General features: G+C 40.5%; 1 protein-coding gene and 1 long non-coding RNA gene across 4 annotated transcripts; both read right to left on the bottom strand.

The window, feature by feature from the left end:
- Positions 1-56,374: 56,374 nt before the first annotated feature.
- On the bottom strand, positions 56,375-121,362 carry LOC146505398 (zinc finger matrin-type protein 4). 3 transcript variants are annotated; one of them, XM_085182383.1, is made up of 7 exons: positions 120,299-121,356; positions 103,044-103,160; positions 95,915-96,007; positions 88,866-89,043; positions 82,335-82,592; positions 75,957-76,053; positions 56,375-61,538 (listed from the first exon to the last, which is right to left on the bottom strand). In XM_085182383.1, exons 2-7 carry the CDS (start codon positions 103,152-103,154, stop codon positions 61,517-61,519), a joined length of 759 nt encoding a protein of 252 aa, XP_085038509.1. In that variant the 5' UTR covers positions 103,155-103,160; positions 120,299-121,356; the 3' UTR covers positions 56,375-61,516. The 3 variants fall into 3 exon arrangements, 2 of the variants coding, with proteins under 2 accessions (XP_085038509.1, XP_085038510.1); XM_085182384.1 differs by lacking the exon at positions 103,044-103,160 and having other exon boundaries at positions 120,299-121,362; XR_014877520.1 differs by lacking the exon at positions 56,375-61,538 and having other exon boundaries at positions 79,528-82,592; positions 120,299-121,358.
- LOC146505399 (uncharacterized) lies at positions 82,679-88,859 on the bottom strand. Its single transcript, XR_014877521.1, has 2 exons — positions 88,486-88,859; positions 82,679-87,525 (listed from the first exon to the last, which is right to left on the bottom strand). It is a non-coding gene; the product is annotated as an uncharacterized LOC146505399 (long non-coding RNA).
- Positions 121,363-144,179: the final 22,817 nt, after the last annotated feature.

Raw genomic sequence — 144,179 nt, 5'->3', positions numbered from 1 at the left:
AGGTAGCTATAAGGACAAAGGTTATTTAATAATGCCAGTATGATGAGAAACAGAAGGGCTACATGAAGAAAAGGACACATTTTCAGGCTTTTACCCTCTGTCAAGCACTCTGTTTGTCAGTACGTCTTAATGTCATGATTTTTTTCCAGCCCTCAAACCCTGATCAATGACATCAGCAGAGCCATACCGGTGGTTTTCTTACACCACACACGATTGCATTACAGCCAGGTCTATTGCCTCATTGCAGAGCCTCACATTCGATTACTTTCTTCTAAACATATCTGAATAGTAAGCAGAAGAACTGATGGTCTTTCCAGCCCAGCCACCCTCCATCCTCATTCTCTTCCACCTCCTTCTTTGATCTGTTCCTCTCCATCTTTCTGTCTTTCTCTCCAACTCCAGCTGAGTCTCCGTCTCTCTCTATCAAATATGAGATTGACAGCTGTGAGCTTTCACATAATTGCGTCATAATTTTCCGCCTTCACGCTTTTGATTGCTAAGCCTATAAATACTATAGATGCGCATTTATCTATCCACTGGCTTGTTTCACTCAGTCTCTCAATCTGTGGCTTAAACGAGCTGTGTCTGACTTCTCTGTGCGCTGTTTTCTCACTTGGATGTTTGACCAACACAGTGCAGGAAGATGTGGGTTTAAAGCTTACTTTTACATTTCACATTTATCATCAGAGGGATTCCTGCGTTCAGCAGTTAAATATTTGATATATAACTTAATTGCATATGTATGAGTCTTGGATTTTTCAGCGCAGAAGAAAGAGTAAATGTACTTTTAATGTGGAGTTTTTTGTGGCAATAACACTGATTTAAAAAATTGGAGCAAATTTAAATGTAACAATGTTAAATTAGTAATTTTAAAAATGAAATCAAGCCTTAATCTGTACATGAATATTTTAAATTAATCTCCATTTAAATCAGACAACTCACATTTGAAATGATTCAATAAAGCAGCAGGATGCAGTTTGAGCTTGGAGTCTAATCTCGGAGCTCATCACAAATATAATTAGGTCCATAAATTCTTCGACATTGAAACTGGAAAAAAAAAAAAATAGTAATGTTTCTGTACACCACCACCGCGGATTTTAAATAAAACAGTCAAGATGTGATTAAAGTGCTTTAATTCAACAAGTTTAACAAAAGTACTTAGGTAACTCATTTTATATGTAAATCCCCCATTTTTAGAAGTTCAAAATTAATTGGACAAACCAGAATAATTTTACATAGGACTGTTTTTAATACCTGGATGAAAATACTTTGCAGTTAATTACTGTCTGAAGTCTAGAACTGATGGATATTTCTGTTTATGAAAGAGTCTACAGCACCTCCGTGAGAGTATGCTTGACTGCGTTTTTCTTCAAGAAGGAAATAATTCTGTGATCATTCCCTTTAGTTGTCGTGTTTCCTTTTTTTTTTATTACATTTGTTTTTTTGATTTGTTCACTCCCAAAGGTTTTGCTATTCCATTTAAGATTTCCACATTTATATTTTCATTATCTTTTACTCCTCCTCTTCTTCATCTACCTCCTTCACCTGCTCCTTCTTCCACTCCACCTCCTCCTCCTGCTACCTCAAACCTGATCTGATGAATTAACACATAAAAACATGCATAAACATGCTTATTTATTTTCTGAATATTGTCACAATTACTTATTGTCAGCAGATCAGACATGTGACCCTAAGAGCCACAACAGCTGGTTAAGATTTGGACATGTCACCAATTTTCCAAGTAATTTGCAGCAAATGTTGATAACAGCCCATCCAATCCACACATGCAAAGAAATCAAACCATCAAACCACAAGTTTACTGAAATGTATGTAATGCTTCATACAAAAGCCTTTCTTGGTGATGGGAGCTTCCAGACATCTCCTGTATATGCACATGCACATGCATTACCCAGGTGTGATTTTGGAGCATTCTTCCACACAAACAATCTTTAAATCCTGAAAGCTTCGTCCATAGATTGTCAGTTGGTTACAGGTCAGGTGATTGGCTGGGCCATTCTAGCATCTTTATTTTCTTTCTCTGAAACCAACTGAGAGTTTCCTTGGCTGTGTGTTTGGGATCGTTTTCTTCCTGAAACCTCCACTCTAGTTTTATCTTCAACATCCTGTTAGATAACAGCAGCTTTTATCAATTATGTGAAGTGTGCCAGTGGCGTATGCTGAAAACTAGCCCAATGCATGATGTTCCTGACTCAAAACTTCACTGTTGGAGGGTGTTTTTGGGGTGATATGCAATGCCTTTTGATCTCCAAATATGGAATGTATTATGGCATCCAAAGAGTTCAGTTTTGGTCTCATCTGACCAGAGTATAATCTCTCAGTATTTCACAGGCTTGTCTATTTGTTGTTCAGCAAACCTTAAATGTGCTTCAACGTGTCATTTCTTCAGTAAGAGAGTCTTGCGTGGTGAGCGTGCATACAGGCCACTGTATATTGTTTTAATTGAAACAACTGTACCTTCTGATTTTCTGATCTGAACTGTCCGAGATGACATTTTATTTGAAAAGGTGATTGTTTACAGCACTTATACTAATGACAGTAGTGGGATTACTTTTAACACTAGATCTCAGGAAATTTTAAAAATTGAGCATGTTTCAAGTAGATTAAACACTTAAATGTGTCAGTAATAAGCAAATCACACACTCTGGAAATGACTTGAAATATGCTAAAACTAATTTGATTTACATGCAAAATTTTGAAAAACAATGATTTTGACTTTGTCCTTGTGAATGCTGTGTAGGTGACCTTGCAGCATGTTCTGGTCTTTGCCTCTGGCTTGTCCCAGTGGACAGAGCTGCCATGCTGCTGGACTTTTTCTTTCTTTTTTTTTTTTGCTTTTGGATTCATCCTCCACTCATCATCAGCAGGACAGAGAGACTGTTAAATGTGATGGCCCCGCTGTTTCCCCTTTAACTCAGATCCAATGTGACATGCACAGTGCTACGCAAGATCTGAACTGGCTTCTCACTTCACAACAATCTGCAGTGCCTCATCACAGGGCAAATGCTGCTATCTCCTCTAGCACTGCCACGACACACGCATAAACTCATAAAGACCCAGATAACCTCCTCACCCAACACACACGAGGAGCAATTCATTCTTAGCGCAAGTGTGATTCATCCTTTGGTGTCTGTCAGTTTGTCCCGTGGACTCATCTATTGTCTCGCTGTCTCCTGAACCACCTTTGACACTCCTATGTTCGCCGTCCCCTCTCTCTGGATTCTCTGATTTTAAATCTGTCAGCCTGAATTAATACTAAAATGCGTCATGTGTCAAAACTGTCACATCTGGATTGGAGATTTGAATTTGGCTTTCAAAATAAGATTATTATTCATGAGCCTGTTGGAGTATTATATATATTTTTTCCTCTATCTTATTTTGTTTTCCAGTCTTTAACATTTTTTCCTTTCAACATGAGGCAGAGGTTTCTACATTGTAGATTCATTCAGCTACATCCATTAAAATAATATAACCTGTATGCTTAGAGAGACATTAGCAGTAGAAACAAATGAAAACAAATAAATGAGCCAGTTTGCTTCTGACAGGCCTATATCGTATACCTCTGGTAATGAAAAGACATTAAGTACAATATCTGTTTTGGGAGTTTGAGTGGATTTCTGTAGGCATTAAAACTAACCAACTAAAACTAACCAACTAACCAAAACCAGCACATATTTTACCAATCATATGTACATTTATTGCACTGGTCACAGCTAATGAGGTATTTAAAACACTTTTGCATGAACTTTTAATGCATATTAGTGTTTTACTTAAGCAAATAAGCCATAACATTGCAATGCGCCTTTTGCTATTAAACTTGTGTAGGCTAATAGTGAAGCACTGTCAATATGACTGTAACCCCTATAGACATGGTTACTAGTATTTTCTTGTTTTTTCCTGGTATTATTATTTCCGACACCCCTTGAACACACTTTGATTTTCCGTAGTTCAGTGAATGCAACAAAAGCACGTTGCTGCATTAAGCTAGGCAAAACGGAGCAAGACACCCGTGAGCAATTAACAAGCTACACAAGGCCTTTATGTGTTTTACTCTCGACCAAAACCAGGCAGAGCGTGTGTTTGTTTCTTGGGAACTCCGACTGGTTTTTTTTTTTGTGATCCTGGATCTGAAGTGGTTCTGGATATGGATGGCGAGCCAGACCCTGTGAAAACTCTTGGCGAATCCAAAAGCAGTGTGGCCAGCTGTTCTGGATGCAGGAGTAGAGCTACAGTCTGAATTACTTCGAATCGCAGGATTTCAGATAAGCAAGAGCAAAAACTGCTTACTTGATACGGATTGTTTCTCTGGGAAACTGTTGAACTCCCAATATCCTGCTCATCAGGAGTCAGGTCTAAAGAGACTACTTATTTTATTTTATTTTATTTTGTTGTTATTTTCAAAAGAGCGCTCTTCTCTGTTGATCTTCTGTTAATTTTCTATGCTGTTTACATTGGGTTATTGCACCACTGTAACATTGTAATAAATCTGCCGGCTGTTCAACACTCAATTCTCTCAAATTTATTTTACTCCTCTCGAATCTAGTCTATAAGCTTAACCCTACTATACTAAGCAGGTGTTACATAAAAGTGGCGAGCCAGCCAGGAGGAGTTTGGCTATTTAATGCCTTTAATCCAATCATTGGCACACAGTTGGCAGTTTTATGACAATTTTTGCTCACTTTTCCACTGAAGTAACATGGATGTCATTGAACGTGAACGTATCAAGGTACCAAATGCTGTACTAATCAGTGGGTTTTCTGGTACAGAGACTGATGAAGAAGTTGTTACGTTTTTGCAACACTATGGTTCTATTGCACGAACAGTGGAAATTGCTAGTTCTGACCCTGACTTTAAAGATACAGTTATAGTTGAGTTTGAGTATGGCACAGCCATTGAGTCGATTCAGGGTGAACTACCCTGTCAAAGAACAACATCTGACCCAAATGTAGTTCACAGCATCCAACTCTTATCCCCAATTTACAGTGCTAAGCTAACGACTAGTACTACAGAGTCTTACCTTTCTAATTTAAAGGGTATTGCTAAGGTGAGTGGGGTAGATTATGAGAAGATGCTACTCAGTGAACTTAACAAACTTCAGGCCTCTGCTGGGGAAAGGGAGGGTAAAGCCCCCTCTAAGGTCATTTCAGTAGATGACCCAGTCCCTTTAATACCTGGTTCCGTTTTGAGACGACCAAGCAGTGAAACTATCCCACCCACTCTGACCACTGACACCATCAATCCTTCCGTTACTGACAGACCAGCTCCTATTTTGAACCCCGAACACTTGACCACACCTGAAGTCCAGAGGGTCATTGTGGAGCACATTGTCAAAAGTACTGACATGTCCCAATCCTATCCAAGCTCTGCAAAATTCAGGTCCTTTTCTGGAAAAACTCCATGCCCTAATACGGAGGTTGACTATGACACTTGGCGAATTCATGTTGAGTTTTATCTTGCAGATTCTTCTGTTCCTGAAAGACAAGTAGTACGGAAGATCATTGACAGCCTCTTACCACCAGCTGCAAACATTGTTAAACAATTGGGTCCCTTGTCCAGCCCCAAAGACTTTTTGAGCTTGCTTGATTCTGCATATGGAACTGTAGATGACGTTGATGAGCTGTTCGCAAAATTCTTGAGTACAAACCAAAATGCTGGCGAAAAACCTTCAGCCTATGTGCACAGGCTGCAGACTACCCTTGACAAAGTTGTAAAAGGGGGAGGAGTCCCAGTTAGTGATTTCGATCGGCAGCTTTTGAAGCAGTTCTGTAGGGGATGCTGGGATGATAACCTAATCGCTAGCCTCCATCTAGAGCAAAAGAAATCCAGTCCACCCTCCTTTTCTGAGCTGCTTTTACTCTTGCGAACAGAGGAAGATAAGCAGGCAGCCAAGTCAACTCGCATGAAGCAGCACTTGGGAATTTCAAAAGTAAAGGTGCAGTCCAATCCTTTAAATGTTTACGCAAACACTGAGTTTCAAGCTGCTGCTGCTGCTGACAGCTCAGCTCAGAGCATCTGCCAAGAAATTGCAAAAGCAAATTGCTCAGCTGCAAGAACAGTTAACTTCCTTAAAAGCTTCAATGGAAACCATGGTTGCAAAGAAACCTCAGGCAAAGTTCCCAAAAGCTGTAAAGAAACAGCAGCTAAGGGAGGCACAAACACAGAACTCTCCGTTGAAAAGTGAAGGCTTTGGCAAAAACAAAAAGCCTCGCCCATGGTTCTGCTTTAACTGTGGCAAGGATGGCCATATAGCTCCCTCTTGTGACAATGAGCCGAATCCCAGTACTGTTGAAGCCAAGCGGAAAGAGCTAAGGGCAAAACAAAAAGCTTGGGAAGACCAATGTGACTCTGATTTAAACTAGTTCCTGTTTCAGTTGAGGGACAAACTGGAACTAGAAGTGACAAAAGTCCCACTCCAAACCACGCAACAAAACAGTCTTGTGCACAAGCAAGTATGCGTCATCCCAGATTTCCAAAGGGCTTAATTGGCAAGAAGTGCACAGCCAATGTCAACATAGCTGGAGTGAGTTGCAATTCTTTGTTAGACTCTGGGTCGCAAGTAACGACTATTTCACACTCATTTTACCAAAGACATCTGTCTGATCTTCCCATCCAGCCGATCAGTGACTTTGATGTTGAGGGTGCAAATGGACAAGTTGTACCTTATCTAGGGTATGTAGAAGTTCCAATTGGCTTTCCAAAAGAGTTTGTTGAGTCTGAGCCCCAAATTTCTACATTAGCTCTCATTGTCCCTGATTTATGTTCCAGCACAGACTTACCAGTTTTAATTGGTACAAATGCCCTTGATGTTTTATATGAAGGACACTGTAGGGATACTCCCATTTCATCAGCTGTCTATGGCTATAGTCAGATTTTAAAAATCCTTGAACATAGACATGAAACAAAAAGCACAGGAAAGCTTGGACTAATGACACTAAGGGGCGACACACCTTACGTAATACCAGCTCATGAAAGGGTTTGCCTAGAGAGTTACGCCCACCTAAATTCACCACCCACTGACAGATGGGCAGTTGTAGAGCAGCCAACTTCCTCAGCCCTTCCGGGAGGAATCTTTGTAGATTGCTGCCTTATCACAGTACCACGTCAAAGTCCTTACAAGCATCCTATTTGGATCAGAAACGAAACCGATCATGACATTATCCTTCCTGGCAACTGCGTTCTTGCTGAACTACACATTGCAGACCAAGTCCTTGAAACTCAAACCACGTCGAGTGCGAACACTGCAGGCTGTTGCAGCCTGTCTGCAGACTCATGTTCATTACCCAGTGACCAGTTGACCTTTGATTTTGGCGATTCACCTCTGCCCGAGGAATGGAAAAGTCGGGTCACGCAGAGTCTTAGTGCCTACCGTGACGTTTTTGCATGCCACGATCTCGACTTTGGCCATGCCACTAAAGTTAAGCATAAGATCAAGCTTAAAGACGAAACGCCTATAAAACAGAGATCGTGGCCCATTCATCCAAATGACTACGAAGCAGTCAGGAAACACCTTAAAATGCTTCTCGACGCTGGGGTAATAAGACAGTCAGAATCTCCCTTCTCATTCCCCATCATTGTAGTCAAGAAAAAGAATGGTGAGGTACGCCTCTGTGTGGATTACCGTAAGCTTAATGTGCAAACGGTAAAAGATGCTTACGCGTTGCCAAACCTCGAAGAGACCTTCTCCGCCCTATCTGGTTCAAACTGGTTCTCTGTCATGGACTTGAAGTCAGGCTATTACCAGATAGAGATGGAGGAGGAGGATAAAGCCAAAACAGCCTTCGTATGCCCACTGGGGTTTTATGAGTTCAATCGAATGCCCCAAGGCATCACAAATGCTCCCAGCACCTTTCAGAGGTTAATGGAGAGGTGTATGGGAGACATTAATCTCAAGGAGGTACTCGTCTTTCTAGACGATTTGATTGTTTTCTCAGACTCCCTCGAGCAACATGAACAGAGGCTAAAGCATGTTTTGGACCGTCTTCGTGAATATGGCTTAAAGTTATCCCCGAAAAAATGTTGCTTTTTCCAGACATCAGTTAAATATTTGGGCCATATTGTTTCCAAAAATGGTGTGCAGACAGATCCTGAAAAGGTTGCTGCTATCAGGACCTGGCCAGTGCCGCAAAACTTGAAACAGCTGAAGTCATTTTTAGAGTTCACAGGCTATTATCGCCGATTTGTTAAGGACTATTCAAAGATAGTCCGGCCCTTAAACGATCTCACATGTGGCTATCCACCTCTCAGAAAAGGCCAGAAACAAACAGGCACTTCCAAATATCTCAATCCTCGAGAACCCTTTGCAGACAGATGGACACCTGTTTGTCAGTCAGCCTTTGAATGCATTAAGGAGAAGTTAACATCATCCCCTGTATTGGGATTTGCAGATCCAAAGCTCCAATATGTTCTGCACACTGACGTTAGTACCACGGGCCTGGGTGCCGCTCTTTATCAGGAGCAGGATGGTAAAATGCGCGTCATTGCCTATGCTAGTAGGGGATTGACACCAAGCGAGACCAGATATCCAGCTCATAAGCTAGAATTTCTAGCTCTGAAATGGTCCATTGTCGAAAAATTCCATGATTATCTTTACGGTAACGAGTTTATCGTTGTAACGCTTACATATATTCTGACCACGGCAAAACTTGATGCAGCGAGTTATCGCTGGTTAGCAGCGTTATCTACCTTCAACTTCCAAATCAAATACAGAGCTGGGAAGGCTAACCAGGATGCTGACGGCCTATCACGGAGGCCTCATCAAACTCTGGCTGCAGATAATGCGACATTGGAAGAGGAAAACAGGATTCAACAACTTACCTCACGTCTTCTCGGATCCCTTCCAAGCTCTAACAGTGTATGCCCTGACACTGTAGCAGCTATATGTAATAAGCATCTTCTCAATGAGAAAAGTGAAAATGCACCTTATGTCACTCTGGTTGAGTCCTTGGCTATGAGTGCTGATGCCATTCCTGATGCATACAGTGATGCTGAAACATCTGGTCAAGTAGCTGCTCCCTTGTTTTCTGAGCATGAGCTTAAAGAACACCAAAGATCCGACCCAAGCATAAACCACGTCATTCAGTTACTAGAATCTGGTGCTGATGTCCCACGTGAAAACAGGTCTGAAACATTTGACATAAAACTGATGCTCAGAGAATGGAAACGTTTTGAAATGAGAAATGGCCTTCTGTATAGGAAACGACAGTGTGACTCAGTTACAACTTACCAGCTTGTACTCCCTGTCTCTCTTAGGTCTACTGTTCTCAAGCTGCTCCATGATGATATGGGTCATATGGGGTGGGAGAGGACTCATGATCTAGTGAGGGCGAGATTTTATTGGCCTAAGATGGGTGCTGATATTGAGACCAAAATAAAGAACTGTGGTCGTTGCGTTAGAAGGAAGTCCTTGCCTGAAAAAGCAGCACCACTGGTTAACATCAAAACCACACGCCCAATGGAATTGGTGTGTATGGACTTTCTTTCTATTGAACCCGACAGTAAGAGTACCAAAGACGTGTTGGTCATCACAGATCATTTCACAAAATATGCAGTGGCCTTGCCCACCCGAGACCAAAAGGCAACCACTGTGGCAAAAAACCTTTGGGAAAACTTTTTAGTTCACTACGGGTTCCCCGAACGCCTCCATAGTGACCAGGGGAGGGATTTTGAGTCACATGTGATTAAGGAATTGTGCTTAACCACAGGCATTAAAAAAGTAAGGACCAGTCCTTATCACCCGAGAGGTAACCCCGTTGAGCGATTCAATCGCACCCTGCTTGGTATGCTGGGCACTCTGAAGGATGAGCAAAAGATTCATTGGTGTGATTTTGTCAAGCCTCTTACCCACGCCTACAACTGTTCAAAGAGTGAGGTTACCGGGTTTAGCCCTTACGAGCTAATGTTTGGTCGAAAACCCAAGCTACCAGTCGACCTTGCCTTTGGGTTGCCAGTTACAGGGGACTCACCAACATCCCATTCCCAGTATGTGCGCAATCTGAAAGCTAGGCTTGAGAAAAGTTACCAGATTGCACTCGAAAACTCCAAGAGAGTTGCTGAGCGAAACAAGAACAGGTTTGATAAAAAGGTCAGAGAGTCCACACTTCAAGCTGGGGACAGAGTTTTAGTCAAGAACGTTCGCTTGCGTAGTAAACACAAACTTGGCGATAAATGGGAACACATGGTGTACCGTGTTGTTAAGAAACTGGAAAATGTTCCTGTGTATGTGGTCCAACCAGAGAAGGGTGGTGGTCCGAGCAGGACTCTTCATCGAGACCTTTTACTTGCATGTGGTGATCTCTCAGACATTGAGGATGAGATTGAGACAAAACCCAAACCTCCACGTCGACCTAAGACTCGTCAGAGCCTTTCTGAACCTAAAGATACAGAAATGTCAGAGTCTGAGGAGGAGTATGAATGCATTTCAGGTCATCCCTCAATCCAAACCGAGACGTTTCTCAGGATTTGTGACCAAACTCAAAACCATTCCAATGTGCAAAATGAGACAACAAGCTCCGAAGTTCAAAATGATCCATGTACACTCAAAAGTGACAACTCTTTGCTTCAACAAATGGAGACAATCTCGGACGAGACTGGCCATGGACAGAGAAATCAAACTGAACCTGAACTGCTCAATGAGGAATCTCACTCCAACATCATGGGAGAGAATCATAATGTCCAAGTTCAAGGAGAACCAGATGTTGAGATAGAAAACACAGAGCAGAGTGAAAATATCACTGACCAACATGCTGAACAAACACCTGAAATAACTCCTGAAACACCTCAAGTGAGAAAATCTGAGAGATTAAAGCGACCCCCAGGACGGTTTCATTACCCCCAGTTGGGTCAACCCCTTATATCCTTTGCACAACGATTTCTGGATAACTTTAACCAAGCTCTTGAGTCATTTAGTAGCTATGAAAACACTCAAATCTATGATGTTTAAATAAATTTTAAGTACATGAAGGGACTCATGTTTATTCAAAGGGGGAGGGTGTAACCCCTATAGACATGGTTACTAGTATTTTCTTGTTTTTTCCTGGTATTATTATTTCCGACACCCCTTGAACACACTTTGATTTTCCGTAGTTCAGTGAATGCAACAAAAGCACGTTGCTGCATTAAGCTAGGCAAAACGGAGCAAGACACCCGAGAGCAATTAACAAGCTACACAAGGCCTTTATGTGTTTTACTCTCGACCAAAACCAGGCAGAGCGTGTGTTTGTTTCTTGGGAACTCCGACTGTTTTTTTTTTTTGTGATCCTGGATCTGAAGTGGTTCTGGATATGGATGGCGAGCCAGACCCTGTGAAAACTCTTGGCGAATCCAAAAGCAGTGTGGCCAGCTGTTCTGGATGCAGGAGTAGAGCTACAGTCTGAATTACTTCGAATCGCAGGATTTCAGATAAGCAAGAGCAAAAACTGCTTACTTGATACGGATTGTTTCTCTGGGAAACTGTTGAACTCCCAATATCCTGCTCATCAGGAGTCAGGTCTAAAGAGACTACTTATTTTATTTTATTTTATTTTATTTTATTTTATTTTGTTGTTATTTTCAAAAGAGCGCTCTTCTCTGTTGATCTTCTGTTAATTTTCTATGCTGTTTACATTGGGTTATTGCACCACTGTAACATTGTAATAAATCTGCCGGCTGTTCAACACTCAATTCTCTCAAATTTATTTTACTCCTCTTGAATCTAGTCTATAAGCTTAACCCTACTATACTAAGCAGGTGTTACATGACACATAAGAAAAAGCACAGGTGTTAGAGTAATAACAGGAATCCAGTCCATTTAAACGCCTGACTAAAAGCCATTGTGGCGAGGGAGCAAGAAAAATACCACAGTTCTGAACAGGACAAATACAGCGTTTATTTATGTCAGTAATTACATGAATCCTCCATCCTTGCTGTGAATGTTTAGTACGTGGTTTGCAGGTCAAGTTTTCTGTTGTGAAAAAGAGTCTGTATGGCTGCAATGTCATAATTAAAGTTTAATACACTGTGGAACTCTTTAGACCTCACAAGCCGTTGCCCATAATAGAAGTAATATTGCAAGATAATTAAAATCACTGTGCACTGTATTCGCTTCTTTAGAAACCACACACACTATTACACCCACAAGTTGTTGGACAAAAGACACAACACTTCTTATATTCTTGCCTCTGTACGCCACCACAGTGGATTCAAAATGAAACAATAAATGTGTGATTGAATTGCAGAATTTATTTTCAAGGGGTTTTATAAAAATAAAAAAATTGGATTTACTGTTTTGTTTGTTTTTCAGCGCTCAAAATAAGCTTCAACTAGTAATCAGCCTCAGCCTGCAACAGTACTTTGTTTCAGGTGTGAAGTCCAGGGGATATGTGGAGGTAACAAGTAGCCTAAGACTGAAAAGACAACAAGCCATGGCCACCAGGGCCATAACTTGTGAGTCAAAAATTTGTGTTATTTATATAATTAAGAAGAGACAAAAACCCCTGGAAATATTTGAGTTATTAGGTCAAAAGTTTGAGATAAAACAACATTTTTCACTCATCCACACTTTTTCACTTATGGACAGTTAAAAATAAATAAAATAATGCGACACTTCCATAATTAACAGTGGGTCTAAATGCATGCATTCATAAAGCATTACATATTAATTCAACTTGTCATGGAGAACCACTGCAGTGTTACGCATGCCACAATACACTTTCCATTTGAAAAACTGCAATCTCACAAGGTGTCAAAGTTAAAAAAACAAACAAACTACTAATTATACCGTCTACGTTATTTATAGAGGCTTTGGGCTAATCCCCAAAGAGCTTATTCTCATTTAATCCAATCAGAATAGGCCCTCAGATCAATGAGCAGCCTCTCTTGAGAGCTTGAGTTGTTGAATTCATAAAGGGAGATAATTTTTATTGATTGATTTTTATTAAAATCTTGCATGGTTAATCCAAAAATGCGTGTAAGTTTCTCAAGTGAATGCATTATGCTTATGCAATATTTAGCCACCACCTACTACATGGATTTATTATAGTCTTAATAAATAAAAGTGAGAAATAAAGAACCAAACAGTGAAAGGTGACAGCGATGGTGACAGTGCATATTTTGAGAACACAGGTGAAAGTTGGGAGTAAATTTAACGGTAACTGAGCCTCTGGAGCTGACAGTGTTTCATGGTAACGCTAGCTGACTGGCTGCGGAACAAACTGAACAAGCAGCTTGTTTGAGGTAAGACAGCTCCTTCTGTTATTGGGTATTAATGTTTCTAGCTGGTTTAATGAGCACATCAAATGTCTGTTTGTGTCTGTGATCAGTGCTCTCCTGGTTGGTAGTCTGTGTAGAATTTGCAGGTGTCAGTGTGATCCAGGTGTGACAGGCAGCTATCAGACAGATGCATTTGGATGGAAAGCCAGGTATTTTGTTGTGAAAGTTGCCAGCAGATGGCATGGAAACTGGTGGATAAAGCCTGTTCTGATGTTCCCCTGTAGCTGAATTCATTAATTTAATCCTGTATTAATAAACGTGTATCAGCGAAGCTTTTGTAATATACAATATGCTCATATAACAATGCTGCAGATGTATTTAGTTATTAGGTGTCTGATATAGGCATTGAATTTCATCTGTATATTGCTGTGAGTTGTTATAGACGGTATTATTCAGTGTCCAAAAGTTGATTCTGTTCATCTGGACGTAGCGTTTTGTGGGAGAAACGTTTCGTCACTCATCCAAGTGACTTCTTTTGGAGATTTACTTTCCTGGATGTTTGAGAATGCATCAAGACGTATTATTCAGTGGTTGACTGCAACTTCCTTGCATACTAAACAGATGCTGAGACAACAGAAACACCAGAGATTATTTGGTTTGTTAAGTTTCAACTTGAATATGGTTAAGCATTTATTCTTTTAGATTTTGTCACCCAGTTAACGCACAGAGAGTGGGTTAGTTTATAATTTTGATGATACAGTAATGATCCAGCAAATGAATACAAGCAATGGAGCTGAAATATAAGATTTTGTGCAGAATAACCTCATATTATTGTAGCCGCAGTCTGATTTCCAGGTAACTTAATGAATAGATGTCAATTGCTGATATCTTTTTAACCTCCAATATAAATGAGCCCCAAGCTGTCAGTGATTCAGCCAAATGTTAAACGCTTTTCCATCCTCTTTTGGCAGCAGTTTAAACATTTCAGTTCTCTGGACTTTTTCACATTAATAACTGTAAGAGGGGAGGCTGTCAAAAAACCCAACTGAGAATATATGAGGTAGGAATCAGAATTTTCATGATTTAAATCCATGAATATTAATGCTTGCGGTGGGAATTATTTATAATGATATACACAGTATATTTGTATGAGTGTGTTTTCATTATGCTGCAGTACAGTTAGACCAGAGGGAAAATATGTTTCAGGTGACCCATGACATGCATTTTCAGTAGGTAGATTGAGGAGGACACTGTAAATATTCTAGTACAAGTCGACATCACGAACAAATTTTCTGCAGTATTGATTAACCTCAATGGCAGTGTTACAGATGTTAGAAGCCTTGGCATTTTCTTTTACCAGTCAACATTAAGAAAAAAAAATTCTTTACTTGAACTTTGCTGGTTTCCCATGTGCACTGCAGTTTCAAACTTTTTAATTTTTAACCTTTCCCCTAAAAAAGTGCATATGACACTACAAATACTCAGTGCAGTTCAATCAGAAGCTGCCAGCTAGGGCTGTGCAACATTATAGCATCCACAATAATACTGGTAATAATGTTTATGTAATAAAACTTCATATAAATGAACAAAGTTAAGCGGATTCAAATGCTTTAAAATCAAGTGATGTAATGAACTTTGTTTATCAGTGTGAATTTTGACAGAAAATTTAGTTTTAGTCATAAATTATTTAAGCTTTAGCCAGTTAAATAAAAGATTATAGTAGACTAAATGTAAAAAAGTTCATCCAGTTGACTAAAGTATAAAAGCATCTTATTTTCCTTGACATTAAGTGTGAAATGTGTCCAACATGTCAACTGTTCCTCCCAGTCGCTGACATTTTGTCACATTTTCATGAGAAAGAGGAGCATGAGAGTTAGCTGAACATGTTACACGCAGATCTGAGGGTTGTGCATCTCAGGGTGCTGCTAGAGGAGATCATTTCTGACTGGATCAACTCGTCCCAGATTTATTTTCACACATCTGAAATAGCTCTGATTAGATCTCATCTCTCCAGAATATTTTCATCTCCTCTTGTATCCTGTGGCAGGGCGTGGTCAGGCGGATGCACCTGCACAGCATCCACAATCATGTCCCATCCTGTGGTCGTGGTTGTTGCAGCCCGTTGTGAGTGTACAGCAACCGCGTGTTGGAAAAGTGGTTAATAAAGATGCTGCAAAGCATGAACATGTCACGGGTCTGGCGTGGTCATTCGCATATCCATTTCATTTCATCATGATTTTTTTATCCTCGTCCAGTAGTTTTTATTTAGTTATCGTCTTGTTTTTGGTAGAAAAAAATTCTTGGTTAACAAAATTAACACTGGATTATATGACATGTTTGATAAGATGATTATTCATCATTCATTTTTATTTAGCACACTCTCCAAGGTTGCTGAGGATGCGCCCACTCCAGATATAACCACCCCCCCTGGGAGTTTCTTGAAGACCAGAGAGGTACAGCATCTGAGCTACACTCTTCCCAACACTCATTTAACCCAGTGTGGAGCTTCTGCTGGACTGCTGGAGGGAACACAACAGACTCTACCCACGACTTTCAAAACTGGCATAAAAAGTACTTGTGTGTTCCAGCTACAAGTTCCCTGTGAGAGTGAGTTTTAGCACTGGGGGAAATGTGGCGACCTGCCTTTTCGTCCCTCGAGTGGGAAAATATCGACAGGCTGATGTTTCTTTCCAAAAACCTGTAAACACTGAGGCAGTAAGCCTTTCCTGCACAATCCTGTCTTGAATTCTTATTTGGTTGCATTTTAATGTTGTTTCATGCAGCACGCCTCTTTCTTTAAGCTTCTCCACCTCTCGCCTGTCTGCATTTACCACGTCAAGTAATAAAGCATAAGTTCCTTCAAAGCTATTTTTAAAACTGTAGTCTCCACTCAGTAGCCATCCTTGCTGATCTCCTTCCATACTTTCAAGCAGCTCCTAAAAGAGTCCGGAAAATAATTTATTTCCTTGCAAGTGGGTCACTAAGCAGACGGGGAAGGTGAAATATTGAGATGCATTAAATCATTGGTAGCTTAAAGGTGGGATGTTTTGAGCTTACAGATGTGTCTGAGTACATCGGCCTGTCTGTGTGTGTATCTGTGTGTGTAGGGTTGATGTGGTGTTACACTCTCTAGGTCTTTAATAAGTTAGGGCCACTGGAGCCCATGGTTTAATTAAGAGTTGGAGACAGATTTAGGCCTTGGCAGCACCACGCTGGTCTTCTCCTTGGACACACATGCACACTAAAGAAGCAGGGGTGTCCTTGGATGTTTTATGAATTACATTCAAACCTTTGAAATAAGATGGACAGCACCAAGAAAAGAAGCACATCCTGGAAAAAGGGTAAAAAAAGGATGAATTTAGCGGGGAAACAAGACGTAATGTTCAGAATAACCGAGGGGACTGATAGACGTGAGAATGAATTGCACAAGAAGACGGTGGTTTTTAAAATCACATCAGAAATCTTCTGTATTCAAGGATTTCTACAGCAAGCCTATTCAGCTCTGGCTGTTTATGAAAGCACGGGGGAAAGGTGAGGGGAAAACAGGCCTGTCGGAGCTGATAAACTGTACACCACGATTGTTTATCTCAGCTGCAGGTGGAGCCTTGAGATGTGAAATGTACAATTTCAGAATAACAAGACAAACTTTTTTTCCCCCTCCTCTATCTGAATAATAATACTTTATCTGTGTTTTTCTGCTGTTTTGTTTCTCCACCTATGCGGGTTTTTTTTAAAGCATAAAAAGTGTATATCATAGAGAGAACATAGAAGGAACTGCACAGCAAAGACTTTATGATAAAGCTGAAATAAAAACTGCACGTAGCCCCTTTATTCTCTCACACAGTTGAAATTCAGGTGTTGGGCATCAGGGCTGATTTTTTTTAAATGTTGCTTTTTATTTTCTCTCACTTTTGAAAAAGTTGTTTTCAATGTTTAAATCATGCCCCATCCAAAATGACCGTCTTCACACTGCATATAAAGTAGCTTAATAAGTTAGTGCAGCACTTTCTTTCTAAAGCTTTCTGTCACACACACGCTCTCCAATGCCCAATGATTTATGCATTGTCAAAAACTTCCATAAAACTCAGCATTTTTCAGAATCATAAGAATTCCTTTTGGCCCTAAAAACAAATCTTTACATCATATTTTTATTACTTTTGACTGAGCGTGTTGTTGCGGTGGGATGTTTGTTTAGGGCTTTTTCAGTCAGCGCAGAGATCAATCTTAGCATCTTCTTCAGGCAAACTGGCAAAAGAGAAGAAACATCAGAAAATTTAGTGCCTCTTTTATTTCCTGTATACACAAACAAAACTTCAAGGAGAGTGATACTCCTGCAGTGAAAGAGCTGTTCTGTTACTGGCTGTGGTGACATGAATGTATTGTTCAATAGAATATTTAATTAAATATTAAGGTTTTTGTCATTCAAACGTTACTTACTTCCTGTTACTGAAATTTTTCATTTACCGATTAACTAGAAAACTTACATGTCATGCATCAGGCATGAGTAAAAATTATGGTTTTTTGTAGAGCCCGAGTAGATTGTGTCTTGTGATTGCATGGATGAACTTTACGAGTAAACTAGGACACTGACAGAGGCTTTGGGACCATTGTAAGGTTATGACTTTGACACAGTGTTCATCTCTTCCAAAGTTTTTCTGTAAGAAACATGGGATGTAGTAGCTTGAATGATTTCTAAAAGAAGGCTCAGGTTGATAGTGATTTATTCAGAGGAGCCAGATGACATAGGAGTTACAGCTGGTGATAAACTTTAGATCAGTCTCTAGTAAGAATATAATCAATCTCTCAGGGACGTCCAAGGGAAAGTGAGCAGTCAGGTGAATGAGACAATCCAGAATCTTAATGGGGAGAAGAAAATCAATGAGCAGGGAAAAGGTTACTCAGAAATAACCAAACGTTTGCCTGACTAGTCGTCACTGAAATAGGTTTATGATCTGGTGAAGGCTGGAGGCCAAGCTGGTGGTTTTATGGGCAGGAAGATGATGAGAAACAGGTGTGCCCATGGGCCCTCAGAGAACATGGGAGAGAAATAGAAAAACAATTGGGACAACTGGCCAGAAGCTTTAACAGCTGATTAGATGATGGTGGACCAACAATCTGACCAAGTGGCAGAAACGGCAGAGGAAGCACTTGTTCTGCTAACATAAATCCGCAGGTTCCAAAGTTATGAACGCGAATGATGGTATGCAAACACTGAATACTAGCTAAAAAAATTACGTTGATATTAACTAAAGAGAAGAGAAAGAGAATGATGTTGATGGCAAAAGATATTGATTGGTATTTATTGTATTTATTTATTATTATATTTATTTTTTATTTATTATTTATTGGTATTTATTGTATTATATGGTATTTATTGGTATATAGATTGGTATTTACCCAAAGTGAGATGGTCAACTGCAGATCAGTATTGGAAGAAACTGTGAACAACTACCAACAAAATGTGCTGGGTAGGTCAGAATGTTTACTGGGACAGAATGACTCCCTTTAGTGTGGACTTTAAGCAATTCAGAGTTCTGCAAAGAAAAAATACCAAACATATATTACACTAAAGGAAAAGAACGAAAAAGCACAATATTGCAACTTTTAAACTGCAATCATCTTGACATTTAATCAATGAACAGACTTTAGGTTGGCAGCTTTTTGATTACTTTTCAAAGTCAAAAGTAAATGGCTGTCAGGATAAAGAAAAAACAAACAAAAAAGCGATGGCTCGGTGTCCTTGTGCACGATACAGACAGGACGTGACCCCAATCGATGCCCAGCAGACTGTTCACAGCCTGGGAGATTTACGACTTGGACTTTCTCATCGAAAACTCTCCAAACCTGCTAAGCAAAGGAGGCTTTCACTCAGGGATACCTTTAAAAAAAAAGAAAAAAAAAAAGAAAAATTATTTCTGCAAAGTTGTTCAATCAGTGGTACCGAGTGCAAATTTGACTTTCCTGATGAGGCTCCGCTGCTTTCACTCGCTGAGTTCATCCCTCATCCTCATTTCTCATCTCATTTATTGACTTCACAAGAATTTTTTTCCCCCCAAAAAGGAAAGAGCTCCTTGTTAGTATGCAGAGCAGTCGAAGTACAAACGCCACACTTCTCTTTTTCAGAAGTATGAAAATGAATTATTCATGACTACAGAGAGCTATCTTTGAGAGAGAGCGGCGAGAGCGAGATGAAGATGGAGAAGAAAACAGTTGTCATTTTGACACGACACTCAAATTTTCATGGTGTGCCGGCCCTCTTTTAGGACACCTGAACTCCTCCAGCACCTGTTCGCTCCTTGAACCTGGAGAACAGGTAAAAATAGCTCATCTTATCCCGTTCCCATTTGAACTGTCTGCCTTTTGCCATTTCTCTCCTCCTCCCGTCTTTCTATTGTTCCTCCGGTGCTTTTGGCAAAATCTCTGTGACGGCAAATAGCAAAGACTTGGCGCCATCCCAGCTGACAAACTGAAGGTTAATGAAATGCGAAAGAACTGTGAAGTCATGAATCTGCTGCTGTATGGGCTGGTGATACATGTAAGCATTGTAAGTGCTTTTGAGTGGTTTAAGCAATGGATTAAGTGGTACAAATAACACAAAAAAGGGAATATTAATTAACCACAAAAGGACAGATTTATTTTTTCTAATGAATCAAATGAAAAGTGTTTACAATCTTCTACATCCATCACCTACTTTGTTATTTTGTTTAAATAAAGTAGGTGAATGAGGCAGTAAAATAAGCATTTATCAGACGTCAGGTCAGCTTTTGAGCTGGTCGTGCCAAACTCAATACAGAAAATCATTCTTGGAAAGATGAATCTAAACAGACGGCTAACTTTGGGGAGAGAGTTGAAAGGTGCTGCATAAAATGCTTTTACATGGGTAAATTTGCATGTAAATGTATATTTTGTCACTCTTGTGGTCTATAAGTCACAGGATAACTCAACAGCTGTTCTGTGGGATTCAGAGACAGGCAGAGCAAATGGTTGTGCCACTAGAAATTTGCCTTGTCAGACGGGAGAGAGATGTTTTCAGCTATTATTACTCCATCAAAAAAATTGTTTTTTTAATAAATAAAAAAATGTCATATGGATGAGTAAGTCTTTCCTTTGCCCGTTAAAAAAAGTTTTAATGTACATTTTTTTTATGAAAAATGAGTAATATATCCTCCGTGAACCACGATCTTTGACAGGTAAAGAACACCACTGCGCTAAATAGTGATTGAAATAGTTGGTAAAGGAGTTAATAATGAGATATAAATAACAACTAAACATGTACTGGGTCAAACTGACCCAAAAACAACATTGCTGTACCTGAGAAACGAACATAAAAGGAGGATTAACTAATAATCGTTAAAAAAAAAATCTGAACAAACAGGTAATTTTTTGCAACTAACTGTGAAATATAAATAAACAAGCAGCTATAACTTTTTTTCAGCATTTTGAGAAACTCTTGGCAGGTTTATACCTTCTGGTTTGTTTTGTTGCTGAAGTTCAGAAATTCTGCCTTTGCCCTTGGCAACTGTCAGTCAAACCAGTTTTTTCCACAAAAGACAACATTTCGTGACAGGAAAAGCACAGCTGTCTAACATAAAAATAATAATGACTGAATCGCATTTAGCTGCTTTAGTTTCAGGGTCCTGATATTTTGCACGCTTGCTCACTGTGACCCTGTCATTTCTTAATGGGACTTAGGGAAAAGGATCGGATCGCTCGTCTATACGATAAGCTTAAATGCCCTCTGGGAAAAAAGACCTAACGAGTTTAGAAAAAATAAAAACTGCAATCAACATATTGCCATTTTGCAGATAAGTTAAACAAGTTGCTTTAATTAAGTTGCAGGGCAATTTGCTGTGTGCTGCTGCAGTGATGCAAAGAATACTAAAAGGCAACAAACCAGATGGTCAGACAAGCTGCCTCAAATTAGCCGTGGATGAAAACCTAAATGTAGATTATGTTGTGTAGATTATGCTTGCCATGCGTGCATCGTGTACAGTAGATGAGAAGAAATAAAAAAGGGTATGCTCTGCTGTACCTGTTTGCAAAGAAACAGCACAGTTAATTAACAGAGCAGAAGTTTCTCTGTTAATTAAAAATGAAATAAAAGATCAATCAGATTTATCCATTTTATTCATTTTTGTGCCTTTTTCTGGTTTTGTAATGTGCAATGACCCACATGCATATAATTTAAAGTGTGAAGAAGTGTAAGCATGCATGTAACAAGTGTCAGATATGTGCATGGATGCCAAAATCAAACTATACTGAGGCTGATAAAAGTTAATATGAATCCTATATACAGTAGGGGTTGTGTGTTGGTTAGCACTGGTCCGGGCCCTTTCTGTGTGGACTTTGCATGTTCACCCTGTGTCTTTTCCCCAGGAGATGAATGAATCTCCTAGTACGCCACAGTCCAGAGACATATATAGGGTTAGGTTAAGTGGTGATTTTAAAGTGACCCTAGGTGTGAATGGTTGTCTTTCCAGGGGGTACCCTGCTGTTTACCCAGGACAGCTGGGAAAGGCTCCACCTGCCTTGCAACCCTGACCTGGATACAGAAGAAGATGATAGATGTATGAATCTAATCTTTATGACAGAAGGTTCTCACCCTTTTCACCTCTCATCTAAGAAGCTTCTTAAGTTTTAAAACTAAACGGTTGAGAGTCCCAGGTATTTAAACCCAAGTGCCTGTACCTAAGACCTTGCCTCAACTGACCTCAATAGGAAGGGATCTCACCACCATTGTGGTTTTAGAAAGGGTTAGAAAGAGCTTATTCAGCTCTTCACCTCTGAGAGGTGAAACGTCTTCAAGAAACTTAAAGAAGTCCAGTCGCTTTCTTTTCAGGCTCATTAGCCTCTTGATGATAATATTACTCTAATGTAAAACAAGCTTAATCATTGTCCATTGGGACAATCAGATCATAGACAGTGTACTAGACATGTGCATTGCATGTGGCACTAACAAGAGACAGCTGCTGTAAAATACTATTGATTGAATTAACAACACATTATGTTACCCCAAGCTCAGTAACACTGAACACTGAACGCAACACAAGAGGGGGCGAGACAGAGAAGCCAATAGGAAAGGCATCAGTGTCTGAAGTGTTCACTCGTGTCAGCTCACCTGACCGCAGTGTGTGGTTAAATAAATAACGTATTGCAAACACACAGCAAAAAGCTGTGGGCACTGGTATGAAATACCTTTGTTTACTGTTGGCTTTCACCAAACTATGGTAGTAACCAACACAGGTGCTGACATGTGGCGTGGGAAGTCCAACACAGCACAGAAGTGAAACGACCAAATCAGAACCGCACGTAGTATCAATATCCAGCTAAAGGCCTGCCACATCTATTATGATGTACTACCGCTGATCAAATTCCAAAATCAACCCGTTTGTGTGATTTCATGCAAATTTAAGCAGTAATTAACACAGTATATTGTTCAGCTATCTTCAAAATTTTAATTAGCATTAAAACCATTTGAGGAAAATTATTCCCTTTGAGGACATACTCTCGCATTCACAGTTTCCAGTCATGTGAATAGAGGCTTGCTTTATCCTAAAGGCCTTTAACAAGATAAAAACAGTTGTCTTTCTTTTTGTCAGTCTGTATTTCTTTCTTTCTCACTCTTTCAAGAGTCTGAATGTGTTTATATGCAAGCGTATATATGAATGTGTGCGTATTTATCTTGGATTGTGCAGCTTCAGTCCTCTTCAGAGAGCGTAGATGATTTATTGATTAAAAAGACTGGTTTATTCAGATGAAGCATCTGGAGAGGCCTTGGGACATCTATTCTCACCCCCTCCTTCTCCTTAAAACACATCACGCACGGTCTAACATCTGGAAAAAAAAAACACAAAACAGAAGTTCTGGAAATTCCTTGTCATTCATCTCTTCTCTTCATCGCCAAGAATAGCCAAGTTAGAGGGACTGAAAACCTTAATTTTCATCCTTTGTGTGATGAGACTATTCAGTTTATTATGCCTAGCATGGAAAACTGTTTTTACCTCAACCATCTTTAACAATGAGCTGCGTGGGGTAAGAGTTGGGAGGTGGGGCGAGAACCTGTCAATCAAACCCATATTTATGGCGCTGATGCACACGAGTCACATGCCAGTTTTCTCCTCTCTTCAGTTTTCACAGTTAACGTCAATAGATGTTGATGCCTGTAGACGCCTACTTTTTCCCCCCCCACAAAAGGGATCAATATAAGTAATCAATAAAGAATGGCACCTATAAGCAGAATGGATAATAACAATGGTATCAGTAAAATTTTATCAATATCCATCTAAGGATGGTGTCAGGAGATCAATGCCTAATCATTCTGCCCCTTTGTCTCAGTGAAATACTTCCAGCACTGTGGAAACCAGCTGATTTAGAATAACTTTATTGTTTTATGGCAAAAACAATGATGTGTATTTGTTTTGAGAAGTATGTTAATGTATGCAGTTATCCAGGTAAGCTTTTAGGGATTTCCCTATTTTTCTAGGGGAAAATAATTTCTCCTAGGGATCAATAAAGTATTCTGATTCTGATTCTGATTCAAGTAAACAGTCTTTGTAATTCTCTGGTTTCTGTTATTATTGTTAGTTTTTCTCTTACTTTGTGTTTTTGAATGTCAGTTCAAATATCCCTCATGTCTTTATGACTTTTCGTGTGCCTCGTGTGTCTCCCTCATCTACCTCTTTTCTGCATTAAATTATTTTCTGTGCTTTATTTTGAAGTTTAGTTCCTCATGTGCGCTCTGGTGTTTTTACTTTCCTTCCTTTTTTTTTTTTCTCGTTTTGTCGCCCTAGTTAGTGTTTGATTGAGTTCCTTATTACCTTTGTCTCCCTTGTGGGTGTATGTAGTCTGCGTGTTCTTCCTCAGTCTTTGTCATTTCTGTTCCCTTTTGTTTACAAGTCTCTTCTGTTCTGCAGGACTGACTGATTTTTTTTGGATCAGTTGCCTGTGGCGACTTTTGTTAGTCATTTTCTTCATTCTGTAACCACATTTTCATTCATTAAAGTTGCTTGTTTTACCACCTACCTGCTATTCCCTGTCATGTCTGCATTTTGAGTCCTCATTTTGAACTAAAACATTCCCCGGGCTCCTTTTCAATCTGACATGTTATACACACTGGACCACTATCCAATTATGAGAGCCTGACATCCGGGTAGATGTGTGGGAGCTCTGAAATTTACCCAGAAAGATACCCTGATAACTTACTAAACCACATTCCTAGCTGGGTTGGGAATGGGGAAATGTAGTCATGTATACTTAGTTCCTCTTGATTTGTTAATCCAACAAAATAATGAAAACAATCTGTACCCCTGCTGGCTTCCCAGTATGTCTTCTTCTCTTGAGCCATGTCAGAAGCTTGATAGTCCTCGTCAGTGTTTCTTGTTGGGATGCCAGGCCATGGTTTATGTGTGGCTGACAGACTAAAGCTTGTGCTAGGTCAGGGCTGACATGACTTATATATCGCCATGGGAATGCCTCAGATTTCCTGCAACTCTCCGTCAAGGTGCTAACGTAATCTGCCTAATCTGCCCCAGAGCTGGGGATTTGCCCCATGCTTACACAGGATCCTTCACAGGGGTTAGTGCAGAAGGTGTGGAATAAGTAAACATGGCAGTACTTACTCATAAAGGGGAAATGCACCACGTTTTATAAAACACAGATCACCCTTCCACCAGCTGGATTTGAACTCTCTTACCCCAACAAGGGAATCCTTGCTATCTCTTTCTCTGCACTACAAAGCCTTTAATCTTAGGCCTAATTGTGTGTGTTTTTTGTGTGTAACCAAATGTATTGATTGAGTAAGTTTTGCTGTGGCCTTCATGCAACTCAAACGTGCAATTTAAGTGGAGATTTTCACAAGTGCATGTGAAAGTTCCTGTTTTGACAGGTGCTTGAACCAGGGATTAGAGTGGGGATGAGAGATGCATTAATCAGAGGATTCATCCTCTGCTGCTCTTCTCATCCCTCTTACTAAATATACTGCATCATGCTCGGGAGTGATGGAGGAAGACTGAGATGGTGTAAATGTGGCTTCTGAGCTGTCAGCGAGAGGCTTATTACTTGGGTGGACATGCATTTACAGGTCTTATTTCATAGGTATGTGTGTGTGTGTTGTGTACACAATTTTATGTAAGCATGTCTCTGCTGATTTGGACAGTAAGCTGAGCTGAGAGTGAAGACTGAGCGAGGTTTGTTTCATCTTCAAGCACTGCACTCTTGGAGCAAGTCCGCAGCTTCTAATGCACTAATGCACGAGGCAGATGGCTCCCCCTGTGTCTTTCTCTCCTCTCTATTCATGGTTTCGTCTATTCCTGCAACTGAAGTGACTTCTATTCCCCCCATGTAGCGTGTGTGTACGCATGTGCATGCGAGGTGCTGAGTTCATCTCACGGTCTAATTGAGATGACATTTCTGCTCTCCAAATTAAATTATTCAGGTCTTCTTATTCATTTGTTCTGCTGTTCCTTTGTTCCCCATCCACCAACTGCTTCTCTTTCTCTCCGGGCCAAAAACCTGTGCTCATAAAAAGCATTGACCCCAAAAATAAAGAAACCATAACTTCAGTCTTTATTTGGAGCCTTTGTGATGAGGCCAAAGCTCATTCCGAGTGGTGTGACCTTCAAAGAGTCAGTAATGGCTGAAGTATTGCTGGAAGGAATCCTTCACTTGTCACCAGTGGTTGAAGGCAATTTATAGTTTTCCCGTGATGTTACATCATGGCAGGAATGCCCACCTGGAGGGCAAAACAAGGCTTTCTTCCACTGACTGCCTCTTATTGTGGTACCAGCTTTGTCCAGCCAAATTGCTGTATAGTAGTGGGATGATAAGTCGTTCACTTTGTTCACAGTGTGAACTACAGCACTACATGCAAGCACACCTCTCCTGCCTGGTTAATACTGCAACAACCTGATGGACTAAGCTCATATAGCTAATTACTGTAGCACTTTATTTTGCTGTGACAATGCAGAATTTATTGTACTCAGAACAGCTTTATAGAATCTCTCAATGCTCCTCTTGGTTATGTGAGTCCTTTATCTGTTTATTTATTAATTTCTATTTGAGTTATTGCACTTATTACCTTATATGTGGTATAGTACAACAATGTCCAAGGCAGGACAAGCAGGAAAAAAAGAAGGGTGGGGAAATGTAATATTTAATGCAATGATAGGATACAAATAGAAATTCACTGTTTTTAATGATTGAAATACTCCAGCTGGTGCTGTGTGTGGATTGCAAATTTTTTCTACACATATTTGTTTTGCTCTAAAAGGTGATCTAAATATTTGTGGCTCAAAACAGATGGAAAACTATCAGGCTGCAGGCCTGCAGACTGCTTGGGGCCATGGTGGAATGGTGTTTTTGCCCTTCGGCTCTCCGTGCCAGTCACGTGGCTGAGAATTATGGATTGGCTGGATTTGTTCACTATTCTAAATATTAAAATCAAGGCTAATGAAGGTCATTGAGGAATAAACATTTTGGGGTTTTTTTGCTCTGCTTCGTAATAAGAGATTCTGAAACTTTTATATTTTATGCGAGCAGATTTCAAAAGCCAGTTTTATTATGAAGGTGCAGCTGCATGACATTGAGGATGAAGCAAAAATGTATTTGTACTGTGCTTCTAAAATTGGCAGCCATGACAGCAGGAGGTTAAGCTTTCCATCATAGGAAAAATACCAGATTTCTTTTTCCTTTTTTTGCTTTCCTTTATTCCAGCTTGGTTCCTTATCTGCTCAGACGCCTGTTTTCCTTGGCTCATCTTTGATGCAAGAAGTTGTGCGACACAAAGCCAGCATATACCTTGATAAAAAGGAAGCTTCACTGCTACGGTTGCATCTGGCTTGCATCAGAGACACAGTCCCATACACACATTTAACTTGTTCACTCTTACACGGTGTACAGGCCTGGGCGCTGGCAGCACCTCTGCGTACCTTTTGCACAGCCACTTCTCTTTTCAAGATCATAAACTTGTATTTCTATTTTAATAATGTGGCATGTCAGGATGAGCTGGCTGCAACCTCCACTGCTTTCAGTCTGAAGATGTAGATGGGGAGCAACACAGAGCCAGGTGGCGGCAGACCGTTGTGCCTTTTGAAAAGAGATGTCAAACATAAGGCATGAGGCCCAGAATCAGCTTGGCAAACACTCAAACCTGGCCCATTGGACGGCTTTGGAAAATGCGACAGAGTGTATTAATGTTGGACTTTCAACTGCGCATTCTCACTCCCGAGGTGTAATATAGTGACGATTTGTCCCGCGGCGTTCCTGAGGATCGCAAAAGGTGACCTTCTGCGTTCTTATGCTACGCGCCAGGTCAACTTAACCAGCAATTTAATGACGTTAGATAGTGTTTTCCAAAGCGATTTAAGTAAAACGAACGCACATGTGTAGATTCATTCCAAACGGTTCTCATGTTTCTTAATTTTTCCGATCTCGTAATACAGGGATGTGTTGGGTGCCCGGAAGTGTAATATACGGACAATTTGTTACCTAGCATAAAATGTTAAAAAAAAATGTTACGCTTTGGGAGTGAGAACGTGTTGCCCATGTCTATGTCCACTACACCAAAATGATTCAGTAATAAAGAAACTATTAAATAACAGAAATAATTCAGGGTTTTTTTTTCACTATCTACTATCTGTTGTGCACAATGGGTCTACAGAAAAAAAAAAACGAAGTTCTGTGAATTCAACAAAATCTTTCTGTTTTATGATTACAAGACAGTCTGGGCAATGAGCTGCCAACACGACATATATCTTTCTTACAATTTAAACCAAGGGAGTGGTGCTGACAGATTTCTTTCATTTACTACAATAGCATTTCTTTATGTTGTAGAAAAACTGAGACATGCTGTGAGTTTGCATTTGTTTTTCTTATATTAAGATATGTCAGGGATTAAATGTGTAGTGACAGAAAGGGGAGTTTTACTGGTCTGGTCCACTTAAGATCAAAGTGGGCAGTACGTGACCCAGGATGTGAAGTGAGTTTGACATCCCTGCTCTAGAGACTTTACATGAATACCTAGCCTCCTGTCACTGGGCACTGCTGAAAGTAGACTCGGTGAGATACCTTTAGTGATGCTGAGACAAAAGAGGGGATGCAGCAGACAGCTGTTAATAATCCCTTTGCAGCATTGCCTTTGGACACACTATGATTTTTACTTCCTCTTGATAGGCTTGCTGGCAAAAGCCTTTCTTCTTGTCATCTTGGCTTGAGAGAAACTAAACAGTGTTTGTTTGGACTTTTGGGAAGGGGCTAAAGTCTATCATTGTGCAGAAAAGGGGTTCACTTGATTTATAACACAAGAAAAGCAAAACAAAATTGTGTTTGAAGTAACATGTGATTAACCATCCAAACACTTCAGTATTGTCATGTTGTCCAGTGAGAGCAGCTGATGAGAGTGTAATGATGATCTCTGTTCTGGATTTCTATTGTAACATTTTCTTAGCTACTTTTGTTATCTTGCATTCACATGCTGGAGGAAACATTGGATATTGGAAACTAGTCTGCAGGTTAGTGCCATTTTATCACAGTGAGGGTTTTCATTCATAAAGTCAAACAAATGAAAGATTATGAATTGCTATGGTCATTGTGCAGTGTTGACGGATGTTTGCGTGTTTCTTCTGCCTTGCAATTTGTATTTAAATCAGTGGACATCAGATATTTTGTATTTAAAAAAAATTAAAGATGCGGTGCTGTGAAAAAGTATTTACCCCTTTCCTGATTCCTTATTTTTATTCATATTTGTCACACGTTTCAGATCAACACATAAATTTTAATGTTAGATCAAAATCATCTGTTTAAACACAAAAAGAAGTTTTTAAATAATGATTCTATTAAGGGAAACAAAGCCACTGACGACTCATCCAGGAGTTCACAAAAAAACAAAACAAAACCAAGAGCAAAATCTAAAGACTTGCAGACCACACTTGCCTAGTTAAGGTCAGAGTTCATCATTCATGACATCCATGGGAAAGTTTGAAGGAAAGTTTGCCTTGTCTCTGTCTTCATGATCAGCAAGATGCCTAACCAAAGTTTGGACTTAACTCTGATTCAGATGCTTTGATATGACCTTAAACAGAATGTTCATGCTTGAAAACTCCAGTGTGGACCGAAATTCCTCCGGAGCGATATTTATGCCACTTGGACACTTGATTGCAGTTTTTGCTGCCAAGGGTAACACAACCAGTTATTAGCTTTATGGGCAATTGCTTTTTTACTTAGAGCCAGGGCCAGGTAGGTTTGCATATCTTTGTTCCCTTAAAACATGGAATCATCACCTAAAAACAGCATTTTGTAATTACTCAGGTTATCTTGTATACAGACTAAAGTTTTTGGGGTATGTGGATTCAGGATGTTCCTTTCTCATTTCTTTAAGCTGCATATACTTGATCTCTGTCCTCGACTCCACTTTGCATTACCCACCAAAGATGCAACAGAGGAGGCATGATGACAAAAAGCGTGAGAGGAATCGAGGCAACAAACATTTAAACATTTAACAGGCGTCCTTTTTGGTAGCCCATTATAAAGCGATCTAAATTTCTAAAGTTTGTCACAACATTAATTATTTAGTTTTAGCCCAACGACTTCTTTATTTATCATCTCAGGTGTAATGTGGGTTTGGTATTTTTTAAATGTTAGAGCTGCATTTCTTTTCAGCTCACAACATGGTGCAATGTGACAAGATGTAATGCGCACGCATACACATGGCAAAGGGCAGAAAGTTTGATCATCTTAAGCCTCGGTCACACTGACCATTTGACCCCTGGGGGACCGTCTTCTGTTATGGTGGAATGTCCATTCCCCAATGCAAACCACCCAATGAATTAAGAATTGAATTTAATCATTGAGCGGTTGCTGGAGGTCGGAAGGGTGTGGGGTTCCCAGGGGGGTTGCAGCACAGTCTCTAAGTCTGTGTGAGGTGGGGTTTTGAGTAACTGCAACAACATATGAATAAAAAGTCTTGCCATGATGTGTATATTCCAGTCAGCCTCTTCTGTTTTATATTTGGAAGGTAAAAACACTTCTGCCAAGGATACACCTGTGCATCCTCAATTATAGCTCCTCTGGCAGGCTTCCTCTGTCCTCTGTCCTTCAGATGCATTTTAAGAATTGAGACATCCTCCAACATGGCACACTGAGGTTAATTTCTGAGTCACAGGGAGGAGGATGGTTGAGACAAAGAGGCACGAATTAGAGAAATGAAAAAAGCCTAGTTTTTCTGAACAGTAGTATACCTTGTACAGACAAGAAACAGCACAGGACTGTAGAAGAAGCAATGAACCGTAGTGGTGATACTGAAGAAGGTACTGTGTATGCCTAACATCTAATAACAGAATAGATTTTACAAACAGTGACATTGTTGCTCGAGGAGACAGAAAAAGAGGCTGGGTGTGTTTGGAATCTTAAGTGGGAGAGTTGCAGCATTGCCAAATTATCCATATATAGGTCAGGGACACAAATTTGTGTTTATGTGAAGGCAATGTGTGAGTTTTTTGTGTGTCTCTGTCTCTGTGATGACTGACAGGGAATTTCTTGCACTCTGAAGTGAATACAGTAAACAAACATCAGACATGCTGAAGCCAGGCAGCAGCCTGTCTGGGAATCCTCTGAAATTGGTTTTTGATTATTAAAATGAAGACAATTTCCTCTGATTAAATCAGCGAATGCAGATATGACTGAAGCTGTCTACTAAAAAGAAGAGATGGAATTTAAAAAATCAGGACAAATAAGTTAGCTAACTTCCAAAGATAAAGAGAAGTTTATAAATGTTCATGGTTTACAGACATATTGATTGGATGGTATGTGTTAGTTTTTTTTCAGTCACTTCCCTTGTAGAACTACTTCACCCAAGAAGAAACTTTACCATAAAAAAGGAAAGCATAGCTTCTAGATTCAGGCCCATGACATAACATCCATTTACAGTTAGGACAGATAAACTTTATAAACTTTTTTCTTGATAACTGAATACATTTACTGAACACTTTATAGGTACAGCTGTACTTTAGGTATTGCTGTTCAACAGCTTGTTAATACTATCAGGCAATCACATGATTGAAACTGGAGTGCATTTCCAGTCTAGGGTTTACAGAGAATGTCTGGGTGAAAATGCTTAGAGCTGACAGGAATGCGAGAGTAACTCAAATTACCATTCAACAATGGTATGCAGAAAAGCATCTCTGAATGCACAACATGGTGAATCCTGGTAAGGTTTTGCAAGGTTACCAAAGGTAAGGTTTACAAGAAGGTAGGAGACCTCCTATGATGTACAGTCTGGAGGTCGATACTGCCAACAAAAAGACAGGAGGTAGGGTGGGAGGCTGATGGCCTACTGTGGTGACCCTTAAAGGGAGGAGCCAAAAGATGAAGAAGAAGGAGATCCACCTTAGGCTTCAAACATTATAGTGTACCATGCAACAAAGCTAAGATAGTCTCACACTGCTTTCTTGAGACCTAAAGGGAAAAGGCAAAGCAGTAGTAGCAAAGAGTAGCTAATAAAATGGGCAGTGAGTGCAGTTTTATTTTCTTAGTCAGTTGAACAGTTGTTTCCAGCATTGATTACTCATTGTTCTCTCAATTATTTGGATTAAAAAAAAAAAACAAGTTTGGTCCACAAAAAAATCTTTCTTAATGCCTCTGTTGCTTTGTTAAAATGTTTCTGTCTCATCTGACCAGCAATGCAAAACTAAGAAATATCCAGAAATAAAATACCACAGACAACACAAACACAGATGTTCAATTAATCATTCCAGTACCACGTTTTCATTAAACAAAACAACTACTAAAACTGGATGATTGGTGGGTGGTTGATTCGGAATGAGCAAAAATACTCGCAGCTTAATTTTCTATCAGTGGACCAATGGATTAATCGCCAAATTATGTCAGCTCAAACTTAAATGTGAAGTTTTAAAACTAAGAGGATTTAGGGGTGCTGTTAACAGTATAATGCACCCAGTGAGTGTGTAGCTTTTAAGTAAAAGCTAAGACACTGTTTAAGAGATTGAAAGAAAATAATCCTCCCTATAAAACAAATTTAGGTGCAATTTCATCCATTTTATCTCCAGCTTTGTGCAGAAAGTAATTACTAAAAATCTTTCCCATATCTACCTGTTACCCCCAAATCCAATCCTGTTCCTCTTATCTCTCACAGTGACAGTAGTATACAGACCTGTGCTTAGTGCTGAGTGGGTCATTTCAGGGGTCAGGGTTTTTTAATTGGATAATCCAGTCCCGAGCCAGCTGAGATTAGCAGCTACTCAAACCTAGGGAATTGGTATGATAGTGTTTGACCTGCATGACCATACTGGGTGAAGCAGTAGCACACAGCTCCACCTGAGGGTAACGCATAAGCTACTAGAGATCAAGGACGAAAGTTTGTTCAGCAGTACCCATTTTCAGAAATTAGAGATATGAAATTTTCAGACTGTCCTGCCGTAAAGGGAGGAGTTTACTACATTTTTAAGGCTATGCAACATTTAGCAGTTGCCTGAAAGTGTGCTGGAGTCATCGCTTTTTGAAAAGAACATCAAACAGAACTCGAGCTTATTGGTTAATGTTTTAAAAGTGTTGGTTTAAAGCCTAGCTGTAATATCTTTTATAACGCTTGCCAAGTCATTCTAGGGCTTAAATGTAACCAAACATTGAGTAAAAACAGAGCCTAAAATGGTCCTATCTTAGTGGGATCGCTTCAGACCAGTAACCAAACGATTCCTAATCGGATAACAGCCCTCTTGAGATATCAGCATTATGTACTGGCATTCAAAATTCACCACATCGTGTAATAAACTGTCGTTGTCTTCATGGTGGAGCCTTCAACAAGAGTCAGAGACTGTGCTCGTCATTTTCTGCAGCCGTGTGCTTATGTTCACACCCCCCCTTGTGAGTGTGCCTCAGAGTCTGGCACCGCGTTAAGCCTGAGAATGTGCATGTGTCGGTGCTGTCCCCCTAATCCTTACAGCAAATAAAGGGAAGCTTAGTCAGTCTGGTGCACATACACACTGGAGCAGGCAAGTGAGCATAGATGGACACGCTTCACATGCACTGGCACGTGCACTTTTCATATCTTTCTCCCCTCCATCTGTCTAATGCCTCATCCTTCCTTTCTTTCACATCTCTACGATTCTCTCTCTTCTGCATGCTTCAACCTTCTTCCAACCCTCTGTATGCGTCCCTGCTCTCTCTCTCTCTCCCCCCCCCCCCCCCCCCCACCTCGATTGCGAATTCCTGCACAAATGCCTACAGTGTCCCCATCTCTTTGCCACACCAAACTGAGTTTTGGAAATTGGCTCAAAAGCACAAGGATTACCCCCACACCCACAACGGTCACCCCCTCAACTTTCCTCCCCAGGGCTCAACAGCCCCTAGTGTCCCATAATGAGAGAGCGGCTGAGCTGCTGAGGTGGGATTTATGTTTAGCAATGGGTACTTGCCCTCTCAGAGTTGTAAGCTGTGCTGTGGTCACAGTTGAGCCCAAGAAAGGCCTCTTTGATACTACACAACGGAAGTAAATATGCACTCCCTTTGCCTTTGTTTTCTAAAGCGTGTTATCATCTACACTCCTTTTCCTGACACACAGCAGACTTGGGCACTCTTTTATGTTATATTAAGAACTTTCTGTTGTCATGGTGTTTAATCAATGATAGTGAATATGATCGAGGAGTGGGTGGGCTCAGCTGTCTCATTAGCCAGAGACAGCTGTGCTGCTCTGTTCACATCTTTTTCAAGCACATGAATGGATATGACGCAGCAGGATCAGGTGAGACTGACCATAATGGAGCCCGCAAGTGACAGGATGTTCTCAGCTGGATCAAAGGACAGTTTTTAAATTTTTGTCTTATATAAAAATAATCAGGTGCTCATGTGAACAATAAAACAGGGCTTTCTTGTCCCTCGTGTCCATAGTGGCTAACAAAATTATATTAGAAATACTGAGCATGACAATTAATCTGATGTTAGCTTTTTGAAATATTATTAAGAGTAACTGTAAATATTATTTATTGCAAATCTTGGTCGGTTTAATCTGGTGATGGAGAATCCTCTGTCAGAGATGCCAGTGTATCAACATCATCAACAAGACACACAGCAACATAGCTTATGATACAATACAGACACAGAGGGCTCCACTGAGCCAAAGCTTTGTAACAAAAATACTGTACAGCTTGGTTAACTTGGGTTTTTAATAACTTAAAGGTAATAGACATTCATGTTTATCAAATGGCCGAACATAAAGCAAAATTGCATACATCAGTCATGCGCCCCTTTATTTCTGGTTTGTCGTTGGAAGCTAAAATTGTAACCGAAATTAAAGTTTGATTAATTGAACAGCCCTACTTTCAGTGTGAACACTGTACCAGCCTGCACTGACGACACTGCTACCTGACAGATTAGGTTCTAGGTTAATAAAAGCTGCTGCCTAGCTGGGGGCTTTATATGTGGGAGCAATATTGCCATCTCATGCAAATTAGGTAAACTCTATGTAATACTTGGGATTAGTTCAGGGTGTATTCACTCACCCAGGAGCCTGCTGGGACTGGTCCGGCATCCACAACCCTGTCTATTTATCATGTTGCCAACAGCAGCAGTGGTGGTATACAGAATTGGTTACAATCTTTTAACTGTATTTGTAATGCAAATATCTAATATGCCAATAATGTAGCGTCAACGCAATGCAGTTATGCGCATAGACATCGTCTAGATGACTCGCTGAAATTCAAACTAAACATCAGAATGAGGAAGAAGGGTGATTTCGGTGACCTTGAATGTGGAATGTGGTTGGTGCCCGATGGTTAGATCTGAGTACTTCAGAAACTTTTCCCCATGCCAATGTAGAATGGTCCAAAAAAGAGAAAATATCCAGTGAACAGCAGTTCTCTGTGAAAAAACACTTTCTTGATTGCAGATGTTAGAGAAGAATGGCCAGACTATTTTGAACTGATAAGGCAGGTAATAGCAACTCAAATAACCACTCATTACAACCAATGTGTGCAGAAGAGCATCTCTGAATACACAGCACGTTTAACAGTGAAGCAGATGAGCTACAGCATTACACCAAGTGCATCTCCTGTCAGCTAAGAACAGGAAACTGAGGCTACAGTTGACACAGGCTCAGAAAATTGGACAACAGAGGATTGGAAAAACATTGCCTGGTCTGTTAGTCTCAATTTCTGCTTTAACATTCAAGTAGTATGGCCAGAACTCAGTGTACACAACAAGAAAACACCCAGCCTCGGATCAATGGTTCAAACGGGTGTAGTGTTGTAATGGTGTAAGTGATATTTTCTTGGCTTGGATCCCTTTGTACCAATTGAGCATTGTTAAACACCACAGCCTGTCTGGGTATTGTTGTATTGGTGACCATGCCCATCCTTTCATGACCACAGTGTACCCATCATCTGATGGCTGCTTCCAGCAGGATAATGTCCCATGTCACAAAAGTCAAATGATCTCAAACTTGTTTCTTGAGCATGACAGTGACTTCAGCGTACTTATGGGTCATCCACAGTTACCAGATCTCAGGCCAGCAGATCAGGTCTGGTGTGGTGAAGCAGATTTGCATCATGGACATGCAACTGATAAATCATTAGGAACTAATGTATGCTATCATGCCAATGTGCACCAAAATCTCTGAGAGATGTTTCCAGCAGCTTGTTGAATCTGTGGTGCTAAAAATAAAGCAGTGTTGTAATATTGATAACTGTGATATTTAAAAAATAAATTGATGTCACATTAAAATGTTTATGATGAATCAGTTAATGTCAGCTACATGTCTCATGTCTCATGTCCTATCTTTGTGCTCATAAACTAATGCACAGCTGTGCCCTGGGCCTTGACTCACAGGTTTGTCTACAGCAGGGGTAGGCAACCTTTCTGACGACGAGTACCATTTAAAATTTCCTCAGAAGTCAGTGTGCCATATGACTGCATTAGCAATGAATTTAATAACGCTCTATATGAACAGTTACACAATATATAGAACCACTTTATAGAATTTTTATCCATAACAAGAACTCCACAACAGCAAATGAACTGTACAACAGAAAATACAAATGCTATTTATGGTCTCCTCACAACAATGATAAGAGAAATAAACTGGGCCAATATGGCATGTTTGTTAATATTCAACCCAACCCTTCAACTCATTCATGTCACCTAAAAGTTAAACCTGTTTCTCCATCACCTGTTCAGCTCTGATGATTCAGTAAGGACATCTGCTGGTTTCACCAGCATGTTTCCCTCTCACCAGATATACAAACCGATATCATGACCAGCAGGTTTTACAGCTGTGGCTCCAGCAAACATCAGCTACTAGAAAGAAATATTAAATAAATTCTAACAACAGCTGATCAAGCTTAAACATGCTGCTGTTGTTTAGCGCGACATCCGGCGGTTTCCTCTTTCTGGCGCAAAGTGGGCGATAAACAAACAAGAGAGAAAAGCCGATCAGCTTATGATTGATCAGTTTCATGATTGAAGTAGCAACAGGAGAGAGAGGGGAGAGAATGAGAGAAGAGGCAGCTGTTCAGTGTAACAGAATAAATCCATTCTAGCTGAAGTACGGGACAAACTGCGTCCCTTCTCAGCTCAACACCAAACGCGTAATATTTTCTCTGAATGTGGGACAATTCCATCTTTTTATGGGACGGTTGGCAACTCAACTAACCTCATGAATTAAATAAAGTTCAACATCATTAACATCATAGCACCCACCCAGCTGTATAGACACTCCGTCATGCTAGCTAGCACGCAGTACGAGTTATTGTAACTGACTGTAAAAAGTCAGCATAACGAAAATAAACTACACCTAAACTTGGTTTATATCTGACCCAGATAGACTGCAGGTCATAACTTCTTACCTGAAGTTCAGTTCACCTGACACTCGGATCGACGGCCGCCTTGGGTCTCTCCTCTTGCCTCCCATTTCTCTCATCCACCTGCTGGCATCCACCACTTATTAATGTTACTGAATCTGTGGAGGCTCCGCCGTAGCCACCACCAAACAACTGAGTTAGTTTTTGTTTTTTTTACACACCGACCAGCATCTGACCAATCCACCACTTTCATTGTTTATACCGTTACAAAAATAAAAAATAAATAAAAAATAAATCATCGGGCCACCGACCGAATGCCCAGTATGCCCGATGGCCAGTCCAGCTATGGTCGTGCCATCATTTAACCCTTTGCGTGCCAACTGTGGCACGCGTGCCCAGGGTTGCCGACCCCTGGTCTACAGGTTTTGGAAGATTTGCTTGAGTCGCTGCAGTTTGGTCGTCTTTTTCTGGCTTCATGATATTTTTTGTACAACTGGAGTATTGCATTTATCAGTGACATTTGTTCATATTGATTTAGCCAATCTATTTTTTAATCATTTGCCTCATTCACAAGAAAATAGTGAATTTTTTGAATGTTTTAAATCCCTTTATATGCTCTGTAGGTACTTGCAAAGTCTACATTATTTATGATGTTCTCTAGATATCCCAATGTTATCATTACTGGCCATGACAATATTGTAGTTGAAAAAAAAAATGTCAGTGCCACAGCCCTAAACCACCTACAGATGAGAAGACTCAAACATCAATGAAATGACAAGACACATAATGCGTGAGGGTTAGAAGTGTCTGCAGTGGGCCTCCCTGCTGCTGCGGAGTCGGGGCGGTCTGCTTCTCCCCACCGCAGGGAAAAGGGTAACACAACCTGGGTCTGGGTGCAGTTCCCCCCTCCAGGGGCAAGGGTACCTAGACCCGGTTCGTAGAGTACGCTTGGGGAGTGTGATTGTGTGTACAGCGTCTCTTTATGTCTGTCTCCACGTTGGTTGAGTGTGGAGTAAGTGCATATGAGAGCATGAGGGTGGGAATGGATGTTTGTATCTGTGTGTGCCTGTATGTCTGTGTCCATATGTCAGGTTGGGTATCAGACGCCACCTCTCTGAGGACAGCTCAGGCCCTCCAAGGTTTGGAGGCCTATCTCCCCCCACCACTTCCCCTGCCGGGGGCGGACTCCCTCAGACATCGGTGCGTTGGTGGTTCTTTGTGTCCGGGGGTGGGCGTCCGGGTACACACCGGCTCACTCCTTGGCGGCTGCTTATCGGGGCCTGGAGCCTGGGGCTCGCTTGGGCCACTTTGGAGGTGGGGTGCCCCCGGCCTCTCGGCCTGGGGCTCGGTCACTCAGGCACAGCTGGCTGCCGGCGGAGCTCACGGGCACGTCACTGCAACCCCCCCTGGCTTCTGCTCCGTGGCTGCTGGGTGACCCCTCATCTGGGACTCTCCTCAGCTCTTTCTGGGACAGTGGCACGGCTGCCCCTCTGTTGGTCTTCCTTGGTCTCTTGTGTTCTGGGGGCCTCTGGATGTCTGGAGTTTTGATCTCCTCCATACCTGCTTCATGCCCTGGAGGACGGGGCAGTGGCCCCCCACACCCTCTAGCAGATCATTACATGAGGGAACCTTTTAAGAAAACAAGCGCGTCCATGCTCACAGGTGTACACACGGGTGATCACACACACAAACTACACCCTTTTTGGCTCCTACCTCAATGCACACTGTGCTGTCGATCTTACGTGCTGCACAATAATGTTTAATATTTAGTATTTACTGTCATATTCCCATATATCATTGTGATGATGTTTATTGTATTACTCTCGTTTTCTTCTGCTTGTTTTTTTTTTTCTTTCTCAACAGGTGATCCAGGTGATCGATATATGTATTTTTTTTTTTTCTTTTTCTGCTTATTCTGTTGGTTTTTGTTTTTTGCCCTTCTCCCCCGTCCCTCTTCTCAACTGTTTTTCTTTCCCTCTTTCTTTCTCCCTTTTCTTTCCCCCAGTCAAGTCTGTCCCGTATTCAGCAAGTGAAAATAAAATAAAGAATAAAAGGTGAATCAAATGGACCATTACGGCAAAGCTGGGATGGTCAATTTGGTAAAGAAAATCCGTTGGGCATCTTTCTTCGCCTTTAGACAATAATTCTGATGGCAAAAGAGCCAAACGGGACAGGCAAAAAAAAAAAAAAAAAGAAGTGTCTGCATAATGTGTGAGTGTAAAGTGCATTTATTAATGAAGCATAAGGAACTGGCATGCTAAAAAGTCCTGTGAAGTCAGTGTTCCCGGCTTGTCCCTAAAATTTGAGTCAGTCACATTTCTGAACGCATGATTAAGCTGTCAGAAGGATGCTGTTAATACGTTTGCCTGCAGGAATATGCACACACTGTGAATAAGTAACTGTGGAATGAAAGTGTGTGTTTATCTGACAAAGAAGGGGACAGAGAGTTTGGACGCTTTTAAAAAATAAGAATCTGCAACACAGTTTTTAATATACGTAGTAATCAGTAAGTGTTCACTTCTGCAGAAAATGTATAGATGGTCTTTTTTAAGGCTTTGAAACGGTGTGAGACATTCCTGTGAATGGTTGTGAAAATTCCATCTGAATAGCGAGATCTGATATTTTAACAGTCATAGGTCAAAATTACATTCTTCAGCCCTTCTCGAGTGTAAGGTAGCATGATATCCAACTGTGTTTTCATTTCCATGTAGGCTTCTCTTTGATTCTCATCGGTCCAGGTGGTACTGTGCTGATTAAGCATGGTACCAATTTCCTCAGTAAATTACAGTGGCTATGTTTGCCTCTTGGAGACCAGAGTTAATCCATACACATCACAAAGCTGAATAATATAAAAAAAGAAATAGACATGAACTAACATTATCCATCTAACTGTCATGATTTAGAGAACCAGACAGACCCCCTAAACTAAGGATGGTTCTACATCAATAGCACAAAACACAGCACATGTTGAAGTCCATCCATGGCAGCACTCTAAATAAACACCCAGACTTCCCTCTCCCTGGCCACCTCTGAAGGCACAAGGCAGTACTATCGCCAGTGTGTCCTTAATTTGCTCCATCGCCTCCTTCCAGTTGGACATGCTCTAAAAAGTTCCTTTCAATGTGGAGTATCAGCTCTACTCTGACTCCTTTTCATATAGCCAAGTTACTCATTCTTTCTCCAAGTGAGAGCCCAGTAACTCATTAGAAGACGCTCATTTGCAGCACTTGTATCTGCAGTCTTATCCTTATTATTATTAATTAGAGCTTGTGGCTACAGGGGAGGGTAGGAATGCAGACGGACTGGCAAACTGACAGCTTAGCTTTAACACTCAGCTCTCTTCACCTTAACAGTAAATCCAGTGTCTGCATCAGTGCAGATGTTGCGCCAATCCATCTGTCAATTTCCCACTACACTCTCCCCTCACTCATGTACAAAATCCCAAGATACTTTTATACCTCCACCTGGGGCAGCAGCTTTTTGGCTAAGAAGTTGGGCCTTAAACTCAGAGGTCCTAATTTTCATCCTTGCTTCTTCATACTCTCCTTTAAACCTGCTCAGTGTAAGCAGCAGGTCAGGGCTTGATGAAGACAACCAAATCACTCCATCTACAAAAAGCAGGGTAGAGATCCTGCAACCACTGAAGCCAATGCTCTCCACTTCTTGGTTATTTAGAATTTCATATCAGTAGTTGAAATAAAAGCCAGTGCACAATGTCCATAGAAAACACTGAGGGCGTTTTTAAACCTGCATTGTTTAGTCTGATGAAATCAGGCTTGTTTTTTTCTCTTTTCCCTTTATTGCTATGATTTGTTTGGGCTGATGCAAAGTCTGGTGAAAGAAAGTCTTTAAAGTTTTATGCTTTCATGCTGTCTTTAACCTTTTGAGTATTTGTGCTAACAAACAAACAGACAAACTGAACTGGCTGCTCGGCCGAGGCTATGTGAATTATTTAATGTGCTTCTTTTTAATATCACTAGCTTTTGAGGCAGCAAATAAACATTGTGGATCCAAACATTATTTCACAGGTTTCAGTGGGCTTTTAGTTTCACACTGGAGCGGTAGATGGTAGACAAATGCCCGCATAACATTTTGGAGAGAGTCTTTTTTTTAGTCCTGTGTGCAGCTCTTTGCAAAAAGCATTTGAGCTCTTGGTGACTGTCGCAACAAATTCCAGCTAAAGCGAAAGCTTCCTCTTCTATGTCTTTCCTAATTTTGCTCCTGTTTAGTTTGCCCTTGTGTTCAGGCATGCAGCTGCCCCCTCGGATTATACTAAAATAAACAATAACATCTTCTGAAAGAAAATGAATATTCATTGTAATTACATCAAACTCAAGAGTACTGCGGACTTCTACATCCAGCACTAGGGCGGACTTTGCATTAGTAAGTGAAAAATAAACATAACTGGGCTTTTGTCAAATTGTTTTTGCTGACATATCTCAGTGTGTTTCCTGCTTTGTGCGGAGAAGCATACAAAAGAAGGAGCACTGAGATGCAGCAGTCTGTTCCTTTGTATTTCAATCCCCTCATTTCATTTTATGTCTACTGACTGAAAGTATGGTCAGACTTTGGTCATCTGCCTTGAACACAAGATCAAGAGGCCTCCTAGAGACAGCAGTCTCATAATGATTCAGCCTCTCTCCACTTCTCCAAATGCTAACATCTATTCTTTATCAGTATCCTTTCCAAGTTTTAGTCACAAGTCACGGACTTTGTAATTCTCCATTTAGCTGTTACATTTGAGTCTGTTTGGCCTCCTTGTTGCAAAATATGACTCAGATACATTTTTTGAAAGCTTTTTCAGTCTGTGAACTTCCTTTACATACTGCTTTGCTGCTATATTTATGTGGATGATCCTAAAGTACACACACACACACACACACACACACACACACACACACACACACACACACACACACACACACACACACACGCACACACACACACAAAGGAGCAAAGTGAGGCTGCTTACTAATATAGAAATGACTTGTTCACAGAAGATATTTTTACATGTTACAGTAAGATCGAATGATTGGTTTTCAGTTTTTCCGTCATAATTGGTGACAGGCTGATCAGTCTCACATCAGCCTAGGCAAGCTGCCAACCAATGTTATGGTCTACCAATCCTTGTATAGACAACCAGTTCTGAAGTCTCTTCAGGATCAAAGAGATCCAACTCTAACATGATCAGCCCACACGAGCTGACATCACTGAAGTATAAAACAGTGGCAGAGGAACCCCACTGGCAGGTCCTGTTTGAGAGTTGCAGAGTCACAAAGAGATGTTGAACATGATAGATAAAGTAGGACATACTTTCATACATATTCTTTTGGATGTTATTTGTATGAAAAAGGTCTGTGCTTTCACCTTGAACAATATTTGGCCTTCTGTCTGATCCAGTTGTTGCAATACTGTTTAGAATTGAATCAAACTAGAACACCGTGATCCACTAATGGATCTTCAGCTAAACTGTGCTCAAGGTCAAGGTCACATTTGGTGTTCTCAGTGGAATTTAGCTCATTAGTTTGTGAAATGAAAATATCCAATGACAAGAAAACTCATCACTTTCATTTTGTACATCACACATTAGAATAACCTGTGAACCGTGATGGATCGGTTCTTCACTTCGTGTGCTTTCTCTGTTCCTCTCCCTCTGACTTTGTTTTTAGTATTTCAGTCTTTGGACAGTTGATTTTCTGAAATGTTTCTGTTTTCCATCCTTTGTGATTACCTCCCTACCCTCATCTGACTGCTTTCAACTGTATTCAGCTCATTCTCATTTTGTCTAATTAATAATATATATTCCTACTTTCCCTATCACTCTTTGTCACATCACATCATCTGCTGTGCTTCCTTGTTTACGCAGTTTCCTGGCACAAAGGGGCAAGTTCAGTAACCCCCAACCCTCAATCAAGATAAGCAGTTATATCAAGGCGGTTATCAACTCAATAAGTTACCTCAGGGTTTGTCAATCTAGCGACAAGTGTCCTCGCATGAAATATGTGGCATAAGCAGCATTTGACCAATCACAGATACGGGTAAGTGCACTGAAAACACTGCGGCTGATTTTACAAAGGAAGATATAACTGTCGGTAATAGGAATAGCACTGTAGAGTACTTTAGTATTAAATATGTACATATTTATATGTAAATATAAATATGTACATTTCGGTTAGTAAGACTGGAAAATACCTTCTATAATAATAAGGTTTAGACTGTTTGAAGCTGGGAAAGAAAGTTGTGAAAAAATGATGACTGTGTAAGTTGACATAGTAATGAGAACCAGAGTGCTAGCATTAAGACACGGGGGAATCTGATGGATTACACTAGTTATTACTTTAAATTAATATTTAGATGAGTGTAAGAAATCATTTTAGTTTTTACTGTTACAGCTGCTGCCTCAGTGGTGTTTGAGAATGGTGACGCATAAAACTTTAAAATAGACCAATTTACTGTCCCACAGCTTGATGAAGGAGACAGGAAAATCAGTTCAGTTTGTCTGCAGATCAAAGTGAAATGAACTCGATAGGTTGACCAGGATGGCTGGTTATGCAGCAGATCTCTTGCTGATTGTTTTTGCTATCATGGTGGTAATCAGGTGCCTCTGGTGTTTCAGTTACATCGTCAGCTCATATCTTGCCGTGCTCTGTTTCTGCAGCTCCGAGGAAATCTGCATACACCAAAAGCCACCTACCTCTGGAATCTAGCTTTAATGAGAAGGTAGATTCACCTTTTCCAGAAACTTTTCTGTCTTCTGAAGACCCCTCCTGAGTCTCAGTCACACCTCCGAGTAAGACTGTTAAACTTGAACTCTGCCTTTTACTATAAAATTTATACCCACCTTGGCATTAGCTAATCTGACTTCTCCTACTCCACAGTGCTCCAAGCTATGTCACTGCTGCTGTAAAACCAAAGTCTCAAGTTTCACACTTGCTCAATATTTAAGAACCGGTTGCCTTTCAATAAATCTTTTAAGGCTCCCTTTGGCATCTCGAGTCTGAATCCAGGGCTCAAATATGACAGAGACTTTAGATCCCATTTAAAAACACTAACCTTTTATACTATCCAAGCATAGCGGTCAGAGGGATACTCCATGATTAGTGACATTTTCTGGAGACCTTAATGGTCAGTATTGGGGTTTTTTTTCCTGTTGATCTCTAATCTTGAACATAACCTGCTCCATTGCAGGTTAGGTGCTATATCAGTTGCCATGGCAGTGTACCCTGTTAAGCAGTAAACAGCATTTCCAATACTGAAGAGCCAGGCTTAACCTTGGATGGAAGTCCAAATCCTGCTTTGTATTACAGGCTTCTGTTTTTGTTTCATTTTTTCACTATGGATTTTTTTTCTGCCTATACTGGCTTATTTTCTATTTATTTAATCAGCCCCTGTGTTTTCCACTTGGGTCCTCCCTCCACCACTGCAACTAGACAAAAATGTCTGCTGTGGGGACTGACCTTTTGATGGTAAAAACTAACTAATTAAATTGTAGCCCTATGGATTGAAAAAGAATTATGGCTGAAATAACAGGGTCTGAAATAAAAACCTGCCCAAAATGTCAGTTGAGGGTAAATAAATACTGAAACTGAAGACTCAAAAAGGGCAACTTTAAGCCAAGTGACTTAAAAAAGAATAAATAATACTATTGCTTCCTTATTGACTACATATATGTTTTTGTGTTGTCTAGATATGTTTGATCTCATTTATCATGTGTTTTAAGCCAGCAGAGCAGGTAAGGTATAATATCTTTGTCTATCCCTCACAAATATTCCTGTAGACTTTATTCTTTACTTTTTCAACTATGCCTGTAACAGTATCAACAGAGACAATGGCTGCTGTTCACAGCTGTGTATTACACTAAATGATTTATCTGATAATCTGTGAGTTCAAAGACTAAAATCAAATTGGGTAAGAGGCAGAGTGCCAGTATTTCAGTGAAAACATATGTCTTTATTTAAAAGCCAGTAGCCAACACAACCCGTTGCCTTTCTTCTTTTTGATTTGCTCTTCTCTGTGCTTAATCTTGGTCTGTTTAAGCAGTGTAGCATCATTTATAATAGGTGGTATTACATGAAAAGCTCAGAGAAGGTGTTTGCTTTGGCTATTACTCCCTCTGTTAGAGCGAAACAGCATGACTACCTTGCAGCTCATCTAGATCAGTCTAAATCTGCCTCAGGCAAGCAGGGCCAAGGTCATTGAAGCTTTCCCATCACGTTCACATACTGTGTGCTATATACAGTATAAGAGCTAAGGTTAGTCATCACTATCTTTCACTGCTCTGTGTGCAAATAAAACACATCTTTTAGAAATGTGTCAATAACAGCAGAATCAGTGTTTCCACATGCACGTGCGTTAGGCAACTTATAGCATCATGTCTCTAATTTCTGATCCTGGTGCTTCTGCTTATTTTCCTTATTGATCTACTTCTGGTCTACTTGCTCCAACCAAATACATTTTCCACGGGGGGTGGGGGTGAGGGTTCGCTGCTCCTTTCAAACCTCCACAGAGCTTCCAAGTCTCTCGTCCCTTCTCTCTCTCAAGCTCCGTGTGTGTTCTGGTGTGGAGCTGAGGGAGCAGTCCACTAATAGAAAGTCTATTGACTGGGCCAGACACTCATTGCTGCTATAATAGCTGCCAGGACCCTCTGGAAACCAGTCGATAAAAGCAACTTGTCTGTCTCCACTAGTGAGAGGCCTTTGTCAGCACTGGAGGACAATTAAATGTCTGATCGACCACCTTCAGATGCAGTTTAGTGTGTGAGAGAAAGCGTGCATGGAAGCTGCGTAGCAGTATGTATTTGAATGTGTAAGGGGGGAAAAAGGGAACCAGTTTAACATTGTGTCAGCAAATGCTCTTTGACTGTATATCTCACTGTTTGTGTGTATTTGAGGAAACCAGAGTGACCATTATTTCTTGGGAGCCTTGCTTTTGGGTTTTTCTGGAATGCAGACAGCTGGCACTATTGTCCTACTATTTGTTGCTGTAGAAAATCATACAAACTCCAAGTCAAGTCTCTCAAAATTTTGTCAACAGTAACTTTTCACCCCAAATTAACATTTGGGTGAAAATTTACCAACAGTGTGCAGAGCTGGATACCAGATTTCAATCCTTTTTTAGTATCTAAAATCTGTCCGTGAAATTTCCAGTTCAGCTGTTTGCCATCAAGATCTGGCATACAAAGTTTCCTAAGACAAAATAAAGTCCTAAAAAGACCCATCACACTGAAGTGGCATTTCTTTTAATGACGAGGGTTTATCCTGTAAAAAGTTAAATATGTCTCTAAAGAAGATATTTGTTGAAAAATTACGAACTTTGGAAAACTGTTCTGAAATTCAGGTATTGTACTGTGCAAGTCTTGACAAGTAGCTGGACTTGTCATTTTTTTTAAAAAAGTAGCAGGCTTTTTGAAACATGCCCAAGAAAAATGAAGTTTGACATGCTCAACTTTGTAATTTTGCACCATCAAGCTGACTCCCAGAGTCAGCTTGATGACTCTGGGAGAAGAAGAAGAAGAAGTATCTTCTTCTTTCTTTTGAAAAACAATCTGGAGCAGATGAACAGTATCTGAATGTCATGACCTTAAGAAATAGGAAAGAATTCAGCAGAATAAAAGCCAAATGTATCATATTTGATATATGAGTTTTTGAGAATAAACAGCTTCCCCCCCTCCTGGGAAAAGAGCAATAAATAACAAAAATACTGAAAATAGCAAATATGATACAAATGAAAACAATATATTCAAATTAATATTGAATTAATCTATTATTTTAAGGTTCTTTTTAAGGTTCAATAAAAACTCAGTTTTCAAAAATGTTTCATTTACTACGGCTCATCAAGAAAGACCCAAGACAGTGAGTGTTATGGTTTCATTCTACATTTCAGTCAGTGGTGTCAGGCATCTTGTCAAAATTGATGTAATCATGACAGAAAAATACAGTCAGATCTTGATCCAGCAGACAATACCATCTGGAAAACGTCTGATTGGCAATAGCTTCATTTTTCAGCTAAGCAGTGATCCCAAACAAACTGCCAATGCAAAAAAGTATAACTGGGTACAAAAACACACAATGGAAAACTATTAGTCATAGATTGGACTCCCCAGAGAAACACAGCCTGAGCTCTTAGATACGTTTTTCTCATGTCTTCTCCAGTTTTCTTGAAGGACATCCAGTCTCTTCTTCGGATGTTGGCTTCCTTTTCTTCTATTGTCTGCCAAGATGATCGCGCACTGCTTCAGTAATGTTGAGGTATACCAAATACTGACGTTCAGGCTAATCGGGACTGAAGAAACTCTGCAAATGTATAAATAAACTTCTGCACATATTTTCTTGCAACATATAAAGACATGAGTGGTGGCTCAATCGTGACTTAGATTTGTATACCACCTTTCAAGAAACCCAAAGATGCTTTACAAAGGAGTATAAATTAAAAAAATATATAAATGAGCACAAAGACTAAAAGTTGAATGCTTTGTTAGAAAGGTGAGTTTCTTAAAAGAGGCCAGTGATGGGGCACTGCGAATCTCAGATGGGAGAGTTTTCCATAGAGGTGTGGAGGTTGGCTACAAGGGACTGAAAGCAGACCCACAGCTGAGGACTGTAGCACCCAAAACTGTTTGTATGGGGGAATAAGGTCAGACAGGTACTGAGGGGTGAGGGCATTGAGGGATTTATAAGTGACAAAAGGGCTCACTACTTGTACACAGTAATGCCTTTTCTTGTTGTTTTGCAGCAGCAACAGAAAAACATTGTTTATAGCTTATGAATTGCTTAAATAATGTTTCTACTGGTCTCTGTTTTCTCTTGGCACACACATGGATGGGGTAATGGATGCCCTTGTATGAAACAGTTTCACAGGCAGCTTTTTGTGCCATAATGCCAACACACACCTCATTAGAAGAGTCCCTAAGGTAGCTCGGGGGGAGGTGAGGAGGTTGATTGACAGCAGTGGCATTCAGACTAAGGAGGAGACAGTGCGGAAACAGCACGGCACGGCCACTGTCAGGGGAGAATAAAAATGGAGAGGCCTCCTAGTGCTTATACACTCTGTGGTAAATAGAGTACTGCCTCAGTCATATTCACACTTCCACACAGCAGGTGCCAAGGATGAAGGACCATGGTACGTCAATGTTATGATGGAAGCAGTTTTTTGTTTTGTTTTCGGGGCCACATGATCCTCAGGAGTGTCCACTCGTAGCAAGGAACACCACTGTGTCACCGCAAACCTGTGACACCTGATCCACGTTGTTACTGAATGATAAGATAAGTGCCTCGTATTTAGGATTTCTGATGCCTTGAGTAGTACTTCTGTGCCATTAAATTCAAGTTTCCCATCCAGTATCTTTGTCAGCACTTATGCAGTCTTTTGGAGTGGTCTTTGTCTACACTTAAGCTCCTGTATTTGTCAGGAGAGTTGGATCACAACCAGGAGATAAACAGGAGGCAAACTTGCTGCTAATTCTGTCCCACATTTTTCCTCGCAGCAGACGCGGAGGGACATTGGCTAATATTGTTATAGCTAATTTCTGCCAAACGGCTGGTAAATGTGGCTTGGGAAGACAAATGCCTCCAAATGCATAGACACAAACACTCACACACCTTTGGTCTTACGCGTGCACGCACACATACACAGAGCAGAGGAAGATGGGAAACTGCAGATTGAATTAAGGTAAAATTAACTGGGAACTTTGTGAAAGTTGTGCTGCTTTCCTCGAGGGGAAAATCCGATTAACTTCATTAACATACCTGGCTAGAACTTCAGTTCTGGAAATGAAGTCACGCTGATAGACAAATAGACAATGTATGGCGGTATGTGGGGGTGAGGCGGTGGCGGTGCTGGAGGGAAGGGGGGAAGTAAAATTGGGATGAGGCAGTTGCCAGATGGAGAGGTGAGGGAGAAGGGAGGGAGGAGGAAGCAAGGGCTATGCTGAGTGATATCTGCAATGTGCAGGGTGTGAAGCGTGTCATCTATCATCTAATAGAAAACCTGTGTGTGGCTGAAATGGTGAAAAAAAACCACACTTTCCCTTCCCTTCTCACGCTCGCTGCTATTTGTACCCACAGGGTAACCGGTCCAATTGCTGACAGTTCCTCTGCTATCCCCGTTTGCCCCTGTGTCTCCTCTCAGCGCTGCTCTGTCACCTGTCAAACATGCAGCTATGATGCAATTTCCCACAACTGTGTGATCTGAATCTTAACTAAGCCATGACTCAGACGCTGATTGGAGTTCGCTATTTAATGCTGATTTTCAGATGCCGATGCGTTTGTAAAGTCTGGATAACGAGCCTCTGGTTTCATTTTCAAATGAATGCATCCGTTTACTGCTTGTTGGCAAACAGTTACCTTTAAATGAAAATGTCTAATTGGCAAAAGATGTCTGCAATTAGTCCTTTGTGAACTGAAAAGAGGCTGTAATTAGATAAACATGTCGCCGTTGGCGAGCCACAACAGCTCTGTTGTATTAGATGAGGATTTAAAAGTCAGTCGCAGGTGATCAATCATTTCAACTTTGATGTTAATGCAGCTGTTGTTCAAGGTCGGCGTGACCTTGTTACGGCTTTGCACAGTGAGGTAATCGTAACACCCGCACAACGATGTGTGCAGGCTTTAGTCTACTCTAAATCTAGACGATGTTTTCACTTAGAAAGGTGACAGCTGTAATGGAGCGCGTATAGGGTTGTGTGACATGCCGTCAGTGCCAGAGCATTTGTATCAGTTCACATTTTTAAAATCTTTTTAAACAGTCAGTTTGGCTTATTCTCTGCATGTTTGTTTGGATTAAGAGAATCAGTTTCTTTGACGTGATTTGTTATGAAGGAGTAAAGCCTCTGACTCACATGTGCACGCTGTCAACTGCCGTTGACAAGCGTCAAAACAGACGCAGATTTTAGGAGGTTTGACGTCATCCACCCAAGGGATCTGAGATATATATCAGCCTCTTCAAAACCTTGTGGTGTTATTTTTTTTCTTTTAATATCCCACAGTGATCGCGATGACGGCCGCCCTCTGCTTTGTGACCTAAAAGATTACATATTGCTCGTGTACAGCTAACAGTTAACTCCCCGGCCTTTTACATTTCCCAGCACAAAAGATGAATCTGCTTACGGTGCAGCCACTTCCTACTTGTTCCTCCTCTAATGAAGGCTAAGTGCGTTTTAGTGTTCTAATGGCTTTGCATTAAGCCCCATCTGATCCGGTTCTCTTACACAACAGGGCCTGATTAAGGCCAAGACTCATAAATATTCTTATTTAAACAGGGAGATGGGTTATTCATTGTTAGAGGTTTACTGGAGTTCAGTCATTTCAGTGTTCAATTATTCATCTCGTGCAACTCTCAAGACCTTAAATACATAAACTGTATATAGTAAAAGGCTTCCACGAGAAACTGTAATAACTTATGTGAATATATTTTTACAATAGCATATTCCACACAATGGGTTTAGGTAGGCTTTTTACAGACATGCTTGCTGATCCAGTGCTTCGAGTTTCTGAATGACTATTAATGTTTTTTTAATAAACATATTTATTTAACTCTGTTGTGAAATTCAATGCAAACTATTTAACAACCCTTTCCCATCTTCCAAACTCCCACATGTCCCTTTTCCTGCCCACTAAAGCTTTGCTCTAATGTTTATAGCCTCGGTTGTGTTGCACTGTGCGAGCTCTGGTATGTTTTTGTCTTTTCCAGACTGACTTGCCTCTCGGAAGCCTGAACTTAAAATAAATTTTCAGCTACGCATTTACTCGGTGTGATATAATCCTTAACACTTCTATACTTACACTGCATGTGTTTGCGTCGTTTTACTAGCAAGAGACAAACCGCCTGAGAGAGTGAGGACAAATAAAGTCGCCTTGGCAAATCCTTTACGTCAAACAGTCCCCCTCAGTTGTATCTGTGCTACACAGTTATATTTGTGAAATTCAAAATATAGATCATAATATTACATTAGGATTCCTACAGAGGCAAGGTCAGCCAACAGCCTCCACAGATCAGCCAATCTCGTACCAGGCCAAATCAGCTGATGTTTTAACTCATTCCCTTATTTGCATGCTCTTGTCAAGTCAAATATGTGTTATTGAAGCAGATTTTAGTGAGTGCATGCTATTTCTTACTTAATCACTGACATGACCGTTGTCATTCATCTCTTCTCTGTATGTGTAAGGGGGGGGGGGGGGGGGTCTTGCTGCTCTACCTGCATTTAGGCCTTCTATTGTTTTAATGTGTGCATTTGTTCAGATAAAATCAACCAAAGTTAGGCAAGTTTATACTAACAGCTGTGCTGTGAAATCTTCTGTACTCGTATGTTAAATTGATGAGTGATGACAAGGAAGGTTTCTGTTCTTCACTGTCTCCTGCTGTCCTCATTTGCATTTCAGCGGTTGGGATTGTGCGACAGTCTCTCTAATAGTGACAATATGAATATGCAGTTTCATAACTGATGCTCATTGTCGTTGCAGTCATAACATAAGGTACCAGCAGTAAGGTCGATGAGACACTCGGCTTGTGCAGACGTTAAGCTTTTATGTTGGGGTAACTAAATTTGGTTAATAGAGCAGGAAGTGCAGCGTTTAAATTTAAATAAATAAATATTATATAAATATCGAATTCAAAACATGATAATGTCATATTCCCATTTCTTTGTTGATTTTTGTTGTGCCACTTTGCGTTTAGTTGTCTTCCTGTGCCTCCTGTGTTTCCCTGTCTCTGTTTTTAAGTGTTTGTTTTCATGTTGCCGTGTCCTCATGTTTTAGTAACAACTGTCTTTGTTCTAGTTTTACTTCCTGCTCTTTTTACTTCCTTTGTGAGTGTCTTTCAGCCTCTTTCTTTTTACCTGCTGGGTGTGTTCAACTTTGTCCTGCTCCCACCTGTGTCTTGTTATTCAATCTATTCTTAGTGTGTTTATATATAACCCTAGTCCTCACACTGCCTGTTGTCTCCTGTTGGTTAGGGTCCTCTGTCCCTGTCCATATTTTAGTTTTTTGGACTCTGCATCATAAAACAATGATCTTTTTTTTTTTTTTTAATTTATTTTTTTTTACTTTGATTTGTGCACTAAACTTAACAGTAAAGGATATTGCAAGTTCTGTGCAAATCCTTCTTAGTAAATTTGCATTTATCAGGGTCTTGTTAGCAAAGTGAACACGTAGGCTGTCATGAATATTTCACAGTTCTGCTTTGGTTTCAAATGTTCAAGATCACTGTTCAAATTAGGGGAAAAACTGTAAAATTAAAAGTTGTATAATTCCCCACGTTTGAAAAGTGTGGCTTTTGTTTCAAGGCTCCTTCTCCTTCTACGGTGTCTCTCACACATTTGCAAATTGCTGATAAAGCTGGTGCCCTGTTCTATTTCCATGCACACCTTTTATTTGATCTGTGTTCAGGATTGTAAAGTAATTTTCTGCTTAACTGAAACTGTTAATTGAAACTGTGGATTTCTTTTGTGTTTTTGCTCAAGGATCTTTTTTTCTCTGATTTGTCTGACATTTTACCCATTTTGTTGCATAGTAACCACAAACAGAAAGGTATACGCTGATACCTTGGGCATAATTTGTGCCAACTGTGGAAAGATAAGTACAGAGATGTGAAATATATTTAGCACTGGGCTAATTGCTAATGCTAATACAAAGAGCTGAAGTCCTGCTCTCAGTATAATCCTTTTTTCCCTGTAGGCAGTTTGAACTTTTTCTTGTCCTTTTATGCAATGTAAATAAAAGTAATGTCATTATCTCCTCCTCTGAGCATATGAACTAAAATCAGCTGATTGTTTGGTTTTCTTTCAAACCACCCTGCTTACTGAAAACTTACTGATAACTGACGATAAAATAAAACTGCATCTTCTGGAACTGCCTCACCACGACGCTGAAGCAGCTCCAGAAGATGTAAATATGTTAAGAAAAATGTTATTTTTCTGTTTTCAACTTATTTTTGTCAGTAAAATGAAAAAAAAAATCCAACATAGCTGTGTTTAAAGCCTATTATTGGTTACTGATTCTCCATTTATTACAAAAGGAACATAAAAGGATGTTTAGTTGGGAAAGGGGCTTCTGACTAGGCTTTGACAACCCATAATTTCAGCTGCAGACAGGCTGCCTGTGGATGTATGTGTGTTTATGTCTGCATGCTGGTTACAGATTGTGATCCCTGGTTTGGAGTACGCTCTGCAGGCTGGGAACAGGATGTTGAGATGACAGCAGTCACAGGAGGGGGTTATCAGATGTAGCCGTCAGCTGACAGACTTATTGCACTGTCTGTCCCCCTCCTGAGTCGAGGCCCAGATACATACTGTATTAGGCCAAATGCTGCCTTACTGGCCCAGTTTATGTACAGCCTAGTTTGGAAGTGTCTGGAAGGTATTGTGGGCCATCCCTGTAACATTTCTAAACTTAGTTCCTTTGATTTAATGTAACTAAAAGAGAAAAAAAGACCAAGTGTGTCAGGTAAATTAGCTTTGGTAGGTGGTAAGTTTCAGTATTTATTTGAACCAGATGTCGGCTCGTCGGCATTCTGTGCCTGTTTTATTTAAATTGGACGACTTACTAGGAACAAGATTGATTTGTCATAAAAGTCTCCCTGATGGTAAAACAGCTTTAAGATTGAGTGAGCAGCTTTTAATGAATTTTTAGGGCCCATGCACATAGCATATACTATTTGCCAAAACATTCACATAAATCTGTCGCGCAGATACTCAGGGAGACAAAAATAAGCAAAGAAATATGCAAAAAAGTGAAGTAAATAAACGTTATCTGTGCACACATGCATATTAATTTGCTGGGAACACTGGTGCACACTTATTTTACATACAGAAGCACAACTCCCAAAGTGTACGTGTTTCAGGGCTAAAACAGTGAATGTGTCAGATCAGTTTTAATTGGAGATGCTCTGGCCGGCCACAGAGCAGGAACAACAAAAAGCTTTTACCGAAGAATTGTTTGGTGCTTGGCAAAGCTTCCCCATTTGAAAAACAGCAAGAGACAGATTTAGATTATAACAGAAGCCAAAACAATATCTCTGCTTGACTGGAGCCACAGCCTTTTGTCTTGGCTTAAAACAAGGTTAAAAGCACCGAGGCAATCTATCAGCATTACCCCTGATATAATTTCATTATTATGTAGCAATTGGCCTCACTCGCAAAGGCAGATGGGACACAACTTCGCAACAGGCGCATTGATGTAAACACTTGGGTTGTGCTCAAAGTTCATTTCGCCTTATCAACAAGGGAAGTGGGGTGGAGGTGAGTTACTGAGCGATGACTCATGCACTTAAGAGAATATTATCATTAACCACAGTCCTTCTGGCTCATTTCCCACACTTTTTGAGGTTTTGTGATATCTGGCACTTGACATTTTAGTAGTAATCTCGATTTTTGATTTCATCCCGGACCACAAATGGTGTCCAGATGTTTAATTTTTCAGCAGCCTTTTAATTAAGAAGCCCGTCATGCTGTCAAATGCCACTGTCCCAGTGTTACATTGAGTAACAGTGACTTTGTCTGAAAAAGACACTAACTAACAGAATATTAATAATAATAAATGATAAAAGAAGAACAAAAAACCTCTTGAAGTGTTAGAATTGAGCACAACTCAATTAATTTGAAATTCTTACTCACATCCTTAAATAACCAAGTAATGTTGTAAACGACACTGAAATGGCACACATGCCATTTGTATGTGTTAGCAGTACAGTGCAGTGAATGTTAGCAGTCTAGGGTCCGAGGTCTTCAAGATATCATTTTCATATTTTTTGTGTGTACATATTAATAAGAGGTCACACTGATTTAATTTAGGTGAAAATTAGGTCAAGGTCACGCCACATGTTACTCACAATTTTTTATGGATGTCTTCAAATGTCACAAAAATATATTGTTCCTTAGGGGAAATTAGTTTCTAGTTTGGCTAACCAATATACCTTGACCTTCATTGTTAGCACCCAAGGTTAAAGTGAGAAAAAAAATCAATAAACAATATTGTAAAATATCATATGAAAGGGCATGGAGAGAGCTGTACAACACACTTTTTCAATATGAAGCCCTATAGTGGCACAATGATGCCATAACAAGCTGATGTCATCACATTGTAGCAAAAACATAAAACATCAAAGTTTTAGTAAAGCCCTTGCTCTTTAGAGCTGTGCTCTCTGATTGTTTTTGTATTAAAAGCCTTAATCTGTGACTGAGAATTAGCACCTACAAATATGGAGCTAGGGTTCTCAGTGGGAAATGGGTGCCCACTCTGGTTTTGGAGTGAGTCACTGCCGGAGGTGGAGTGCTTCAAACCTTTCCGGTTCTTGTTTACGAGTGAGAGCAGAAGGTGGTGAAGAGAGAGCATCAAAGTGAAGCTGCTGATTTACAGGTCAATTTACATTCCCAACCTTATCTATAGTAACGAGCTGTGGGTAGTGACCGATGGAATGAGAGTGCAGATGGTGGAAATGAGCTTCCTCTGAAGGGTGTCTGGTCTCCCCCTTAGATTGAGGACCTTGATTATTTGGGAGAGTAACAGCCACTATATTCCTCCACATCAAAAGAAGGTGGTTTGATTATCAGGCAAGGAAGTTTCCCGGAAGGCTCCAAGGTGAAGTGGTTTTTTGGGGGGTTGTTCAACTGAGAGGAGAGCCAGGATATGCTGGAGAAATGATGTTTCTCAGGTGGTTTGGGAACACCTCAGTGGTCCTCCAAAACAGCTGGAGGAGGGCAGTGTGGGCGTCTGTCCTTACACTGTTGCCCCTGCAGCATGGATAGAAAATGGATTGGAAGGTTTGCAACTGTGACTCATCCAGAACTGTACATTTTATTAAATGTTCTTCCGTTTATGTATGCATGATTATCCTTGTCGTGTATCCCAACTGCTCTGACCTTTAAAGGGACAGTTAATGTGGACATGGTCTAAGGGCTGCCTGTTGCCCATTTAGAATAAGTCAGCCTGGACAGATTGGTCATTGCTGCAAGATAACACTCATTTCTGCCTTTAAGAATTATCACATTATCATTAGTTGTCTGGTTTTAATGCAGATGCTTTCAGTTTAACCTGCTTCATATGTGTCTGGCTGTTACCCACCAGCCTATGAGGTGCTGTCTCAGGAACCAGCAGAGGCTGTGGGCTCAATATTGTAATAGCTAGGATGATTTTTAGACAGGGAGTCTCTGACAGGCTATAAGTACAACAGCCTGATGCATGGAGCAGAGCACCAGAGTGGAAATCTGTTGCTCCTGGGCTGTCTGGGGTTCACATCATCACAGCTAGTGTGCATAGGCACAGCATGTAACATGATAAAATGGTAGAAAGTCCAAGTCTGCCTTTGATTTGGTGAAATATGTAGGTTAGATGTCTAATTTTGTACTGATGTATTTGTGTAACAAGAGAAAACAAAAACTCTTTTATTATTTATTAAATGTTTTATTGTCTGTCCTTGCTAAGAGGTTTTAATAATTAAATTCACTCTGGTTTCAGTCTGCATAACCTTTTCCACAAGGCAGGCATTGTTATTCTTCAACAAAATAAAATATTGTCAAATCAAAGAAAAGTTTAGAACAATCTCCCCCGAAAGTCTGCCTTTTTCGATTCAGCTCCTTTGCAAATTTAAGACGTCGTGTCAGTACACACTCATGGACTCAGTGTGGGATTTAGCTTTGTTCACACCCTGTGCCACACATGTCCTTTAAAATGTCAGCTGGAGACGTACCAAATCTTTATTGTGACATTTTCAACACATGCTTCTCATAATGGGGTGGTTGCACGCTGTCGCAGGGAGATAACTGTAAAATCGCTGGGTACCATCAGTGTGACTCACTGATATCCCTTGATGTTGATTATCCAGTTGATTACTGCAGTTAATTCAACGCAAACTCCACGGTGATGCCGGGTCATGGCAGGACTAGAAGAAAGCGAGCTGTGAACTGCACCTACAGTGAAAAGATTTCCTTTTCAAAAACCCATCCCAGTAGAACATGGGGTTACAGTGATAGGATCATGAATATGGATGAGCTCAGATAGCATACCCTACTGCTGCCTAAGTGGAGCGATGGCCTAGTATTCTCATACCCACTGACTAGTACACAGAGGTTGGGTGGTGCAGTGCAAATGACATAATACCAGAATTAATATTTTATTTAGCTCATCTCCTGTTGACTACATTGCACCATTACTAGTGCTCAGCGGCTGCTGTTTACACTGATACTCTCTCCCACCTGCTGCTTCCTCTTCTCCCTTTCTCTTGCACTTGATTTTATGCAATTAGTGTTCTGTTTTCTTCTTCTTTTTCTTTCCTTTTTGCTTGGAATAACAATTTGGTTTCTAGGAAGAAAATTACAACAATATATGATAAAGAATTCCTGCAGCTCAGCCTCACTCCACTCAGCATGTTATTATGCTCATTTATTTAAATAAAAGTTTAAAGAAAGCATCTGTGTGTGCTTGTGAGGTTGCTCTTGGCACACCCCACCCAGACTTTCCTCCTCTGTTACTCCGAATCTACATAAGCTATTTTGGGAACCAAACTTTAAGGCTGTTTGTTTCCCTTCGACTCGTTTTCATACAAAACCTTCCAGCATTTTCTGCTTTTATTCCAAACACACACACAAATGACAAACACACAGTTTTTCAGTCCCTGGCCATAATTTTTTTCCCTTTTCACACGCTTCCTACTTTAATAATGAGCCGTCACCATGGTGAACATACAGGTATAACAGCCTGTGTATTTATAAGAGCCTCCAGCAGTCTGGCAGGAATAAGGACATCAGCTAAATCTGCATGATATGTTGATCTGTAGATTGGTTATGGTTGGTGTAATTTATCGCCATAAAGTAAAAGCTGATATTTCAGCAGATACCATTTTGCGAGAACATGGTTTAATTCCTGAAAAATAAATAAATAAATAAATAATAAAGAAACACTAATGATAGTAAATGATAGTAAACTATCCCACTAGGAATGAATAAAATCTTTAATTAGTTCTTGAATTTTTCTACTTTTCTAAACCTGTATGAATTTAGTAGAATCATTATCAATGTGACTATTAATATAGAAATTATTTTCCGAGTCAGATTTTGCAGTATAAAGAATAATGCTTTTGACCCACAATTTCAACTACAATTATTTCTGTGTATAAAACGACAGAGCACCTTTGTCTTTGTCTCATGTGCTGTATTATAATTTGTCTAAGGAGCATATAAAAAGTCAGTTTGGAGAAGGAAGTGGCAAAGAAAGTGATGAGATTCGTCGATAAACTAAATGATTTAGATCTGTCACTCAGGCCATATAGACCACAGGCAACTATCTGTCGCTAAGGAAAAGTGTGTATTCCCCAATTTGTTGGTGAGTGGTTGCTGGCTGTCTGTGAAATCGATTGCTTAGCCCCAACCAGGAGTGACCAGTTAGCCTGGCAAGCTTCGAATCCTATGGAAAAATGTGAATTCCCTGACCGGGTCTCAGGTTGCTCCTGGAAGTCACTAGGCAAAACTGGTTATAAAGACTTATATAGTGCTGCGTCGAAAACTTACTTGCAATGGTAGGCGGTCCTTGCAACCGGTTTGATCAGCAGTAGGCTGTAGTGTGGAAATATTGCCTGCTGGTCTACAACCAAGCACTAACTGCTCTCCCAGTGAAAGTGTGACGCTCTTTAAAAAAGCTGCAGATTTTGAAAGGTGTTGGTTGCAAGGCTACGGTACAACTTTCACTTTGAAGGTGAAAGGTCTGTTAACAGTTTGTGTCATGCTTTCAAATTTCAAAGAGTGTTTGCAGACAACACAAGTCTCCATGCAAACTATGGTTGACCGGAGCAATGTGCCAGCAACCAAAGCAATCACAAGGAGTTTTTTTCAGTGATGTGTGCGTTTTGCAACAGATTTCAGCTAGTTACAGCAGGCAACCACTCCCCAGCTGGTTGGGGAATACAGTTTTCCCTGGCAACTGGGTTGCCAACCAGTTTCCAGGGCTGTCTGACTGAGGTCTTATTTGTTACTGCAAATTGTGAAGTTGAGCAGTGTGATAACAGATGAATGCTTAAGTAAGAGGACATTTCAGACATATTCATGGTGGCACACACAGTCAGAGAAAGGAATACACACTTGTGGTTTTTGCAAGAGAAAATAGATATACTGTAGGTACCATTGTATTCATCATCGTGTGTGTTTACAAATGTGCTCAGGCTGCATAGCTCGCAGCAAGGCTTCGATAGATTCACAGACACCCACCCGCAAGCATCATATCACACAGTTCCTACCCATAGATACATCTCTGTCATATATTATGTAACATCTGCTGAAATATGTGACTCATGGCGCAGTCATCATCTGCACAGACTGTGATATCGTCACACACAGATATCACTCCTATTGTGAATACACTAGTGTTTGAAAGAATGAAGTCAGTGTAAATAGTCATCAGAACAGTCATGATGCACATCGACAAGCAAAAAACAGACTTCTTGTTTTTGTGGTTTTGTTATGGTATAAAAATATCCAGCGGTTTGTAGTCCCACTTTGTTGTTTTGGCAGCTTTAGGAATCCACTGGCATTTCAGATGTTTCTCTGCGGGGACTGTCTTTATAGCGACTGCAGTTTTCCTCACGAAAATGACGGCTATCAGAATCCCTCTAAATGAATGTGATGACTCACTGGCTTCCAAACACAGAGTTTTGGTCCATCATCGCCGACTCTTTGAGTCACCATTACTTTATTTTCACTTATGTTTATCTATGAAAAACATGACCCAACAAAAGACTCTCATCCCAGTGCCAACATATTTGTATTTTTCAATAATATAAGAAACATTTCCCTTATCATCTGTGGCTCAGTGGAGATAAACACTATGAATACAAAAATCCTGTACTACTAAAAACACGAACTTCACCTGTCGCTACTGCTTTATTTACACAAACTGCTTTTTTTTGCTTTGTTGAACTATTTCACTTCAAACCCACATTGTATGGTTGTTACTATCAGCACGATTGCATAAAAACCATATATCTCAACCATATATCTGCAGAAGAAAAATAGTTTCTAATCAAGTAATATGTAGTTCACTCTCTTCACCGCGAAATAAGCAAAATAGAAAAGCAACAACATTTTAATGTGTTTACAGATGACCAACAAGAACAAACAGAGGGTAGCTTTGCATTGACTGCTGTATTTCTCAGTCTTTTCCCCTGCTCATAGCCAATGTGATGTGCCAGCATGGGAAAGTGGAGCACGTCTTCTTGTGGTGCTACAGACCATTGTTGAAATACACTTTTCAGCCTGAAGACACTTACGAATGAGGTTGTTGTGCAGTGGTTACTGGACTAATATCTAAAAAGGCTCTCCTCTTTATTTTTTTTGATGAATTGGTAAGATGTTGAGATGAAGGCAGTTCAGCACTAAAAGGTGATTTCTTTGTTCAGGTACAAGCATGTGCATTAATTCATTACCTAGCTATCACTACAAAGCAGCGCTATTACCAAAATGCGCAAGAAGTAGGTTTCGAGAAGGCAAGTGAATGCAATGTTCTACACTTTGCATGCATTGAATTACACCCCAGTTGTATTGTACAGTGGCTGCTACATGAGTGTGAAGTTTCTTTATTCTGGCAGTAACAGAAAAATAAAAAACATATCTACATGTTGCCCTTCTCAGAAAGATTTTTTTTATCACCTCCAGACTGCATCTGACATCAGTATTTAGTGCTATGGGAATGTTTTGAGCAGTAGATGATTCACAGAGTTGCACAGACCCTCTTCAGAGCAGAAGTTAAATAGTTTCTTTGCTACTTTTCTCTCCCTTTTAATCTTTAGGTTTTGATTATTTTGGCATATGTGAAAATGGGTTTCAAAGTGGCACATCCGCAATTGGTAGACAACACTAGATTCAAACCAACAGCTTTTTGAAATTATGGAAATTCATGCAATCTGCAATGGCTGAGGTCATCGGGAAGTTTCTTGTCCTTGAAAGTCTGGGCCTGAGTAGGTCTCAAGTGGTCTGAAAGTGAGCCGCGCTCACGGCACCGTCAGCATCACTGCATATTAAATACATGTTGAAACACAAGATTCTGTTCAGGCTTGGTTCACGGTCAGAGCACTTGGGGGCGGGGGACTGCTAGTTACATGGTTACTGTAACTGCTGTTCTGTGACGATCATTGTCATGGTTTTCACCACTCCGAGCAATGCGCTGACATCATTTCAATTTCAGGATTGTGGTTCACACTGGAATTACATGGCAATACGCAGCCGCAGGTCTTCTGACGGCCGCCGGTGTTTAGAGCTCGTTGAAGGTGCTGAATAAATCTCGAAGATATATTATTTTTTGATCAAAGATAGAAATTAACACACTCACAATGACCCACGCACTCGTACTGCAGATGTGTGCATAAGTGCCTATGACACACCTATAGGCTATATACACAAACACACGCATACTGAAGTTGCACTGCATGACTTTCGCATACTCTCGCATACTAAGACAAGTCCTCTTTTCGGAAGTTGTTTATTCCAATAATCTCTGTCTTCATCACTTCTTCTTTCCAGAGTGGCCTGTCTCTCTGACTTACTGCTGGTGTTGCTTCAGGCTGAAAACAAAACACAGAAAAGAATTTGTTAGTCGTGTTCTGTCTCTGACATAGGCAGATCCGACAAGACAGGGCTCTTTAACCACAGGGAATATCAAGCCCATGGGGCGAAAGATATTTTAGTGTCTGATATGTTTGGTCCCGTGGAAGCAATTTAATTTACCTGTAAATCCGCGTCTCATGCCGTTTTTCATATAGTGCAGTCGTCATTTGTAATATAACGAGACATTGTAACCTTGCTTTGCTGTTATTATATCGTATTATCTGCTGCACTGAAAATAATTCCCTTTTACAGGGAGTGACAGCTCGACTTTATGTAAAGCATTAACCAATAATCCGGTTTCACAATCTTCTCATAATTACAGCAGCCTTCTGTCTGGCTATACTCCAAATTGAAACAAAGAGGAAAGATACGAGCATAAACCCTCATGTTTAAGGTGCGGTAATTACTGTGGATTTGGCCTTTATCTTGAACCGCTGATTGTTTTTCACAATGATGGCTGCTGCGGCTGCATTCTGCGGCTTTATCGCCATGAAACAAAGCAAGTGCGGCGGCAAACATGCCACATTTAATTAAAACAAGGAGATAAATCGGATTGAAGATCACGCCACGCAACACACACCTAACTGAGTAGGCATTTTTAGGGCAGGGTGTTCAAAGGACTCAATTCTTGAGAAATCCCACAGCTGATCTTGAGAAAATGAAATGAGTGCTTGGTATTTCACTTTTCTAAATGCCATAACAGAAATCTCAACAATAATGCGCAACACTTCCTTCATCTCAGCGACGCTGTTGTGTAATTGCTCCTCACGTCAGTTTGAGGTGCCTTTTAACTTTCATGATGCTGTTTTGAGAGGTTTTCTCTCCAGTATGAGCTAAACTTCCACAAACTGAGATAAAAGTCAAGTGAAAATGAGATGTTTGGCTTCATACGTCTATATCAGTCTGAGTCTGACAACGTGTCCCCCGAAAAACCACAACAAATTCCACCATTTTCAGCTCAGTCCTTGTTAAACTGTCATTCCTGTCCTAATTGGGCTGTTGTCCCCACCCACCCAGCATCTCCTCCGCTCACACTGAAACACACACACACGTTGCCAGCTGAAATGGAGTGAGAGAAAGAGAGAGGATTTATGGGCACCATAGCTGTCAGCACCTATTCCGGTAATGGCTGTTAAAACAGTGGCCTCTACACCCTGTCTGGTCTGTCAGGATTCATCTAGCACGTTAGATTCTCTGAAGAGTGGAGGGCACGACTCTGGTAGCTTGTATTGTTCTCTCTGAAGGGACAGGTAGCAGCAAGGAGGGGCAGGAGGGCAACAAGGTGGGAGGGGCAGAGCGAAAACACTGTGGGGTAGAAGAAGGGGTCAAAGAAAGTCAACAGAATGATGTGAGCTGATAGAAAGAAAGGGCCTGAATCCAAATTCTTTGTACATTCTACATAAATATGTAAACATCATACACAAAAGGTGTTATTGATACACAAAGTAATTATCTAAACAAATAATTTTATCCAGAGATTTTTGTTTTGACCATTCTACAAATCCCAATCCAAGCACTTGGGACACTGAACAAAACAAAATGCAGCCATTTAAATACAGCATAAACAATTTATTCTGAATAAATAAATAATACCCATTTTGAATTTGATGGCAGGAACACATCTCAAAGGACCATGCTCACCACTGTGTAGCATCCCTTCTTCATTTAACATCAGGTTTATAGTTTACGGTTGATTCTAATTCGTTTATATTTATTGATTCTTGCGACCACTCAGATGTGGACTGATATTTATTCAAACAATCTTCATATTTTAGGAGGTTCCATCAGCATATGTTTAACATTCTTTCTTGATCCAGAGCATTAATACTGTTAATGATGACAATGTTTATCCGGCTGATGATACATCTGTCATGGTCCTGGGTCGGTGACCCATCGCTTTAAGTTTATTATCATTTTTCTAGTTTATTCTGATTTTGTATTTGTTCTTAGGGTTTGAGTTGTGTGTTTCTATCATCCCTACCTGTGCCTCCCCTCTGTGTTCATCCTCTGTGTTACCCTGCGTACTCCGCATTACTCTATGAATCCCCTGCGTGCTCTCCCTGCTGTCCTCCCTTCATGTTCAGGTTTGCTACTCTTTGGTTTAGTTTCTCCCAGTTTAGTTCATCCGTAGTTTTGTTTTGCCATCCCCACTTTATGTTTGGTATTCTTAATAAATCACCCTCACATCTGAATAAGTGCTGCATTTGAGTCCTCCTTCCACACATCACACGGCTGCTGCCCCAGTCGTGACAACATCACAGGTTACAGGTTATTTTAATGTGTCAAGTACAGAAAGACAGTGATACATTTTATTGTTGGTTGGCTGCATTGCACAAACTAATGAGAATCACAATTCATTAAAAAGTCAAATCCAGTACAAATGCCATTTTGCTAACATCTGACCAATCATACTGTGGAGCGACAGACGAACTCACCGTGCTATCGCATAAGTTCATTGGTTGTTAGCTTCAGCCTCAGGTAGTTGGCTAAACGAGCTACCAGATTTTTTTTTAAATCTTTGTGTTAAATACATCATTAGACTGGTACAGTTAAGCGGACGATGTTTTTTTTCTTCACTAGCAGGAAGACTCACGTGTTTTACAATTTACAACCTGTCAGCAGGTACACCTTTTAACTCCATCAACAGTGACAGGCTCCACCTGGTGGCACAAATATGTACTACAGCAAATCCACAGTAAATTTCCACCCCACGTCCTTCAGCTTTTACAGTTGGTTTTCATATGAACGCACAATAATGTTGCTAGCACCTTTAACATGTTCAGTGCTGCACAAGGTCAAAACATCGTGTTTCACAGTTTTCTTGTGACTGCCATGTGAAGGGCATGTCTCCAGTTGTTTAATAATGCAATATGGAGCGCAGCCTTTTAAAAAAAAATATATATATATCTTTTTTAAAAAAAATTGTGCATGCAGTGCGCAAAGCCATGCCAAACATTTGACAATAACTTCAAAGGGAAGTCATGCCTGTACAATAAACAACTGATACACACTATAGCATGTTGAGCAATTCTATCACATCTTATGGTGCGAGAGGTACATATATATTTTTTACTCAAGGAGCTTTTCCCCCTGATGCTTGAAAGCATGTGGCATACCAGTGGCATACTTTATTTATTTATTTCTTGTAAGTATAAAGCAATTTCATAAAGGGCAGTGTAATAACTGATTCAGGGAGCTTTATTTTCCATAAAATAATTAAGTAAAGTAAAGGCTGTGAATGGTTTCTAGGATTTATATTATGGTTTGAAACTTTCCCTGGGTAAACGTGAGGGAATTGTAATTGTGTTTAAATTCAGGTCTGTATGTTATGTTTGCTCAATAATATGTTTGAACTTGCAGGTCCCAGCTTCCATTAATTACCAGGTTATTTATCATATTGTTTGGAAAATGTCCCTTGGCGGGTCTGTTTCTATAGAGCAACACGGTCGAGGGATCTGCTGAGTGTGTAGTGAATACACAAACACCCAACATGTTCCTCCCTTTTGCATAATGCATTCAACTTTTACATTGAGTGCTTTTGACATAGTAAATTTGTAAGCACTTTCCTGTTTCTTTTTAACGTTTACTTAACAAAAATATTTATTATGATTGAATCCAGTCAAGAAAACATTTTAGTGGTGATGACTATCCTTGAAAAAAGCCCTGCCATACATTTATTAGTCCGGTGTATGAGCAAGGTGTTACATGGTGAGGAATAGAATGATGAAGGCTGGAAAGATGGCAGAGCCAAGAAAAGCAGCAGGACACTAGAAGGTGAAGCTGGGGAAGGGGTACAAATAAAGGTCACGGTCTGTGAGTGGATGAGGTCGTTAATAAATAGACTAATCCAATAATCTCTCCCAGGGCCACACATGTGGGATGTAAGATATATGAGGATGAGAATGTGTGTGCGAAAGAGGGCAGAAGGAGTGCACGAGCCTGTGTGTCCGAGGGAGGTGTTAGTGAGGATGTGAAGGTCACCTTGGCACGCTTTGGATGCGTGTGTGTTTTTGCGTGTCAGGTATACAGTTCAGCAGTGGCAGTTGCAAAGGGAGCAGCGATGTGAGTCATGGTTCACGCATGATCCGGCTAACCCCATCCCCCAACACAAACCACCACCATAAAAAATAAAACTCAAATAAATAAAACTCACCCTTACCTTATTAAGTTAACGGACAGCAACACCCAGGGCGGTGTATGCGCAAGCTTGTGTGTACGTGTGTGTGTGTCTGCATACAAAGTCTGCCTGTTTGTCTGATTTTTGGGTGAAAGGTGTAAGGGAAGACAAGGACAAATACCTTTGGGGGAGATGAAAAGAGCCCAAGGCATGAGCCTACCTCTGAGTGTGTGTGTGTTCAAGTGTGACAGAGGGGGCATGTGAGACGAGAGCCAACCGACGAATCCTGAATTAACCTTTTCCTCGCCTCAAGCAGTGAGAGGATGCACACACACATTGCTGGGGCTATTACACATGCATGCATATAGCAAGCCTGGCCTATTAGCAGGTCGACAAGTCAACTATTTGCATGGGATTTATCTGACAATAAGCACTATAATCTCCAACTGTCGTTGCCACCCTCTCTCTGAGCCTTTCCCTTTTAAATGTGCATTAGTCTATTTTGTGTCTGTGTTCTCTGACGCTAAATAATTACCAGGGTGAGTAGGCTAAATGGATTGTCCCAGACCTCACCATCATACCTCTGGGGCTTACGGCAACATCAGCATCATCATAAAAAAGTACACACGGTGCACATAAACACACATTAAAGCAAGCCACAGGTCGAAATATATCAAAACAAAGCGCCCAAAAAGCAAAGGCCATGCAAACCTAGTGGGTGATGTGAATGGAAACAATATTAAATGGGCAGTTAAAGTTCAGGCAGTGTCATTGGTCAGAGAATAAGTATATATTATAACCATACTGACAGCTCACATCAAGTGAAATACACTCTACTGCACTTGGTTTTCACTTGTGGGTTCCAAGTAGGTAATTAGTGACCTTTCTTTGTTTACTTTTTACTTTCAGTGTATCTTTACACACATAGAATCGTATCTGGATGTGTCAGTATGCTTTATATTTACTGGAAAATAGCCTTAAAAAAGCCTTTAAGGTAGTCTTTATGTCAATTATGAGTTCTTTAATAGAATAGTGATGGGATTTCCGGCTCTTTCGGCTCGGCTCACTAAAAAGAGCCGGCTCTTTCGGCTCCGAACCGGATCTTCAGATTGTTTTGTTGCTTTAATTATTTAGTCATTAACAATAATATAAAATTATGCAGAAAAGGAATTACTAATGTAAAAAAAAGTGTTTTTATTTATATATGTTTATATATGGCCCCTAGAGACAAAGCACGTACAAACTCTAAAGCATATACAAACTCCAAAACACATTTCTAGCGTTAACTGAACTTCTAAAACAGAGCTACCCAGATCACTTAAATTACACAATTGAAAGCATGTGCGTATTGTTTGTGTATTTATAGACAAGCACTCATATTTATTCAAATAATTAAAAAAAAAAAATTCATTTACCTGTTACTACCACACACCAAATCCGGTTGTTGATACTTGCTGGTTTGTGTAGCCACTAGGTAACAAAAGCTCAACACTGCACTCTAGCATCCTGGAGTACTTCTGTTGTCTTTTTTGTACGTGATTCTGAGTTTTTACGTGTTTTGGAGTTTGTACGTGCTTCTTAGTTTTTACGTGTTTTGGAGCTTGTACGTGCTTCTGAGTTTTTACGTGTTTTGGAGTTTGTACGTGCTTCTGAGTTTTTACGTGTTTTGGAGTTTGTACGTGCTTCTGAGTTTTTACGTGTTTTGGAGTTTGTACGTGCTTCTGAGTTTTTACGTGTTTTGGAGTTTGTACGTGATTCTTAGTTTTTACGTGTTTTGGAGTTTGTACGTGCTTCTGAGTTTTTACGTGTTTTGGAGTTTGTACGTGCTTCTGAGTTTTTAGAACCACCATAAATATACTTTATTTATTCACTCCACATAAAATGTAATAAATAAATCATATAATACAAAGAACAACTATTTACATTTTAAACTTTTAACTATTTAAATTTTCAGCTTTTACCTTTTAACCAAATTTAACGTGAAACATCACAAAACACTGCAAACCACAACATAATTAAATATAAATTAAAATATTAAAACAAAAAGAAGATGCACATTCTCTGTCATATGGGCCTGCATGATTTCTGAATCCTTTATCATCTGCAACTGAAAATAGTGGATGATTACTATCCCTTTCTAATGTGACTTTGTTGTCCCTCGCTCTCTTTCTCTCTGGCTCTGTTCCTGTGCTGCTCAGTGTTGCCAACTCCTCAGTAAGGAAAATCGCTATTGGTTGTCCTAAAAGTCGCTAGAAGTCGCTAAATGATGTCATCGCCTAATTTGCATAATTGGTCATGCTAATGTAATTGTAACCTACGCTGCTGGAGAGAGAAATAACATCGTGGAAGAGACATAAAGTGAGCAAAAAACGTCCTAAATGCATTTAGAATTTATTTAGAACTACAAATTAAATTTCTTTTAGCAATTATTGTTTTTTGTAATGTCACAATTCCAACCCTGCTCCTTTACCCGGGCTTGGACCTGCAAAAGTGACCCGAAATAGGCACTCTGGTGGAGTTACTTTGTGTGTGTGTGTTTATAAGTAGTTTTAAACCTGATCCACAAAACAGCATAAGAGTAAAACCAGAACTGACTGCGTTACAGCACCCGCTGCTTGTTGAGAGTAAAAGCGATATGCGCTTTCACGTCTTTTTTTAGCGACTTTGTTTAGAAAAAAAGTCGCTAGGGGGTCTGAAAACTCGCTAAATATAGCGACAAAGTCGCTAAGTTGGCAACACTGGTGCTGCTGCGAGTGTAACTAACGCCCCTCCCCCCTCTGCCCAGCGCAAAGTACAGGCCGCGCATGCGGAGTTTAGCGGAAAAAAGGGCGAGAGAGAGGGTGAGAGAAAGAAAAAAAAAAAACCTCATGGCTCCCAATAAGGAGCCGGCTCGCGTCGTTCACTTCAAAGAGTCGGCTCTAAGAGCCATTTCGTTCGCGAACGACCCATCACTATAATAGAAGTTTTGCAAGCCCAAACCACTCAAAGTAGTACTGTTGATTAATATTCTAGATTTGATTATAGGAACTAATTAATATTTAAAAAGACAGACATTTAATTGTGAAAAACACGTTAAAATATATAATAAAAACATTAAAAAATGAGATAGAGGCAAAGTTTCTGGCTTGTTAACTGAGTGCTATCCACCTGCAACAGCGCATACTGTGTTGGTGCACACCTAATGCAGCTCTCACTGCTCCAGTCTTCAGACACATCTCAGCAGGAGTAAAGACACAGAGAGAGAGAGAGCAGTGAATAATTTAGCTGGCTTTAATTAGAGAACATAAGCTGAGGAACTGAAGGTAAAAGGTGTAAACTCAAAACAGTTATCTGGCTCTAACCTTTCCTAGACGTTTTTATAAATAAATAATAGTTAATACTAAGAGTAAAGCAATTAAATACATGAGCTAACTTAATGGATGTAAAATAAAACAATTAAAGATTAAAAATATGAGTTTTTGCCAATTTTGACAGCCCTGAAACCCATCATAGTGAATTTTATTTATGTTTACTTACTGGGTAATAGAAAATCTCTTTTATGGAAACTGTAAATAATGCAATATTTGTATGGAGGTAATGCAATTCCAATTATAAAAGGGTAAATATGACACATTAGTGTTAGTGTATTCGGCGGTTTCTTGCAATTGACAACTTTGTGAAAAAAAATAAGTGTTTCTAGTGCAAATCCTTGACAAACAGTTCACAGTAAACAGGAAGTTATACCCGTAGAGTAAATAATTGATAAATACTATAGTGTGTCTGTGTACCAGCACATCTGGACCAAGATTCAAAAGTAGCTGACTCCTGCTTCTTCATGGAAAACCGTCCAAAGTCCGTTCACCCTGCTGCTAACTGGCAAGCAATACAAAGAAGCCGTATAACCAGACCTGCTAGGGATGGGAGACTTCTCAGTTCCTCCTGCACACTTCACAACAAACTATTTCTTTATTTTTACATCCTAATTATTAATTCAGTCATTTATAATCTTGTATTTGTAGTATATACAGACTACATCTGCATTAGATTAACTTGTGTTGTATGTCAGCCATCAAATTGATTTTTTTTTTGTGGGGCAAAAAGTTACATAGAAGTTTTAAAAGTTGATCTCATATTACCCATGCTATGAGTGCAGGCTTGCAGTCTCTGCTGGGAGCTGCTTCCCATCATGCGAAGACTTCCCAGATTTTTACACAGCAGTAGGGCTGCAAAAAATCCCAACTCAGCTTTTGTTGGGTGATGGCCTTATGTTCCTTCTTTAATTTTCACTTTTTTCTACTTAGCCATTAGCATGCAGTAGTCGAGTTAGAAACCAACACGGGGATCTAATGCTCATCTGTCTGTTTCGGTTCTGTCTGCTGCCTACTTGTGTCTCTATCTCCTGGTTATCTTGGTGCATCAATTTAATTGCAACATACTGTAAAGCGTGGAAGCCTTCCATCCAGTTTATCAAGTTATATTTCTGCTGTTATCATCCTGTACAGGTCCAATTACAACAGCCAGTCTGAAGCAACTGCTTGGACTCTGTAGCATTTCAACTGACCTGCAGCTGACTGTGTATGAAACAGGCAGCACTGATAAGCAGAGCTGGCAGGTTGATGCATCCAGCTGTTTAAAGAATGCAGAAATCTCTTGTTGTTTTACGGTGACACATTCCTAATGCCAAACAGCACACGCTCATACAAAAACTCCCCAGAAACAGATGCAGACGCACACACGCATTTTTCATGGATGTTTCTTCGGTGAGAGCTAATCCCCTGCCGCTGTCAGCCGTGCTTTTTGGAAAGCTCCTTACACAAGCCAAAGCTCATCCTGAGTGTGAAATAACACACATACATTACATACACACACACACACAGAGATTTAAACTTAGGGTGTAAGATTGCACATAAGTTTGCCAAAGTCTTGTCCATCCAGTCTTGTGAAAGGAACAGTCATAGAAGCTTCCTTTGCACGTGGTTTTTCATATTTTAACACACATCCATCCATCTATCCATTCTCCTCTGCTCATCCTTTTTGGGGTCGAGGGGATGCACAAAAATATAAAAGACATTTCATCTCGACAGCTTGTTTTTTAAAGGAAACAGACTTGGCAAAAACATTTGTACTCAAGCCATGTGCCAGCCAGCCAACAAAACCAACTAAAGCAAAGGAAAAAAAATGCACTGCCCTCATTCATATCTAAACTAGCAATTCCTTAGAAGTTGTCTGGTCTTTTATTCGTGCTGCAGCCTTGGTGTGTGCATAGAACTGCGTTTGCACTTTTATGTCAGCAGGAAAATACTTTTCAAACATTTTTAGCACAATAAAACGTGAAAGTGGAATATTTTCTATCATACCCAAACCTGATGCTACACTTTTATTGCGAAGGCTAAAATGGTAAGCGTGCTGATGTAGAAACAGTTAGGAGATGTGCGTAACAGAGATTTATTGGTTTCACACACACACACACACACACACACACATCCAGGCGGCTGTTTTCTGTTTCATCTGAGTGACTGGGTGAAGGCAGAGGAAGTGAGACTGATGAGGTGGAACCTTCGGTCTTGTTCTCTGTTTCCCAGTGGATCAATAACAGCAGTGCAACAGAGCTGGCAGGACTCTTTTTACAGTACCAGTTTTTGCTTTCATAGACTTCAGAATTTAGCATGTGCACGCAATAACGCCACAAGGGCTCACAGCTGTCACACTTTTAAATTGCTTGTGCTATAAAGGCCCTCTCGTGGACTTTTGCATACTTTTAACGATAGCAATAAAAAAACAGAAGATGGTAATTTCGAATATTTTTGCATTATAAATGGTCAAGCCGCTACACTTCTTCTGTTAAACTACACACACGCGCGCACACACGTACACACACTGGAGCCTGATTCTGGCAATCATATGACTGAGTGATTATCAGCAAGTGTGAGCACCTCTATAAAGTCTGGGGTACTTTGCTGCTCTGGAGCATTTAGGTGTGTGTTTGTAGCACAGTGCTACAATTTCTCCAGGAGTGGATGTTCCAGCAAATTCACAGCAATACTTAAAGAAAACCCAAGAGTGGCATCTCAGACTGTTCAGGCATCAGTTAACATGATAAATGTTAAACCTTATGACAGTACGTTACAAGAAGACTGAATAAGTATGGCTTGTTTGGTAGGGCTGTCAGTTTAAAGCCTTTTCTATCCAAAAAGGACATGGCAGCGCGCCTTAGGTAAGCAAAGTACAGCGCAAAGCACAGAACTTCTGGAACAATGTCTTTTGAACAGACAAGACCAAAGTGAAGATGCTTGGTAAAAATCAAACACAGCATATTAGCACGACTACCTCATGCCAACTGTGAAACGCAGTGATGATTGGGGTTTATTTTTTAGACGGAGGACCTGGACAATTTGCAGTCTCTGTGTAGACCATGAATTCCCCTGAATAACAAAGTAATTTAGAGTCAAATGTGAGGCAATCCATCTGACAGATAAAGCTTGGCCAAAATTGGGTACATACAACAGGACAGTGCTCCCAAGCAAACCACCCAATGTATAATACTGTGGTGGAAACTTAAGAGAACTGTGTACTAATGAATGTCCACAAACTTCAATTAAACAAATCAAAGATGTAAAGAAGAGTGGGACAAAATTCCTCCACAACGATGTGAGACGTGGATAAAATCATACAGAAAATTATTATTTCAAGTTACTGCTAATGAATCGTGGGTTTTTTACAGGACTACACGGTGTCTTATGAGAGATTTTTTTCATGCCTATAGGATTAAAGCACTTATTGCATTATAAACTTCAGGCCCTAATGTTTTGAAAAAACCTGAGTAAATGCCTTTGTTCTAAAAGAAACGACTAAAGACGAACTCTGCAGACATATCCAGCAAACTGTGTTTGCAAACCTTCCTGGAAGCCTGTCAGATAAAATGTGTAAGGGACTTCCTCTGTTTCTGTTCAGTGACCTTTCAGTGGTTTCCCTGTAAATCGTCCTGGTACCTCTCCCTCAGTGGCTCATCTATCATGCCCTGTAAATCCATCACCTCCATCTTAAGCAGTAAAACCTCACAGCTGTCTGCAACAATGGGTTCATCTCACTGTCCACTATATATTTGCTCCACATATCTCTGGTCCCACCTTTCAGTTCAGTTTAAGGAGATTTACTCTGTTGTGATTTTGTTTTACTCTGCATCCTTGTGTCTGTATTACTTCATTGCTGTCTGTCTGTCCCTCCTTATCAGTTTTTTTCCTCAGCCTTTTGTCGTGTCTTGTATACCCGTTTTATTTCTTTTTCCTCTGTCCCAAACGTAATGTGTCTGTTTGTATCTCTTGTCCCATCTGTCTCTCTGTGTCTGTGGTGCGTGCTGTCTCTCTAGTACCTATCTGTCTTGCTTACTCTCTCATTCTCTCTCCAAAGTATGACTCTTCCAGTGTGTCTGCCCGCTTCTCTGCTTTGTGACAGTAAAACTGACAGAAGGAGAGAGTTATGAGCCACTGGCTCCCCATGATTTACTGTCTCTGGACAGAGACATTATACAATTCAACAATTGCACATGTCAGGAGTTTAGCTTATGCTCTTATCAAGGTTGACTAGATTGAGTTACCTTTCTTACTGGTATGTGGAAGTAAATGAACAGTGACTTCTGAAATCAATTCTGTGACCTTCAGTCTTACCACCAAGTATTAAAAAAAATACTTTTTCCTCCGAGTGAGTAGCATCTCTTCTGAAATGTAATCATGGAGTTACTCAAGGTTATTCACCGAACTTGTCATGAAAGTTCAACAACTACGAAACTGGACCTGCTAATTCTCATTTTCAAATCACACAAGCCTCTGATTAGTACATCAGATACTATTTGTACCGCTGTGAGAAGCTTCTTTGCATCTCAGTAAATGACAGTAGGGCCAGACAGCACTGTGGGTAGGAAAAAAATGTGGTTAAACTTTGCCTCTATCTCTGTGCCTGACTTGTAGACACACTTTCTCCTTTTTTTAAACAGCCATCAGATGATTAGTGAGATTTCTAGGGTTAAGGGTGGGTTCTGGTTAATATCCACTGGTTTTTATAACATTTTTGCCTGAATCATCCAAATGAAAAATCAGAAATTGCATGAAGACTTTATTTGAAATGTAACACCGTCTGAAAATGCGCCTTTTTTGTGTCACTACAACAAGGGAAAAACTGGTTGTTGCAGTAAGTAGTTAATGTGAATTTTTGTGCATGCAGAAGGCAACAGATTTACAATTTTTGCCAATTGATCATAGTTAATCGCCTTATTATAACAAACCGATTACATGCATTTGCCAACCTGACCCCATTTAATCTCATACTGATGGTAGCAGACTGATACCATCTTATTGGAGTTTCATCGCTGCAAGTTGCTTTGAAGATGGCAACTGACTGCCAGTTGTCACAGACCTGGACCCATTTTTAACGCAACTATTTCAAAGGCAACGAGACTGCAAGCTCATTGCACAGAGTTTCACCAATTTTTTCACCACTGTTTTCCATAGTGTGACTTATTTAAGCAAAGTACAGGTGCAGGCAATGGTAAAACATATGTCAATTATTTTAAAGTGTCCTCACACTGTATAATCTTTAAAGCTGGCAGAACATGCCTGATGTTTCTCATGATAAACATACAGAGCATCATCTGCTCTTTATGCTTACAACCAAATACATATTTTTTCATGGATTAAAGAAAATCTTTGCTTTCTGTTTTTCTCACTTCTTTCTCTCGCTGCCTTTCTCATCCTTGTTATAGCTGCTGCTGCTTTTCTCACTACACCCACCAGTCTCTAAGAGTTAACTTGCTTACAGAAGTTTAGTCTGTGCAGCCCAGACAGCTATACGCTCTAGGGTAGTTAAATACCAAAAAATTAAAAAAAGCTTCAAATTTCTAACAAAAGAAAAACAAAACAGCAGAAAGCTGCACTAACAATATAATATCCTCAAGCGCCCTTTTATCTGATAAATACATTCATAAAAGACTTAATTTACACTGTATTCCTTTTTTGTATTCCTAAATACAGACAGATGCATGCAAGCACACAGACGAGCACCATTAACCTGCCTATAACCATGCCGACAGCTATCTCATGGCAAACGCATGAAATGTAACGGTTCCATATCACAGTCTCATCCTGTGGGTGGATATAATTTCTGTGATTCTTTGGGATTTTCTAAAATCAGTAATGACCCAAGCCTAATTGTGAAAGACTCATTCTAATAAATTCCACATTGTTATTTTTGCAATTCTCAAATCTGCTGGAACTTTCATTATATTTCATTTTACTCACATATACATCCGATAAAACAGAAACTAATGGAACCATCAGTCCTTACTCTTTGAAACAACATACCGCTTCTAATGTTGGAACTTTTTTATAGTATATTTTGTTACAGTGATAAATGCAGCCCCAAATGGTTTTCCTCACACAGCATGGTAAAGTAAAAGTAATGTAAATAAGTGAACGTCAGTTTTTAGGCATTTACAACACAAGTCAGCTCTTGTCATTAAATCTATGTTGTTTTCTATTTTTGTTTCAAAACAAGACTTTTATTAATTTGTAATAAACATGAGCATAGAAAGTGTATGATGTCACCCATTAGTTTGTGGTTTCTGTTCTGAATCTAATTGTATTTGCATTGCATTTGTCTTGTTTTTACAAAGCAAATGTAACCATATTTGGATAAGAGGGTAGACATTGAGAGTTGTCAGCCTATGCTGGCTAGTTAGCTCTTGGTTAGCAAGCCACAACCTTTGGGCTGTATCAGGAAGTATAACAATCCACTGTAGTGACCTGCTTCTGAATAAGGAAGCAACATTTAGCTTGAAAGTATCTTTAACTGGAATGCTAACTTTAGAAAGTGAAATACAAACTTTAAACAAAATGTATTAACTGAACAGCACTCATATGTGAGTCAGAGTTGCCACGCTCTTGATAATGTATAACTACAAACTGTAATATAGTTTCATATAACAACTTTTAGAAATGGGAAAATCAGACACCAAAAAATTGTAAAAATTAATTGAATGAATTGAAAGTATTAGCACTGGACTTTGAGCTGGAAAACGAACCGTTCAAAGAAACCATTAAAAGCCCAAAATGACATTTTAAAATAATGCCTGAAATATACTTGCACAGTGAATCTTTATAGCTCTTTATACCCATGCAGGCTGCATTGATGGCGAAGTGTAGTTGCTTATCCAAGGAAGTGCATGCCATGTCATTAAGATGTAGAGTTAACACAGAAGTATAAATCTGCTGTATGTTGTTGTACTCACTTGTTCTGGTGCTTGGAGCCCTGGAGGTGTGCATGATACTGCTCAATGGAGTTGAGGACCACACTACAGACACTGCAAGAGTAACTACTTCGCAGCCCTAGAGAGACATAAACATAATATAGTTACTGTAAGTCACTTTCTGTAAGTATGATTTATAACAATCCCTAAAAGCTGTCATCATCATCATCATCATTTGGATCACCAGCTAGTAGTAGTGAGCCCGACATGAGCAACAATAAAAATCTGTACTGACACTAAGTAACAGTCTAATTTTTACCCTCAGTAGTGCTGGGTAATTTTCCTAATTAGAGTGCATCTGGAAAGAGATTTGATTAGACTGATCATTAGCAGAAAACCAGTTACATTTTTAGAGCCTTGGATCAGTTCCCCCTTCTTTTTAGTGGCTGTGTGTGTGTGAGAGGTTCCTTTTTAAAACTTGCACTAGAAAGGCGGGTACCGCAGAAGAATTTGGACTCTAGGAATCAGAAACGAACAGCACAGTGGGATGTGTGCATGCCTGTTTTGTGTGCATGCACAGTTGTATTGTGTTGGTGAATGCAAGCTTGAGTTGGTGCAGCTCAGACACAGATGTTAACTAATTAGAGGGTTTGCAGGTGGTCGCGATGAACACCCAAAAATAGATAGATGAATTTGGAGATACTCATGGAGTGGGGAGAAGGGAGATTTGGTGGTGCGGAGATGGGGATTAGGTAGAAGAAGCGAGTGAAAGAGAGGAAATATCCAGAGAATAATATGATGTTTTAAACAGAGGAGGGAATGGATAATGATTTATTACACTGCAGCATTGATGTAGCATTCATGCTGGGGTTTAATGACCACAAAAAAATGTGTATCCAAGCCCCAAAATAATGTCCCGTGGTAACTAGAGCACCGATTTTAAAATCTTCTTTCTTTTTCATAAAAAGAAGCAGAGGAAATGATCTCTCTGGGTAATCAGCAACACGCCATAATTGCCCGTGTTTCCCCTGTTAGAGATACAATGAAGAGCTATTTTTGTTTTCTCACTTTTTGCACACTGCAGAGCCGTCACAGCAGAACTTTACTTCCATCGGAAAAAAAAAATCTGCCTTGACACTTCGGGGTTGTATGCCAAAAACAAGTCAAAAATTAATGGCTTGAAGCCTCTCCCTCTCAGTTTGTCCTTTTTTTAAATTGTAATTTTCTGACAATGGGTGTGAAATTTTAGTTATGCGGTGCAACTTAAAATTGGGGTGTGCCTGCTTGTGTGTACATGCCCTTTTCGCTGCTGTCATTATCGTCCTTGAGATTTATGACTTGTCTTAGTATTCCATCACCTTTTGACCTTTCGTAGCGGTAATTGGTGAAGTACACTGGGAGATGAAGTTGTAATATAGTTAGGAGTGGTGGGAGGTCGTTTAGGCTTGGGCTAGAGCTGCATAATGTGGCATATCTACTCCCTGTTGCCTCAAGAGTCCCTTAGTCTCTTTCAGGGGTGATTAAGGATAAGCAGTCATTTACAAGAAAGCCAGGATTGAATTAGTTGCCTGAAGTAACTGCTGTCTTGGCTTAAATGTTGATATTTTTGCAACTATTAAGAGCTAATAACTAATTCTGTGTGTATGTGTGTGTGAAAAAGAGACAGAGAGAGTGGGAAAAAAGAGGGCCGGCACATCTTCCACTGCCAAAATGTCATTACTTCTGTTCTCTCTAAATGAAAAGGCTATTAATTGGAGAAGCGATAATTTAGAAAGAAAGGAAAGATAAGTCTCTCTTTCTTCTTTCCTCTCTCCTCCCCGTAATTCTATACTGCTGCAAGGATTACATAAAGAGGTCTATTCTTTTATGTGTGATTATGAAGTGTGTTACATGTGCATGTGTATGCGTTCGCAGACAAAGGCAGCTTCCCTGCTTTTAGCCTGATTGATGTCACCTCCACACTGACTGCCCGAGTAGCAGAGATATACAATATGCTGCAGTTTGTGTCAGCACCAGCTTTTTGTAAACACATGCATAAACATATACACATGCACAGATAACGTGTTTTGGTTAATAAAGCAGTTCTGGCATAAGACCACACTGTGCCCTAATCCATGTTAATTACATGCAGGGAAAGTGTGTGTGCAACGGTAGTGACAGCACGTGGCTCAGGGTTGTGAATGTAGGGTTTTTTTGCGAGCATGAGCAGTATTTGTGAGGGAGTTCTAAGCCTTGTTAATTACACAAGAAGATATGCCAAGAAGAGAGAAAAGAGGGGGTGAGAAGCGCTAAGGCAGTGGGTGTGGAGCTGTTTGTGGCTGTCGTTTAACGTACAGAGCCTTCTGGCATTGCTGGCACCCCTGGTGTGGAGATGCCTAAACGGTTGTCAAAAAAGTAATGAGTTACATTTTGTGCTTAGAAAATTGGGAAAATGATGTTTGTTTCAAGAGTCTTGTTGCAGTGAAATTCAACATCCTGCTGCAGTTTCAGTGTGTGATGAATTTTAGCTTTCAGCTTTTTCACTATGTCCCAACTCAAGCAACATTAATGACCCATTTGGAGCATGATATTTGTGGCTCGTTCCAATACCATGCGCTGCCAAGCTCTGACTGCAGCTCCTTTTTATGTGAGAGGCTCAGAGGAATTTCAGGTAGCGGTTAGCACTAGCAGTTGTGAAATCTAGTGTTTTGCACACACTTTTGGTGAACGGTGGGATTGTTTGAAGACAAAGAGGGAGGGAAATGGGCCTTGTACAACTATTGAACATCAAGTTTCATATGGATACATTCAAGATAGAGTTTCCTCTAATTTGCACTCACTGTAGGGTATTCATGTGTAATGTGATTCATGCTTCTTGTAGGATATTAGTTTATGGAGCGCTTACTACCCCAGAGCCTTTGTGCTTTAGTTCACCATGCGCTTTGCAAGATTAAAAATGAACTGAATCCAAGAAGAGCCCATTGAGATGCAATCAAAACTAACAGTCTGCAGCAAATACTTGACAGAGCCTCTCAAAGGAATATATCGCAAATACCATAGAAGAGAGGGGTTGAGATTTGGGTGAGAGTTAGATTAAATCCAAGTGGAATTTTACCAGCAAACTTTGAAGGACTCAGAGAGAGACTAATTATTTTTTTGCAGCCAGTGTGACAGTAATTGGAGAGACCATCTGTTTCAGACAAAGAAAAAATTACCAGGCGCAGGAAACTATCTTTGTGATCTATTGCTTTTAAAAAAGGATTTCCAGATTCTCTTAGATTTTTCTAGTTTTCTAGTTTCTTCACTGTAAGCAACTAATAATTCTTAAAGGTAGCTTATTAAGATGAAGTTCATGGATTTGGGGATTATTGCCAGAGTCGTTCAGTAAAACCTTTGAAAGACACAATAATAATTATTATTGGTATAATTGATTTACCAATAGAAATGGGCAAAAGAAATGGAAACAGGAATGCATTTAGTGGCATCTTTCTCTTATCTCTCGTGTTTCATGGTCCAACATTTCACTTTATTTTCCTGTCTTTAACTGAGCTTTTGGTCGATAATAACTCCAGAGGGAAATACACAGGTCTTTAGCTGCTAAATGCTCCACTACATTCACCAGGGAGCTGCTTACTTCACATGATGTGTTGTTGGACAGGTAGTTGGTTTATCACTGGTGAGAACAGCTGCTTGCTGCTGCTAGAAATGACACCGTCGAGGGTGGTGAGCCTAAAGAAAGATGTGCCAGTTGCACTGTTAAAAAACAACAAGGAGCTGAAAAAATTTTAAAATGCTCCACGCTGCCGAATGGAGCTGAGTGATAATTTTCCATGTTCTTCAGTATGAGTCACTTTTCCACATAACAATATTATTTGAGCCCATTTTATCGGGTTAAATAAGACCTTTTGGGTACTATTAACATAACTGAGGAGATATATCCTCAAAGAATACTTAAAAAAGCCTAAAAGTATATATTGGTTTTCGGTAAATTTACTGCTTTGTTAGATAAACTGTTTTTAATTCCCAGAGCAAGCTGGTATTCGGACCTACGGTGCTTACACTACATCTTAGTTATGTGTTTCTGCATGTAATTCTGATGTGTGACTGTGTCACAGTAAGTGGGAGAGGAGGTCAGCTCCGTCTCACAACTCTGGCACAGTCATCAATTACACACAATTTTCTCTCGGCTTTAGTGCTTCACCCTCTCTTGGGTCCTGCACACACACATACACCGACACACTCTCCATTCCTAGACGCTTATCTCACTGCTTCTAATTCTCTTCGGAGTCTCCAGAGAGCAGAGACAATGCGCTGGCTCTGTCTTAAGGGGTTTCTCCCCCTGTCATGATTTATGTAAAGACACAGCCGAGTCAGCCGGGCCCCATCCCTCGTCAGTAGCTACTCCCTTGTCCACCACTGTAATCCATCTCCAAGGATTTCGCCTGGCACCTAGCTGTGGAAAGTCACGACATTCTTGCTTGTGTCCCGTCTGTGCAATTAAACCAGAGAAATACATATAAAAAAATAAGAACCTGCATGTGCTTAAATGTCAAGAGGTCTTATGATAAGTTTCGTTCATGGCCACAGGGGGATGAGACAACACAAGTAAAGGTCAATATCATCAATAGGACACAACAAGAAAACACAGTAGGCAGACTCTGTAGCCATAGTTTGGAGAGTAAGAGAATATTGGCGTGCAAATAATTCACCTGTGCCTTGTGGGGGAGATAATAAGGATGGCAGATGAGACATGATGCCAGATTGGACGCCACAGTGGTTTACACAAACACACACATTTAGACACAATGTAACCAAAACAAAGACTGAGTATGGCAGAAGGAAGGGGGTGGGAAAGAGACAAAACGAACGTAAAGAAAAAACTATTCCACAAAGGGAAAATGAGGACGAAAGGACATAGATGAATCTGTGCTTGGCAGAAGCCAAATTCCTCCTTTCTCCTCCCCCTCCTGTGCGTATTTTGCTTAGTTCAGCTGCCACCTCCTGTTCGACCCTCCCACTGCGATTACACTTGATACACCTGTGACTTCATACCTTAAGTGGTGATAAAAAGCCAATCTGACGTGAGAATCTCGAACCAATTGAAATTCGTCTAACTCAAGAGCAAACGAGTACAAACAATGGAGCTGCTCTGTAGTGAACAAAGCGTTCCAGACTAAAGGCCTTGGAACAAACACATGATTGACGACACGTATAATAAATCACGGCAACAGCAAGCTCACTTAGAAAACTTCGACCCGTTAAACGTCTCCTGTTCAAGGGCAGTTAAAAGATTTTGCAGTGCAGCCTTGCTCTTCAATGAGGACGAGTGTCTTAAAAATAAACAAAATTCTAATTAAATAAAAAAAAGTGTTTTCCGTGGTTACATTATGAAATTTGGAGTCTGTGGGATCTGGGTCACAGTATGTGAATGGGGGATGATATCTAACATGACACCACTTAAAGCCTCTGAGCCAGTGTAGGCGGCAACATGACTCATGCTTTTAATATGATTGGCTTCTTGAGATGATGATTTGTGTCATGGCACCTGGAGCATGCAGCAAATGGCACTGCTACGGCTTCACAAGTGGATTTATGTTTGTCACAGGCTGTGTGCTGTGTGGTACGAGCATGCGTCAAACTTGTATGTGTGCGGTAGAGGTGTCGTGTGCGGTAGAGGTGTCGTGTGGCACTCATGAATGCATGTTGGACTCCTTTGCTGAAGTAGGATGATGTTTGGTGATATTGGATGATATCACTCCTAAGAACTAGAGAAGCGGTGTGCCAAATGCTATTCATAATTCAATTAAAGTACCCATCTGTTAGAAATATTTGTGTGAGTGTTGGAATCATTGCCCCATTATCTCCACATTTACTTGTTTAATTTACTAATGTTTGACCATTTCATGTGTCACTTTGTGTGAATCATCACACACATAAATATGCATGCATGTAATGTGGTGGATTTCACCTGTTGAGCCTTCTCTGCTCTGCACTGCATTATCTCTTAAGTATGCTTTTTGCAATGTGCCAGGAGACTTCACATACAGCTTTTCACATATACTGTTGTGTTGTGACCATCAGTGAGACAGATACCAGCAGTAGGAATGTAGAGGTAGTTGACTTAAAGAAGAAGCTTTGGCTAATCCTTGCAAAAACACTGCCATGTTTTTATCCAAATGCATGTAAGCTGAGATCTCAACACTAAGTAGTGCTGATGGTGCTAAATTTATCAATGAATAACTGGTTTGCCTTACCTCAGTTTAACATATGATATGTACCCCCACACTGAAAGGGATATCAGCATTTCATGAATCCTCATTCACTGCTGCACATCTTGCAGCATCTTGCACTCCCACTTATCGTCTTTCCTCTGACAAAGTCGTAACACCCCTGCTGCCTTTCATTTGCCACTTTTGCTGGGATTGGGTCCAAGAGGCTGACCTGTGCTCTCTGTGGCATCCAGACTGCCTGCTAGCTGCTCCAGGAGGCGTGCCCTGGCTGCATTCCTGCGGTGTTTCTTGCCCTCGTAATGCTGCTGGGCCATCAGAGGGTTGTTGAACCAGGCTCCACACAGACAGCAATATTTCCCAGCCTCTCTCCCACCATTTCCACTGACCACCGCCATGGGCCAGGGAAGGGCAGGTGGAGGAGGGGGACACGACGCGGGGTCTGTGGGCAGTGGGGTGGAAGGGGAGGAATCTGGAAGCGGAAGTGAAAAGATAGGAGTTAGAGACAAGTCAAGGGTAAGATACTGTAGAAGGAAATGAGAACAGGAGAAGGAAAGGCAGAGTGAGGGAGGGAGGATATTAACATGAATTCAAATGCAAATCAAGCTCTAATGTGAAAATTACATGAAATGAAAATATTTTCATGAAACTCGTTAACATGAAAATTTGATGCATTTGCACAGATTCTCACGCGCATACTCTTCGCAGACACGTGAATTCTCAAATACATGCTTGAAAAACCACATTTACATTTAAAAACTCCGTAATCAGATTGTACTCATCAAGGCTGAGAGCAAAGAGCAAATGGATTGCTGTGAGCCACATATGTGGAGCATAGATGAGGGCTGGAAGGAGGCCATCTGCACTCCGGGGTCCAGTCTGCAAGTGTTAGAGACTGGCTTCTGAACCTTCCTGTTTTATCTTTTTTTCAACCTGCACCATCTCTCCTCTCCTCTCTTCTGCAAGGGAATAAAAAAAAAAAAAAAAAAGAAACGGCAGATTTCCAGGTGACCTGCTACTCATGACATGGCACTGGTTACCATGGTGATTGCCCATTAATAGCCAACAGGCACGGACATGTCCACAGGACGGGGTTGTAGCTCTCACAGCGAAAACTGCGTACACGCGTGTGGCTACTCGTGTGTCTGTGTGTGAATGTGGGTGTTTGGGTGGCGGACAGAATGTGTAAGCCACGCTTAAGAAAACGTGTGAAGTCTTGTATATGTGTGCGCGTGCATGTGTGTGAAAGAAGCTCCAGAATAAGCTGTTTGCATGTGTAAGGTACAGTATGTGTACCAAACAAATCATCCTGAGAAGGGATGGAAGGGAGGGGGTTATGTCCACAGCCAAATTGCGTGAGAAAGCTTACAGTGCCAGATGGCATGTCCAAATGTGCCGATTTGCCATCTACAATGTGTCAATGACTCTCGAGTTATACTGACTGTGAATACACAGCCCCGATGCCGCACGTTTAGTTCACATTTTATATCACAAACAAAAGCCCACTCACACATGCTTTGAAGCTCAGATGAGTCATATCACTTCTTTCACAACAACCATCATCTCACTGCTAACAAATGCCCGCATGAATCCTTGACCAGTGACCACGGGTGTGAGGTGGGTTCATTTATGTGTCTTTTTTAGTGTGGGGGCCTGCGCCGGATTGACTCCAGCCCTTTGAGCTGATTGGCTCCTCATACCTTGATGTGTCTTCAGGCTCTGTTCACATAGTTACTGTATCTATGGCTGTGTCTCTGTTCATCTCACCAACCACACCCACTCACATTCCCTTTGCTTGTGTTTGCCATCGTCTCACTTTCAAAACTCAACCCTGCAACTCTCTTACTGTCATTTTATTTTATTGCCGTTGAGCTCAAAGGCAAGTCCATCATCAAATCTCCGGTGTAGCATTCATGTGTGCTTGCGTGTGCCAGTGCGTAAATGACACTCCTCGGTTCTGACAGCTCTACGGAACTGCATGTGATGAGCAGCAACAGGGAGAGACCCTGTGATGTTTTTTTTCCTCTCTATCCCTTGTTGCACCACCACTTCTCCTCTCCTGACTGTGATCTCTGCACAGTGGAGCAGAAATAAGTGTTTTTCACAGAGTGGGGCATAGGCAGTGTGCACGATAGTGTGTGTTCTGGAGGAAGAGGTGTTGGGTTGAAGTGTATGGGGATGTGATGTGCATCGGGGAGGGAGCGCAGGTACGATCTCTGCTCTCTACCGCTCAAAGGCTTCTCCAACACACACGGACTCTACTATTTCTAATCTCACTGTGTTGTATGTTTGTGGGAATATGCGTTAGTGTGTTTGTTAGTGTCCAAGTGTCCTGAGATGCAAGTGAATGCCATGAGTGCCTGCGTCAGTTATCCTGCCTCTGTGTTTTTCTAATAATGATTGTGCGTGCATGTGTGTGTTTCTATGTCCATGTGTGCTCAAGCCTGTCAACTTGGCTGTGCATCTTCTGTGGCGCGCTCATCTCGGAATGATCATGAAGGGTGCTTTTTGACTCTAATCTCTCCTGAAATCCTCTTCTTCTCTCCCAGGTCACTATTTCTCTCTTCTTGTTCTCTTGTTTCTTTTCCTTCAGGTCCTACTGTCACAAAACGAAGCAAACTACACGACAGTGCCTGTACAGAAGTGACACTTTTCCCAAAAGTAGGCCAGAGTTTAGCAAAAGTCACTCAGGGGCTTGATTATAACACTCCATTTTGTAGCGATTGTGCCTTTATAGCTGTGTGAGTTTCCCCTTTGAATCCAATTTGAATCACATTATGTAAAGCTCCCCTGGAGTCAACTTAGCAGCACAGACACTTAAAAACACACTAATCTTGAACAATCTTGTGCTTCAACAAAAAAATATCAATCAGCAGATGTCTTGATTTGTTAAGAACACATTTTACTAATCAGGAGACTTTTATAAATTAATATCTCTCTGTGTGCCTCATCTGCTAAGTTTTACTTCTTGGGCCTCTGGCATGTTGCCATTTTCAAACACATTTCCCCCTGAATCCCAGGCTAGTAGTTTTGACTGAAGCATCACTAAAGCTGTCCAAATCCACTTCAGATAAAAAAATAAAGCCTTTGAAGTAAAAATAGTTCTCAGTTCAGTAAAACATGTCACAAAGAGGGGATGTATACGAGCAGAGGTGAGAGTCTATTTGACAACTGAGTTATGGTCTTTAGTGATGACAGGCTTTTTGTGTTAAGATCAGGAATGAGAACTTATAGATGCATAGCTTAGCATGGAAGAATAATAGATTGTGTTCTGTCTGTTATGTATTGCTGAATGATTGAAAGGAATTTTTAACATACCCTTTAAATGCTAAAGAGACAAAATGCCTAGTGTAGCAGTCTAAGAGCTTTAAATGTGTTATATTATTAACCAGAATAAAATTAACACTTCTGATTCAAGCTTCTAATCATATAATGTAAAAAAGAATATAAGCCAACAATTAATGATTCAAACTCTGTCAAATTTTGAGACATCGACATGTATAAGAGCCCACGTGGAGAGACACCATCCCGTAAAGCTCACCATTGACAGCATTTAAAGTTGTTGCCACAAAAAACACCATCAGGACAGAACATGTTTTTGCACTGTGCTCACAGAGCTGGGCTTTTGTAACACCTCTGCACTCATCAGGATAACTTCTCTTACCAAATCAATCGATATCAGCATTGTATATTTTAAAGAGGGTTTTTGTAACCAACAGCAGTGTGCAAAAGCCTTGAGCTATCCCTTACTTCTTTATATTTTCCTAGAAAAATGGGGAAGAGGTGCAGCGAATTATTGAAATATGTGCAAACATTATGCAAATAAAGCAAAAACGGAGTTTGGACTATTCTAACAAGCTTGTAAGTCAACATTTGGTATGATGACCTTTATTTTAAAACACAGCCTGAAGGGACGCTTTGTTGTAATTTCTTTAAGTAGTCTTCATGAATAGTTCTTGAGCATTGTTGAAGGACATCCAAAGATCTTCTTCGGATCTTGGCTGCGTTTTATTCTATTTGCTGTCAAGACGATCCCTCACTGTTTCAACAATGTTGTGTGATGGGTTTGGGATCATTGCTAAGCTCAAAACTTGTTGTAATTTTCATGATGGTAATAGTAGATCAAATCCTGGCAGATTTGTTCTATATTAATAATGCCAGAAGTTTTGACAAGAACCCCAACCCCACTGGTGAAATGCAGCACCAAACAATGACAGATGTTGATGCATGTTTTTAATCCATTTAAAATTTGGATTTATGACTACAAAAGACAACTTGACACTGATTTTCAGTCCAGTTCTACCTACTTTAATACCACAGCATTTTATCCTTGATTCCCTTCCTAATAAATGCTTGTTGACAGCGAATATTAGATGGTTTAACTGAAGTGCCAAACACATCTCTCAGTTTCTCTGTCAGATCTTTGCTTGATTCTTTCCTGTTTCTTATGGACATGACTTGAGATATGGTTCATCTGCATTAGATAGTTTCATAGACTTCTTCTTTTGTTATTCAACTTGTCTAGTTTCCTTTGATTTTTTTTTTGCCAAAATATGCCAACCTTTCAGAAAATAGCTATTTGAGAAGCATCTTGTTGGTGGTTTTTGAAAAAGAGTGCTAATACCAAAGTGACTAAAGAGACTATTTTCCTTTCATTTTTACTAAGTACACAGCAGTTTTTTAATGCTTTAATGAGTCAGCTTAAACAATCAAAGAACAAAATAAAACAAAAAACAACAAAAACAAAAATCAGCCAATGTTTCACAGAAAAACTTTGAAAGAAATAAGGACTGGCTCAAGGGTTTTGCACAGTAATATAGCAACAATGAGCGCATGACAGAAGCATGTTAGCTAGGGCATGTTAGCTAGCTAGCTTGTTAGCTGGTAGTCTGTTGACTGCTGGAAGGGGCTTTGTCTCTCATCAACAACAGTAAAGAAAGATGCTGCTGTGACTGCTGTAACAGAAACAAAGTACTGTGACTGTGGTTTTTTAAACTTTTTGAGGCAAGCCAATATTTCAAGGCATGCCCGTGTTCATATCTGTGCAAAACAGCTTCTGTGTTGTCGGGCACATCTTTTTTCGATTTTATTCTCAGTAATTTCACTTTTGACAATCTATTTGCTGCATCTGGACCTCTGACATGTAATTTTCTTTTTTTGCAAGACTTGCCTGTCCACTACCATATGCCTTGCCCCTTTCCAACTATCAGACAACAAAAGTCCCTGCTGCGTGTGGTTCAAATCCAGCAAGCTTTTGAAATGGGCTGCGTTTCTGTCAGAATGGTTGTTTGGTTTCCAAGAGCCTGGCACTTTCTTAGCATTAGCAAACTTCTCACAGGTGATGCATCTGAATAGTGTTGACACCTCTGTAGCCAAGAGACATGCAGCTTTTGTGATAGTGTCTGCTGACTAGGGATGGGTACCGGTGTCCGGTGCCATGATGGCACCGGTTCTGACATAAACGGTAGTAACCAGACCGAAAAGCAGCGCACATTTCGGTGCTTCATTTCGGTGCTTTTTTTTCCTGAGCTGTGACACACTTTGAATTCTAGCCAATCATTTTACGTTTCCGAGGATAGTAGGCGGGCCCAGGTACGTACGTACTTTTAGAGCAGAGCTACAGATTAAAAATGCCCAAGGCGAAGCAGTCAAAAGTCTGGCTGTACTTCACAGCAAAATATGCAAACTCAGCAGCCTGCAACAAGTGCTTTAAGGTGATACTGTGATACTGTCAAAGGAGGTAACACCTCAAATCCGATGAAACACCTGGCGACGCATAGCGGTTTTTTTTTAAAGCAGAAAAATGCGCCGTATTTGATAGCTTGCTGCGAGACCTCACACCGAGCGCATCTCCTGCGGGTGTGGTGGTGACGGATGATGATGCAGCAGCAGCCGTTCTTCTCTGCGTGAGTAGCTTCATGATGTTCGTGTGTAATTTACGTTGAGTAGGCTAACCACGTTATTACATTAATGCATGTAAGGTGAACTAGCAAACATCATCATAGCTACATGCGGCTGTCTTCTTGTTTGATGGCAGATACTCCCTTCACCCTGGCCAAAAAGGCTAAAATGACTAAAGAAAAAGTGGAAAACAGTTAAACATGAGAGGTTTTTGGACAAAGTTTGTTTTTGTTTAAGCACTGCTTCCAGCCAAGAGTGATGCCATATATGCCCTATAGCTGCAGAAAAGGCTAACATTGTTATCTTTTTACAAAAAAACAGCTGAACATGAGAGGTTTTTGGACCAATTTTGTGTTCTCCATTCTTTAAGCACCGGTTTGAGCACCGTTTAAGCACCGGCACCGTTTCAAAAGTACCAGTTTGGCACCGGTATCGGATAAAACCTAAACGATACCCATCCCTACTGCTGACAGGTTTTTTTCTCATTTCTAAAAGTTGTGTGTCTTCTGCAGTGATAGGTAGTTACTCAACACAAGAAAATGATGTGTTTTTTTTCCCCTTATTAACTTCCTTGGTGTCATTCAGGGCCTTTGATGTATCACACACGGATAAATCCCACCAGCCAGCAACTGCAAAATGAGACTGGAGTTCCCTTCATTTATAACTATGGTTGTCATAAAATCTCACAACACACCAGCATTTGGCTCAAAGGCACACTAGCGTGCCTTACTACACCATTTGCAAACTGCTGCACAGCTTTAGTACGTTAACTTAAATATCTGAGTTTAATCTTTATGTAAAAGTCTAACACAGGTCAATATAGCAACTAGACTGTGTGCGATACCTGTGTTTGTGGGGTTGGCTATGGCTGTGGGTACACTGGGTGGCTCCCCCAGCACCAGGCGGACTCTCTTGGCATGGGTTTTGCCCTGGTAGTGGGACTGTGCCACAATTGCAGAGGTGAAGAACATGTTACACAGGGTACAGCACTTGTTCCTGTCCACTTCTGTCTCTGCACAGTCCTATAGCAGAAACAGAGGAAGAGAAATGGTAAAAGAAAGTGTCAGAAGGGTGAAGAGAGGTGTTGAGAGAGAAAAATAAATCAAAGTACAGGAGAGTATAGCGAGTGGAGAGGTGTAGGCTGATCGTGATGGGAATGGTGTGAAAAAAGGCAGGGAGAGGTAAAAGTGAGAAAAAAAAGAGAGATGGGGGGGGGGGGGGATGGAAAGATGTAGACTTTACACTGACCTCACTGGGCTTTTTTTCTCTCACTTCCTCTCACACACACATACACACACACACTCACACACACACACACGTGCACACATGAAGGCAAAGAGAGGACTAATCAAATATTCATCTGTCTCTCTGGGCTGAGATTGTGGCTTCGGCCTTTCACCGCAGCTGGTTCATTACTAATGATGAGGGAGAGTTGCTCCCTACGGAAGAGTGAGAATACAAACAAAAAGACCAACCAACTGCCTGATTGACACAAACATGCAACCACACACACACACACAGTCATTCTTTCATCCATCAGAGTATACTGACTTGCCGTTAGGCAATGAACATTTGCCTAACCCCAGTCTTGCCCTAAATCAAAGCGTCAACCTTAAACCAATCCAGAGGGACTGTGACGATACATTTATGTACTCACAGGATGAGTAATACATGCACGCATGTACTTTACTTTGAGTCTTGTCCTGAACACTCAGAAACACTTTAAAGCCTACTAGAATGTGCAACATATCACACATATGACATATGCTGCAAATAACTGTCAATGTCAGTCTTTGTTGTATCTATCTATCTACCTATCTACCTATCTATCTATCTATCTATCTATCTATCTATCTATCTATCTATCTATCTATCTATCTATCTATCTATCTATCTATCTATCTATCTACCTATCTATCTATCTATCTATCTATCTATCTATCTATCTATACATATTTTAACAGGGACATAGAACAGGGACAGGTCAGAGTAATATCTGATATTGCAGAAACAGAGACACTGTCATTAGAAGTCTTTATGGTTTATATAAAGAAAAGCTTTGAGAAAGGTACCTTCTTGTTTCATTATGTCAATGACCTGTTATAGTCAGCTCCGTGCCTTAAATCAACCTAAAAATGGAGCTCGCACGACTGAATTACAATTCAGCAGAGGAGACCTCTTTATCTCTCATATCCAAGCTGTCCAACTAACCATTTTCATTCAGCTTTAACTAGACTAGGTCAAAGGGTCCCTACACACTATTACTACTTTCATTATTTGCCAGTCAAGAGCAAAGAATTTGTTAGTGCAATGAAAGCAAAACATTTTAAGACAAGACAAGAAATGTATATTGATTTCTTTCTGTTACATGTTTGCTGGGAAGCATCAGGACCCATGCACTTAGAAAGATGCCCCCCAGACAACACTGGTAAGTGGTTTGAGTGATCTGTTTTTAATGTGCCTTCATAGTCTTATCTTACCCTTGTATTCAGCGCTGTCCACTTTTAAAAAGGACACTTTAAAGAAACAGCTGTAGACAGTGTCTACGCATTAGTCTCTAGTTCTGCTAATGCTTTAGCATCTCAAACAAGTCAAATCCAGGTGCCAGAATTTGCGGATAGCCCTTGCCACACGACTGGAGGCTGTTATAGCAACGTTTCTATGTCTTCCTTGAACTCTTTGCATTGAACCTCCACCTTCTGTCTGTTCATCCGTGCTTTCTTTCTTTTTCTTTTCACACCAGCGCACATTTTAGTCCAGGTGTTAATTCGGGTTGGAGGAGAGAGAGACCTCACTCTCGGTGAGAGTACAATAATAGAAATGTGTCTGAGACACCACATCTGAGTATGTGGGTGCACGCGGTGTGTGTGTTTGTGTGTCTGCATGTGTGCCTTATGTCAGCTCTGGTTAGCATCAGGGACACTGGATGTGAGAGTTAAGGACACCTTTACCTTGCAGGCTTAGCTTTGTCTCTCAGCTGTCCTATCTCTCTCTCTCGCTCCTTCTTCTCTTACTTTTATGTCTCTCTGCCTTGCCTTCACTCTTAGCTTTTTTCTATATCTCTTTGCCTCCCTCCATCCTCTCTCCCCCCCTGGGCTCCAGTCTCAGTGACTCTGTGTGTTGTGGGATGAAATATTTATCTGTATTGGCAGGCCCGCGCAACCGCCTCTCCTCCTTCCTCTTCCCTCCTCCCGCCTCGCCTCCTCTCCTCTTCACTGACTCTCCCTGCTGTGATCATGTTAAAGGCTTGCTATGAACTGTCCCAGACCTCCCCCCTCCATCACCATTAGCATTAGAGCTACACTGTTATCTTGCTCTGCCAATATCATCCGCCAATATTGAACTCTGTATTATTTACGGTATTGAACACACTAACGGTATTAGTTATACAATTTTTAATTTTTAATTTTTTTAATTAATGGAGCATATTTTAGAAACAGTGTCATCTCACAGTTTTTCCAACAAATCAGGTTAGACTAAGACTCAAACCATTATCTGCACCACATGGAGCAAACTAAGCAGTGCAGCTGAGCAGAAGAAGCTTGTGGACTATTTGACAACAGTAAGTTGCTAAATAGGTTCTAAAAATCTTATTGGAAAGCACTGTTAGCAAAGAATATCAGCTGATATTTCAATAATGGAATTTTAAGCTTTCTAGAAACTGATATGGAATTTTTATTAGTATCTTATTAGTAACCAAGTATCTTGGTTTCTTTATTAGCACATGCAGCACTGTCTAATGTGTATTTGCCATTTTGATTTTGTTGTATGTAAAGTAAAAAACAGCTTATCAATATTTATCCAGTGTTTCTTATTCATGATTGCAGCATGGGGCGACAGAAACTCTGTAAGGACAAGTCTCCTCTTCTCTTTTCTTCTCTTCTCTAGGAAACTTTTTTCTCTTACTCCATCTTTCCTTCTTGCCTACATTTCCCCTCCTTCCTCATTACCATATCTTCCCCGCTGCCTCTCAGTTTTTGTGCCTCCTCTCATCTCCTTCGCTATTTGTCCCATTGTTCTGCTTTTCCACTTCCCCCTCACACACTCCCTATACCTTTTCCTTCCTTGGGCAGTGGTGTTGAGCTCTTGTTCTACTAAGATCTTGCTGTACCAGAAGGAGGAAGATAAACTGCAATAGGCTGATGTCCCATCCTTGTGTGTTTTGGGGTTTTTGTTTTGTTTTTCCAGTTTTTGACTCAGGACAAAAAGCCTGAGCTGTTTCTCTGTGGCAGTCTGCAGCAGTCTAACCCGTCACAACAAACACTAAAAAGTAAGTGAAGCAGTCGACAGAGATGGAATTGAAACACAAAGAAGCATCTACTCGAAAAAAATCAAAGATGTTACACCAGGGATTTAGTGACAGCGCGGGCAATGTTTTAAACAATCTGAAGCATGTGTGGGTGACTGACATATGAATAATTGTCAGCTCATTACAGCTGCCATTCTACCAAACCACTTCAAACAATAAATAGCATCTCTGACTCACTGTTTTTCCTCCATCGTGCAGAAAGTCGTCACCTTTTCGCTTTCTTCGTTTTTGATTTCTAAATCTCTGCCATCGCTTATTACTGTGTTTCTCTCTGTTTTCCACACCTCGCTGTCTCTACCTGTCGCACCTCGCGCATCTGTTGAGACCGATTTGCATGCGACCTAATTGTTGTGTGTGTTTTTTGTTTGCACATGCCGCACGTATGCCTGTTTGTCCGCTGCCTGACAGTGACGTCTGTATCGCAGATTTTGTTTTTTCTTTTTCATTTCTGTTTGGGTGGCTTCAATCTGCTCACGCACCTAACAATAGATTCCTAATTAGCTGTGTTTATCTTCCTCTCCTTCTGTTTTTCTTTTTTCTGCTCCTCCTCACTTCTCCCCACTGTTCTGTGTTGGGGCGCTGTGGGAAACATCGCTAAATATACTCGTGGAGCAGCTCAGGGAAACAGAGCTCTCATTTAGAGCTCAAGGATGCTCTGAAAGTGTAAATTAGAAGTAGTCACAGTGAAAATACAACAATAGAGGAGAATAAAAGGTGAAGAAAAAAACGTTTTTTTCTTCTGTCTTGCCCTTTGCGCAAGTGAAAAACTGCACAGATGGAGAGAGAGAACAGGGTGGAGAATAGGGCAGAAAAATGGATCATGTCTCCTCTTTCATCTGAGAGCACCTTGACGACCTACTTTCTCTGTTTGTTCTGTGACAAAAACTTTCACCTGTACACACAAGCACAAAAACCTTAAAGCATGGCATTTTACACTGACATTTCAATCACTCTGCAAAAAAAAAAATGGGGGGGGGAAGCATTTTTTGCAGTTCCCATTGGACTGCACCATGTCAATCAGCACAAAACAGGAGGGAAAAAACATTGGGATGAAGTCTAGAGAAAAGACGTGCAACGCTTCCCCTGGGAAAATGAAAGATGAAAGAGATGAAAGAAGAAAAGTTTATTCTGAATTGAAAGCCGACAGTTTCACCTCGGGAAATGAAATTAATCTCTGCTCATCTTACATCAGTTTTCCCGCCTTGTCAAATAATCAATGTCACATCTCTGCGTGAAAGGTTATGAACAAAGTGCTAGCTGTGGCACTCACAGTAGGTTACAGTATAGCAGATGTGGGATGTGTGTGTCTTTGTGCACACAGCCTATTTATATGTGTTTAGTGTCCAATATGAGGTGAGATCCACAGTGAGCTGAGTCATGTCTTATTTGGTTTTTAGAGAGACAGATGGAGACGCAGGTGTGAATACATCCACAGTATGTGTGTGTGTGTGTGTGTTTGTGTGTGTGTGTGTGTGTGTGTGTGTGTACTCATAGGCCTTTGACATATTATATTGTGAGTGTCTGCAGTGTTATGCGTTACCTTTTTACAACTTTTGTTGTGAACTATGGTTCCATTGGTTGAGTGAGGCCGAGGTCACACAGTCCTAGAGACTAACTAATGACCCTCTTGAAACCACAGGCCACTAGGGGAAAATGTACTATCCCTGACTGGTTTGTGAGTCAAATTGACAGCCTCTAGGTAAAATTGATCACAAAGAAGTATTTGGAGCTGCACCCAAAACCTCCTTTGGTTCCAGTTTGCTTTCTACTTTTCCGTTTCACTAGTGCACCAGTATTTGGCAAGTATTTGCAGACAAGCTGGAGTCTACTAATGCAAATCGGCACGTAACAAAAGCAACCACAAAACAAAAGCAATCACAGGGAGGTTTTTTTGTGTGCGCAGCAAGCTTTGTGCAACCGATTTTACTAAACAACAGTCAGCAATCTCTAGCAACCACTTGCCATTCCCTAGAGACCGGTGGTTGCCACGGAGTCGCTGCTCAGTCGCTGTCGCTGCTCGATCTTTCATCTTTCATTACAAACCAAATCATAGTTAGTTTTTCTTAATTTCACTTTCCTTTTCAAAATATTGTCACACAGCTATTTCTGACACGTGTGTAGAAAGTAGGCAATATTTATAAAAAAAATAAACAAGAGCTGGCCTTTATTTTTGTTTTAAGTTTTGCCTATAAACTTCTTCAACCTTCTGACAGTTTAGATAACAGATCCTAAAGAGTGCATTTGAAATCTCATAGTTTTGGATTGATCTACTGATCTATGTTTGATCTAAAAGAATGCTTCTTAAAATTTAAACGTATGCAATCATTGGGAAAAGAAAGACTCTGCATAGAAGGATAAAGGAAATGGTGTAAAATGATCATGGCTCATGTGAAGGTAAACAGTGGGGGAACAAACCAGTCCATGGACCAAATAACGTAAGTCTGTCGAGAAGCATAGTTTAAACACCACCACTTGGTTGCTCAAGCTCTAGGGCTTGAAACTGTTAATCCAGGTCTGTTTTTACATTTTAGTCTCGCTGGATTTATTATCTGAAAACTTTAGAGACTTTCACCCTCTTCACCTCTCCCTCTCTCTCTCTCTCTCTCTCTCTCTCTCTGGAATTGCTAGATTTATCAGTTAGTTTTAAAACCTTTATTTTTCACCAGCTGTGTCCTCACAGTGTGCACGGTATGTGATTTTAGTGTGTAAGTGTATATTTTATGCCACATGGGACGAGCAAGATAATTGGGACACACAATGTAATATTGTAAATCTTCCTTTACACAATAGTCAATTACACACACACACACACACACACACACACACACACACACACACACACGCACGCACACACACACACACACACACACACACACACACACACACACACACACACACACACACACACACACGCACAAATTAATCATTACCAAAATAGCAGTTATACTTAATGTTTGAAGCCCAACAATTCAATGTAGGGTACAAACGCCATCTCAGCATTTGCCACAGTTACAGAATGAGGCTCCAGAAACAGGGACACAATGGCTTTCCGACTGCACATGCACACAGACAGACACACAAACATTGGTAATGCACTGACCTCCTTTGCTATGGCCTGCAATAGTCAGATACAGAGCTGCTTGGCGCTGTCTGCCTTCACTAAATGTGACCAGAAGCAGGCATAACCTCTCTTGGGAGAATTATAGCCCACAACTGCATACAAGAGATCAAACATTCCCATGAGCGCTTGGACACAATGGTTAAGGATGAAAGTGGACGAGCCTAGCAAAGGATTAGACTAAAGCTAATCAAAAACTTAGGTATTTGTCATACACATGTGATAAAGGGCATTCAAAATAAATGCCTTTATTCATACTAGAGTTTCTATTTAACTGCAATGCAGAAAATTCTTTCGACTTATTTAGTTCATCAGTAAATATTTAATGCATTTTTACATACATGTAAAAAGTTTGGAGTGATAATATACATTTTAGGTTTATATTTTATATATTTGCACAGAGGTAGATACACACACACACACACACACACACACGGACACATGCAAACAGTGAGTGGAAGCATACTGGATTATCTGGCCTCAGTCTTTTGGAAGGTGGTCCTCCATCTTCAGGATGAAGCATGTAGAACAGACGTACCTTGTTGGCATGTTTCTTGCTCTGGCAGAGAGAGAGAGAGAGAAACAGAGGGTCAACTAGGAAGTGAGGTTTTTTTTTTTTTATCAACTGTGCCAAGTGGAAAAAAATCAATGACTGTCACTCTATCTTAGCAACTCCCTGCAAGCTTTTAGCTTTCTTTCAGCTGATGATGCTAGTAAACATTTTGCTCCTGGCCAGGTGACTAATGGTCTGGCCCTGCCTTAGCTTTGTGGATCCCTGACTAAGATGTGGAGAAGTGTGTTAGTGGTAGAGGACTGAAGACTCTTTGCTTGATCTGCACACATTGAACACTGTGAAGTGCTAAATGTTGGAAGTGAGGAAAGACTTTTATATCAGAGAGGAGAAATCACATGCTAATATTCAGCGACAGGTATAACTCCACCGTGTGGCAACATGAAATGACAAGCTTTATACTTTGATATACTCCTTTTGACAGGCTATCCATATCCACCTCAATTGCAACCCAGTATCGTGTGTACTAGACAAGCCAGTCCACTGTGGCCATTTCACGCTTTGCCTCTTGAAAACATAAACTTGACACATGCAGAAGTTGCATGACCAGCAGAGGGCGATAGTGACGGAAAATACGTATGAAGTACATTCCAGGGTCCTTAATCACCAGACACGGTTAAGCTAGACAGCTAATATATACTTACATGTAAATGTGTTAATAATGTCTGTTTAAATGCTTTTCCGTGATTATTTTCATCTTGGCTTGAAATAAAATCTCTCTCTCTGCTGTTATCGCATCTTACTTCTGCTTGTGTGTACATTTTATGTTTTGGAGAGGCAAAGCATGAAATGGACACTGTAGGCCGACATGTCCATTACACGATTTGCATGACAAATGTGTTCAGAAGAACTTTAAGACCCTAATGATGGATATAAAAAAAGAAAAGAAAAGTGGGTCAGGGTGGGTGGGAAAATTCATGAAACCTGGTAACCTCAGATGTAATTAAAAACTTCTTGGCGATACTAAGCTTTTCTGTTTTGTGGACACGGTAAATGTCAAGCATAAGCACAAGGAAATTAACAGTGTCTAGAGACCAGGTCTGGAGATATCTAAATGTTGATACTGAGTCACCGTCATAGTCTCTCAGGGCAAAGGTAAATCAATCTTGTGCAACAGACACCATGTAGTAAAGATTTGCATTGTTTATTCAACACATGATATACAGCAACATGATCCTACATGATTCAACATCCTAAAAACTTTTATTTATTTTATTTATATGTCATCCACCTGACCTATGGAGTTAGGGTTGTGGCCATGTTGACCAACAGTTGGCCTGACCAGGGGCATTACTAAGTGGGTGGTGGGTACTGGCCACCCCCCAAAATTTGTTGAAGAAGAAGCAGCAGCTAAACGCGGGATGCACAAAAAGGAGTGAAGAGGCTGAAGCTAACGCCACAAAATGGGCAAAGCATTTTCCATTTATCTATGTAGTGCAGCGAGCACCGTCAGGGTAATAACGTAGTAACGAAGCGCTGTGAGGAGTTCGTTTCTAGATGTTTGCTGACATCCCGCGTTCGCACTTGCTGTGCAGTCGGTTGCAATATTAGATCGTACGACTGGTAAGAGAATAAGCTTGAAAATGGTTTATCTTCTGGATAGCAGCTGTGAGACGAGCTGATATCCAGTTCTCTTCCATCTCCAAATATCTGTTGGTGCTCCAGACATTTTCATTCAGGTAAGTTCTAAATAAGTTCATATCACTCTTTATAGCCTATTAGTTTTATTTTCGATGCACTCTGAGGTCATAGCAAATTAGAACAAGCATCCTAATGAGTGATTTTGCAGAACTACGTTCTATTTATAGAGTTGCTAATTATTTGGCATTATTGCAGCAAACCAGCCTATGAAATGGATGAAACACATCGTGACTGGGTTCCAGCGCTACACAAGGGGCACTCCGAAATCCATGCTTCAAACATACCATCTTGAAATGCCTATGTCCATCTGTATTGTCTATAACCCAACATGCACCATGGTGCAAGGACATGATCACTGCTGCTTGCAGTGTTCATTTTTCTTGTGTTTCCTTCTGTTCTGCTCTAAACAAGGCGCACTCCAAAACAATTCAATTTGCTCTTCTTACTTTATTGTGTTAACCTGAATATAAAATACTGTAGGAGGCAATCATTCTCTCCTAAAACACTATTCATCGAAGGTTCTTTTACTTTTTTATTTCATTTACTTGTATTTTTTTCAATAAGCAGTGAATTAGTTTACACAAATCCAACTGTGCTAACACAAGGACAGTAATCAATCAAGCTACGTACTGCACTTTTGCTGTCAAAGCTTCACTAGCATAAACATGAATAAACACAACAAGAGCAAAGAAACTGTAAACAGGTATTTAACAACCCTAGAAAAACGAATTATTACATGATACGTACGACATTTTAACCAATGTTCAGCCATGAGGAGGTTATAATTCAAAATATGCTTGTCATGTAACCACTTCAAATGACAGTAAAAGCCATTTCAGTTGAAAGAAACCTTTCATTTCAAGGCTTTTGCTGTGGAAATTTGCAGGAATATGCAGCACACACGCTCCCCATCATTATCTGAGACTCACCTCTTAATTGACTGTAGATTTTACTGCTGCGCTTGACTATTCTGTTCTGGTTACTAATATGTTATTCTCGCTACACCTAAGCTGTGTTTCTTTGTCTGCATTTATTACTGTACTTAAGGGTATAACCAATATAAGCTATAATAAGCGAGAGTGGTGTTTACATGAAAGGACAGCGAGCCGTCCTTGAAGCTGCTAACTGTCACTTTAATGCGGGACAATGAAAATCCCCCGTAACACTGCAGGGTAAAGATTACAGAGTGTGTATGTGTTTTGACAATGCTATCTTGGTTGACACTGCTATCTTCCTCCATACACATAATTTTACTGCCATGCTCTGGCTTTCATTCCTTCCTACTATATAACGTATATCATTATCTATAAATTCTAGGGCTGCCATTATTTTTTCAGTGTTGACACGATCAGAAAGATTACACCTTTACTACTCCATATGCAGCAAACACAGATTGTTCAACCAAGTGCAGGCACACAAGTAAAGACGGTGATAATGAAATGCGTCAAGAACAAAAAATGTGGAATTTGTGGATTAATGAGAGATTAATGTGATTAGATCAAAGTAAAAATATTTGTCAAATGCTTTTGATCTATATGACATCATATCCATATGATATGAAAGTAAATGACAAGGCATTGTAGTTGATGCTCCAGTGCTTTGATTGGATTCTTGGCCCTGAGGAGAAGAACCTCACCACAAACTCACGTCTCTTCACTTGTCACACTACTGTTGATGCATTTTGTCAGTGCCTGTGTGTGCCTTGTGTTCATAGGTGTATAAATGGTCATGTAGTTGATGGCTTTGGGATATGGGCTAAAAGCAGGACCTCATGTCACCATGGTGACCCTGTACTAACCCTCCGTGCTCGCCCTTCTCTAATGGACTATCCATGTCTCTCTGTGTTGTCTTCCCCTGTTTCTCTGAGTGTAAAATCAAGTTGGAGGAGATAGACAGGGCTGGAGACAGCTACATAAAAATGTCTCCCACAAAGGCATTTAGAGCTGTGATATGGCCAGGAGTGACATGGGCAGAAATCAGCCCCAAGATTGAAACCACTAAAGTAAATATAGTTGCAGAGAATCACTGTGCCACCAGAACACTTAAAAACCTTCCTACCACTCTGGAAAAACTAATCGGAATGGTTTATGGAAGATGATAAGCCCCAGATGTTGGTCCAGCCTCCAAACTCTACAGATCCTAATCTGGGCTGAGAACACTTGTGATGTGCCTGAACAAGCCTGATTGATGGAGGCCCATTCTGCAAATAACTGTGCCAGTGCCAGACAGCAAAGGACATTCCTAGGTCTTATATTCATGTCCTGATATGTCAGAGATGCTTTGGCCATTCCATGGTTGAACTTGCAATGCTAGGCATGGCACAGTTATATATGTGTAGTGATGGGAATTACGGCGTTACAAGTAACGGCGTTACTTTTTTCAGTAACGAGTAATCTAACTAATTACGATTCCTATCGTTACAACGCCGTTACAGTTACTAACAGGAAAATGTGGTGCGGTCGCGTTACTTTTTTTCAACAAACAGACAGTTGAAGCTGTGTTCAGCTTACCGCATCTTATATCAGTTGCACGGAAGTAGCTGACTACGTAAGTAATCTGGGCGCTACAGCTTTAAGCAGCTGCGCGTGCTCCCGCGGACGGTAATCACGATCACTTTTTGCCACAACACCTGGAGCTAAGGGGGCAAAACAATCACACGAGTGCTGCTGTTTGACTGAGGAAGATTAAAGTAGTCGCGGTAAGCCAATCACATGACCACTTCAAGATGACAAGGCAACAAGGTGATATATACCAGTTTTTTAAATTGTGTTGATAGGCCCCGTAAAACCATAATGTAGATGATAAACAATATATATGCGGCGTTTTTTCCTCAACAGTTTCGTCTCGTCGAACATCTAAGGACAGCGCTAGCAAGCACTCTCTGCTTATGAGCAAAAAATAAAAAAACAAAACAAAAAAACTTAGTTTCGTGTTGTTGGAAAAATGCACCATGTCGACCAATCAAAAAATGATATGGCAACATGACATTTGGTTGTTTAGGAAGAGGTGGAAGTGATGGCAAAAGAGAGGGAGAGAGACAGAGAGAGAGAACGACAGCAGAAAGAGAGAGAGTGAGTACGTACATATTGAATGCAGAACACCTGATTGTTATATAAATAGTTTGAAATGGTTATAAAAAAAGAGGGTAAAAGGTAGATAGCTGCAAATAACTTTGTTGTTTGCAAAACGTGTGCATTTGAATTTAAAATCGTAAAATTTATATTTGCATTTAGAGTTATGAAATACGATTCAATAAACATGTTTGTGATTGTTAAAAAATATAACTTTTTCTACTCGGATTTTATGTTTTTTGTTTGATTTCAGATCAGTTGTGTTAATGCAGTATGTCAAAATGAAAACATAACTATAAATTCAGAAACGTGAGGTTTTGCTGAAAAGAATGATACCAAACAAGGCAAAGTAAATAGTTTTTAGAGGGAAAATCAAAAGTAGTTAAAAATGGCCAATTATACCCTGGAGCCCAGAGGGTTAAACATTTTTTTAAAGTAACGTAATAGTTACTTTTCAAGTAATTAATTACTTTTAGAATCTTGTAACTCAGTTACTAACTCAGTTACTTTTCTGAAGAAGTAACTAGTAACTATAATTAATTACTTTTTCAAAGTAAATTGCCCAACACTGTATATGTGTAAGCAAAAGAATCTTGAATCTTTGAATCTTTGAAAAGTGTTTTGAATCGCATGTAGGGCATCTCAAAATGGAAAGCAGTATTGATTGGCTCACAATTAGAGAAGTGTCTCATCAAACAGTGAATAAAGCCTTCACACATACACTGTCTTATGCTACGGAAGAATAAAAACGTGCCAAGATAATGCTAGAGTTGTCTCTATTCAAATCCAATAAAAAGGACATACTTGTCAGTGTCAGTGGCAGCTGATGGAAATTTCCCCTCTGAACAAAGCAGAGGGGGAAAAGGCTATGAAAAAGAATGAAACCAAGAAAAAAACCATGATGGCTGGTGGTGGTGATGGAGGAGCATGTGGTCAAAAAAAAGTAGGCAGACATGCAAAAGACACTGCACTGTGAAAAAAAGTGGAAGGGGAACTGAGAAAAGGAGGCTTACTTAAAGGGACTTAATGAAGTGCTTAAATATATCTTTGTTATAACCTTTACAATCAAATGCTTAAGTGTGTGAGAAATGAAACTGAAGATAAAAGAAGAGCTAGTGCAATGGCCCTCAATGCCCTAACACACAAAGCAATGTTAAAACCTTTCATATAAGGTGCTAAAACCTAAAGCACTCAAACACTGGCAACTTAAGTAAAGGCAGGTCAATACTGATTGACGTGCCAGATTCTTACCAAGTGAAACTGACATTTCTAGTCTGAGACCAGACCTGATCATCTGGTCATGTGTTAATCGCTATGTTTATGTTGTTGAACTGACAGGCCCTGGGAAGATAAAGTAGAAGTACCTGTACAAGAGTGGAGGGCACTTTGATATTTTGGCATTGCAGCAGAGGGTGAAGATGGAGAACAGACGTGTTACGTGTGTCAAGATAGAGTTGCTATAAATTAAAGGAAGGGCTGAAGGAAATGAGCATCTCAAGATAGACGCTCAAGAAGGTTTGCCCATCTTTGCCCGCTATCTGATTAGAATATAACATTCAAAATATTCCTGCTTGCAAATTATTTGTTTCCTTGTCTCCTTGATCTGCTAACCTCTACAGAGACCTTTTGGAACTGATGAAATGCAATGACTCAGCTTGCCTATTCATCTGCTCTACTCAAGGCTGTGTGTTTTTGTCAGGCTCGGGAGGGACAGAAATAGATTACTGACAAGTGAATGACGTACTGTAGGTGCACATCTATGCAGAAACCTACCGTACACACCATCATCGCCCTTGCTTTAGTCTGCCTAGATAAGGGCCTCACCCTCATTAGTCTGCTTGTTAATCCCAATTGTATCTTGTAATTAAGTACGACTTTAATGCAGTACACTCACGCAAGCACACATTCACATGCACAAACGCACACATTTAGATTCTAGTTAAATAATGCAAGGGCTGAATGGCCATCCAATAAATTACTCTGAGAGAGTCTGCTGAAAGCTATACTACATTAAAATAAAAACTGTGTGTGCACATTTGTTGTTGTGCAAATAACTAACATTACAGTGCTGCATTAATACTATGTTTAATGGATGAGCACTATTTTGAATGCCACAAGCAGAAATTGGTACAAATAAGGCATTTGCAAAATGTACCACGCAGGAATCTGCCTGAAAATGCAGTAAATGTTGCAACATTTTGGCTTGTTTTATGCATAAGAACCTTTGTGTCCTCTTCAGATTTTGAACACATATTTATTCTGGAATAATATGAGAAAATACCTCAGAAACTGAGCAGAGGAGATGGACTCACCTCATAGTGAGCGGTGCGCTGGGACTCGGAGATGAGCTGGGCATTGCAGATGTTACAATAGCTCTCTGTGAACAAGCCTCCATCCACAACGCCCGCAGACTTCATCTTCATCTGAGACTACAAAAACACACACACACACACACCCAAACATATGCAAATATGAATATGATTAAAATGCAGGACGGAATAAAATGTCAGTGAACCTTACTGTGTGTGTTTGAGATGCATGAGCATGCAAATATCTCAATTTAGAAATCGTTTTTCCTTCAGAATGACAGATTCATTATGACAGTGCAGCCTAAAATATGTTGATCCTCTCTGTCAGAACATCTTCTCATGGATTTTGGCTCTAGACTTGGAAACAATGGCCTGAGGCTCTTTGCTCGAGTTTTCTGCATTTTACTTAGTAATAAACTTTTAAAAAATTATTCAGTAAGCTCTAACATGATGTTGAGAGCAAAAGCTTACTTAGATATGGTTTTATTGATGACAGACACAGCAGAAAAAACAGAATTGGTTCCTGACTGTTTTAAATATCAAAAGTGCAAATGCTCAAAAACAAGAATGTGATTTACTAAAGTGATTTACTTTCGCCCTAATCTTAACAAATTCCTAATTTGAGGTATATTTTATTTTAATTGAATAAATCAAACCTGGTAATAAAACCAGTAATGTAAGTTTTTCTTTCAAATCTGGATCAGAAGATTTACATTTTTAAAACCAAGCCTCACCATGCTGGCTCAGCTATCACAGTTATCTCAGTAAGGTTGATAAGCTCATACATGTTTTCCATTTGCTTTTATTTTTATTAGCATTACAGGCCAGACAAATGAGAATGTGATGACTTCAGAAATAATGAAGCACAAATGTCGGCTTCTTTGCACAAATGTGAACAGGGAAAGTACAAATGAGTCACGACTTTATTTTAGACATTAATGAGCTTGTGACATCATAGATGTATTCTTAAAATGTGCGCATTAATTTACCCCAAATCATTTGGGCAGAATTTTTACTCTGGGTGAAGTTTTTATTTATTAATATCCCGATCATATTGTGAACCAACCTCAGTGAGAGTTTGCATGGTTCAGTAAAATTCCTTACAGTACACAGTTTTGCTACCTTTTAATTAGACACCCAACCTAAGTACATAACACTTATGGTACTTAATAATAGGGTAATAATCATTAAGCTTGGCTTCTAATGACTGGTTTACGATAGATATTTGGAACCATGCTTTCTTTTTATTCTCGTGCTTGTGTTTCTACTGCCTTTGCCACAGACATGAGCTAAATTAACACGCTATCTTAGACTGCTAAACTTAGATTTTACTATATTTATCTTAGTATGCTGTGTGCCATTTAGAAAGTGCAACTTGTGGAGGTGTTCTTGTAAAAATTAACCAGGTAAAAAATTTCAGCTGTGCTAACCATAATAAGCAGTAGTGTATGTAATGGAAATGCTGTAAGCAACTGAAACTCCCAGGAAGTTTTGAACATTGGAAGGAAAGTACTAATGTTGTAAGGCAGAGAGAGGGTTTAACATCTTGGTGAACCTGTTTCCAGTAACATTTCCCTGTGAGAAAAGGTGTGTTTATACCTGGTGAGCGCTGGGAACCACTTAAACCATAGAAACATGAGCATCCTACTGGGAGTGATGGCTCGAAGCCTAGTACAGTGCTTTGCTTATATACAGAGTACAATAATAGAAACAGCTTAATGATCTGCTCTGGGGTCTTATGTTCAATTTTCTATTCTATTCATTATGTGCGCCCTATAGGCACCGCTCTGACATGTTAAGAGTGAGTAACTGGTCTGTAGGGAATAGTGAACAAACCAAAGCCATTAAAATCGTCTGAGGTCCTTTCGGAAAGGAAGTGGCAGGTCGGAGGGCTTGCAGAGGCAAAGTCTTTCACAGCTACGAAGTACAAGGATCCTGCTGAGGTCAGCTCTAGTAATTTTGAAAGAATAGGGCCTTTTGTGTATCTTGAGAATTACAACATTTATGATGAGATCAGACAAAATGTACTCCACGTGTCAGCAGGGAAAATGAATTGGTATTCTTTGTTTCACACCTAGTGTTTAATTCCATTTAGCCAATGTGTTTGCACAACGCTCCACACACAAACACACACACACACACACACACACACACACACACACACACACACACACACACACACAGTTAGTGGTAATTACTCCTGTCTGTTCATCTTGTCTGTTTAGTGCACCCTGGACCTTCCAATTAACTGCAGACACGCTGTATGGACATTTCTTTCATTATCTAATTGAAGCTGCAGTGAGACCCACATAATGCACGTTAAAATGAAAAGGCACTGCATTTGATTTACAGTAACAGAATTTACTATCGTCTTTACTTGTGTTCAGTAAGTTATACATGCTTGAGAGGCACAATATTCAATCTGAAATGCCACAGATGACAAGCTGTAAACTTGTTTTGTCTGGAGGCCTAGATGCATTATTACCTCCACAACGTGAAGTGTCCTATGAGGCATGATGGAACAGATATATCTTGGAAACTGACACATTAAATTTGCAGCAGAATTTGCAACCTCCTATAAATTTGTGACAGGAAAAGACCTTGCACTGCCAGCCTGGACGTCAGCCAAGCGGAAACGAGTCTATCTTTTAATCTTTAGGCTAATTAAAAACGATTGTGACTGCAGAAATATCCTTATCTTCCTAATATCTCAATTACCTCTGAATATTACATGCAAGATGGGGGATGTAGACTAATTAATAGAGGCAATCTGTTAGCAAGATTAATAGAATGGCAGGCCCAGTGAAGCGAAAAGATGGAGAGACAGATAGTGGGATACCTAATTGAAGATGGAAGGAAAGAGGAAAAAAAAGGTTGGGGAGGCAGCAGGAGGGTTAAATAGATGCGCTCTTCCTGCTTTAGTATCAATTTGAACCACAGGGCATGTATTATATATGTGTTATATTTAGTATCAGTGGAAAGTTTACCTTCAGCTCATCTTTTAATTTAGAACCTTTTTTTCACTTGGATGCATGCACAAGTCATTGCAGACAACGTGATCACTTGTGACAAATAAAGAGAGTTTTTAAATAGAAGGGGAGTGGGAGTGAAGCTGTTGTATAGTCAAGCCCAGAAAAGCTATTTTCTTAATGAGCTACTTCTTAGTAATAAAACCGTTTGGTAACTAAAATAGTGTGAACACATGGATTTCCTGCCAAACTTGCAAACTTGGGGAAGTTCATTAATAGACTCTTACGTCAAAGAACTGATCATTTGCAGTTAGGATCCATGACATATAGTTTGGTGTGTGACGAATGGTATGAATTATTGCTGCAACACAATTAATTCATACAGTCATTAAGGACTTAACTGTTCTCAACTTGTATGTGCATGAGCCAATAACACTTACAAAAGCAATAACAATTGCAATATAATTCGTAATTCACTCTTAACTATTTCAATTTTGACTTAAAAATGCATAGTAACATTATAATTTTGTCGTTTTTAATCAATATTGTTTAAAAGAGCTCCATCAAACACTAATATGGTGCTGGTGCCCAATCTAGAATGGGTGGAGGTGATTCTAGAGTGGCCACTAACTCTGCATCAGCAGGACAAGGGGAAAGTGTGGTGGTAATTTCTGGCGGCACCAGCAGAGCAAAACAAAATTCCTGGGTCAAAGCTTGAACTACTGATCGGTAGCTATCAGAAGGGCTACCACAAGAAACTGGACAAGGATTAGAAGAGGCAGCTCAAAGATTTCATCCACTGTGATTTTCTTCTGACAGAATTTGTAAAAAGAGAAGTGGCTGATGCACTGCACTGTACAGAGTCAGCAGAGAAGTAATGTGTTCTGTTGATATAGGAAGACTGATTAAGAACTAGACTTAACCTCTGGTGAGAGTTAACAAATTGTGCATGTTTAATAAAAATGGCACACACAGTCTGCCCAGCTCACAATTCCCGGCATGCTGTAGCTGAAGGACAGCAACTGTTGTACTGCCAAAACTTTCCACATAGAGCTTGCATTTTAGAGTTTTCTCTCAATGAATTGACATGAACAGACAGAAATGCAATTTAGAAAGTAATTATTTGGCTTACACTTGCACCAGAAAGTCGTTGATAGTGCATACAGTTTCAGTGATAACTTAAATGAAACATGCCATTTTTTAGACTTGCTCCTGAAAAAGTGTTATTAGTGACAGAATCACATTAACTATCAGCCAAATGCCACCATATCAGCAAAAAGGGTATATTAGGGCTCATAAAGGACTCGTTGTACCAATCATTATGCTTCAGTTCACCTCATTGTTGCAAACTTAACTCATTTAGTGGCTTTTCATAGACTTGCAGTTACTTTGTTCAATAAATAAATAAAGTGTTGAAAATTCTGCAACAGTACTGTTTCACAGTCATTTTACTTATTAAACCAAAATTCAATATATAACCCTAATTCCAAAAAGGTTTGGAGACTGCAAAATATAAATAACATAATAACAATAACATATAACATATAATGACAATGGTTACTCTAGTTTGTATTTACAATAGAACCCTGAAAAATATAGAAATAAGAAAAAGATTTTAATTAAAGTAATTTTAATTCAATGGCTGCAACACATTTAAAAAAAGATTGGGATGGGAGCAACAAAAGGCTGTACATTTGATAACACCAATAATTGTCCTTTTAGAAGTCTACCTATCCACAATCTACCTGTTCTGTTCTCCAAGTATAAAGTCATGCTACTACACAGGAAATGTATTTGCCTTCTCTTTTATTGCTTTGGTGTAGGACAGGGGTGGGGAACTCCAGGCCTCAAGGGCCGGTGTCCAGCAGGTTTTAGATATCACCCTGGGTCAACACACCAGAATCAAATGATTAGTTCATTACCAGTCTGGAAAACGTCAAGACATGTTGAGGAGGCGATTTAGCCATTTAAATCAGCTGTTGGATCAAGGACACATCTAAATACTGCAGGACACCAGCCCTTGAGGCCTGGTCCTCCTACACCAGGGGTCGGCAACCTGCGGCTCCAGAGCCGCATGCGGCTCTTTAGTCCTTATACTGCGGCTCCGCGTGGTTTGGGAAAATAAATTAGTATTTAGCTGAAGTGTATTTTATTTATGTTAGTTCTTTTTAACTTGTAGTTCTAAATTGGAAGATTATTGTGATATTGAAATATAAAAATAAAATTATATTCTATTATTTTTTCATCGCTCAAAATAAGAGTCACACTCGCGGTCGCGGAAGCCGGTGTACCCGCCGAAACGCCGTGCATTTATCGAGACTAACCCCAGGCAGGCCAATTATAGATCTTCGGATCCACATTATGTCAGCAGCTATTCTCCACCGTGAACTATGTTAAAGACAAACACCGCTCACGCCTGACAGATGACAGCTTACAGTCCTGCGTAAACTGACTTCGTACAGCCCCGATTAGCAGACGCTGTGCGCAGAGGTTCAGGAGCAGAAGTCCCATTGTAAACATATCACGGCAGACCGACGAAGTTTGCATGAACACGCTTTTCAGCATCTCTTTATTGACCACTTTTCACACACGGTTGCTGTACGCATACAGCCGGCTGTAGCTTTTCACCTCACAGCCCGACATACACTACCAACAACACAACAGCACAGATAGCGCAGACGTAAAGGCAGCGAGGCATGATTGCGGGTGTCGCTCAGGTGCGTCCGCCTCCCCTACAGCGGTGCTGCAGACCACGCCCCGCCGCACGCATTAACCTGGTAAAATACATATTTAGGCAGAATTTTGCAAATATCTATTTTTAATTTTTCAGCAGCATAGTGCTTTTTTACCAATTATTTTTTAAAAGTCAGGTCAAGGCTCCAACAGCCCAGAGGCGATATAAGGGTGGTGGCTGACAACAGTTTTTGTTTGCTACATGGATCATTTTAGTTCAGCTGGGTGTCTTTCCTTTTGTTATATTTCTTTAAGAGTTCAAAATGTGTTGATTGCATAAATAAAATGTAATTTTCTCTGTAGCACTTCATGGATTTCATAAGCAACACACCTTAGTTGTTCACACAAAGCATAAAGGTAAAAAACAATATATACAGTGTTATCTTCATTTTAGATGTCAAAAAGTATTTGCGGCTCCCAGTGTTTTCTTTTGCGTGGAAACCGAGTCCAAATGGCTCTTTGGGTGTAAAAGGTTGCTGACCCCTGTCCTACACAATGGAAATCTCATTGTTACATTCTAGAGAAAAGGTTCTGATGTGAAGTTGTCAGATGATTTAATGAAGCTAGATACACACTGGAAGTGATTTGCTGTAACCATGAAAGGGAATGACATTCTGTGACATTCTCAACAAGCGAGCCACTGTATCAACTACCAATGAGAGTGAAGAATATTGCTGATTGACACAGCATCTGCACAGACAGGATGCTGGCCAGGAACCCAGAGTGATGTTAAAACTAAGTAAATGCCTACCTCAGCCCAGCAGCCAGGCCCTGAATTTCAACAGTTAAAAAACTGATGAGCAGTCAGGCTGCAGCCGCTGTTTTCTACCTCTTCGTGTTTCTGAAGTAGAATCACTGTCTTCGTGCTGATTTTCACCTTTGCTTTGTGTTGTTGGCTTTGTATTATGCTATGAAGACGATCAGTTAATTTGGCTTCGATATTTCAAGAGAAAATCTTCATTTTCTTTGTCCAAGATGGAACTTTTCAAAAACTCTTAGTCACCTAAAATGCAATGAATGTGTGGACCAAAGGCCAAAACACATAGAAAAGATGTGCTTCAGAATACCCACGCAGATGTGGACAGGGGTTCGAAGGGTCTGGTAGAGCAATAGATGTGAAGAGCTTGGAACCTGATGGGGTAGCTTTGGGGTAGGTTTGAGAAAAGTACACTATATTGCCAAAAGTATTCACTCCTCCATCCAAATCATTGAATTCAGGTGTTATAATCACTTCCATGGCCACAGATGTATAAAATCAAGCACCTAGGTAGACTGCTTCTATGAACATCTCATATAAACAATCAGGACAAACCTCCAGACTTAGTGTGGCCTTCAGATCAACGAGTCTGGGTTTGAAACAGTATTTGTCTGACTGCATTGTGCCAAGTGTAAAGTTTAGTGAATAGGGATTATGGTGTGGGGTTGTTGCAAGGTCCATAAAGACATGGATGAGCAAGTTTGGTGTGGAAGAACTTGACTAGCCTGCACAGGGTCCTGACCTCAACCATATAGAACACCCTTGAGAAGAATTAGAGTGGAGACTGTGAGCCAGGCCTTTTCATCCAACATCATTGCCTGACCCCAATAATAATCTTCTTAAGAATGGTAAAAAAAAATCCCATAAACACACTCCTAAACCTTGTGGAAAGTCTTCTTGGAAGAGTTGAAGCTGTTTTAGCGCAAAGCATGGTCTGCCGTCACATTAAACACTATAGGTTGAGGATTGGATGTCACTCAAGTTCATATGTGTGTGAAGGCAGACTAGGCAATACTTTTGGCAATATAGTGTATGAAAGCAAAAACAAGGCTTAGAATTAAAATGTGAAAGAAAGTTAAAAGTCTTTAAGAGTTAAAGTGAAGACAGAAAACAAAAACAGCATCTCCAATAAAAAATGAAAAAACCTCCAAACTCAATTAGACAGAATTATAAAAAGTAAATGAGTCTTAGCCGGCACATGCACAAACCTTCTGTCTTCATCGGAAGGAATATAAAGACAAAAGGGAACGCTCTTTTAAGACCACATCAAGTATTTAACATCGATGTGAACTTTGAAACTTCCTTAGAATCTCAGCCTCTGGCCCACTCTTCATTAAATAGCTGGCCTTGGAATAGAAGGAACTTTTTGTTCTTTCTAATAAATGCAGCTAGTGGGGCTGTGTTTGTCACATAAGCTTAGAATATTAATTAGGTTGTAATATTACTTGCAACTAGATGTAGTGTAATAGTGTAATAAACAAAAGCCCTACCCTACTGTAGACAAACATATAGCATCAAGTGTTTGCCCAGTGGGGAACTTTAGAGACACTACTCCTATCACAGATACATTTTTTATAGCCTGACAGCACGCCTTTATTGGTAAAATGTGTCCTTAAGATGAACTTAGAGGGTGAAAAAGAAAAAAACTGAGACATTTTTTTTACAAGATCCTATCTTCCCTTCCCCCATTTCTCAGTTTATTCATTTATGCTCCGTCAGGGGGTAGCTGCTGTGAACTGGACTGTCTCTCCTCCTCTTCCATTTTCTGTGCTCACATTTTCATACAGCTTCATTCAAAATAAAGTGCTCCCCTCATTTAAGTGTCAAATTATGCATGCGGACGTTGAAATATTGACATCAGCCTGTGAGCCAATGACCTGTCGAATGAGTCACAAGCCACAATGACAAGAGCAAGGGTTGGAGGTTAATAATATGGAACCCTATATCGCAAAGGCGCTGTGGCGTGTCACTTTGATGTTCCACATCACAGTTTTTTTTCTTGTTTCACGCCTGGTAATGTAATCTTTCCCAACACTGTCTCCCCTTTGTCAAACCCCTACACACACACAAACACACGCATACACACTCCAAGATTCATAACCCTCCCCTTTGTACAGTAGCAATCAAAGGTAATAGACTGAGGGAACAAAGTCTTCAAAGGAGCTGAAGCCAGAGTCTGAATCCAAATACACATTCATTCTGTTTGCACTGCAGGAGCTTGCTTTGTACTATTCTTGTTAAATACTGCAAACTGCATACGTACACAACCTCAAATACAGCGTGGGTACAAGCACATGGATTTGCTGTCAAATAAAAAAAATAAAGCCAAAAGCTTAAGATATGGAAACAGAGGTCCCGTCTGTTCCCCAGAGTTAAATCCAACAAGTTCAATCAAGAAGTAAAAGAAGAGAGTGTGTGATTGCGATGCAGAAAGAAAACCAACAATACTTTATTCCAAAATTGGCTGTGTGATCTTCTAACTTTATGTCTGCGCATGTCTGTGCATTTGTGCTTTTTAATGCATTTTACAGTTCTCACACATCAATTTGCGTTGCGAATCTGTGTGACAATCGCCCCGTCAAGTCCTGAAATCTTCTCACAATAACCTTGGTGACAGCTCTGAGATGCTATACTTCTTGCCCGAGTTTCCTTCTATAATGACTGAGGAGTGAATGTTACCTTGAACCGAGGTCAGTACTTCAGCCAGTTTGCTGTATAAGTCAAAAAAGCTGGACTGCTCTAGATTTATAAAATGTCAGGATTTTAATCATTACTTATTATTAATCTCTGGCTGTCTTCCAGGTCCTGTCCTCCTACCCTCAACCCCAGCCAGTCATAGCAGACGGCTGCTTCCTCTGAGCCTGGTTCTGCTGGAGGTTTCTTCCTGATAAAAGGGAGTTTTCGCTTGCTCGTAGAGTGTCATCTAATTGTTGGGGTTTTCTCTGTTTTTATCTTATGATATAAAGCGACCTGAGGCAACTGTTGTTGTAAATGGGCAATATATAAATTGATTTGAATTGAATTGAATGTTGACCCTGTAGGTATTACACTGTTTGCATGCACATAATCTTTGAATTTTTTTCTTTCCTTTTTTAATTCATTTTAATTTTTTGTTCATTAATTAAAGAAAATACCACACTTTTCTTTACCAACAATCTTCTCTGTCAGCCATGACCAAAGAGCACACAATATAAACGCACAACAATCGTGACTGCTTGACAACTGCGACTGCAATGTTAAAGTAAGAAATTTCATAACATCAACTGTTTAAAAAAGTTTAAATGACATAAATACTGATCGCAGCACCACTTTTGGCCACTTATTTTGGAAAACAATGAGTGTGTAATCACTCACATGGTACAACCAATCTCATCCCTAATTCTGATACTGTTAGTCAAAGACAGTCACAGTATGCTTTTTATCTCACTGTCTCTTATCTTCATCTCATTTGCCTCTTTTCTCTCCCAGTGGTGGAAATATGCCCTTTAGGGCAGGGATTATTCATGAAAGATGGTGTAGGCTCGACTTATCCACTCTTGGGAGAGAAGAGGAGATAAGCTGCAGTATTATGCACCTTACTACTGGAATGAATTTTAGTGAAACTTAAAGTTGGAGACTCACATTCGTCTGAGAGGTATATACTGGTATTTTATGTAATATTTGAGATGGATGTATATGTGAATTCTGAGCTTATCCCAGCCAAGGAGATGATCATTATAATAGTAATAATAACAGTAATAGTGACTTAACAAAATAAGCTTAACAGAAACAAAACAAAATTGTAAAAACACATTTTCCTGATTAGTCAGCCTTTAGCATACAGACCCAATTACGTCTATTGTGCAACGCACAATAATTTTTCAGTGTAACTTATCAGGGGTTTGGCAGCTTTGACAGATGGCTGGCAGCACAGGTAGCTGTAGCTGATTTGAGCTCATTAGAATCACTGAGCCTTTTAGCAATGTTTATGGTTTTGGTGTTATGTCTTTTTAGCAGAATACACAATATGGGCTGCTGTCTATGACAAAAACACAGTGAGCCAACCACCACCAACACCAGCAGATGCCATGGCAGCCCAAATCATCAGAGACTGTGGAAACTTCACATTGGACTTCAAACACTTTGGATTCTGTGCCTCTCAATCCTTCCTCCAGTTTCTGGGACCCTGATTTCCAAATGAAATACAAAATTCTTTTAAATCTGAAAAGAGGCATTTTCAGACGAAAGCACAGTTCGCACAGGTAAGATGCATCTGACGATATTCAGTTTTTTAAGGTACACTAGTACATAGATATTTACTTCTATTAAATGCACCAATCCACACAGACTACTAGAGTTTAGACTCTGATTATGCACCTGTTTTCTGGCTTTGCTGTCAATACAAAGCGATCAATGAAACGACTAAATCTATACACTGTTTATTGCTTCATTTTACTGTTTCCGTTAAGAATATTTATGCTGTCAGTCAGCTTGGTGAAGACAGTTTATCTGAACGCTCTCCTTTCAGCTCCTCTGTACTTCTGAGAGACAGACTGGTTCTGAAGGCAGTGATGCTGAAGGCAGATCGGTGCTGGTGTGGATTGAATAGATCAAATGCTTCAGTGGTGCTTTTGTGTTTTGTGTGTGTCTGATTTTCCATAAGTGAAAGTGTCTATTAGTCATCTCTATTTATCAATGCATTTATATTTTATAACCTCTCTGGCTTGATGAGACCCTTGTATTCACGAGGGTACTCTGTTAGTTTTATCTCTGAAAATTTCTCTCAATGGACCATTAGCTGTTAATGGTATTAATAACAGATCTAACCATTTAGGACATAATATGGGCTCATTAGAGGGAGAAAGAAGACCATTATCCTGGGCAAAGTTAGGTTTGCAGTTTAACAGCTCACATTTCCGCGTAGTGTCTCTCTGCCTGTGTGTGTGTATTCAGTAACAGACTTCTAGGCAAACTGAGTTAATGGTGGGAGACCAAAGGCAGCCTGAAATTTGAATGGGGGCTGTTAAGTTACTTTAACATATGGGAAATGCCATGTTAGATAGCAACAAAACTGTTGGGGTTTATCAGTTTCATTAGCAACTGATTGGATTTTCCTTTTATATGCTTATATAGTTTGCCCCCTTATGGCCAGATGTTCTTTTTCTATGTTATGGGACTTTCTGGATATGTTTTCATTTTAAAATCTCTTTTTGAAAAAGGTAAAACAACTTTTGACAAAATGCAGACTTGGTATTTGGATGGCACACCCCCCAAAAAACTATGTGACATCAAAGAACAGTCTGAAGATCCAATATAAGCAAGGAAGTGGAGAGGAACTTTGTACAAAAGAACATGCTACAAGGATTTTGGCATTTAATGGTTGTCTCATTGTACATTATGGCAGCAGCTATACACACAGAGACCCATTCTGACAGGCAGTGAATGGAAGTGGAATCAAGGCACTAAAGATAAGTCAGCGTTTTCATGAATATATTTTCCCAAGCCCAAACAAAAAGTCATACAGGAATAATATTGTTCCTTTTTTTCCAAAAAGAAACCATATTATACAAGCAGATTAGAGCAGAAGTGAGCAAGCAGACAGATTTCCCAAGAGGCAACATGCACCTCAACGCGAAAGATATACATTTGAGACCAAGCAGGAGGGAGATGCACACAATACGAGGACATACTGGAAAGACACAGAAGTAAAAAATGAATCGAGCATAAAATTTAGTGGAACAACTAAAACAACACAAGCCACATAAGCTGACATGATTTCATGAAGCTAATTGCCAATCGCTCTTTCTAATTACTAAAACAAGCTTGTTTAGCTTCAAAATTCCCAGAAGCATCAATACATACAGATTATCCCACAGCATCATTCAGTTAAATAACTGCATGTCTTCTTATCGCATGTCTGACTATGAAGCAGGTGTGTGAGTAGATACAGTACAATACAGCTGAGAGTTGATTTTCTATTTACATCCTCAGAGGACGTTACAAAGACATCATGGTACGATCATCTGTCAGTCACAGGGCTTCTGTTTTATATATGTGTGTAATGTGTGTCTGTGTAAAGTGTGTGAATGCAAGCTGAAGTGACAAACCCATTGATGTTACTTTTGCGTGACAATTTTACTCTTGCATGTCAGCAGGCAATATTATCTGATGCAACATTAAAGCGTACAAATACTGTACACCACTAATTGCTGGTGTATGCGCAGAGAGCTGTTCAGCTGCACAGAGCCAAGCCTGGTAACTGCAGTTGTGATAAAGGATGCTGACTGCAACTTCCAATTTGACAATTAATTTTGAATAAATTTTGCACTGTAGAGATTTTTTTTCAGTGTGCTTTTTTTTTTTTTTTTTTTTTTTAATTTCAGTACAAATAGAGGTTTCTGGGCTTGACTGTTAGAGCTTGCTTGGCCCTTGGGTGTTTGTTTGAGAATTGTACTTCCATCAGCTGCAGCTCCACGATCAGGGAAGCAATTAATGAGATTGATTACTGCAACTAGCTCAACTCCTGAAACAAAGGGAATAAACTCCATGTTGAAATTAACCAGACAAGAAAGCACCTAAAACTTTAAGCCATTTTAAGTTGAGCTAAAACTTAAACATTCTGTAACTTTTAAAATAATGCTTTCCTCCACAAGGCTGCATGATGACACAGTGGTTAGGACTGTTGCCTCACAACAAGGTCTTTCTTGCTTTCTGTTCTCCCTGTGCATGTGTTTCATCTAGGTATTCTGGCTTGCATGCAATTAGTGGGGTTAGGTTAGGCTAAGTTGGTGATTCTAAATTGCCCATATGTATATCTCTGTGTTAGCCCTGCAACAGAGTTGCAACCTGCCCAGAGTGTAACCCGCCTCTCCCCCTATGGCAGGTATTCATTCAATCCAGATATCCACATGTTTTGACACTTCAGTATGTGCCAATAAAGATGTGGATATATGAGCAATAGAATTGTTTCCAGGTTTTTTTCCCAAGTCAAACTCCACAGGCAGAGATCACACTTGCTAACTAAATAGGCTTGAAATATGACAGAATCTGCTCAGTTGAAAAAAGAGCTTCAGTGGTCAAGCAAGCTTTCAGGAGGTAGAGCATTAAACGTTAATAAACACTCACTTCCATGGCATTTTTGGAGTGAGTGTTTTGGTTTTGGGTCAAAGCCAGAGACCTAGCTTAAACATCAGTGGTGATCCTTCATATAAAAGCTAGGTAAGTTTGACCAGAGAAGTCGTTTTCTCGCTGTGTCACTTTGACGGTAAATTCAAAGTTGCAACTGCAAAATTGCAGTTGCACCTCGTGTGAGTTTGGGAATCCAATTAAAAATGAAAAGGTGGTTTTTATTTTGCGTTTGAGAAATATTTTCAATACAGTACAGCACCGATTCTTTTATAGAGCAGCAAGGCTAAAGGTATATGAGTTTGTACAGCCTCCACATGAACATTGTACTGCTATCAACAAAGTTAGCACACTTGCAGCACTGTGTTCACGCTGTGTGTGCATGGATGGCCACACACACGTCCTCACAAAGCAATGTGACACTGATATGACTGAATGTAAAAAACATGCTGTGCATCACATAAACAGATGTATACACACAGAGACACACACTGGCATGAAGTAAATAGGGTATGACCTTGCAGCACCTAGCCTATATAAATAACCTGTATAAAGTGTCTTTGCTTCTTTGACTTGCATCTGTTCCTTTTGGTATGAGTGTGTTTTTGAGAACTGAGTCTGAAAAAGAAATAAAAAGCAAAAGCATGAATTCTACATCTGATAAGCATTTTTTTTCTTTGCTCATTCACTAATGCACCCACAATATTCCCCTTTCCTCCCCATGTTCCCTCCCTGTCTGGCAGCAGGCCAGTTTCCTAACACGGTGATGGAGCAAAAGAAAATTGATTTCTAAAGAGCTGCTATGCCCGGATATGAAATACGTAACCAGTTATTAGTCTAACCCCGATATTAACACAACACGACAACCGTGTCAAGATGTATATTTGAGATGTCGCTCTTGTTTCCTTTGAGAGATACATAAAAAAGGCTAAAAATGATAAACTGCCACTTGTTCAAAGCATTACAAATCAATGTCAGTATTGCATAGTTTTGATGATATCTACTTTGTTTGAGAGAAAAAGGAGAACAAAAAGCTCTAGTTGGCAATGCATTGATGCTGCTATGAGATGGACTCAGTATCTTGATTGTGTAGACAGTCAGAGCGAGCGGGTCCATATTACTTACTATGCTGCTATTAATGAGAGGCCAAATGGCCCACACACTGATGTACTGTACATGGTCTCTCTTGCACGTACACTTATTAACACAGAAGCAGATGCACCCGTGCAAAGACAGCACACAGTGAGCAGTAAGGTCAGGGCTCACAGTGACTGAGAAAAAGATATTTGAAGAAGATATGCTGCCTGTTGCTATGGAGCACTCTGAGAAGAAAACATACACACAAAGACGCACACCTACACATGATGCTCTATCAATCCTAAAGAAAATGGAGCAATCGCACACCCGGGAAGATAAACACACATATACATGCATGTCCATACGCACACGCGCAATCAATCATTGTCCTATTAAAGAAAGTAATGAAGCTGCAGCATCTTTCAAGAGCATCTCAGCTTCAGTTATTGCCCTCGGACTCTGTGTGTGTGTGTCAGCGTTTGTGTCTTTTCCTTCATATGTTTTTTTTTATATTTAGAAAGGAAAAAGGGGCCATTCTTCAAGAATAACATTGCTCTTCCATTTGTTCCTTTAGGACAGGGTGAATTATGCCAGTTGGTTAATCAGATTCTTCACCAGAGAGGCTCAGAGAGAAAGCGAGGGGGAGAATGAAATAGGCTACCATACTTCTAGACGCCTCAGAATTGGGAAGAACAACGGCACGGCATAATGTGTGGCATAATGAGCAAGCCTGTTAATTTGCTTTATTTTTTGAAGGGTGATTTAAAAACTTTAATTAGACTATGAACTCTGTTGTTCATCATAGAGGGAACTGGCACAAATAGCTGGAACAATTCTATTCGCGTCAATAACAATACGTTAAATGAGCCATTATACTCTTCATGAACCCGAAAGAGAAGAATACAATAGAATGTAAAGCATAAAACATATTTACTATTGTAAATAAATGAATATGTTGCAAAGCAGTGGTAGATGATTTAGCACTCTATGTACTTTAAATCCTCTCAGATACTTTTTTTTTTTTTTTTTAATCTATGTCCATAAACTGGCACTTTGCAATAATTCATCTGCTTTAGCTCTCATATTTTGGAACTGAGAACCTTTTACTGTACTGTCTATTTAACAAATTTCACAGTGATATGAACGATTAGTTAGTTGTTGCCTTCAGAGGGTGTTTTTCTTTTCCATTCCAGTGCTCAGAGACCCAGCCCACCTGCCTGCCTTCCTGCTGCACTGACCTAAAGTACAGTAAAAGTCAGCGCTGGCTGAATCGATCACAGTGTAGGACTGAAGATCACTTGCGATGACTTGTGATCGATAGTGTAACTCTATGTAAACAGAGCATGAAGGTTCAGTGCTGTTCGGACAGTTGAGGCAAATGTGGGAAAAACTGAACCAGTGCCACTCAGTGGAAGTCATATATGCTCATTTTAGGGACAAAACAAAAGACTGAAAAGGACATTGAGATGATGGCCGCATGTGATATTAGTAAGTGTAATTGTCCAAATTCATATTTCATCACATCGTGCTTAAGTGAGGGATTTTTAAGGAAAGCCTGTGCTGTTTATGTGTGTCTGTATGTGTGTGTCTGTCCTGTTGACGGGTAGGTGAATGCCTGAAAAGACCATAAGCTCTTATCACTCTGCTACAGACACCCGGTATCAAGCTGACTGGACATTCCTCCCAAAGTGACAGATGCTAGCAACAAGAGTGCTCTAAATGAGAATGGATATGGAGCAGTGAAGCAGCATCAAAACTAATCCATATTACATCCGACGCGTCTCATTTTCATGTTTCACAGGAAGTCATTGAATGTGGACCAGATGCTTTGAACAGTTTCAGAATGAGAAAATTTCCTGCACACATTTTAAACTCAAGCTCAACTTTCTGTAACTTAACTGAAAAGTGAACTCGACCTGGGATGTTTAAATCATTCCAATAAGAAAATTAATCTAAAACTATTTGAGCAATGCACTGTTCATTAAAGTCATTTAACCAGCAGTCCATCTGTTCTCTGGTTTCATGTTTTCCAGTGTTGCATCTGCTCTCTTTGTGTCACTCCACTCTTTAGATTGCAAATGTTTAGACTCTGGCATCCCGTGATTGACGGCTTTTCTGATATTTTGTAGATCAGACAAATAAATTAACAACCTAGATTAACCGGCAATGAAAACAATTTTTAGCTGCAGACCCAAATCAGATTTCTCCACATCAGTTTAACTTATCATGTTCAACACACTCAGAGATGGCCCCAGTGGATGAATGAATAATAAATAACTCAAAGTGCTGCTTTTTTTTAAATAATAAAGCAGCTAAGAAAGATGTTATGAGCATTAGATGAAAACCTGTGACACCATGCAGCAGCATGGCTGTACGTCAACATGCACTGATACCACGTTTCTGGTTTGCCTACAGTTAGAGAACAAAAACAAAGTTTGCAAAGGTTTTCCCCAAACCGACGATGAGTATCCCAGCAATTCCACGTGATGCTCTGAGTGGTGTAAAAACTTACGTATTCTACAACACAAATCAAACAGGGCCAATCAATACAACAGTCATCCAATGAACAAACTGATGGGGGGACATAGCGACGGTGGAGTTTAGAGTCCATCGCTCACCTTCCGCAGAGGCACTGACTCCTCTCCGCGAACCCGATGCACCTGCGCACCTGCACCGCGAAATCCGTCAAAACTTAGCGCCAGTCCTCCCAGTGTAGCTGTTTGATTTGTTCCTCGTCTTAAGCTGCGATGTCCCCCTCCAAGAAAAACTCCCTCGCGCCGCCGTCTGTCGTGATGCGCTTGTCCCCTAGCGACTCCTCTCCAATCCTCGGTATCGCGGAGGTAAGAAGGAACGAAGCTCTGTTGATATTATCCACCACTACTCCGCGCGAAAGGCACCGCGGAGAGGAAACAAATATAGGGAGAGAAAAACACACACACACAAAGCGAGCTATCCCAGCTTGAAGTAAGCGAGAGGGGGGCAGAGAAGAAGAAAAAAGTGTGAGCAGCCTTCACTGGGATGAATGAGAGACAGAAAGCGCTCTCGGCTCACGCAGCGTGTGAGTGATACACAGAACGCTCGATTTGTAGAGTGAGTGAGTGGGAGCAGTGGTCGAGTGAGTAGGTCTTCGCACCCACACGCATGTCATATTACACGAGCATAACCCGAGAGAGCACCCAGATTCCCTGTCATTCCAGTCACTGTAATATCGATGCTCTGTTTCCATGACCCCCCTTTACAAACTAACGCGTCTCTGCTCACACTCACTTTTTAATCCCCATCATTTCATTATAAGGCGTATCATGAACTGTTACTGTCTTGTTGAGAAGATGTTGTGTAGTTTCCAGCTGTGTGGTCTTCATCAAGCACTCAGAAGAACCATAGGGTTCATGTGCAGAGGTGCCCCGAAACCGTAATCAAGGCTGGGAATTTGACTTCATCCCAGGCCTCTCTGTCAAACAAACCACCAGACTGCAAATTCCATTTGTAGGCTAAATCAATGCGTTGATGTAAGACTAGTCATGTAAGACTAGTCATGAATATTTCCACTGTGCTCGTTTGAGAGAAAAGTTATTCAGATTTCTTTTCATCTTCAAGAGGAAAAAAGTATACAAAATGTACTACTTACCAAGAAATGCACCTGAATGATAACTTTTAAAGGTTTGTTAGGGCAAGAAAGAATCAGAAAACACACAACTCATAGCATAATAATCTCTTTCCTCCACCTTTACTTTTCTTCTGACCACCTGTGCAGCCGGGCTTCTATATGCATGTTTGCCACATTTGCAGCGACAATGGTGAGATTTTGAGACGTGCATCTACTCATCTACCAATAGAGTTTGAGATGAAGCAGCACGCTCTATGTTAAAAAGTTTGTTCTCTTCAACCCAGAATGGTCCTCTAAATCTAAATACCGTGAGGTAAAAAAATAAAATAAAAAAATAACAGGGATGTCAGTCTTTTGTTATATTGCTCACCGTCCACTGATGCAACTGTTTAGGTGGGTTGACATCCTGCAGACCTGCAAAACATAGAACCAGTGTGACTTTTCCTCTGTGAACAGGTTTTTTTTTTTTTTTTTTTTCCCTCAGCCACAGAGTCCATAAAATGATTATCTCATAAAAAATAAGAAAAAGAAAAACAAATTGCTGCAAATGAACTCAATGTTTCAAGAGGAATTATTTTGAAGTGTAATCTGAATAAACAAACCGTTGCCTTTGAATCCCAATCAAACTGAGGCAATTTAACACAGTCGTGAATCCCAGTGAAACTCACAGGAACCCAGTATCTGAAGCCAGAATGTTTACCACAGCCAACAACAGAAACCCCCCCCGGCTCTTGATCTATTAGAAATGGCATTAATTCACTGTGGCCTGCAAACAGTTCCCAAAGCAATCATGCACCAAATTTAGAGCTTAGCTGAAAAGAATGACATTGCCATGCCCCCCCTATCCTTTCTTTTTTATAATTTTTCTGTTCGATTATCCCGAGTCTTTTTGAAATGCCACATTTTCTCACTAGTGTATGGATGTGTATTCATTCCGGCAGAATGGGCGCCTATTACACGCTTTCAGAGGCTGTGACAGCAGCCCTCAGTGAGGAAGCCAAACACTTCACAGCTCAGACAATGTACCCAGGCAGACGTGCATACACACACACACACACACACACACACACAGGAATGCATGCACTCACAGATTCAAATACACACAAATCCACTGACACAATGCACATCGACGAGATGAAAGGGCCAATTTATCAAACCACCAGCTAAGGCAGGCCCGAGGACGTATAGTGTCAGCACTGGTCTGTAGAAAGAGGACAGGATGTGCCTCTCTTTCTGTGTTTGTGTGCAACTTTCTGTGACTTTCCTTGACGGTAAAATCATTTTCCTAACACAATGTGCATTTTGGCCTCGGGCTAATTTTCTCAGGTAAAATGCATCAGCGGCTGATGCCTGCTGACGCGGCTGCACGAAGCGGGGAATTTGTCGTTCTTTTGATTGCCAGGTGCTTTAATGCCAAGAAAAGAAAGTGTGCACATGAATTTGTTAGAAAGAGCCGGGGTGCTAAAGAGAGGGAGGGAGCGATAATAGAGGGGTCTGTCCCATGTTATTTCTCATTAAACTGCAAGATTGATGTTTGTTGTCAGAGTTTTACAGCATTTATAAGCCCAAATGAATCCACTATTAGACTGCCGCAAAGCAGACAAAGTAAGCAGTGCTTGGGAAGGGTGTGTTGAAGTGACAAGCAAAAGGGGATTTCACGACATATTGCCGTGCAAGGATGTCCTTGCTAAGTGGCACTGGTCAGCTCTGAGATGAAGTGAATTCTGAAACTGTCTTTCTGTTTTTGCTTTTCAGGTGAAACAAGAGACAGACATAAATACAAAGTAATTCAATCACAAATCAATCATGATGTAACTGCACTCTTAATTCACTTATTTCATTGATTTTGTGCAGATCTTTGATCATATAGAACAGGTGTGGTGGATGTGGATCATTGTGACTTGAGGAGAAGCTTATGCACTGGAAATAATCTCTTTGCTGTGGCCTGAGAGTGGATTAAATATAACACACACATGCAAATCAGTCCTGAGGAAGTTCCTGAGGGTACCATGGATTAATACAGGTGTGCTGCAATGCCCTTTTAAAGCAAGCAAAAAGTATCTCCTTTTTCATTAAATATCCGAGACAAAGTTGTGATACTATCATTATTAACTCTGACCTTTTCAACCGTACGGTAAGCTTTTTTTTCTTTTTTTTTTTATAAAACAGCGAAGCACCTGCAAGGACAAACAGAAAACAGCAGAGATTAAACTGAGACACCAGATTTTACTTCCACTCATCTGCTAACTCCCTTGCTGAGGCAGTGTTTATATTTAGCTCAAAATATGAGTGTGTTTATGTGTGAGGGAGAACATTATAAATGTAAGTCCCCTGATTTTGTGATGTTGTCTTCAGTGTGGTGCATCTGTTGGGTTTTGGCTGCTAGGATACTGGCCCGGTCTGCTTGATACCGTTCCAAGGTCTGGGGGCAGCCTGCTGGCGCTGCCAGTTGGTGGCAAGCCGAGCAGGGTGGATTGCCCATTATATCTGGAAAAAGAAAAAAGGAGTGAGGCCAGCTCCAAGAATTGTGGTCCCCAAAGAATTTGAAAAAGTGATATGGCTGTTTGTACACCACAGGTCAGAGATGCAGAAATGCATCAATAGACGTGAGCGTGCTTGAATGTGCAGCGTGCCCGTGTGTCTAAGGAGTTAAGTGAATGTAAAACTAAGAAGATACCGGCAAATAAAGGTCCGATGTTCTCTCCAATAAGGTGTTTATTGGCAACAGGTGAGAGCAAATCCAGGGAGAGAGAGAGATTTAATTTCAGGAGCATCAGCAGCTCGTACACTTACAGCTTGGATCGCTTACAAAAAGCCATATATAGAGGACAGCTGACACTGAGGGTGTACAGAGGGCGCTAAATCAAAATTAACATGATCTTGTCACCACCCTGAACACTGGGATGGGAAGATGGAGTGAGAACAGAAAAGTAATTGATATCTACAAAGTCGGCTCCACTACAGAAATATCTTTGTGATTGGTGTCTTATTCCTTTTACCAACAAACCTGTTAAAAGCAATTCAAAGATGAAGCCCCATTTTTGCCTCTAAGGCAAATATTACAAGTGTTTTCACCATCAGCTCTACCCGTTTATTTATTCCAATTAATATTCGGGCTTTTTTCCTCCAAAACCCATCACCGAACACGTGTGACCTCCGAGTGTGTGAAAATGATTTACTGTGAGGTGACAGACAGATCTATGTCAGCCCCAGTGTACAGACCCGATACTTGTCATCAGATGCCAAGAGCTGTATTTTTAATGGTCTAGAATATGCATGAGATTCTGTCACGAACCTGATGTGTGAAAAACAAATTAGCTGGATTCTTGTGAATCAATTTCTGTCATATTTGTTTTTATAAAATACCAACGCTGCTCATTTTATAGCCTCCCACAGCTCTCTAAGTGAATTTCCTCATTTTCTTCCTTGTTTTTGTGCTCTTTGATGAAATAACAAGCACAAATCTGGAGTTACAGCTTCTGGAATGCTGATTAGAATATAATGACCGGTGTGCTGCAGTTAGAGAACAATGGCTTTTGTTGACCATCACACATTTTTAATAAGTCCTGTGGTGCTGCAAATGCTGTGTCCTTCTATCAGTCTAGTGTGTAGTTGGTAGCTGTCTCCATCTAGAGGAAAGATGAGTATAGTGAGGGTTCACATGCCTTACACTAAAAGCTCTCACACTGCATTGGTGGTTTTCACCTGAAAATAATCACTCACTTCCCAATGTTATGATGAATATGTGAACATATATGTGATATATATAATTTTTAGTGTATTTTTTTTCCTACAATCCTGTTAATTTTCTGACATTTATCGTATGACTTGTCCCCAGAGGGGGTTAATCTCCATGTGCCATAAAGCTCTGTGTAGATTCACTCCGAAACCTAAATGTGCATGTGCAATCTTTTTGCAAGATTTTTAGTTAATTCGCGACCCTCTTTTATGAATCTCAGTCATCTTGAATTGCATGTAATCTTCAATCTTCAATTGCATGTAAAATCACTGTTTGTTTCATGAGTTACTACAAATTGCAAGTAGGACAGCTGTAAAGAAGCCAAAATTTAACGCACACTAAGAAGAGAAAAGTGAAAAAGAAACGTGTCTTTGATTCACTTCCTTGTTCAATCATAAAGAAAAGAGCTGGACTATAAATAAGAGACAAAACAAAACAAACAAATATCAGTTCGTGCAAGTAAAGCAGATGGTTAGTATTTACAGCACCACAGTTATCAATAACAACAATAACAGGAACATTCTGTAAAGATTTAGTACACACATAATCCCAAATTACACATGATTTACAAGAGGAAAATTCTTCATAATAATGTGGACAGAGTTGCTTAAAAACAAAGAAAATGAAGCAAAAAATGGAGCTTATGACAAACGGATTGTTTTGTTATTTGTTCTTTTTATCATTTGCCTTTCTTTGTTTCACTCTTTCGGGCTCAACTTGTTGTAAAAATGTATGAAATGCGTGTAAGATTTATTTTTTATACCAGTGTCTGTGGGGGAAAATGCTTATACAAATACATATACATATAAATTGCAATGCTCAAAAACATTAAGGGAAAACTCAGTCATCACAGTATAACACAAAGTCAAACTTCAGTGACATCAATCTGTCGATTTAGGAAGCATAAACCATCGTGAATCAATTCGACCCGCTTTGGTGCAAATGAAGGTGACAACAAGTGCACTGGAGAAGCAACGGGAGAGATCATTGCTGTCTCCTTATCGTTCCAGACTCATTTTTCTCTAGTTTTACTTTGTGCGTGTGTTTGTCACAGCTGGTACCATGAGGTCATACTTATTCAGCTCATTCAGGTTGCCCAAAACTGCAGATGCATAAATGCTATTGCAAGAAGGCTTGCTTTGTGTCCCACTAATCTCAGGAGGAGAGGTATCTGCTTCTCCGTGTTGGGAGGAACATTCTCAAAGTCCTGCAAAATGACCTCCAGCAGGCTACTCATGTGCATGCTTCTGCTCAAACTGTCATAACCAGATTCCACGAGGGCCCACCATCCTTCAGTGGGATCTGTGCTCACAGCCCAGCAAACACAGATCTTGATTGGTATTTGCCCAAGAGCACGTTCACGCTAAGTACATGTGAAAGCGTCTGTAGATGCTTTTGTCACAGAAATTAAAACATCAAGTTCATTTCCTTATTAAACCTTTTGCTTTCATGAATTTGTATTTAATGGCCAACGATACTCGTATCGATATTGAACCGTTCGATACAGTGCTTTCGGTTCGGTGCGCATATGTATCGAACAATACAAAATATTTAATTTATTTTATCAACTTTCCTTCTGACTAGTGATGTGCGATACCACTGATTTCTTTTCCGATCCGATACCAAGTAATATTCAGGGTGATATCGACGATACTGATCCGATACCGATACTTTGTACAAAAACTTATTTTATTTATTGTATCTCAAATTATAGCGTCATAATGATTACAGGACATCAGATTACTTGTTCTTATCACTTAATAATGCAGAGTTCATCATATAGAAATAAAAAAAAACTAAGTTGTGCTATTTGAACACCTTGCCTGCCTGCAGCACTAAAGGACTCCGTGCGTCTGTCTCGCCCTAGCAGCACCTGTCCCTGTCCTCCTCTTCAGTTCACCTCAACACACGCGCCTCATATTCTGTGATATAATTTATTCTGAGGTGTTTGACAAGGTTAATGATGTTGCCACAACCATACATGCCAACCCTCCCGATTTTTCCGGGAGAATCCCGGAGCCACCATTCCACCTGGACAACAAAATTGAAAAACCATAAACTATATTTTGATTTAAAAAAAATTTCAAGTTTCTCAGATAATTGTATGCACATAGATTTGGCCTGAGTTGTGTTGTTATGACTGTATAAATTACAGACTATAAAGAAGGTGTTGTCCAATTTGAAAATCAGAATAATCCATCTGCCTTCATCTGAAGACAATGATTCAATAATATTACCTTTAAAGTTGTTAAGGAGAATGGCTACGCCTGCCGAATGTTGAGAGGCGTGGCAAAAATAACACTGATTACCCCACTGTGCTTTCCAGAATTTTACATCATTATCACTCGAATGAGTTTCTTGTAGAAAAATCAAATCAGCATTTTTCCGTCTACAGAAAATGAAAATTGACTTTCTTTTGGTACTGTCACGAATACCTCGAACATTAAGGGATAGTATTTTTAAGGAACTGAAATGTAAGTCTGTCATAAGAGAAGAAGCGAATGAATAAAGTGAACTGGATGTCTGTTAAATTAACTAGAAACGTATAAGGTGCTAAGGTATAAACACCTAAAGAAGATACTCTCAAACGGGAACACTAAATGTTGAGTACCTAAGTAAAAGTCTTCAGACTCTGTTTGTTTTCCTTTTCCTCATTGAAGTGACCCAAATGCTTAAGCAAATTAACATTTATACACCAATAAAGGTAGGATGTTTAACTACTCACACTGTAAAACATAAGCAAGTCCAAACATAACCATAATAATGTTTGCCAAATATTGGTACAACTAACTTGGAGGTATAAAAGTTTTATAGAAAATTTAAAGAGGATATTATTGGTTGTAAACATATTACCTAATGAACCTGAGGTATTTCAAGCAAAAACAAAACAAAAAACAATATACAAGTGCCTCAAAATTACTAAATATTGAACAGTAACATTGGGAGCCTGAGGTAGTACCTGTTAATGTTAGGTAACTTACAGAGTGAACTTAAAGTATTTCAGTCATCTTGCTGATCTTTTAATAACCTCTTATTTATGCAGTGTGTCTTACACCATCAATGATGGCCACAGGACCAATCCATTTGGTCTTCTTTCCCTCGTCACGGGCTTGTTTGACAGTTGGCCACAGTTTATTTCTGCACTGTCTCTCCATGTAGGTGAGCTCTTCAGCCAACCCGAAATTCTTCTTCTTCATCACATCAGAGTTGAGGGAAGCTCTCCAAACTTTGTGTCGGAAGGTGCGCATGGTGAACTGTATGATGATGGGGCGTGAGCGGTTTTCATCTCTTGTTCGACCAACTCTGTGAACAGTATCTATCATGAACTCGAATTTGTTTTTTTCCTCTGGGATGATCAGGGCGATTATATCCATCACCTCTTTTCTTACAGTGGGGCAAAAAAGTATTTAGTCAGCCACCGATTGTGCAAGTTCCCCCACTTAAAATGATGGCAGAGGTCAGTAATTTGCACCAAAGGTACACTTCAACTGTGAGAGACAGAATGTGAAAAAAAAATCCATGAATTCACATGGTAGGATTTGTAAAGAATTTATTCGTAAATCAGGGTGGAAAATAAGTATTTGGTCAATAACAAAAATACAACTTAATACTTTGTAACATAACCTTTGTTGGCAATAACAGAGGTCAAACATTTACTATAGGTCTTTACCAGGTTTGCACACACAGTAGCTGGTATTTTGGCCCATTCCTCCATGCAGATCTTCTCAAGAGCAGTGATGTTTTGGGGCTGTCGCCGAGCAACACGGACTTTCAACTCCCGCCACAGATTTTCTATGGGGTTGAGGTCTGGAGACTGGCTGGGCCACTCCAGGACTTTCAAATGCTTCTTACGGAGCCACTCCTTTGTTGCCCGGGCGGTGTGTTTTGGATCATTGTCATGTTGGAAGACCCAGCCTCGTTTCATCTTCAAAGTTCTCACTGATGGAAGGAGGTTTTGGCTCAAAATCTCACGATAATTGGCCCCATTCATTCTGTCCTTAACACGGATCAGTTGTCCTGTCCCCTTGGCAGAAAAACAGCCCCATAGCATGATGTTTCCACCCCCATGCTTCACAGTAGGTATGGTGTTCTTGGGATGCAACTCAGTATTCTTCTTCCGCCAAACACGACGAGTTGAGTTTATACCAAAAAGTTCTACTTTGGTTTCATCTGACCACATGACATTCTCCCAATCCTCTGCTGTATCATCCATGTGCTCTCTGGCAAACTTCAGACGGGCCTGGACATGCACTGGCTTCAGCAGCGGAACACGTCTGGCACTGCGGGATTTGATTCCCTGCCGTTGTAGTGTGTTACTGATGGTGACCTTTGTTACTTTGGTCCCAGCTCTCTGCAGGTCATTCACCAGGTCCCCCCGTGTGGTTCTGGGATCTTTGCTCACCGTTCTCATGATCATTTTGACCCCACGGGATGAGATCTTGCGTGGAGCCCCAGATCGAGGGAGATTATCAGTGGTCTTGTATGTCTTCCATTTTCTGATGATTGCTCCCACAGTTGATTTTTTCACACCAAGCTGCTTGCCTATTGTAGATTCACTCTTCCCAGTCTGGTGCAGGTCTACAATTCTTTTCCTGGTGTCCTTCGAAAGCTCTTTGGTCTTGGCCATGGCGGAGTTTGGAGTCTGACTGGTTGAGGCTGTGAACAGGTGTCTTTTATACAGATGATGAGGTCAAACAGGTGCCATTCATACAGGTAACGAGTGGGGGACAGAAAAGCTTCTTACAGAAGACGTTACAGGTCTGTGAGAGCCAGGGATTTTCCTTGTTTGAGGTGACCAAATACTTATTTTCCACCCTGATTTACGAATAAATTCTTTACAAATCCTACCATGTGAATTCATGGATTTTTTTTTCACATTCTGTCTCTCACAGTTGAAGTGTACCTCTGGTGCAAATTACTGACCTCTGTCATCATTTTAAGTGGGGGAACTTGCACAATCGGTGGCTGACTAAATACTTTTTTGCCCCACTGTATGTCTTCGTTACTATGCTCTGGGAGATTCAGCAAACGCAGGTTCCACCGCCGACTATATCTCTCCGTCTCCTCTTGTTTCTCTTGAAGTGCAGCAATGCGATCTTTCAGCTTCTTCACAGTAACCTCTGTCTCTTTGCTCTGTATTCCAAGACCTTTCACGTGATCCCGCACGGCAATAATCTCTGCCGTGTTTTTGTTCACCATTTGTTCGAATTTGGAGAATCTGTCATTCAGCCCATTAATAGCTTTCAAGATGTCGGCATTGGATACAGCTTCCTCTCTCACCTCGTGCACTTCGATGCGGCTCTTCTTTGGGTTGGAGCTGTTAAGAGGAGTCTGAGGGAGAGGTTTGCATAAGCTTGCAAAGGTTTTGTCTGGCTCCAAGTCCATTATCAGTCCTTCCTTTCTTCTTGCCTCTTTTTTGGCCATTTTGCAAGCTTATCCGGCGACTATTAGCTAAATGTTTCTATACAAGCTAACACTTCACCGTGTCAGAATTCGGCAGGAAAAAAAAACCCCAAAAAACCTCAGTTCGGCCTGGTTTTATGTTATAAAGATGTCCTGTACGTGTGCAAAACACAAGTGCAATAAGTCACTTCTAATAAAGGAATTATCTGAGTCAGTTTAGATAATTTAAAATGTTAGGTACTCATCAGAAATTCACGAGCTTACAGAGAAGCGTCCACACAGGTCGCCATCTTGGCTCCTCCGAGCAGACGGCAGAGTTTCACTCCACCGAGGGAGCTCGTGACGTACTACCCGGCTTTCTTTAGACCACGAAGGCCGGGTCCTCAGGTGGAAGCAACCTCTGAATTTGGACAGCCCCGCTGGTTCCGGGCCGGCCAATAATAACGGTGACATTGAACGTATTTTATCCGATAAATAAACACTGTAAAATGTATTTATCACCCCCCAACAGCCCTTTTGAATGTCTCCCTAATTCTGAGGTCTCAAGGTTGGGAAAGTATGGCCACAACACCTCACTCTTGGAGCACTTTTTTGCCACATTTGGCTACATGAATAGGATGAGGGACCTATGGATTCTTCGATACCCAACATCCACAATGACGGCGAAACAACTAGTAGCTCAGTGTTCCAACATTCGAATGAAGGGACTGCTTTCGCAGCTAGAGATTGACGAGGTACAACATAAATGCTACGGCAAGGAGGAGTCAGGACGCCAGGTCAGGGGGGAGATATCATCACCCCCACCCGAGATTGGGTACATAGCCCCAAGTGCGACAGGAGAAGGATCGTTGAGTGCAAGAGGAACTGACCTGAAAGATAGGATCATGGCCAAGCTTGAAACCTGGACCCCCCGTAGCCGGTTACCAAGATTACGTGAAGTACCCTCAGAAGGTCTGCTAGAGGATGTTAATGCAGCACTACGGACAATACCTACAACCACGATTACCGACACTAACAAGCTGATCTACAATACGGCAGCAGTGATCAGTGAGATGCTTGGCTACAAGTTGAACAGCCACAAGGGGCAGTACCCTCCATGGAGAAGGAGGCTAGAGGGCAAGATCAAAGTAGCACGGAGGGAGGTTAGCCAACTAACGGAGTTGCAGAAAGGTGTGACAAAGAAGGTGCATAAGAAATACAGCAAGCTGTCCATACCTGAGGCCTTGGAAACTGCCAAGCAAAGACTCACAGCCTTGGCCAGCCGCTTGAGGAGGTACACCAGAGAGATAGAAGGCGGGAGAATAAACCAGCTGTTCTCCACAGAACCAGCAAAGGTGTACTCTCAGTGACATGGTTCACGCCTACTGGTGACTGCACTCCACGAGCGTCTGGCAGCACAAATGAACCAGCTGCTAGTTAACGAGGGACACCCGGAATGGCTAACCGAAGGTCGGACAGTCCTGATCCCCAAGGACCCCAAGAAGGGACCAGTCCCCTCCAACTACTGACCAATAACCTGCCTCAGTACTACATGGAAGCTCCTGTCGGCTAAGATGAACAGGCACATGGGTCAATACATGAGCGGGACACAGAAAGGAATTGGCAAGAATACCAGAGGCGCAAAACACCAGCTACTGGTAGACAGAACAGTCAGCCGAGACTGACCACTGTGCACTGCCTGGATTGATTACAAGAAGGCCTACGACTCAATGCCCCACAGCTGGATACTGGAATGCCTAGAATTGTACAAGATCAATGGGACCCTAAGAGCCTTCATCAGGAACTCAATGGGGATGTGGCGTACAACACTAGAGGCCAACTCCAAGCCCATAGCACAAGTCACCATCAAGTGCGGGATCTACCAAGGAGATGCTCTGTCCCCACTGCTGTTCTGTATAGGCCTGAACCCCCTCAGTGAGATCATTAACAAGACTGGCTACGGATACCGACTACGGAACGGAGCAGTTGTCAGCCACCTCCTGTACATGGATTCAATTCAATTCAATTCAATTTTATTTATATAGCGCCAAATCACAACAAATGTCGCCTCAAGGCGCTTCATAGATACAGAGAAAAGCCCAACAATCATATGACCCCCTATGAGCAAGCACTTTGGCGACAGTGGGAAGGAAAAACTCCCTTTTAACAGGAAGAAACCTCCGGCAGAACCAGGCTCAGGGAGGGGCGGCCATCTGCTGCGACCGGTTGGGGTGAGAGAAGGAAGACAGGATAAAGACATGCTGTGGAAGAGAGACAGAGATTAATAACAGATACGATTCAATACAGAGAGGTCTGTTAATACATAGTGAGTGAGAAAGGTGACTGGAAAGGAAAAACTCAATGCATCATGGGAATCCCCCGGCAGCCTACATCTATTGCAGCATAACTAAGGGAGGATTCAGGGTCACCTGGTCCAGCCCTAACTATATGCTTTAGCAAAAAGGAAGGTTTTAAGCCTAATCTTAAAAGTAGAGATAGTGTCTGTCTCCTGAATCCAAACTGGAAGCTGGTTCCACAGAAGAGGGGCCTGAAAACTGAAGGCTCTCCCTCCCATTCTACTTTTAAATACTCTAGGAACAACAAGTAGGCCTGCAGAGCGGGAGCGAAGTGCTCTAATAGGGTGATATGGTACTACAAGGTCATTAAGATAAGATGGGGCCTGATTATTTAAGACCTTGTATGTGAGGAGCAGGATTTTGAATTCAATTCTGGATTTAACAGGAAGCCAATGAAGGGAAGCCAAAACAGGAGAAATATGCTCTCTCTTTCTAGTCCCTGTCAGTACTCTTGCTGCAGCATTTTGGATTAACTGAAGGCTTTTCAGTGAGTTTTTTGGACATCCTGATAATAATGAATTGCAGTAGTCTAGCCTGGAAGTAATAAATGCATGAACTAGTTTTTCAGCGTCACTCTGAGACAGGATATTTCTAATTTTAGAGATGTTGCGCAAATGGAAGAACGCAGTCTTACATATTTGTTTAATATGTGCGTTGAAGGACATATCCTGGTCAAAAATGACTCCAAGGTTCCTCACAGTGTTACTGGAGGCCAAGGTAATGCCATCCAGAGTAAGAATCTGGTTAGATACCATATTTCTAAGCTTTTCAGCGCCGAGTACAATGACCTCAGTTTTATCTGAGTTAAGAAGCAGAAAGTTAGTGGCCATCCAAGTCTTTATGTCTTTAAGACATTCCTGCAGTTTAACTAATTGGTGTGTGTTATCTGGCTTCATGGACAGATAGAGCTGGGTGTCATCTGCATAGCAGTGAAAATGTATGCTATGTCTTCTAATGATGCTGCCTAGGGGAAGCATGTATAATGTAAACAGAATTGGTCCTAGCACCGAACCCTGTGGAACTCCATAGTTAACCTCAGTGTGTGAAGAGGACTCTCCATTTACATGCACAAATTGGAGTCTATTAGATAGATATGATACAAACCACTGCAGTGCAATACCTGTAATACCTACAGCATGTTCTAATCGCTCTAATAGAATATTATGGTCAACAGTATCGAATGCTGCACTAAGGTCATGAAGGACAAGCACAGAGATGAGTCCACTGTCAGAGGCCATAAGAAGATCATTTGTAACCTTCAATAAAGCTGTTTCTGTGCTGTGATGAACTCTGAAACCTGACTGAAACTCTTCAAATAAACCATTCCTCTGCAGATGATCTGTTAGCTGTTTGACAACTACTCTTTCAAGGATTTTTGATATGAAAGGAAGGTTGGAGATTGGCCTATAATTAGCTAAGACTGCTGGGTCTAGAGATGGCTTTTTGAGTAAAGGTTTAACTGCAGCCACCTTGAAGGCCTGTGGTACATAGCCGATTATTAGAGATAGGTTGATCATATATACGATCGAAGAATTAATCAATGGCAGGACTTCTTTGAGCAGTTTTGTAGGAATGGGGTCTAAAAGACACGTTGATGGTTTGGAGGAAGTAATTATTGAAGTTAACTCAGAAAGATCGATTGGAAAAAAAGAGTCTAACTTAACATCAATGGAACTAAGAGTAGCTGTAGATAATATTAGATCTGTGGGATGATTATTGGTAATTTTTTCTCTAATGATAAAAATTTTATTTGTGAAGAAGTTCATGAAGTCATCACTAGTTAACGTTAAAGGGATGGTTGGCTCAACAGAGCTCTGACTTTTTGTCAGCCTGGCTACAGTGCTGAAGAGAAACCTGGGGTTGTTCTTATTTTCTTCAATCAGTGATGAGTAGTAAGCTGTTCTGGCTTTGCGGAGGGCTTTCTTATAAAGCAACAAACTATTTCTCCAGGCTAAATGATGATCCTCTAAATTTGTGACACGCCATTTCCTCTCCAGATTACGAGTCATCTGCTTTAGGGTACGTGTTTGAGAATTATACCACGGGGTCAGGTACTTCTGATTAGAGACCTTAGTTTTCACTGGAGCTACAGTATCCAGAGTCGTACGTAGTGAGGAGGTGAAATTATTAACAAGATAATCGACCTCTGTTGGGGTAGCGTTCAGATAGCTGCTCTGCTCTGTGTTGGTACAGGGCATTGACGATGATAACAGTGGCTGGATTATATTCTTAAACTTAGTTACAGCGCTTTCAGAAAGACATCTACTTTGATAAAGTCCACTCTCCACTGCTGCGTAATCAATTATTGTAAATGTAAATGTTATCAAGAAATGATCAGACAGGAGAGGGTTTTCAGGAAACACTGTTAAATGTTCAGTTTCTATGCCATATGTTAAAACAAGATCTAGAGTGTGATTAAAGTGGTGGGTGGGTTCTTTTACATTTTGAGAGAAACCAATTGAGTCTAACAACAGATTAAATGCCATGTTGAGGCTGTCATTTTTAGCATCTACATGGATGTTAAAATCACCCACAATAATTATTTTATCTGAGCTCAGAACTAAATTAGATATAAAGTCTGAGAAATCAGACAGAAACTCTGTGTAAGGCCCAGGTGGACGATAGATGATAACAAGTAAGACTGGTTTCTGAGTTTCACAGCTGGGGTGGACAATGCTAAGCATCAGGCTTTCAAATGAATTAAAAGTCTGTCTTGGTCTTTCATTAATTAATAGACTGGTGTGAAAAATTGCTGCCACACCGCCCCCTCGACCTGTGCTTCGAGATTTCTGGTAGTTAGAATGACTCGGGGGTGTTGATTCATTTAAACTAACATAATCATCCTGCTGCAACCAGGTTTCTGTAAGGCAGAGTAAATCAATTTGTTGATCAATTATTAAGTCATGTACTAACAGAGACTTGGAGGAGAGAGACCTAATATTTAATAATCCACATTTCACTGTTTTACTCTTTGGTTCAGATGTGGATACTGTATTGTTCTTTCTTTGTGATTGTTTAAGTTGTTTGTTGCTGGTTTTTAGTTTGTTTTTTGTCTTTTTGGAAGCAGACACAGTCTCTATGGAGATGGGTTTTTGGGGGGGTAGCAGGAGGAGAGAAGCTGCAGAGAGGCGTGTAAGACTGCAATTCTGCTTCCTGGTCCCAACTCTGGATAGTCATGTTTTGAGGGGTTTAATAAATTTGTCGATATTTCTAGAAATGAGAGCTGCTCCATCCAAAGTGGGATGGATGCCATCTCTCCTAACAAGACCAGGTTTCCTCCAGAAGGTTTGCCAATTATCTATGAAGCCCACATCGTTTCTGGGACACCACTCAGACAGCCAGCAATTTAAGGAGAACATGCGGCTAAACATGTCACTCCTGGTCTGATTGGGGAGGGGACCAGAGAAAACTACAGAGTCCGACATTGTTTTGGCAAAGTTACACACCGATTCAATATTGATTTTAGTGACCTCCGATTGGCGTAACCGGGTGTCATTACTGCCGACGTGAATTATGATTTTATTGAATTTACGTTTACCCTTAGCCAGCAGTTTTAAATTTCCTTCAATGTCGCCTGCTCTGGCCCCTGGAAGACAATTGACTATGGTTGCCGGTGTCTCTAGCTTCACATGTCTGAGAACAGAATCACCAATTACCAGAGTTTGACCCCCGGCGGGTGTGTCACCGAGTGGGGAAAAACGGTTAGACACATGAACGGGTTGGTGGTGTACCTGGGGCTTCTGTTTAGGACTACGCTTCCTCCTCACCGTTACCCAGCCTTTCCCCAGCTGCTTGGGGTCTGCCGGGGAACAGCTAGCGGGGCCTACGCTATCTTCGGCTGCACCAGCTACAGGGGCCTGGCTAGCTAAGGGTGAGAGCAGGGTGCAAAGCCGAGTCTCCAATTCAGTAATCCTGGCCTCCAGAGCTGCAAATATGCTACATTTGTTACAGATATCATTACTGCTAAAGGAGGCCGAGGAGTAACTAAACATCTGACACAATGAGCAAGAAAGTGCAGAAGGGGCAGGTGAAGTAGCCATGGTGCTAACGGGTCGGCTACAAGCTAAGCTAGCGAAACAGTACAGAGACAGTGAGTGAATACTATAAATTAGGTAGTGAGTACACAGAAAGTGTGCTTCGGATGAAGCACGTGAAGATTATACTGTGAAAAAAGAATGTATTTAAAAGTTGTTAATTAAACTGCTAAGCAAATAAGCTACTCAGAAACACCACTGTGTTTGAGCAGGAACAGGAAGCGATACTATACCACAGAGCGAGCGAGCGAACACCAAGTGACAGCGCCACCCATGGATGACATCAAGCTGTATGCCAAGAGTGAACGAGACATCGATTCACTGATCCACACTACCAGGCTATACAGCAATGACATTGGAATGTCGTTCGGGCTGGAGAAGTGTAGTCGGATGGTAACAAAGAGAGGGAAGGTAGTCAGAACTGAGGGGATTGAACTACCAGAAGGCAACATTGCAGACATAAAGGACAGTTACAAGTACCTGGGGATCCCGCAGGCGAATGGGAACCATGAAGAGGCCGCTAGGAAAGCTGCAACCACCAAGTACCTGCAGAGGGTCAGGCAAGTCCTGAGGAGTCAGTTGAACGGTAAGAACAAGATCCGGGCCATCAACACGTACGCCCTGCCCGTGATCAGGTACCCTGCTGGGGTAATAGGCTGGCCAAAGGAGGAGATAGAAGCCACTGACATAAAGACAAGAAAGCTCCTTACCATGCATGGAGGGTTTCACCCCAAGTCCAGCACCCTGAGGCTGTATGCTAAGCGGAAGGAAGGGGGCCGGGGACTGGTGAGTGTCAGCACCACAGTCCAGGATGAGACAACGAACATCCAAGAATACATCACGAAGATGGCCCCAACTGACAGCGTGCTCAGTGAATACCTCAGGCAGCAGAAACCCAAGAAAGAGGAGGGAGACGAGGAACCATCATGGAAGGACAGGCCCCTGCACGGTATGTACCACCGGCAGATAGAGGAGGTGGCTGATATCCAGAAATCCTACCAGTGGCTGGACAAAGCTGGACTGAAAGATAGCACAGAGGCACTAATCATGGCAGCACAAGAACAAGCTCTGAGTACAAGATCCATAGAGGCTGGGGTCTATCACACCAGGCAAGACCCCAGGTGCAGGCTGTGTAAAGATGCCCCAGAGACAATCCAGCACATAACAGCAGGGTGCAAGATGCTAGCAGGCAAGGCATACATGGAACGCCATAACCAAGTGGCCGGCATAGTGTACAGGAACATCTGTGCCGAGTATAACCTGGAAGTCCCGAGGTCAAAATGGGAAATGCCCCCAAGGGTGGTGGAGAATGACCGAGCTAAGATCCTGTGGGACTTCCAGATACAGACGGACAAAATGGTGGTGGCTAACCAACCGGACATAGTGGTGGTAGACAAACAGAAGAAGACGGCCGTAGTGATCGATGTAGCGGTTCCGAATGACAGCAATATCAGGAAGAAGGAACACGAGAAGCTGGAGAAATACCAAGGGCTCAGAGAAGAGCTCGAGAGGATGTGGAGGGTGAAGGTAACGGTGGTCCCCGTGGTAATCGGAGCACTAGGTGCGGTGACTCCCAAGCTAGGCGAGTGGCTCCAGCAGATCCCGGGAATAACATCGGAGATCTCTGTCCAGAAGAGCGCAGTCCTGGGAACAGCTAAGATACTGCGCAGGACCCTCAAGCTCCCAGGCCTCTGGTAGAGGACCCGAGCTTGAATGATAAACCGCCCGCAGGGGCGTGCTGGGTGTTTTTATATATATATATATATATATATATATATATATGTATGTATATATATATATATATATATATATGTGTGTATATATGTATGTATATATATATATGTGTGTATATATGTATGTATATATATATATGTGTGTATATATGTATGTATATATATATATATATATGTGTGTGTATATATGTATGTATATATATATGTATGTATATATATATATGTGTGTATATATATATATATATATATATATATATATATATATATATATATATATGTATATATACACACATATATATATGTATATAATAAATTTAGAATAAATAGAATAGATTAAATAAAATTTCATTTTATTTATTCTATTCTATTTTTATAATTCAAATTAACTTTCAAAAATAAGCTAAAGGAAAATTAAAAATTACATGTAAATATAAAAAATGTAAGCAACAGTAAACCAGCATTTTCACATTTTTAAGATTACCAAAAGAAAATGAAAGTTTATCATTTGTAGCACAGATGTTGTATTGAACTGCATTCAGTTTTTTATACTTGTGCCCCAACCCCAAAAATGTAATCATTCAAAACAAGTGCAGAGGACAGTCTCACCTGTTGTAGCGGTAATTAGAGAACACAAGATGGCGCTAGAGAGCTGCAGTTTCACTCCATGCTGGCTGAGCTGAGATTAGAGGAAAGACAAATTAGAGTACAAGAGTAAGAGATAGAGGGAGTCAAGTCAAAACCTCAGCAATGTTTTATGACACACAATAGGCTGAGCGCTTCCATTTAAACCAACATTAATTAAATTTATGGCGAACTGAGTTTACACAGCGGAATTGAGTTTTTCTATACTGAAATCACATTGAGTTGATTTACTTCATCTTTTCCACTTGGTTGCCTATAATTACATCCAAATGACTCAGCCCTCATTACACATGTCTCCTTGGAATTTAGACGGTTGCGTTCAGTCGCTGTGCATCTCCCTGTGCCTGGGTTTGTGTGTGTGTGCGTGTGTGCTCGTCTGTGTGTCTATACCCAGATCATTTTTAATTATCTTACAGTACATGTAGGTATTTACATTCTGTGTGCACTGTGGTATGTCTTCTTTGCCATACCAGTTGAAGAGCATGTTTTTGCAATGATTCACTGACGTTCCCAGCCATGTAAAGTACTTTGCTCATTGCCAACAATCTGTGTGACTCATGATCTGGTTCCCCTCTTGCTGAGGAAGTGGGGACATTTTAATCCCTTCAGCCCCCCCTTCTACCTTTGGACTTCCCAATCCAAACGTTTCCCTTTGCACATCCTGGTCTTATCTAGATCTCTCTGGGATATTTAAGCTGTACTGAGGTTGTACAATGCACAATTTATTCACATGCACTGAAATCCATGTGTTTGCATGGCTCAGAATGTAAATAGACACACCTACAGATGTATTTGTAGATTAATCTCACCATCATCGTTTCCAAACATGCCTAACCACAAGTTGTACCTAATCTCTGTGAATTTCCATTCCCCGTGTATCCATGCCACTCTGAACAATGACATGATCCTCAAATGGCTTTATTCTAAATCCCCAGAAATCTGTAACAACCACTGGTATGACAGTAAAGCATGGTAACCCTTTCCAACAAGCCATTATTCTCTTTCTTCTGAACAAAAGGGACTCAGCTTTCCAGCTAACAAGACTGAACTCATGGTTTCGTGGTTGTAACTGAACAAAAACATTAACAGAGACCGTATGCCGCGAGGTCTCTGTGTAGTCGCATCCATGTATTTGTGCTGGTGACTGTGTGCATGTGTGTGCGGTGTTACTGCATATTTGTTGGGGTTTTGAACTGTACCTTGACAATTCGTCTCCGGCAGTTCGTCGTTCTAGCAGATGATAGGATTACAGTCTACTGGAGACTTAGAGCAGAGCAGCCTGGGTGAAAGTGAAACTTTACACTGTGACCCTTCTCCTCAGTTGCACTTAAAACCAACAATAAGAACATACCAACAAATACAGTTTATTCACAGGCGCATTATAGCTGTTGGAGACTCATCCCTGCAGAATAAGGGCTTGTTTCCTGTTTTTGTGTTTGCTGCCAAATTCATTTGGACATTACAGCCAAACAGTTTAAAGTCTCAAAACTGTGTCAATAAGCTGAACGCACATGATGCTTCCTTTCGCATCTGGACTTGATTTGATTAAGAGAGAGGGGAAAAAAAAGAAGAAACAAAAACAAACATGTTTTTCACAAACCTCAAAATGTTAGACACGTTTCGACCAAAGGAACTCGGGACAAATGTGGTATTTTCTGAAAAGCTTCAAGATTAACTGAGTCAGAAGAGATTTAAACCTTCACATGGCAATGTTCCAAGGCTTGGACACTGGTTTATGTGGGATAGTATGCAATGTTTATTTCAGTGAAATATGGTTCTTTGTGCGTCTTGAAGCAATGCACAGCTGGAACAAATACTTATTATATCAGAGTTATATCAGACTTCAAAAGGACAAAAGACAAAGAAAGCAGAGGAAATTGATTAACTTTAAGTGCATTTATTTATGAGCAATATATTGCACAAACTTGATAATTCACCGTGCAGCCGTGCACCACCATCTCATGCCTAGTCGGCTTCATGTGCTGCAGACAGCGTTGAGAGTCAGTGGAAGTCTGATGGCACCAGTTCAAATTATTACACACTTGGTGTTTTGTATGATCTGTAAAATTTCATACATCGGCAGTTATGATAGATTTCTATAATAGACTTCTATTTACTGATATTATTATCAGGCCAATCTTGCATCTGTCTCTACAGAAAATGCAGTCTCAGACAAATTTAGCTATAAATCTGACCTTAGGTTAAAATTTGCTTAAAGCTTTAAGCAGAAGCGGTTATTCTATGTTAATGACAGGATCAACTTGCTTGTCAAGTATTTTTGACCCAAGGAAGTGGGGGGAAATGAAGAAAATCTGATATGGAGAAATGTCTTAGACATGCAGAACAATTTGTGAAGTGAACCCTGGACCGATCTGAGTGCAAACCCAAATCTGTTCTGGGCAGGTGTATTTAAAAATGATTTTAAGTCAAAATACTCAGTCTTTTTTCCTCCTGTCACTCCTCACGCATTAATAAATGTGACAATATCAATCTGCAAGGGTACTCCAGTCTGCTGCGCACACTGGAATCTGCTGTGCACACTTCTTACCTTGTTCCAGTTTGGCCTGAACAAACATAAAATTTAATATTACACTGCAAGTGTTTAAACAGACAGTCCAAGAAAAATGGAAGTGGTGACTTGTCGAAGTCATCAAGGAGAATTACCTGTGAGGCCTATACCATTTATGTATTTTTTGGTGTATGTGTCTGTGAGTGTGAAGACTGTTATTCCACTAATTCGATATCCATCATTTCCTACATTTTTCTTCTCCACTTCTGGTGTGTTTTGCCAAAACATGATTGACTGCTGTGCCCAGGTGGCTCTCTTGTGTTTGGCGCTCACTCACTAGGTCTAGTGGCAGTGATTTATGTCTCTCAGATGGACACACAGTTTCTGGGGGAAATATCAGATGGTGCAGAGATCGGTAGTGTTGTTTTTCTCTGGTTTAATGCCCCAGTGATGTCTCTTAAGAGAGTGTGAATGTAAAGTAAACAGGGGAAAAGACTTTGGGACTGCACTTTACAGCCGTTACAGCTTCTGATAACAGGCTGTTTGTTTAATCACACCTGGAGATCCATCACGCAGAAGACTGCTGGCCACGCCATCACATCACAGCACTGTGTCTCTGTGGTTGCTCCTCTGCATCCTGTTGCTTCACATCTGCTCCTCTGAAGCTGTTCTCCTTGTTTCCTCACTAGCGTAGCAGAAAGCCCCATTTGTCTGTTCACTCTTTCCTGTAACTGTGGGACAACTTTTTTTTGTATTGTGCACCTCTCTGCACTAATGACTTGGCATGTCCTGTGTGTGTGTCTCTGCGTGGGGATGCTGAATATATAAATGTGTCCCTTAATGACGTGGCATTTGGAACAAGTATCCTTTTGGAGCAAGATACTTAGTGAGACACAGAAATGTGTCATCAGGCAGGGACAGGGTGGGGAAGGAGATTTATGAGGTGCTGAGGCGGACACAAGCCTTACTCACGTTGGTAATGCTCAGTCAGTTTTTTAGATAACGAATAATCATAAACACTTATAGCCAAGAAGTTCCCAGGGTACACATACATATTCAATATGTAGGGCAGGCCAGTGCATACAGTCACATATGACCACACACACAGAAACGCTTAGAGAAAATGTCCTTGCCATTCTTCTGTCAGTAAAACAGTAACACATTCTAAATGAACAGACAGGGAGAGGGAGGGTTTGACATGAATTTTACACGTGATTTATAAGGTGCAGATGGATCATTAAAATGTTACCAATCCGAGAAGAGCATTTAAGGTGCAGACTGAAGCTTCACTCTGTGCTGTATCATTCGTCTGGAGGCTTTGAGCCTGGGTATCCTGAACCCAGGTGCTTTAGCTGTTCTCCTGCAGCATGTGTTGACCATGACGGGCTACACTTTGGCTCACCTCAGGCCTGGAGGGCTCGGTTAGCTCCAGATGTGGATTCCGGATAATTAGGCACATAATGGAGGGCCAGTTTTACCTGCCCGAGGGTTCTTACGGGGTCAGAAGTGAGTGCTGCGCAGGGTTATATATCATACATACAGTATGTGTATAATCAAGGTAGACCACGGTGCCACTTCTTTTTCAGGAGGAAGTGGGTAGTTTTGTCATTGAAGTGGTCCAGTCTGTATACAAAACATGCTTTATGTGTCTGTAAAGTGCACTGAGGTGTGTTTTATGGGTTGTGTTTAAGCTACCAAGTATTAACCAAGGAGCTAGTTAACTTCATTTCAGGCCTTTTCTCTCTGTTGCATTTCATATCCAACATGGAAAGATAAACATGCATGGCAGCTCAGAGGAAAAAAAATTAGGTGCCGTCCAAAACACCCAATATGAAAAGGTTTGCACAGTATTTAGCTTCAGTTGATAATTCACTTTTTGTATATAAAGAAAACTTTTTGATCCATAAGCTTTTCTTCAGGAATTTGTCTCACAGCAAAAGCCCCAAATCTTTTGAAGGTGCTCTGTATCGTCTTTTCAGTGCTTTGATGAAGCTGGCATTCTCACAATATATTATATTAATGTACACTTATGAGTGGCTGGCATAAGGACTGAGACTTCAGAAAACTGACGAGATTAAGAGATCTAAAATAAAAAGTATGGTAAGTAGGCCAAACTGAATCAGAGACTATTTCAGATGAATCCTGGTATTTGACACCACTGCATCACAAATGAGTTAAATCCCTAAAAGACCAGAGCGATTTTTGTTTTCCTCTGCAGTGCTGCAGTTAGTCAGTCACTTTATATAAGAAAGCCAGTGCACATACAATCTGCACCTGTGATGTGGCAAACATTGTACCATGCACAAATACCATACACTGATATAAGTCCATGCATGTACTATGTGTACATGATCAGAAACTGACAAATCAACAGGGAACCCACAGTGAACATTGGACAAGTAAGGATTAAACTTTCAGTAAGCAAATTCCTCTGTTCATGTCTTTCATCAGTGTCTAATTGGCATTTAGCTGCTTCAGTGGAGCTGGGTCAGATAG

This window comes from Neolamprologus multifasciatus, chromosome 13, assembly GCF_963576455.1.
Source record: "Neolamprologus multifasciatus chromosome 13, fNeoMul1.2, whole genome shotgun sequence".
NCBI classification, from domain to species: domain Eukaryota; kingdom Metazoa; phylum Chordata; class Actinopteri; order Cichliformes; family Cichlidae; genus Neolamprologus; species Neolamprologus multifasciatus.
The sequence above is the reverse complement of the archived record's forward strand: the minus strand, read 5'-3'. Positions and strand labels throughout refer to the sequence as shown.

Excerpts from the sequence above, each read along its gene's own strand:
- LOC146505398 (XM_085182383.1), bottom strand. The coding sequence starts at position 103,154 with ATGAAGATGAAGTCTGCGGGCGTTGTGGATGGAGGCTTGTTCACAGAG. Across the intron at positions 89,044-95,914 it reads GACTGAGGCCAGATAATCCA|GACTGTGCAGAGACAGAAGT; the intron begins GTATGCTTCCAC and ends TTTCTGCTATAG. Across the intron at positions 82,593-88,865 it reads AGCCAACCCCACAAACACAG|ATTCCTCCCCTTCCACCCCA; the intron begins GTATCGCACACA and ends TTCCGCTTCCAG.